Genomic DNA, 105,815 nt, shown 5'->3' on the forward strand with positions numbered 1-105,815 from the left:
CACCTCCACCTGAACAGGCACAATTTAATGTCTCATGTCAAAGACTCCATCAGTACTTTTTTTATTATTCGTTGATGGGATGCGTGCATCACTGGCTAGGCCAGCATTTATTGCCCATCCCTAATTACTCTTGTTCTCTTGTTCAGAGGGCATTTAAAAGTCAACCACATTGCTGAGGGTCTGGAGTCAAGTGCAGGCCAGACCAGGTAAGGATGGTAGATTAGTGAACTAGATGGGTTTTTACAACAATGGTTTCATGATCATCATTAGACTTTTAATTCCAGATTTTTATTGAATTCAAATTTCACCATTTGCTGTGGTGGGGTTCAAACTTGGGTCCCCAAAGCATCACCCTGAGGTCTCCAGAATACCAATCCATTGAAAATACCACTAGGCCACAGCCTCCCCTCCCTCTGAAGTACTGGACTGAATCCACAACATTGTAATTCTTACTGTGACAGAAGTGGTGTCAAACTGTTTACTCTGAAGCAGCCCAGCTATAAAACTTTGCAACTAAATGTTATTAAGACTACACAGCAAGTAAACATGAAAGTCTTTGAACCTGACTCCACTTTGAAATGTCCTCCCTTGGCCGTAAAGCACTTTGGGATGTCCTGAGGTTGTTATAGAAATGCAAGACCTTTTTTTCACTTTTTGCCCACCTCTATCACACAGATTGAGGGATGTAGGCGGGAGCTTGTTAGGGGAACCATGAATGAAGTTCCTTCGAAACAAGCACCTGTTATCGAGATGGGTTAAAAGAGAAAGGACTCTACACTTTAGAGAATGTAGACTGAGGGGTGGATCTGATTGAGGCTTATAAGATGATGAATTACCCAGGAGCTTGAGAAGCTGAAGTTCCCCGTTGCTTTCTCCGTGACAAACGCCTCGTCCATAAAGAATCGATTTGTCAACCAATCAGCACCTTTTTCTCGTGTAGTATAAATTGTTGTGAACGTTTGAAATTTGGCATTCTTGTGTTTGGCCTGATGAGTGCAAGACAAAATGCTTTGGCAACATGTCTCTGTTTTCAGCAAGATTCAAGAATAGATTGTGTTCCAGTTCACAGTTTATACCAATTAAGAAGGTTAGGTAGGAGCAGAGTGCATGATATTAAGTTAAATAAGGCCAGATCTACATTAGATGTCAGAGCATCGTTCTTTTTCCAGGGAATAGTGGACCTCCGGAACAGACTGTCGTTTTGCGCCGTGGATGCCAATTCCCTAAATTCCTTTGAGAGTTGGATCTGTTTCTGACAAGGGGCAGTCATCACCTCTTACCAGAGACGAGGTGATTTCCTGGGCTGTTTTCAATTGCTCAGATATATCAGAAACTAATCGCCCAAATTTTTCTTCAGCAGTTTTAATCGCTTGGTAGTACAGAAATTAAATATTGCTGAAAAGAGAGACATGTTGCCAAAGCTTTTCGTCTTGCACTCGTCAGGACAAATACAAGAATGCCAAATTTCAAACGATCACCACAATTTGTGCTATAGGAGAAAGGGATGCTGATTGGTTGGCAAGTCAACTCTGATTGGCTGAGGTGTTGCCACAGTAAAGCAATGGGGAACAAAGGCTCCCCAAGCTCCCGGCTAATTCACAAAAGGTGTAAGGCTTGAATCTATTCCTTTTGTTTGCTGAGAATGGGTCCCTGCACCAATCACTAAAAGTTGCTGCACAAGTTAGCAAGGCTATAAAAAGAAGCAAACCAAGCACCAGGCTTTATTCCTAGAGGGATAGAAATGAAGTTATGCTAAATCTGTATTGAACCTGGTTAGGCTGCAATTAGAGTACTGTGTGTAGTTCTGGTCCCATGTTGTAAAAAGGAGATAGAGGCACGGAGACGGTGCAGGGAAGATTTACAAGGATGATACCAGAAATGTGTGTGTATTTTATCAGGAAAGGATTGACTGGCTGGTCTCTTCTCTCTTGAGAAAAAGAAGGTTGAGAGGTGACCTAACTGAGGTCTTTAAAATTCTGAAAGGTTTTGATAGAGGTGGATATGGAGAGAATGTTTCCTCTTGTAGGGAACAGCTAAACCAGAAGCCATTAACTTAAGATTCTAGGGGTAGAGGGTGGTATAGTGGTAACATTGCTGTACTAGTAATCCAAGGTGACCAGGCTAATACTCTGGGGAATATGGGTTCAAATCCCACCATGGTAGCTGTTGGAATTTGAATTCAATTAATAAATTTGAAATATAAAAATGATGATTATGACAATTACTCTTTGTTATTAAAAATCCATCTGGTTCACTAATATCCTTTAGGAAGGAAATCTGCTATCCTTATCCCCCCCCCCCCATTTGGCCTATGTGTGACTCCAGATCCTAACTGCTGACCCAGCTGTTCAGTTCAAGGGGGATTAGAGATGCACAGGGGAAAAAAATTGGCCGATCATCAAGAAATCCAATAGGGAATTAGGGAACTTCCTTACAAAGAGTGGTGAGAATGTGGCATTCACTACCACTGTGAGTGGTTGAAGTGAATGATGTAGATGCATTATAAGGGGAAACCAGACAAGGAGATGGGAATGGAGGGTTATGATGGTAGATAAGATGGGAGGAAGTTTAAGGATAAATATTAGAAAGGACTGGTTAGGCTGAATGGCCTGTTTCTGTGCCATGTATCCTTTGTAAGCTACTTTGATTTGTGATTGAGCTCAGAGCTGAGGTTAGACAATCTAACCCAAGGCTGCCTACCCATGCAACCCGAACAACAAACAGGAAATCGACTGGTTTCTTGCTGCTGTCTCCCACACACACAGCCAGCGACATCTTTGTGACTTTCTACAGTCAGAGGTGTAGGCGTAGACAGAACAAGGGAAAGACAAAAAAATTCTACACAAAAGTTTAAAACAATCCATTGTGAATCTGCAGTTGGAAATTCTTGAAAACTGTGAAACATTTTCATGATACCTTTTTTTCCATTTTATTTATAACTGATGGTGGTGGGCCAAAGAGGGTTTGGAAAAAAAACTTATTTAAGAAAGGGCAGATGAGTCAATGGAATATGTCAATAGAGAAACTACCACTTCTCGGCCTAGTTTGGCCAAGAGCCAGCGAGGTTGCTGTGACAACGAGCCAACATGACACATAGCTGCCTGGGCCCATATCTGACCACACACACACACACACACACACATACACACACACACACACATACACACACACACACACACACGCACCCTCACACACATACACACACACACACACACATATATATACACAAACACACCCTCACACACACACAAACACACATATCCTCACACACACACACACACACACCCTCACACACATACACAAACACACCCTCTCACACACACACACACATATATATATATAAATATATATACACACACACCCTCACACACATACACACACACACACATACACACACACACATATATATATACACAAACACACCCTCACACACACACAAACACACATATCCTCACACACACACACACACCCTCACACACATACACACACACACACACACACACATATATATATATACACACACACCCTCACACACACACAAACACACACACCCTCACACATACACACACACACACACACACACATATATATATAAATATATATACACCCTCACCCTCACACACATATACACACACACACACACACACATATATATATATATAAATATATATACACACACACCCTCACACACATATACACACATATATATATATATACACACACACCTCACACACATACCTCACACACACAAACACACACACACAAACACACACACCCTCACACACACACAAACACACACACACACACCTCTGAGCTGATTGCTGCCAACAAGCCACATAAGCTACCCACACCATTAATGTTTTTAACCACATGAGCACTTTTGTGAGGGATTCCAATATTGCAGAACGAAAAATTGGGTAAAAAGGTTGGAATATTGTGCTGCAATGGGCAGCGGGAGACGAGGCGGGCAAGCGCACTTAATTGCACAGCAGGGGATGAGATGTCACCTTCCCAACAGCGGCCTGAAAGTGAGGAATAGTGCAGCAGGTTGAAGGTGGATTGAGGCAGCAAGTGGCAGGAATCTATTTTAAATGCATTAGTCTGTCACGCGTTTTCATCAAAGCACAATTTCGCCAAATTAAATGATGCTGTTGCAAATAAGTCTCCAGCCAATGAGAAATGTGTGCCTTCAAATTCACGACTGGTTAAAGGTGGTGTGCAGCAGGTGAGATAGTCATCTGGTGGATTTGGGCTGAATAAGAGCTGCTTTTCTTTCATAGGGAGCCTTGTTGGACCCTGGGAAAGGAGTCATTGATGCATTGGGACCGGATGGTGGCAGTGCAAGGGAATGGAGATATCACAGAATTTTTACAGTACAGGAGGCCATTCGGCCCATCGTGTCGGCACCAGCTCTCTGAATGAGCGATTTGCTTAGTGCCATTCCCTGCCTTCTCCCTGTAACCCTGCACATTCTTCCTTTGCAGATCACAGTCTAACCCCCTTTTTGAATGCTTCGATTGAACCTGCCTCCACCACAGTCCCAGGCAGCACATTCCAGACCTTAACCACTCGCTGCGCGAAAAAGTTTTTTCTCATATCGCTTTTGCCTCTTTTTGCCAAACACTTTCAATCTGTGCCCTCTCACTCTCGATCCTTTCATGTGTGGAAACCATTTCTTTCTATCTACTCTGTCCAGGACCCTCAGGATTTTGAAAACCTCCATCAAACCTAGGAAATGGGTTTCACATCCGTTGTGTGGGAGGCCGAGGCACTTCCTTTAGAGGAGAAAGGAGAAGTCAAAGCACAATTCACCTTTCCCTTGATGCGTATTTCTGGCCAACCAATCCCCAGGATTCAAACTCATGAGTAATGGTGAACTAACGAATCTGACCGAGGGAGGCAGAGTGCTGGCTGTGCAAGGGGAATGGGGTATGGCTGACCGATGGAGGGAGGGTGGGTTGTGGTAGACCTACCAGAGATCGTGCAGGACAGAGCTGGACTACACGGGAAAGGTCAATATCTACAGATGAGAGGTGACGGTAGGAGATCCAAGGTTATAGAGGGAAGATCAATGGTGAGGTCCTGAGGGTAACAGAGGGCAGGTCAAGGAGAATGGAGTGCAGATCGAGGCTGATGGAGGGAAGGTGAAAGCTTCTAGCTCCAGGGTCACTATATGAGTTATGTTTCCTTCTATAATTCAAACAAGAGCTCACCAATCAGTCAAGCAAGACTGGTAAACTATATTGTTACTTCTTCATTCACATGTTGCTGGAGGACTCTTAATAGTATTGGTCAACTAACACATTCCAACTGCTGCATCACATGACAGGTGAGATCTTATCCTGTCTGATGATATGTACAGATTACAGACAGACCCACATCAAGCTTTTTCTTTTTGCTCTTTCTTTCATGGAATGTGGGCATCGCTGACATGGGCAAGATTTATTGCCCATCTCTGATTGCCCTTGAATTGAGGCCAGTTAAGAGTCAACCACATTGCTGGAGTCATATGTAGGCCAGACCAGGTAAGGACAGCAGATTTCCTTCCCTAAAGGGCATTCGTGAACCAGGTGCAATTTTACAACAAGTAATGATTGTTTCATAGTCACCATCAACACGAGCTTTATATTCCAGATTCATTCATTGAATTTAAATTCCAACTTGCCCTGGTGGGATTTGAACCTATGCACCCCTCCATGAACATTAGCTGGGCTGCTAGGTTACTAATCCAGTGACATTACGAAAGGACCTCCAGAATACAGGTCGAGGATGGAGATGACCATAGTCAGGTGGGCGGAGACCAGGATGTGGCTGATACAAAGTATATAGGACTCCCCATTGGTCAAAAGTTCTCAGGTGGGAGGACCTCTTGCTGCCATCACTGGGCAACTGGACCTCCTGCCACTCCCAGATGGCCTGGAGGAGAACCTGCAGGGAGGCATCGTTAACAGATGAATTAGGAGTAGGAGTAGGCCATTCAGCCCCCTCGAGCCTACCCCACCATTCAATAATATCATGGCTGATCAGATTGTGGCCTCAACTCCAAATCCCGCCAACTCCCGATAACTTTTGACTCCCTTGTTAGTCAAGAATTTATCTACCTCTACCTTAAAAATCTTCATGACCCTGCCTCCACCATTCTCCAGGGAAGAGATCTCCAAAGACTCATGACACGTTGAGGGATAAAAATTTCTCCTCCTCTCTGCCCTAAATGGGAGACCCCTTATTTTTAAACTGTGTCCCCTAGTTCTAGTCAGTCCCATGAGAGGAAACATCCTTTCAGCATCTACTCTTGTCAAGTCTCTTCAGGGTCTTATACGTTTTTATAAGATCACCTCTCATTCTTCTAAACTCCAATGGATACAGGCCAACCCATCCAGCCTTTCCTCATAAGATAGACTCATGGACATTTACAGCACAGAGGGAGGCCATTCAGCCCATCATGTCCATGCCAATCAACAAAGGTTTGACTGCACTAATCCCATTTTCCAGCGCTTGGCCTATTGACCTGGAGGCTATGGCAACGCAAGTGAATATCTAAATATATCTTAAATGTTACGAGAGTTTCTGACTCAACCACCCTTTCATGCAGTGAGTTCCAGACTCCCAGCATCCTCTGGGTGAAAAATTTCTTCTCAACTCCCCTCTTAGCCTTCTACCTCTTACCTTAAATCTATGCCCCCGGTTATTGACCCTTCTACTAATGGAAAAAGATAATCACCCCCTCCACCCCATCCCGAGTATCAGTAGAGGAAACCTTCTCTGAACTGCTTCTAACGCATACCAACATGCGAACAGGGAGCAGGAATAGGCCATTTGACTCTTTGAGCCTGTTCCGCCATTTAATAAGATCATGGTTGATCTGATCATAATCTCAAATCTGCATCTTGCCCACCCCCGATAACCTATCGCCCCCTTGCTTATCAAGATTCGATCCACCTCTGCCTTAAAAATATTAGAGTCATAGAATCATAGAGTTTTACAGCACAGAAAGAGACCCTTCAGCCCATTGTGTCCGTGCCGGTCATCAAGCCCCTATCTACTCTAATCCCATTTTCCAGCACTTGGCCCATAGCCCTGTATGCTATGGCATTTCAAGTGTTTTTCTAACTACTTCTTAAATGTTGTGAGGGTTCCTGCCTCTACCACCCCCTCAGGCAGTGAGTTTTATTTACCCCCCACCCTCTGGCTGAAAATATTTTCCTCCTTCTAAACCTCCTGCCCCTTACCTTAAATCTATGCCCCCTGGTTATTGACCCCTCCATTAAGGGGAAAAGCTTCTTCCTATTTACCCTTTCTATGCCCCTCATAATTTTGTATACCTCAATCTGGTCCCCTCTCAGCCTCCTCTTCTCTAAGGAAAACAACCCCAGCCTATCTAGTCTCTCTTCATAGCTGAAACGCTCCAGCCCAGACAACATCCTGGTGAATCTCCTCTACACCCTCTCCAGTGCAATCACATCCTTCCTATAGTGTGGCAACCGAAACTGCACACAGTACTCCAGCTATGGCCTAAATAGCATTCTATACAGCTTCAACATAACCTCCCTGCTCTTGTATTCAACGCCTCGACTAATAAAGGCAAGTATCCCATATGCTTTCTTAACCACCTTGTCTACCTGGCCTGCTGCCTTCAAGGATCTATGGACATGCACACCAAGGTCCCTCTGATCCTCTGTACTTCCTAGGGCCCCAATCATTATCGTGTACTCCCTTGCCTGGTTAATCCTCCCAAAATGCATCACCTCACACTTATCAGGATTAAATTCCGTTTGCCACTGTTCTGCCCATCTGACCAGCCCATTTATATCGTCCTGTAATCTAAGGCTTTCCTCCTCACTATTTATCACACCATCAATTTTCATGTCATCTGCGAACTTACTGATCATACCTCCTACATTCATGTCTAGATCATTCATGTACACTCCAATCAGCAAGGGTCCCGGCACCGAATCATGCAGTACGCCCCTGGAGCCAGGCTCCTACCACCTTTTCAGGAAGAGAGTTCCAAAGACTCACGACCTTCTGAGAGAAAAAAAATTACCTCACCTCCATTTTAAATGGGCGACCCTTATTTTTAAACAGTGACCCCCCCAGTTCTAGATTCTCTCACAAGAATAAACATCCTCTGCACATCCATGCTGTCAAGACCCCTCGGGATCTTTTCTGTTTCGATCAAATCACCTCTTATTCTTCTAAACTCCAGTGGATAGAAGCCTAGCTTGTCCAACCTTTCCTCATAAGACAACTCACCCATTCCAGGTATTAGTCTGGTAAAGCTTCTGTGAACTGTTTACAATGCATTTACCTCCTTCCTTAAATAAGGTGACCAATACTGCACACAGTACTTCAGATGTGGTCTTACCAATGCCCTGTACAGCTGTAGCAAAACATCCCTATTTTTATATCCCATTCCCTATGCAATAAAGGACAACATTCCATTTGTCTTCCTAATCACTTGCTGTACCACTTGCTGCTCCTGCTCCTTGTTCGTATGCGGTAGAAACAGTTCAGAGAAGATTTACTCTACTGATAGCTGGGATGGGCTGCGGGTGGGTGGTTATGTTATGAGGACAGGTTGAGCAGGTTGGGCCTGTACCCATTGGAGTTTAGAAGAATGAGAGGTGACCTTATTGAAACATATAAGATTCTAAGGGGACTCGACAGGGTGGATGCTGAAAGGATGTTTCCCCTCATGGGAAGAGACTAGAACTAAGGGACACAGTTTAAAAGTAAGGAGTCTCCCATTTAGGGCAGAGAAGGGAATTTTTTTTGCGTATATCCACTCGCACAGCCAGACAGCCGCTGCTGGATTTAGGGGAGCCCGTCCGGGTGCCCTGCCCATGTGGCGCCTGTCCTTTGACCCCCTGAGGTGACGGCAGGGTCGTGGCACGATTTCTGCCTCCGCACGATTGGCTGGGCGCCTTGTCCATGAATATCCGATTGGCTGGCCGCCACGTCATGTGACCTGCCCATGGCCAGCCATCCCGTCTATGAGTGGAAGGTGTGTGTACTGCACTACATCAAGATTCCAGCTGTAGTGTCGGAGGAGGGGGGTGGTGCGGACAGAGCTGAAAGGTTACTTATTTATCAGCAAAACCTCTAAGAAAGGGACTGTTGTATTTTCCCTACATTAGTACCTTTTCTTCCAGAGTACGATTGCCAACTCTCCAGGATTGGCCTGGAGTTTCCCGAAATTAAAGATTAATCCCTGGATACTGTTGCAAGCATGAGCGAGAGACAAATAGGAACAGAGGGATAGGAGCAGGCCATTCAGCCCCTCAAGCCTGTTCCACCATTCAATGAGTCATGGCTGATCTGAGACATAATTCCTTCACTGTTGCTGGGTCAAGACACTGGTTAAGACACTCCATAAAACCTACCGCTTGACCAAACTTTTGTCCTAGTATCTTCTTATGAAGCCCGGCACCAAATTTTGTTTGATAATGCTCTTGGGGTGTTTTACTACGTTAAAGGCGCTATATAAATGCAAGTTGTTGTTGTTGTTGATTGTATGGTTTGCTGCCTCCAATTACATCTCGTTTGCCTCAAGCACTGCCTCTAAGCTAATGTAGTAATTTTAACATAAAAGAATGTTCCAAAAATGCATGGTAGAGATGCGAGCCAAAGATTGAGGGATCATGAGCAGTAGATAAAATCTTATTCCAAGAGGCTGGTTTTGAGGAGTCCATGTCCAAATGCAGCAAGATCCGGACAATATTTAGACTTGGGCTGAAAAGTGGAAAGTAACATTCGTGCCACACGAATGCCTAGGCAATGACCACCTCCAACAAGACAGAGTCTAACCATCGCCCCATCACATTAAAAGGTATTACCATCACTGAATCCCCCATCATCAACATCCTTGGGGTTACCATTGGCCAGAAACTAAACTGGACTAGCCATACAAATACTGTGGCTACAAGAGCAGGTCAGGTCAGAGTTGGTCTTAAAGGAGCAGAGAGGTCTAGGGAGGGAATTCCAGAGCTTAGGGCCTTAGAGGCGACTGATAACATTGGAAATTTTGCAATTGGCAATAGATGCGAGTTGAATTGTTAATTTCAAATCTGAGATTGCTAGATCTTTGTTAACAAAAGATTTTAAGGAATATTGGCAAAAACATGCATTTTTTAAAATTCATTTACCGGATGTGGGTGTCGCTGGCTGGGCCAGCATTCGTTGCCCATCCCTAATTACCCTTGAGAAGGTGGTGGTGGTGAGCTGCCTTCTTGAACTGCTGCAGTCCATGTGGTGTGGGTACACCCACAGTGCTGTTAGGGAGGGAGTTCCAGGATTTTGACCCAGCGACAGTGAAGGAACGGTGATATATTTCCAAGTCAGGATGGTGAGAGACTTCGATGGGAATGTCAAGGTGGTGGTGTTCCCATCTATCTGGTGCCGTTGTCCTTCTAGAGGGTAGTGATCGTGGGTTGGGAAGGCTGCCTAAGGAGTCTTGGTGAGTTGCTGCAGTGCATCTTGTAGATGGTACACACACTGCTGCCACTGCGCATTGGTGATGGAGGAAGTGAATATTTGTAGATGGGGTACCAATCAAGTGGGCTGCTTTGTCCTGGATGGTGTCGAGCTTCTTGAGTGTTGTTGGAGCTGCGCTCATCCAGGCAAATTGAGAGTATTCCATCACGCTCCTGACTTGTGCCTTGCAAGTGGTGGACAGGCTTTGGGGAGTCTGGGGGTGAGTTACTCGCCGCAGAATTTCCAGCCTCTGACCTGCTCTTGGATTGCTTCAGTATCTGAGGAGTCACGAGTGGTGCTGAACATGGTGTAATCATCAGTGAACTTCTGACCTTATGACCTCCTCCCAGGTGGCCTAGTGAGTCACTGAGTTGTGCCAAAGAAAGGAGGTTATTGGTGGCTCAAGGAGGAGGCCCATCAGCCCCTTCTCAGGGCATCTAGAGATGGCAATACATGGTGACATTGCCAACGACGTTCTGAATCCCAACAATGGACAAAGGAAAAAATATGGAAATTTTGCTCCCGGCTCCTGATTGAAGTTGCCAACTCTGGTTGGACTTATTCCTGGAGATCTCATCACAAGACCTCCTGCCCCACCAGCCCCACACTCCTGCTATTGGTCGTCTGACTTGTCCATTTTTAAAATGTTCTGCTTTCCCGCACCATTTGGAACGTGAACAGCCTCTTAATTATCTGATTGGATGATCATTGTCGGTCAAACTATCTTTTGTTTATCCCACCTCCAATGTTTTTAGAACCAATCAATGAAAGTGTTCAAATAACATTTTTTTTTCATTCCCCCCCCCTGTTCGTTTTCCTCCTAGGTTTCTGCTTAAAGGGCAGTCTTTCAGACAAGCCGTTAAACTGAGGCTCCATCTGCCCTCTCAGGCGAATGGAAAGATTCCATGGCCATTACCCAAAGAACAGGGGATTTCTCTCAAGTGTTCTGGGCTGATAAAAATCCCTGAACCAACATCACTAAAAATACAGATGATCCAGTCATTATAGCATTGCCATTTGTGGGAGCTTGCTGTGTGCAAATTGGCTGCCCTGTCTCCTAAGATATAACTGTGACTCCACTGCAAAACTAATTGATTGGCTGTAAAGTGCTTTAGGACATCCTGAGGTTGTGGAAGGCGCTATATAAATACAAGGTCTTTCTTTTAGTTCTAATGGGCTGATAAGCAAAGGGCTCATTATATAAAAAAACTAGAATGTATGACACTCACTGGGGAAAGCCCATGCAGTAGGTGAGAGGAGAACTGACATTTCAACTCTCGTTCTGACTCCTATGACTTAGCGATGTATGTGGCCCATGGCCTCTGAAATGGGCCTATGGATCGTTGTGGGGGATTGTCAATAACCCACAGAAGGGGTGCCCAAACTGCAGTGTGTGGGCTACATACTGACCCTAACTGTTGGCATTCCTGTCCTTAAAGCCCAGGAAACTCAGATGCATTTTCTCTACATTAACCAGTGACTACACTTCAAAAGTGTTTAACTGACTGTAAAGCACTTAGGGACATAGAAATAGGAGGAGGCCATTCAGCCCCTCCAGCATCTTCCACCAGCCACTGCGATTATAGCTGATCAGTGACTCTCCTTTGCCCCAGATCGCTTAATACTTCTGGCTAACAAAATCCAACAATCTCAATTTTAAAGTTAACAATTTAATAATGCATTGATTTCCATTTGTGGAAGAGAGTTCCAAACTTCTCCCACCCTGTGCGTGTAGAAGTGTTTCCTAATTTTAATTCTGAAAGGCTTGGCTGTAATTTTTAGACTCTGCCTCCTTGTCCCAGACTCCCCAGCTGGTAGAAATAGTTTCTCTCCATTTTACTCCATCCGTTCCTCTTAATATGTTGGAAACTTCAATCAAATCATCCTTTAATCTTCTAAATACAAGGGAATACAACACTAGTTTGTTTAATCTCTCCTTGTATCTAAACCCTTGAGACCAGGTCTCATTCTAGTGCATCTACACCACACTTCCTCCAAGTCCAATATGCCCTTCCTAAGGTGTGGTGCCCAAAATTGCACCCTGCATGTCCGGGTATTGTCCAACCGAACCGGTTTGTACAGTTGAAGCTTTGGAACATCCTGATGTTGTGAAAGGCACTGTATAAATGCATTTTCTGTTGGGGAGGGAGTTTCAGGATTTTGACGTGGTGGCTATGAAGGAACGGACAGTATATGTCCCAAGCACGTGCGAATTGGAGGGAAACTTGCAGATGATGGTGCTTCCCTACGCCTGCTGCTGTTGTCCTTCTATGTGGTGAAGGATGTGGGTTTGGGAGGTGTGATCCCTGCCACATACATCAATGCCACAGGAATCAGTGCTGGGACCTCAACTGTTTACAATTTATATAAATAACTTGGATGAAGGGACGGTTGCCAAATTTGCTGATGACACTAAGATAGATAGGAAAGTAAGTTGTGAAGAGGATGTTAAAAAAAATAGATAGATTAAGTGAGTGGGCCAAGATGTGAAAAATGGAATATAATGTGAGAAAATGCGAAAATTGTCCATTTTGGCAAGAAGAATAAAAGAGAGGCATGGTGAGAGTTTGCAGAGCTCTGAGATGCAGAGGGATCTGGGTGTCTTACTGCGTGAATCGCAAAAAGCTAGTACGCAGGCACAGCAAGTAATGAGGAAAGCTAATAGAATGTTATCATTTATTGTGAGGGGAATTGATTACAAATGTAGGGAGGTTATACTTCAGTTATACAGAGCACAAGTGAGACCACATCTGGAGTAGTTTACAGTATTGGTCACCTTATTTAAGGAAGGATATAAATATGTTGGAAGCAGTTCAGAGAAAGTTTACCGGACTAATACCTGGAATGGGTGGGTTGTCTTATGAAGAAAGGTTGGACAGACTAGGCCTGTATCCACTGGAGTTTACAAGAGCAAGAGGCGACTTGATTGAAACATGTAAGATCTTGACGGGTCTTGACAGGGTGGATGTGGAGAGGATGTTTCCTCTTGTGGATGAATCTAGAACTAAGGGTCACTGTTTGAAAATAAGGGGTTGTCAACTTAAAATGGAGATTAGGCAAATTTTTTCTCTGAGAGGGTCGTGAGTCTTTGGAACTCTCTTCCTGAAAAGGCGGTGGAAGCAAAGTCATTGAATATTTTTAAGTCAGAGTTGGTTAGATTCTTGGTAAGCAAGCGAGTGATAGGTTATTGGGGCTAGGTGGGATGCAGATTTTGAGGTGACTATCAGATCAGCCATGATCTTATTAAATGGCGGAGCAGGCTCAAGGAGCCGAATGTTCATATCTTCATATGAATGAGGGATATTAATGGATTAAGCTGGTCTTCCAGGAAGAATGAGAACATGGGGGTGGGCTTTCTTGTTTATGTGAAGTGAGATCCACTTATTAACAAATAGGCAGTGCAGGATAGTTCTGTGAAAGTTGAGTTGGGTCTGAGAAAGAAAGTCTTGCACTTAAAAAGTGCCTTTCACCACCTCAGGACATCCCAAAATGCTTTACAGCCAATGAAGTGAGGCAACTGAAATGAGTCTATTTGTACACAGCAAGCTCCCACAAATGGCACTACAATAATGATCTTTTTCAGTTGCTAATTTATGGATAAAATTTGGTTGGGTTGGGACACAGGGAGGAATTTCCCTGTTCTTTTTTTGTAGCTTTGCCGTGGGATCTGAGGTGGCAGACACAACTGTTCAACGTCACACCTATAGGACAGCACCTCCAACCGTGCAGCTCTCTCTCAGTGCTGGCACTGGGAGTCTCAGCCTAGAGTTTTGCACTCAAGTTGTCAATAGTGGGACTTGAACTCACAACCTTCTGACTTATAAGCAACAGTAAAGCTTACTTAATTACTTTCTGCCAGAAATTGTGCACTGTTTGTAGATGAAGGAAATTTATAATTTTGAACACAACTTGATACAATCAGTCAGTCTAATTGGAGTCTTCTCCCCACTCCATGGATATGCAAGCACTCTTAACCGCTGTGATGAGATGGGGGAAGGATGAGATGTTGTACTTTACCAAGAGTCATCCCATTACTGAAACAGCGTGTGCGGATTCTCACTTACGCTGCACAACAGGAATGAGCATTACAGTCACGTATTCATCGCAAAACCTTGTTTGAAATACTTCATGAGTCACAGCTGCCTGACCAGCCCTCCCCCCTTCCCCATCGCTTTTGAATAACTGATTCATCTTTTGCTAAATCACGAGTGATAGTCTCAGGAGGCATGGTGGCCGAGGAGGCAGGCTTATCATCTGAATACTCGTTTGGAGTTCCAATAGCCAAGAACCAAAAGTCCCATCAGAGCTACTGAATCAGACTCAAGACCTGCCTATGTTGGGACTTTCCACCATACCCCCCACCACCACCCCACCCAAAACTATCCTACCAGCAGCTTTATTGGCTATATTTTCACAGGCAGTGGATGCGCTACAGTGACCATTATGTACGTTGAACTTTACCCAACATCTGTCCAACAATAGGCAACATCATTGCACTCCCCTCGTGGGCAGGAATCACTGGATGACTTCTCTTTATTAAGGACACACAAAAAGCCTAATAAATGTATCCCCTTTTTTAAGGCAGCATGACTATTAAACAACATAGGAGCTTTGAAACTGGAGGAGGTCATTCAGCCCCTCGAGCATGTTCCACTGACTCCCCAGAGTCATTGGACGCTGAGCAGCAGCAGGAATTCTGGCTGTTTCTCTCCCCCCTTAACCCGGGAGTCCTACCACCAATTGTAGTGTCCTCTGCAAGTGTGGCTGAAGCGTATCAAAAATTGAATTGTGCATTCTGTCCATTTAAGGCTCCCATACACACATCTACCATCAGAGGGATTCTGCTAGGAAGAGATAATAAAGGATCCATGTTTGACAGCTCAAGCAATTCAATTTTAAATGAATCTGTGGCTGAGTGTATAACTGTTTCTGTTCCAGGAATTTCAAACCCACCATTCTGGCCGAGACCTGTTCGTTGTTTGGGGATTAGGACCTGGGGCATTCTTGGTTTGTGCAACTGGGAGATGGAGCTTCTATCTCCATGCCATAAGGATTTCAAGATTGGCTTCCCACTCAAAAGCATCCACGTGCTGAAAACGAAAGTGGACCTAGCATTGATTCCTTGCTATGTCACTATCAACTCTGCACCAATACAATCAATGCCTCTGTATCCTAACTCTTAGCTTCCTATCCATCAACTAACCACCGATATTCCATGCTGTTATATTTCCTCATATACCATATGCCTGATTTTTTTCTAATGTGTCTCTTGTAAGACACCTTATTGAATGCCTTCTGAAAATCCATGAGCACTGCATCCACCACAGGCCTATTCATTCTAATTGACCACTTCTTTGAAAAATCCTATGAAATTTGTCAAACAGAATGTGCCTTTAATAAATCCATGTTTGGTGTCCTTGATTAACCTGTGCTTTTCTAGGTACTCACTACTTTTCTCGAATTATGGGGCCTAAGAATTTGCCCAAAATTAATGTTAGACTAACTTCCCCAGTTTAGTCACCTATGCCTCAGTGGTAAGCACTCCAAGTGAGAATCTGCTATATAAATGCAACTTAGTGTTGTTACTGCCACAGTCTTGCACCTGGTTCAAGTCCCACTCCAGAAACTCGAGCACAAGAATTTAAGTTGACTTTCTAGTTTAGTTTTAAAAAATTCATTCATGGGATGTGGGTGTTGCTGGCTGGGCCCCGTATTTATTTGCCCATCCACAATTGCCCCTTGAGAAGGTGGTGGTGAGCTGCCTTCTTCGCCTGCTGCAGTCCATGTGTTGTCGGTACACCCACAATACTGAGAGAGTGCTGCACTGTCGGAGTTGCTGCCCTTCAGGTGAGAGTTAAATTGAAGCCCCATCTGCCATCACGCAGAAGATCCTGTGGCGCAATTTTGAAGACGAGTGGGGGAGTTGCTCCCAATATATATCCCTCAACCAACATCACAAAACGTTTTCTGGTCAGTGCCACATTGCTGTGTGTGGGATCTTGCTGTGCGCAAATTGGCCGACGCGTTTCCGACATGACAACAGTGACTACACTTCAAAAGTACTTAATTCGTGATGTCATATGAAAGGCGCTAAATGTAAGTCTTCCTTTCTTTTCTGCCCTCCCTCCTTCAGCAACGCTATTTTATTGGCTCTTTCCCAGAGCCAAAGTGGCATATTTTGCAGGTTTAACAGGAATTGAAATATTATAGCCAGAATCTCTGCTCTTTCACTTCGACTTTATTGAACTTGAGGGTGGCATTCTTTTTCCAAATAATTTCCTTTTGTACAGTTACCTGTATCAATTGTTCCATACCCTCATCTAGCACACCTACGCTCTCACTTCCATCATCGCTTTACGAACTGGTGCAAAAATATTTATTTCGTATTTCTGCCAAACTTTCATCCTACACAGTTAAAGTGCCCTTGAGACAGAAAGCTTATAAACATGCCAGCCTTGCAGTGCGCAAATTGGAGGCACATTTCCATTACAACAGCAACTACACTTCAAAATACTTAATCGGCTGTACAGCACTTTGGGACATCCTGAGTTCATGAAAAGTATTGTGGAGGAGAAAGGCGAGGGGTCTGGACAGAGTAGATAGGGAGACACTGTTCCCACTGCCAGAAGGATTGAGAGCCAGGCGACACCAATTTAAGTTGATTGGCGAAAGGACAAATTGCGACATGAGAAAAGTTTTTTTTAAACGCATGGAGTGGTTAGGATCTGGGATGGACTGCCTGATACTGTGGCAGGGTAGATTCAATCATGGCTTTCAAAACAGAATTGAATCATTATCTGAAGAGAAAGGATTTGCAGGACGATGGTTAAAGGCAGGGGGAGTGGGACTAGGTGAGTTGCTCTTGCAGAGAGCCAGCACAGACATGATGGGCTGAATGGCCTCCTTCGGTGCTGTAACTATTTTATTCTATTCCATGAAAAAGTATTAAAACAACAAAGAAGGAAACATTGACAGGTTGTCAATTGGGGGATATGATGATGAAATTTTGTATTTCAGCCCCACCCTACTGGAAAGTAATTTAATTGACAACTAGAAAGTTCCAGAACCACTCATAGCAGGTAAACAGATGGTAACTTAAATAAGAAAAACAGATGGGGTAGTTGGGAGGGTGGTGCTGCACTGATTTATATGTTAATATAACTATATGTATGGATAAGTTAAGGAGAGATTTAATAGTGGAGTCCAAAACCATGAGGGGTTTTGGCAGAGTAAAGAGGGATAAACTGTTCCCAATGACAGGAGGGTCAGTAACCAGAAGGACACATATTGAAGATAGCTGGTAAAAGAAACAGAGGGGGAGATGAGGAGCATTTTTTTACACAGCAAGCTGTTGTGATCTAGAATGTGCTGCCTGAAAGGGCAGTGGAAACAGACTCAATAATAACTTTCAAAAGAGGATTGGATAATACTTGAAAAGGACTATTGGGAAAGAGTATCGGTAGAGGGACTAATTGGCTTTTTCAAAAAGCTGGCATAGACATGACAGGCTGAATGGCCTCCTTCTGTGCTGTATGATTCTATTCTGTGAGGACTCATGTGCAGGGAGGTTTATTATAGTAATAAGACTTTCACCTATTACGGGTGACTCACACTCAAGTTGTCACACTCTTGAGAATGCCAGTCATGTGTGCATTAGGGCCGTTATGCAATGGTATTGAATTCTGCTCCCCTATCTGAAACCTTGCTTCCGCAGAAGACAGAAACAGCCCAAGAAAATGCACACACAAACATACCGTTTCATGGGGATTACTGTCAATCATACAGGTATCATCACAAGGCACTGTGTCAGAGATAGTCTTTCAGAATGACTGATGCTGTGATGCACAACCACTTGTCGGCACCTCAGCTATACAGTCAATGAAGCACTTTCTTGAAGTGTAGCCACTGTTGTAGTCTAGGGAAATACGGCTGCCATTCTAAACCCAGCAAGCTCCCACAAGCAACAATGTGTTGATGCTCAGATCATCTGTTTTTTATGATGTTGATTGAGGGACAAATATTGACTAGAATACAGGTCTAGCTCTTTTCAAATGGTTCTATCTGAGCGAGCAGACCCTGGCCTCTTTGTAATATCTCAGTGGAAAGATGGCACCTCTGACAGTGCAGCATTCCTTCAGTATTGCAGCGAGAGTGCAGAACTAGATTACAGGGCTCAGGTGGCTGGAGTGGGACTTGAACCCATGACCTTCTGAATCAGAGGCAAGCCTGCCACTGGCACTGAAAGGGGAAGCGATAGAATCAATAGTCAAATGGAAACAGAAGGTCATAGAATCACAGAGGCCATTTGACCCATCTCTGCTGGCTCTCTGAAGAGCGATCCAATCAGTCCCATTCCCCCATTCCAGCCCTGCAAGTTTATTTCCCTCAAGTGCCCATCCAATTTCCTTTTGAAATCGTTAATTGTCTTTATTTCTACCACCATCATAGGCAGCGAGTTCCAAGTCATTACCACTCGCTGTATAAAAAAGGTTCTCACTCAGATCTCCCCATATCCCTTGCCCAAAACCTTAAATCTGTGTTCTCTAGTCCTGTACCATCAGCTAATAGGAACAGCTTTTCTTTGTCTACCTTATTTAACCTGTCATAACCCTGTACACCGCTATCAAATCTCTTCTCAACCTCCTTCGCTCCAAGGAGATCAACCCCAACTTAACCTTGCCGCTAAAATCCCTCATCCCTGGAACCATTCCCTTGTCAATCTCCCCTGCACACTCTCAAATAGCTTCACATCTTTCCGAAAATGTGGCAACCAGAACTGGACACATTGATCTAGCTGTGCTCTAACCCTTGCTTTATAAAGGTTCAGCATAACTTACCTGCTTTTGTACTCAATGCTCCTACATACGAAGCCCTGCGTCCCACATGCTTTGCTAAGAACTCTCATTATTTCCTGCCACCTTTAAAGATCTATGCACATGAAGATATAGGGCCCTTCTTTTGAAATTTGTCTTTTTGTTCTTTAGTAGGTCATGATAAAATTAATCATTTCAGGGCATTGGATATTGGCAGGGACAGTCTGGAAATTTCCAGCTTTGTGGAATTTCCTCTCCTGTGGAGCCGGAGATGCAACTTTGAACAGCAGTTGGTGACATCTGGTGGGCAGCATGTTTTAGTGCAGCTGCATAACTGCCAGTGTCAGCACGCCCACCAATACCAGGCCAGCGCGCACTTGTGTAAACGCCAGACCTTCCCCTGCATTAGCACCCAAAGACACACGGAATGTAGACTCAGATGCAAAAAGGCTTGTAGAGGTTTTAGGTGTGAGCGATTCACACGCGTAACTACAGCATGCCCAAGTCTCCTCAATATTTTATGGCAGTCCCTACCACCTCCCTCCTCCCCCTCCCCCTCAACTCCCAGTGCAACATAGGAACTGGAGGAGGCCATTCAGCCCCTTGAGACTGTTCTGTCACACAATGAGATCATGGCTGATCTGTGACCTACCATATACCCCCTTTGCCCGATACCTCTTTTAATACGAAAATCTATCAATCTCAGTTTTAAATTCAATAATTGATCTAACATTTGTCTAAAATTTGTGCAAGAGAGTTCCAAACTTCTATCACTATTTGTGTGTAGAAGTGTTTCCTAATTTCACTTCTGAAAGGTCTGGCTCTAATTTTTAGACAATGCCCCCTAGTCCAAGGCTCTCCAATGGTCTTGTGGCAGAGTGGGTAGTGTCCCTGCCTCTGAACTAGAAGCTCCTGGTTCAAGCCCCACCCTAAGACTTGATGGCCATGGAAAATATGTGCCATGGTATAGTTCTGAACAAAGAGAAAATTAAAGGCTTTCACCACCAGGATGCCCCAAAGTATTTTATAATGAATTATATTTTGTTGTAGTATTGTCACTTTTGTGAAGTAGGACATGCAGCAACCAAATTGTGCACAGCAAACTCCCACAAGCAGCAATGTGGTAATGACCACATTATCTGTTTTTCAGTGATGTGGATTGAGGGATAAGTATTGGTCAGGACACTGCAGGGAGGACTCCCCTGCTCTCCGTCAACATGGTGGCATGAGAGGTTTTACATATCCACCTGAGATGGCAGACATCTTGTTTTAACATCTAATCTGAAAGGCGGCACCGCTGACAGTGCAGTGCTCCCTCAATACTGCACTGGAGGTGTCCTGCTCCAGGAACCCAGGACCTTCTGCCTTAGAATTGAGATTGTTACCAACTGAGCCACAGCTGATGCCCTGAATAAAACAAACAGAGGTGCTCAAAATATGTGCGTGAATGAAGCAGTGCATGAGGGAAGGGGAGGCGAGGTCAGCAAACAGCAATGGCCAGGATCAGGGGAGGGGAGGCAGGTGGAGAGATTTAGGGAGGGAATTCCAGAGCATAGGGCCCAGGCATCTGAAGGCACGGCCGCCAATGGACCTCTCCACCTCTCTCTCTTCCTTTAAGATGTTTCTTAAAACCTATCTCTTTGACCAAGCTTTTAGTCACCTGTCCTAATATCTTCTTGTAGCACAAGAGGCTAGAATGGACAGAGATTTCTGAGGGCTATGGGTCTGGGGGTGGTTACAGTGATAGGGAGAGGGCAAGGCCATGGAGAAACTTTGAATGCAACTTTGAGAGCTTCAAAGTCTGTTCTGATGGCTGAATTAACCTTGTGACAAGCTTTTATTTGAAACATCTGCCCCTAAAGCTGGTTGACAGGCTTCTATCTGGCCTTGATGGTGATGGGGTGGAAGTTTCTATCTAGCCCCATATCTTGTTATAATTTTCCCTGGGACAATACTGTTTCTGTTCAACTGTTGACTCGGAAGTTACCAAGCGCAAGTGAGTACTGGTTTGGTGTGGGGGGGATGCGGTGTGTGTGTGTGGAGGGGGCGGGTGATACAGTTGCCAACTCTCCAGGATCACCTTGGACCCTCCAGGAACGAATGATACACTTCCAGCGCATTGCAGTTTGTAAAGTTTGGGAGAAAAATCACCGGGCCAATAAAAAAGATAATGTTTGAGAAATAAAATTGCTTTGAACACATCAGTTCTAAAGATATTGCAGAGAGAGAGACTCTTTGATTGACAATCAAGTATCATGCAATCGGGTAAGATTGAATCTACTCGCTTTCCAGTTGGTTGTGGGATGGCAGGGCACTGACCAATGGTGGCTTGATGGGGGTGCGGCAGTGGAGAGGTAAACCCCTCTTTCCATCAACTTTATATCAAGAGGCCACAGGTTGAAGAACCATTAAGCGAGCAAGTCGGCGGCAGTGGTTTAGGCTTACTTTAGTGAGGAGCCAGTATGGACATGATGGCATGAGGGGCCTCCCTCTGGCATCCAGTCCCACTCCAGAAATTGAGCACAAAAACAAGGCCGACACTCCCAGTACGGTAGTGAAGGAGGGCTGTACTATTGGAGGAGCCGTCTTTCAGGTGAGCTCTGGAATTCCCTCCCTAAGTCTCCTTTGTGGTGCTCCTTAAGAGCCCTGTCTTTGACCAAGTATCTGAATGATTGAGAATTTAATGAACTTGACCTGACCACATATGATCTGTGGACTTTAATACAAAATGCAGAAAGCAGCAGATATTTCATTTGTATTCCAGAAGTTAAAGGGACCTGCATATTGCAACGTGTTGCAATTTTTTGTATGCTGAAATCAGGGTGACCAACTCTTATGAAATAAAATAAGGAACACTTCGACTGGGGGACTGGAAAGGGGAGTGCTTGCTCATGACCCTATGACTATTGGGGTGCTGGGCGGTGGGGGGGGGATGCGGGGGCGCATGGTGTGGTGGTTTGAAGCGACTAAAGCTTAAAACTTGTCTTGCGGAATCACAATAGACATTATCATCTTTCTGCTGGCTGACTCACAGACTTGCAGTCCCGCTCAAATCGCTCAACTGAGACCCCCAGGCTCAGTCTCCCACAGGGTGCCCTGCAAACACGGGACAAAAGGCTTCCCTTAAGGGACGCAGGAAAAAACTGTCAAAATAAGAGATGAACCCTTGAAACAGGGGACAGTTGGTCACCCTGGCTGAAAGTATCATAGTTGTGCAAACCTTATATTATTTTACACTTTATTTTTATTTTCATTTTAACGATTGTCTATAATTATGGGCTGAATTTTAAGTTGGGGTGGAGGAGAATGGGGGGGGGGGGCATATTGCTTGTCCCCCACCCTTCTGGTAGAAAAGTCAGTCTGCTCCTCAGGGAAAGGAAGTTCCGCCATTGAGAGCTATGGGCCAATCTGATTGGCTGGCAGCTGAGTAGTCCCAACAGCACCAGTAGCAAGGAGTGGCGCTGCTGGGGCCATACAGAAGGTGCCGGGAAGAAGTGTCATGGATGCCGGACTAAGGTAAGTCAGGACTTCTTGGGCGGGGAGGGATTGGGGACCCGGTTGGGCGGGGAGATTTGAGGCCGGGGGTTAGAGGTGGGGGGTAAAATCTAGGGGAGATGGGGTGCCCCTGATGCCCACAGAGCACCGGCCGGAGGAGTTAATCCCTTCCCTCCCACTTTCTCACCAGGGAAGCAGCCTGCCCACTCTCCTCCGCCTTCCACCACCAGCCATATTATGTTGTTGGAAGTGGAATTAGGTCCTTAACTGGCCCTTAATTGGTCAATTAAGGGCCCCAGTAGGAAGGCACACAGGTTGGCAGATGGCTTACCCTTCCACTGTATTATGGGGGACAGCTCGGGGTGGGTGAGAAGGCGGTGGGCTAGCCACCCGTCATATTTTATGCTCCCCACACCCCCACCTCAAACAGGCCCAGCCATAAAATTCAGCACTGGGTCATAAATTATGATTGATTGTATGAATTGTATCATCACCCCAGTTCGGTAACTGCACCATGACGATATGTGTATGTATGTTTGTAGGTTCAATAAACCAATTATCAAACAGATACTTGGTAGTACAGAAGTTGAATCTTGCTGAAAGAGAGAGACACCTTGCTGCAGATTTTCGTCTGGCACTCATCAGGACAAATACAAGAATGCCAAATTTCAAATGATCACAACAATTTATACCACAGGAGAAAAGGGTGCTGATTGGCAGTTCCCAGGTAATTCAAAAAAGGTGCAAGGCTTGAACATATTCTAACACGAACATCTTCCTACTTAGTGACCTGTTCTCTGCAAACAAAAGGAATATGTTCAAGCCTTGTGCCTTTGTTGAATTACCTATAGTTCTCCATTGCTCTCTCCATAGCAACATCTCAGCCAGGGTCGACTTGCCAACCAATCATCACCCTTTTCTCCTGTAGTATAAATTGTTGGGATTGTTTGAAATTTGGCATTCTTGCGTTTGTCCTGATGAGTTCAAGACGAAAAGCTTCAGCAACATGTTTCTCGTCAGCAAAACTAAGGATGAATGAACCAATCATCTATCTAAGCTTTCCATCGCCAGTTTTAGTATCTCTTAATGTGGCTCGGTGTCAAATTTAGTTTGTTAACTTCTAGAAACAAAAGAGCAGGAGTAGGCCATTCAGCCCCTTGAACTTTCTCTGCCATTCAACTAGATCATGGCTGATCTACCTCAAAGCCATTTTCCTGTTGCCATCCCTATATTTCTTGATGTCATTAGTACGTAGAAATCTATTGTTCTCTGTCTTGAACATACTCAATCACTGGGCTTCCAAAGCCCTCTGGGGTAGAGAATTCCAAAAATTCACTACCCTCTGAGTGATGAAATTCCTCCTCAACTCAGTCATAGAGTCATTATGCACAGGAGACCATGCCAGCTCTCTGTAGAGCAATCCAATCCTTCCCTTGCTCCGGGTCTATCCCTGTTGCCCTGCAAGTTTATTTCCTTCAAGTGCCCATCCGATTTTCTCTTAAAATCATTGACAGTCACCACCCTCGAGTCCCTGAATGGCTTCTAAAAGACTGTGGTTCCTAAAATTGGTTCCCAAAAGACTGTGTTCCCCTGGTTCTAGAGCCACCAACACAGTCAGGGGGAGAGTGCTGGGTACCTTTTATTATATTTAATGCGCTTTAGAAATGCAAATTGTTGTCCAGCTCTGAAGAAGTCGCACGGTCTCGAAACGTTAGCTCTTGTCTTTCTCTCCACAGATGCTGTCAGACCCGCTGAGTTTTTCCAGCAGTTTTTTTCTTTGTTTCAGATTTCCAGCATCCGCAGTGTTTTGCTTTTATTTATGCAAATTATTGTTGTTGGCAGAGCTTCAGTGGGGTGCCGCTTTAAGAGGCGAGGGCCCGCCCACGCCCCGACCTGATTGGTCGAAGACGACCGTCACTCAGGGGCGGGCTGACTTCCGGTCTGGACGCCAGTCGCCGCCGAGCGGGAGCGCGCGCCACAGAAAAGCTGAAGAGATTCGGAAGAAAGCTTTTCTTTTAAGCAAACCTCTTTTTCCCCCTCCCCCTCTCTCTAACGCGGAGAATTCGGCGGCGGCGATCGGGCCGATGCTGGAGTTTAAAATTTCCTCAGGTAAAAGAAAAAAAAATTAAAAGACAGGGAGGCCTCAGCGGCTGCGGACAAACGGACTTATTTTGTTGTTGGTATTTTAAAGCCCCCAACTATCTATCCGGCCCAGTTCGGACGCACAGTGTGGCGGATATTCGTCCCCCGCCGAGCGGATTTTATTTTTGCGCCTTTCACTGGCAGAAAGTTGTGAATCGGGAGCGGAATGGGCGGGGATGCCGCCCCGGGACCGGATGTGGTGCTTGACGGGTGATTGACGGGCGTTCCGGCCAATAGGAGGGGAGGTCCGTCAGTTACTGTCCAATGGGCACACGGCAGGGGCGGGGATTCTGTTTGATTGACTGCGGTGCAAAGCCCTGGTATGTGTTTGTATGTAAACAGCAGACGGTCTGTTACAAGAGGGGCTCAAGGTTACCACCAGGCTGCACTTTTGCACACTTAACTTTCTGGTGCTTTTTTTTATCTTTTATTTACATTACCTCATACTGTTTTGCATCGGCCTCTGTTGAGGCAAAACCCTCAAATGTTTTAAACTTTCTCAATTTTTCTTCGAAAAACATTTATATAGGAACATGGGTACGAATGAGGAGCAGGAGTATGGAGGCTCAGTCATTAAGTATATTCGAGAGAGACATTGACTGGTTTCCAGATATTAAAGATAAAGATTAAAGAGGATGTGGGGATGGCGTGGGAATAATGGAAGCAACGAAAACAGTACTGGAAAAACTCAGCAGCTCTGGCAGCATCTGTGGGCAGAGAAACAAGAACTCACGTTTCGAGTCCAATATGATTTTTTTTCCCCTTCAGAAAATGGTTTTAAGGTGGAAGATCAGCCATGATCTAGTTGAATGATGGAACAGGCTCGAGGGGCTGAATGGCCTTCTCCTCCTAAGTTCCTTGTTCCTGTGAGTGGGCTGTCTGGCTTCTTGAGAATTTGCGCTGCCATTTGATAAGATCACGGCTTATCTGATTGTGGCCTCAGCTTTGCTTTTCTGTCTACCCTATATACCCTTAGATTCATGATTAACAAGGGTGTCAGTCTAACTCAGCCTTAAAAATATTCAATGATCCAGCCTCTAGTGCTCTGTGGGCAAGAGAATTGCACCACTAATGACCATAATGACTAATGAGAGAAAAAAAACTCCTCATTTTCATCTTAAATGGGAAACTCCTTATTTTTAAACCGGACTTTAGCAGGTACATCAGCATTCATTGCAGCTAAAGTTTCAGGCCCACACTAATACTGATGTCTACCTGTCCTCTGCACAGATGCTGACTTTAAGATTTTAAACAAAAGTAAAATACTGTGGGTGCTGGAAATCGGAAATAAAGACAGTAACTGCTGCAATGCTCCTCAAGTCCGGCAGTGTCTCAGGGGAGAGAACCAGAGCTGACAAAAGATCATCAACCTGAAAGGTTAGCTCTGTTGCTCTCTTTCTCTGTCCATAGGTGCTGCTAGGACTGCTGCGTGCTTTCTGTTCTTATTACTGATTTAAGATGTTTCAAAAAATTGGAGGGGGACAGGGAGAACGTGACTTTTTTTAGAAACTCTGCAACAACTTGCATTTTATATAGCACCTTTTAACATTTGACAATCCTGTGAGAATCACAGCAGTCTTTTCAAATTAAATTTGATGCCGTACGGGCAGGTGACTAAAAGCTTGCTTAGCAGTAGGTTTTCAGGAGAATCTCCGAGGAGGAAAGTGAGGCAGAAGAATTTTTTGGGAGGATATTCTAGAGCTTAGAGCCCAGGTAGCTGAATACATGGCCACCTGTGTTGGAGCGATTAAAATCGGGGAAGCCGGAACTGGAGTTGTCAACAAGTCATGGTCTGGAATGCACTGCCTGAAAGTGTGGTGTAAACAGTAACCTTTAAAAAGGTAAAATTTTCAGTGCGTTCAGTGCAGAACGCAGCTATTTGGCCTTTTATGCCCATGCTGGCACTTTGAATTAGCTCCACTCCCCTACTCTTTCCTCATAGGCAAGTTTATGGAATTTTCTGTTTTCATTTGCAGTTATTGAGTTGAGGGTTGGGGCTACAAAAGTGTTGACACACTCATGCTGGCACCTTTGTCCCCAATTGTCCTAACATCTGATAGGCTACCTGAAGCAACAAAATGGTGTTGCTGCTTTATTCCTACTGATGTGTATTAATAATACAAATATTCACCACTGAATCATGAAATACAGAACCTGAAGATCCCACTTTGAAACTTGATGCTTCAAGGTTGTGCCAAAATATATCGTGTGGCATGGCCATGTTGCTGCCAAGCTTTCAGTAAAACATAATAGTGAGTTGGCAAATTTTGTTTTTCCGCTCTAATGTTCGACTGAAAATAATAACCGGATCCTTTCTATAAACATCGTGTTGCAGTACTTATTCACTTTTTTCATCAGTAGGAGGGATATGCTTGCATTGGTAGCAGCTTGGAGAAAGTTCATTAGGCTGATTCCTAGATTGAAGGTGTTGTCTTATAGGGACAGGTTGAGCAGGTTGGTCCTGTACTCATTGGAGTTTTGAGGAATGAGAGGTGATCTTATTGAAACATATCAGACCCTGAGGGGCTCGACAGGGCGGATGCCCGTCTACAACAGTGAGGAAAACCAACCCAGCCATGTAGTTTAAAGAGATAAAAACAAAAAACTGCGGATGCTGGAAATCCAAAACAAAAACAGAATTACCTGGAAAAACTCAGCAGGTCTGGCAGCATCGACGGAGAAGAAAAGAGTTGACGTTTCGAGTCCTCATGACTGGGACTAGTTCTGTTGAAGAGTCATGAGGACTCGAAACGTCAACTCTTTTCTTCTCCGCCGATGCTGCCAGACCTGCTGAGTTTTTCCAGGTAATTCTGTTTTTGTTATGTAGTTTAAAGAGTTTGTCCTTCCTGTCTTGAGTTGTGTCCAGAGAGAATATTTGGAGCTGTGTGCCACTACTAAATCGTGGGAGAAGAAGGTTCCATTGGACTAAAACTTAGTCTCCCATTGCATCACCCAACTGATTATAAATGATTAAATCCAGTGTTCTCTTTCCCTGTTTGAGGCTGAAGGGTATCGAGGGATAGGAGCAGGAGGAGGCCATTTAGCCTCTCCAGTCTGTTCTGCACCATTCAGTGGTTGATCTGCAGCCTAACTCCGTCTACCATATCTCTTAATACCTTTTGGCTAACAAAAATCTATCAGTCTCGGATTTATATTTACAAATGATCTAGCCCCAACTTCCATTTTAGGGAAGGACGTTACAAACTTCTACCCCCTTTTGTGTGTTTTCAAATTTTACTCCTAAGAGACAGGCCGTAATTTTAAAGCTATGCCCCTAATCCTAGGCTCGCTAATCAGTGGAAGCTTTTCCCCAATCTACCCTATCAGTTTCCCTTAATATCTTGAGAACTTCAATCGAAACATCCCTTATGGAACTAAGTCAGGTTAACAAAGGAGCAAGAGTAGGCCATTCAGCCCCTCAAAACTGCTCTGCCATTCATCTAGATCATGGCTGATCGTCTACCTCAATGCCATTTTTCAACACTATCACCATATATCTTGATGCCATTAGTGTCTAAAAATCTATCGATCTCTGTCTTGAACATACTCAATGACTGAGCTTCCAGAGCTCTCTGGAGTAGAGAATTCCAAAGATTCACTGCCCTCTTGAGTGAAGAAATTCCTCCTCATCTCAGTCCTAAATGGCTTGTCCCTTACTCTGAGACTATGTTTCCTGGTTATATAACCACCCCCTGACTCCCCCCAGCTAGGGGAAATTTCCTTTTTGCATATACCCAGTCTAGCCCCTTAAGAATTTAGTAAGTTTCAACAAGATAAGATACAATCAAGACTAACCGAATGGTGAAATCGGCTTTCAGGGCTGAATAGCCTTCTGTAAATCATGTAGCTATTAAGTATTGCTATTTACAGATGTATTATTAGTGGGAGCGATGGGAGCAATTTGAGGTTAAGAATTGAATATGTTATGAGGTGCAGTGATAAATCGTTTTGGCTTGAGTACTACTGTTTTTTCCCGTAATGCCTTGATGCTAGTCTGTGAAGGATCTTTGCCAATAAACTGGTGGAGAATCAAAGTTAAACCAGTACACTTCAATATTGCATCAATATGCTTCCCATTTATATTTAATTTGTCACCTGAAACTGCATCAATTGCCACCAGTCTTTCACTCTGATGTTCGACTGAGAATAATAACTGGATCCTTTCTATAAATATCGTGTTGCAGGACTTATTTACTTTTTTTTATAATAGGAGGGATATGCTTGCATTGGAAGCAGCTTGGAGAAGGTTCATTAGGCTGATTCCTAGGATGAAGGTGTTGTCTTATGAGGACAGGTTGAGCAGGTTGGTCCTGTACTCATTGGAGTTTAGAGGAATGTGAAGTGATTTATTGAAACATCAGACCCTGAGGGGGCTCGACAGGGCGGATGCTGGGAGGATGTTTCCCCTTGTGGGGGAGACTAGAACTAGGGGACACAGTTTAAAATATGGGGTCTTCCATTTAAGACTGGGATGAAGATTAATTTCTTTTCTCGTAGATCTTTATAATTCTGTTCCACGGAGAGTAGTGGATGCTGGGTCATTCAATATGTTCAAGGCTGAGTTAGACAGTTTTTTGATTGACAAGAGACTCTAGGGTTATTGCGGGAGGGCGGAGGGGAAAGGCAGGAATGTGGAGTTAAGGTCGCAATCAGATCAGCTATAATCTTACTGACTAATGGAGCAGGTTTGAGGGGCCAAGTGGTCTAATCCTGCTCCTACTTGTTATGATCTTGCAAGAAAAAAATGCCCTTAATTCTTTTATATTTTAATGACCTTTTTAATGCATTAATCTAATTTTTCCAGTCACAGCATCACCCACTACTTCACCCTGGTGTTATATAGCTCCCAAATGCTTTCTCCAGATGCAGCTCATGTGAGGGAGCATGTTTTTTTAGGGGAGTGTTTTTCATAGTATAAGTTGAGATACATTTTGAAGATTTTTGTGTGCCTTGCCTCACTCTGCTGCCCTGCCTCAGTGTAAAGTATCTATCACCCTATTGCAGCATTATGCACCAATGTTAATCTAAGAGGAACATCTGCTGCAGTGTAAATGTAAAGACTCCCACACTAGCCATAGTGTCTGAGTTACACTGCCAATTTGTGTTGTAATCCAGTGGTTTGAGACTGCCCGCCCAAACTCATTTATGCAGCAGCCTTGCAGCCAGCAGTGAGAGAAGAGCGAGCTATATTCAGACTCGTTTTTCACTCCCATGTTACAACAAAACTGCAGATGTTTGTTTTTAAGCAAGGCTTGTAAAGTTGCTTTTTTGAAAGGGGTTAATGATTTGCTGTTTTGGCTAGAGTTTTCAACTTGACAATCAATCAATTTTTCTTAAATTTGAAGAGCAGGGTGAAAGGTCAGGGCTCATAGTGCAGGGCACCACAAATAAGAGGTGAGAATCATCATAATGTAAAGGATAGGTTACAGCCAAGCTTTAGTTTTTAAGTCTTTAGGAAGTAGGAAAAATTGAACGAGACAGAAAGTTACACAGCTTTGATGTTCTGAGGAGACTGATAGCAAGCCTGGTTCTCAGCACAACAAGGAGGAAGAAAAGTGGAGGATGTTGTATTTGTTGATTAGAAAGGCCAGGAGAGGAAAGTTTAAGAGCAACCCTGACCACAATGGAGATAAGAGAGAGAAAGTGAAGGTTAAAGTGGCCAGGTGGAATTGAGTATCGGATAACAAACTGTTTCCTGCATCTCTTCTCTGAGAGGTGTGAGAAGGATGTCCTTAGAGAGCTCTTGAGACTGCATCCAAAGTCAACTCCTGTGGTAGCCTTGAAGCTGCAAATAGATGAGACTTGTATCCCATCAGGCTAGGCTGAGTTCAGACGCAGACTGCAAGAGACTCAATGACCTCTGTGCTATCCTGGTGAATCTTTGCACTTGTCAGTGCCAGGGATGTGGCTGCTAATACAAGGAAGGCACAGTAGGCATCCTGTTCTCCTGCCTCATCCAACCATGTAATGTAATCTTAATTTAGATAAAGGTACGTGCTTCACTTTCCAACGAAATGCCTGGTTATCAATGCACTTGGTTTCCATCTCCAACTGATGTGTCCAAGGGATGCGGGATGTAAATCATCACGTCACAACAATTTAAAAATAATCCAGGTCTGCAGTTTACAGGGTCACTGCTTCCCCTATCCAGTACAGTGACCAGTGACTGGCACAGGTTAATCATTCAGCTAAGACCCCAGATGAAATAGAATGAGTTGCTTTGATTAGGGGGATTGGTACCTTACCTTGAACTAAAATAAGTGTTAATTATATTTAAAGAAAGACTTGCATTTATATCCCACCTTTCAAGACCTCTGGAACCTCAAACCTGCGTTATAGCCAGTGAAGTGTGGTTGAAGTGTATCACTCTTTTAATGTAGGAAATGCAGCAGCCATCCTGTGCATAGCAAGCTCCCACAAACAGCTGTTTTTGGGAGCTTGCTATGCATAGATTGGCTGCTGCATTTCCTACAATGGCCTGATAATCTGTTTCAGTTATCTTGATTGAGGAAAAATATTGGTTAGAACACTGCAGAAAACTCCCCTGTTGCTCTTCGAAGTAGTGCCATGGGATCTTTTGCATTCACCTCAGAGGGCAGGCGAGGCCTCGTTTAACGTCTCCCCTGAAAGACGGCACCTCTGCAGCGCACTGGAAGTGTCAGCCTGAATGTTGTGCTTGTGTCTCCAGAGTGGAACTTGGGCCCACAACTTTGACTTGGGCCAGAGTGACATCCCATGCAGAGACTTCTTTTAAATAAAGGACTCATGATGAAGGAGGGTGCTTTGCACTTAAAACAAACATCTCTTAACTCCCAGGTTCTTGTTTAAGTAAAAATTTCACGATGGCAGTTTTGAATCCAAAATACCAGAAAGATCGATAGCTGAGCCAGACGCTGTCTAGACTACTGACCCCCTCCCCCTTCCTGCAGCATTATAGATGGTCAGTAGTCAGTAATACGACAGCAGTTTAATCAAAGGGTTTCAGATGATATTGCAAAACAGATGACATCATAAAACAGGAGAAGCTGGATTTATCGAATATCCTGAAATTAAATTGCTTCCTCTTACTCGTAGAGTCTCTAGTGCTTTTTGGTAATGTGCCCTGCTATCTCTTCTAAACCATGTGCGCCGTTGCCGTAAATATTTGTCAGCTGTGCAGATTAAAATCTTTGTCAGGCTGGGGTGATGCTGTTGTTGAAAGGTTACTGATTGTGATTCATAGGTTGGTGCCGTCGTTGGGCCTTTTCCAACTAAAAGTGAAATGAAGAGCACTGGAATTTGTTTTGTGTCCTGTGAAAGCTGTATGGTGATGGGTTTTGTCCTTCTAAACATTGGTCATGTCTGAGACCTCATTCTGCGCTGCATGAAGCTGGGCTGAAGTGAAGGTGGGGATAGGTCTGTCACTAAAAGTGGGAGCATTCTGACACAGTAATCTAAGAGCATCAAATGAGGATTGAATAAGATTCAGTCCATCGACTGAAGTGCATTTTAGTTTTCCCTGTAGGATTTTTTGCCAGTATTATACACCGAATATAACGGTGACACAGTATCTGATGTATATTGTTGAGTTCATGCTTGTGGGCTTTTTCAATTTTGGATCCTATTTACTTGTTGGCAGTGACACCCCACTGGCTTTCTGCCAGAGCAGTGTTGGTGTGTTAGTGATTTATTATTGGATAATGTTGTCACCGATGTGCTTTCGTTTGCTCCTCTCCCAGGTAATAAAAAGTTTGTGTGTGTGGCTGTTCATTTGCCCCTAGTGCTCTCTCTGCGAGTTGGAGGCCTCTCACTAGTGGCGCGCAGCTCCACACCCCCTTGAGACACCATCCCATGTTTTGAAGAAATGAGAGTGCTACTCGCTGGTTTTGCTGTTTTATAAAAGATTCACCGGCCGATAATTTCACTTCGTTAAAATTGTGTGGTGTTCTATTAGCGTTATTTGACTTTGGATTCTGGGGCACTTCGAACTTGCTTCATGAATTTACACTTCTGTTTTCTTATCCCAGTGGAGAATGTATGGTATGTGTGAGTAAAACACTGGAATTGTGCTGCCTACCGTGAGTCGACATGGACTTGATGGGCCAAATGACCTCCTCCTATGCTGTAATGACTCCATGACTATAAATTTCCCGTGGTTTGTGAGCATTTTTTTAAAAAAGAAAAATAAACAAGGTGGCAGTGGAATTGGGTTGAGAGACCTGAGATTTGCCTATCAGAGCCACTTAGAGGCCAGACCCTGCAGCTACATCGTGACAGTTGACATAGCAAATTCTAATGGACAATGGGGAATTTTTAACAGAAAGTGATGACAGTAGGAAGCATGTGCCCCATGCAGGGTTTTTAACTGATAGACAAAGCTTTCAGTACATGTGCATGTTGTGTCGTGGTAATTAATTTGGAATGAACAAATGGAACACTGCATTTTTATTGTACGCTGATTATGTAGTGCAGCCTTGTACTGGCACAAGGCCAAGGCAGATGTTAAAGTGGACACCTGCATGTTTAAAATATCCCAGATCAAAGGGATGCTTTTCATGTTTAATATTGTTGTATTTCAGGTTTCTTTTCCTCTTTTGTAGTACTGGCGTCAGAGAGGTGCTGTTATAAATTAATCCTGAAAAATTCTGTGATTAAAATGGATCACGCAGCTTCTCAGCTGCAATGTCGGGTGAAACCAACCCTTTGCTGCTTTTATCTCTCCTTTATAACAGCAATAAAAAGAGCCCAGATTTGACAAGAGCATAGAATCCTTTTCTTGCTTGAGAAATGAGAGCTTAATGGCTTTAGTGGTGCAGGCACTGTTTGCTTGGGTGCTGAGCTTTATGGACCAGAAGACCTTGTGTTTCCCTGTCTGGTCTGTGGTGAGTTAGTTGATCCTAGTCAGACAGTGGGACTAAGGAGAGGAAAATCATTTGGAGATCTTCTGATCATTGTCCAGTGAAGCTCTACTGGAAAACATGAATGTGATGGGTACAGGAACATGCTTAATTGTGATCTGCCCCCTCCCCTTAATAGAATAGTGAGCTTGCATTCATTGCTGAGACTTGTGCCTGAAATTTTGGGGGTTGTGGGGGGAGGGAGGGGGTTGCTGGCTCCTATGAAATTTAGAATTGCGTTCCAGTGCAAGTTGATTTTGTGAGGGGTGGGAAGAAATTGGGGGAAATCCTAAGTGGCCTGTAATTGGATGAGTGTGATTCATTCCAAGAGTGGGTCTGGTTTCTGGACCCCTTTGGGTGCTAACAGTGATCTGCTTTTTGTGTTATGAGAGGCAGACTGCCCTGCAGTTACCTCAGTTCATCTGTGTTTCCTTCACCTTGCTTTCCATCACCATTGTGCTCCCCAAAGTGTTGGGCTCTTGCCTTTGTAATGGTTTACTTTCTATTGACCAGACAGAATGTATACAGCACAGAAGGAGGCCATTTGGCCTGTCATGTCTGTGCCAGCTCTCCGTGCAAGCAATGCACCTAGTGCCATTCTCTCGCTGCCTCCCCGTTACCCAGCACATTCTTCCTTTTCAGATAATAATCCAATTCCCTCTTGAACGCCTCATTTGAACCTGCCTCCACCACACTCTTAGGCAGCGCATTCCAGATCCTAACCACTCGTTGCCTGAAAAGGTTTTTCCTTCTATCATCATTGCTGCTTTTGCTAATTACCTTAAATTTGTGCCCTCTCCTCGCGATCCTTCCAACAGGAACGGTTTCTCTCTATCTATTCTGTCCAGACCCCTATGATTTTGAACACCTCTATCAAATCTCCTCTCAACCTTTACTTCTCCAAGGAAAACAGTCCCGGCTTCTCCCATCTATGTACTTGGGGGAGATGGTGGCATAGTGATAATGTCACTGGGTTAGTAATCCAAAAGCCCAGGCTGATGGTCTGGAGGCATTGGTTCAAATCTTACGGCAGCTGGTGGAAATTAAATTAATAAAACTGGAATTGAAGAAAGCTAGTCATCAGTGATGGTTGCATGGTCACCATTAGTGACTATTGCAAAAACGCACCTGGTTCCCTAGGGTCCTTTAGGGAAGGAAAACTGCTGTCCTTACCTGGTTTGGCCTACATGTGACTCCGGACGCACAACAATGTGGTTGACTCTTAAATGCCCTCTGAAATGGCCTAACAAGCCACTTGATTCAAGGGCAATTAGGGATGGGCAACGAATGCTGGCCCATGAAAGGATAAAGAAATTAAAAGCAAACTTAACTGAAGTAAAATGCATTAGTGTTTTTTAATTTTAAATTTAAATTACCAAGTTACAAGGTCAATGGAATGAATCATTGATATCAAAATATGTGGCAGGGAAAAGTTTGGAATAGTAAGTGCAAATGGTGGAAATAAAAAGAAACAGCTTTCCTTTGTATTATTCCTTTTATATTTTCAGTGCATCCCATATGCTTTGCACCCAATGAATTGATTGATTGCATTTAAAATGCCTTCACTTGTTATCTTGGCAAATATTACATACGATACACGGCACAGAAACAGGCCATTCGGCCCAACCAGTCCATCCTGGCATTTATGTTCCACTCCAGCCTCCTCCCATCTTCCTTCATCTAAATCTATCATCATAACCCTCTATTCCCTTCTTCCACATATGTTTGTCCAACTTCCCTCTTAAATGCATCTACACTACACACTTCAAAAACTCCCTGTGGCAGTGAGTTCCACACTCTTGCCAGTCTTTCAGTAAAAAAATTTCTTCTGCATTCTCTATTGGATTTCTTCATTATCATATATTAATGACCTATCACACAAGAGGAAACATTTTCTCTGCGTTCACTCATTCAAAGCCTTTCGTAATTTTCAAGACCTCTATATTGCCCTCAGCCTTTTTTCCCCCCCAAGAGAAAAGAGATCCAACCTGTTGGTCCTTTCCTGATATGTATACCCACGCAATTCTGGTATCATCCTTGTAAATCATCTCTGCATCCTCTTCACTGCCTTTATATCTTTTTTATAATATGGTGACCAGAACTGCTCATGGTACTCCTAAGTGTGGTCCAACCAAAGTTTGATACAAGTTTAGCATAACTTCCCTACTTGTCAATTCTGGTAACCAATTTAAGATCAGCTATGATCTTATTGAATGGCAAAGCAGGCTTGAGGGGCCAAGTGGCCTACTCCTGCTCCTAATTTGTATGTTTGTTGCTTGGTCCCACAATAGCAGATGATAAATGACCAGTTAATTTGTTGTTTTTTTTTGTGGTGTCTTTCCATTATAAAGTGAGAAGGATTGTGATATTTAAAGAACATTCATTTTATGATGGACTTTTGATGTTTGAACTCTGGGCCCTGCGGTTACTTGAAGTGGTTGAGTAGAACAAAGTATGGCCATTGTAGATGTAGAGGAAATCGCTTACCTTTCTTAAAAATTTTCCCCCCCCTCAGGAACTGTTCTTCATGCGGTGTAATGATCCTCTGTCAGTAGACAGCTGAAGTTGCTTGCTGAGTGGAAGAAGACTACCTTACAGAAATTCTTGCCATGTGTGTACAAAGAAAATGGGTGTTAATGCTTCTACCTACCCGTATCCATCATGTCCGACAGCTGGGGTGAAAACACAATCTTCAAATGCAGTTGGTGGTAAGAATTTTATTGCATATTGTGAGAGAGATTATCAGTATCTAATTGGATAGCAGGACAGGCTTGAGGGGCTGAATGGCCTCCTTAGGAGAGCTTGGTTTTCGAATAACCCCCTGGTTTCTTAGCGGGTAAAGGTTTAAGAAGCTGGGTTTGTTCCCCTTGGAGCAGAGAAGGTTAAAGGCTTAACAAAATAAGAGGTGTTCAGATTGAGGGCTTTCGATAACAGAGGATTGGGAGTAAATTTTTGCACTGGTGGGACTGTTGATAACCAGATGATACAGATTTTGCAACTTTGGCAAAAGTCCTGAAGGGATGTGAGAATTTGTTTTGTTACACAACAGGCTGTTGTGCTCTAAAAAGCACTTTCTGAAAGGGTGGTGAAAGCAGATTAAATAGTAGATTTCAAACAGGAATTTGATTAAAGCCTTGAAGACAAATTTGCAGGGTTATGGAGAAAGAGCAGGAGAGACAATTTGAGCAGTCACAATGGGCCAAATGGCCTCTTTCTATGCTATAGGTTTCTATGTACTGTAATGTGGTAATAGGCCTTAAAGGCCTGGTAATCCCAAATTCAATCCCTGATTTTAAAGAAAAGTTTACATTTATACAGCGCCTTTCACAAACTCTGGATGGCCCAAAGCCCTTAACAGCATTTGAAGCATCTTTTTGAAGTGTAATTACTGTTGTAATGTAGGAAACAAGGCAGCCAATTTACACACCAATTTCCACAAACAACAATGTGATAATGACCAAAAAATCAGTTTCTTTGGTGATGTTGATTGAGGTGTAAATATTGGCCAGGACACTGGGGGATAACTCTCCTGTTTCTTTTCACAGTAGTGCCATGGGACTTTTTGCATCCACCTGAGGGGATGATGGAGCCTTGGTTTAACATATCATCCAAAAAATATAATCTCTTGACATTCCAGGATGTTCCCAATTCTGCACTATAGAGTCAACTAGATTTTTGTGTTCAAGTCTCTGGAGTGGGTCTTGACCCACAACCTTCTGATTTAGAGGCAACTGCTTTGTATTGAGCTGCAGCTGATACATTAGTTAGTTAATCTCAACAGGCTAATTTTAAAAAAATCATTGATGGGTTGTGGGTGTTGCTGGCCAGCATTTATTGCCCATCCCTAGTTGCCCTTGAACCTCTGCAGTCCATGTGGTGTAGGTACACCAACAGAGCTGCTCGGGAGGGAGTTCCAGGATTTTGACTGAGTGATTGATGGAGCGGTGATATAGTTCTGAGTCAGGATGGTGAGTGGCTTGGAGGGGAACTTGCAGGTGGTGATATTCCCATGTACCTTCTGCCCCTGTCCTTCTAGATGGTAGTGGTCGTGGGTTTGGAGCCTTGTTGAGTTCCTGCATTGCATCTTGTAGATAGGACTCACTGCTGCCACTCCACTGGTGGTGGAGAGAGCGAATGTTTGTGGAAGGGTTGCCAATTGAACTGGCTGCTTTGTCCTGAATGGTGTCGAGCTTCTGCAGTGATGTTGGAGCTGCACTCATCCAGGCAAATGGAGAGTATTCCACCACACTCCTGACTTGTGCCTAGAAGATGGTGGACAGGCTTTGCGGGGTCAGGAGGTGAATTACTCCCCGCAGGGTTCCTAGCCTCTGACCTGTTCTTGTAGCCACGGTATTTATATGGCTAGTCCAGTTCAGTTTCTGGTCAGTGGTAACCCCCCAGAATGTTGATAGTGGGGAATTCAACAATGGTAACGCCTTGAATATCAGGGGTGATGGCTAGATCCTCTCTGTTGGAGATTATCATTTCTTGGCACATGTGTGGCGTGAATGTTACTTGCCACTTGTCAGCCCAAGCCTGGATGTTGTCCAGGTCTTGCTGCATTTGGACTTGGACTGCTTCAGTATCTGAGGAGTCACGAATGGTGCTGAACATTGTGCAATCATCAGTGAACATCCCCACTTCTGACATTATGATGGAAGGAAGGTCACTGATGAAGCAGCTGAAGATGGTTGGGCCTAGGTACTTGCCCAGAGGAACTCCTGCAGTAATGGTAGGGATGATAACATTGCTTTGACAACTATAGGAAAGTCACTCAGAGCTGTCATTATTGACTGCCATCTAGTGATGACAATTTATCTCCCCTTTATTGCACAGTGCATATGAGGACATAGTTGTGATGTGCTGTGTGGTTGAATTCCACAATGGCCATCAGCAAGTCCATGCTTTTAAGAGAAAAGAGAAGGCTGAGTGGTGATCTAAAAGAGGTCTTTAAAATAATGAAAGGTTTTGATAGAGGTGGAGAGAGAATGTTTCCTCTTATGGGGAAGAGCATAACTAGAGGCCATCAATATAAAATAGTCCCCAAGAAATCCAATAGGGAATTCAGAAGAGCACTTTCTCACAGACTACAATGGTCACCACCTCAGGGCAACTGAGAATGGGCAATAAATGTCAGCCTTGCCAGTGATGCAGCACCCAAGGATGTTTTTTTTTAAATGTAGTCTGTCCTCATGAATCAGAATAACTTCACTGTGAGCTGCAAAAATCTGGTACTTTTAAGTTCTAACTGCTAGCAACATCCAGATGCTATGATTAATTGTATTAATGTTCTTTTTTTCACGTCGCCAATCCCTTTTTATTTCTCCCCTGCACCCTGTGTGGACTCTTGCTGGAGTCACTGGTCCCTGGGCTTCTGCCGCACTATGCTACTGTCCTGGGCCAATAACTAACAGCACAAAACAGATTATCTGTTCAACATCTTGTTGTTTGTGGGATCTTGCTGTGTGCAAATTGCCGTCTTTCCATTGCCCTTATGAGGTTGTGAAAGGTGTTGCAGAAATACAGGTTCTTTCTAACTTTCCCTTGCCCAAATGGCTGCTCTTTATACATGAACCTAGCTAGATATTGAATGTACTAGGGTAATTCACTGTGTTATGAGAGATGAGGGTGGATCTCAGCTGATATACACGCAGACACACACGTGTTTTACTGGCCGGTAATCTTCATTGATTAAAATTGACAATTGCCCCACCATCTCTATCTTTTGGTGCCCTCACACAGTGAATTACAGTTGTTATGCAGCCAAATGCATTAGCCATTCTGCACGAGCTATGATCCTCATTGAGCAATAAGATGAACAACCAGGTAACTTTAAAAACAATTGTGCACCGTATAGATTCAGTTCCTGGCACAGATCCCATCATATTAATATGACATCTTAGTCCAACATCATGTGCAAGGCATTATGAAGCAAACAATCTACTTGCCAGAAAATAGTAGTAGCCATGCCACAGGTTAGAATTTTGTATAAATAAAGAGCAATATTGGAGGTGTTTCAGGGACTAATTAAATCACCAGATTATGATGACCCTCCTTGCGTTTCCCTGCTGTGATTTATTACATCTCTCTGATCTTTTGATGGGATGCTGCCTTGTAACATGCTGCAGCTTGTGTACCACAAGTATGTATATTCCCCTTTTTTTGATGTTTTATTTTCCTATTGGGTTTCCTACCTAGTAAGTTTGTTTTTTTTTTAGCCCGTAAAATGTATCTTGCATGTGACTATTATTATTAATAATAATAAATAAAACGTTGGGACTGTGCGTTGCCGTGCATTAGACACTGAACTTTTAACTCCTAGATCGGGTTTCAAATGCAGTTCAGACCAACGCGATGGGGAGAGGTCTCTGCCAGCATTGAGGGTCCGATATAACGTTTCTGCTGAGCTGTGTGCATGTGTAGCTGTGCAGCAGCCTGGATGTGACCACGCAGGCCTCATTTCATATTAGGTAACCTGCCTGCAGTGGCCACGTAAGACAATTTTAAAGGTACAAAAGCAAAATACCGCTGCTGCTGGGAATCTGAAATAGAAACACAAAATGCTCAGCAGGTCAGGCAACACCAGAGCTGATGAAGGGTCATCATTAACCTGAAATGTTAACTCTCTACAGATGCTGCCTGACCTGAGTACCTACAGCATTTTCTCATTTTAAAGTGCCATGTGGTGCCAGGGTGTAGGGTGTGGTGGGGGGAGGAGGGAACTGTCTGCATACAACAAAATTTTGTAGGGAACTCGGGTACTCTGTGGAATGAGTTTGAGCTGTCTCAATCTAATACCTAATGGGCAGCACCAAATGGCCCCATTAAAAATTGTCTATTAGGAGCGAATTAATCGAGAAGCCACAGGACAGTTTGTTTGGGAATTGGGCTTGGATGGGGATACGTGTGCATCACTGGGGAAGAAGTTCCAAAAAGCAAATTTTACACTGAGTGCCCAAGTGAAAGATTGGAGGTGCTGACTCACCAGAGACCCTGGCCTGTGACCAAGAGGAGCTCGGCAGGGGTTGGTGGTGGTGGGTGGGGGGAGCTGCTAGAGGTCGACGTGGCAGCAAGCGCTCCGATGATTGATCAACGGCATGCGGAAAATGGGAGCTAATGTTCTTGAGTGCTGAATATAGCAACTGCAGATGGAAGGCTTGTCCCAGTGCCAGAAACCTTGGCATGTGTTTGATTACGAATCTTAACAGAATTGGGAACTGTGCACGACAGTGTGGGAGGAACAAAGTTAGGATTTCTTTCCAGCTCCTCAAAACTGGAAGAACTTGCCGAGCCAGTGGAGAGAATTCGGTCCTGACTTTTATTTTGTTAATGACAATTTAAGTTGTGGAAACTTTGGTGCAGATCTTTTATTTTTGAGTTTCAATGTTTTTGCTTTATTTTTTTGGAATCACCCCAAGATGTTGCAACTTGTTTTAAATTGCAGCTTTCCAACTGAGCAGGATTACCTTGCAGGTGCAGCAAATGGTATGTTGGCCTCTACTGCATACTGTGGCTACAAGAGCTGGTCAGAGGCTAGGAGTCCTGCAGCGAGTAACTCGCCTCCTGACTCCCCAAAGCCTGTCTACCATCTACAAGGCACAAGTCAGGAGTGTGATGGAATACTCTCCGCTTGCTTGGATGAGTGCAGCCCCAACAACACTTGGGAAGCTTCACACCGTCCAGGACAAAGCAGCCCACTTGATTGGCACATCCACAAACATTCTTTACTCCCTCCACCCACCGACGCACAGTAGCAGCAGTGTGTACCATATACAAGATGCACTGCAGCAATTCACCAAGGCTCCTTAGACAGCATCTTTCAAGCCCACGACCACTACCATCTAGAAGGACAAGGACAGAAGATGCACGGGAACACCACCATCTGGAAGTTCCGCTCCAAGTCACTCACAATCCTGAATTTGAATAATATCTCCATTTCTTCACTGTCACTGAGTCAAAACCCTGGAACTCCCTCCCTGACTAACAGCACTGTGGGTGTACCTACACCACAGGCACTGCAGCGGTTCAAGAAGGCAGCTCACCACCACCTTCTCAAGGATAACTAGGGATGGGCAATAAATGCTGGCCAGCCAGTGAAGCCCACACCCTGTGAATGAATTTTTTAAAAAAGGGTTTATGAGTACAGAACGTTTTGTTGCAGTTGTAAAGATGGCACCTGGATCATTGTGCACAGTGTTGGCTTCCATACCTAAGGAATGATATACTTGTCTTAGAAGGGGGCTCAGTGAAGGTTCACTAGATTGATTCCTGGGATGAGATGGCTGTCTTGTCCTTTAGGAGAGATCAAGTAGAATGGGACTCTCTAGGGTTTTGATGAATGAGAGGTGATTTCATTGAAACATAAGACTCTATAGAGGGCTTGACAGGGTTGATGCTGAGGCTGCTTCTCCTGGCTAAAGCATCTAGAACTAGACGATACAGTCTCAGGATAAGGGGTAACCATTTTGGACTGAGGAGGAGAAAATTCTTCACGCAAAAGATTGTGAATCTTTGGATTTCTCTACCCCAGAGAGCTGTGGATGCTCAATCATTGGATATATTCAAGTTTGGGATTGATAGATTTTTGGATTACAAAGGGATCAAGTGATTTGGGAATTAGATGGGAAAGTGAAGTTGATGTTGAGCTTCAATGATGATCTTATTAAATAACAGAGCTGCCTTGATGGGCTTTATGGTGGCTTCCTGCTTCTGTTTATGTTCTTGTAACTTTGCGAATTTTTCCCAAGCTGTAGACATGCTCGCTCCCCCCCCTCCCCAGTCCCCGTCCCCATGATGCACCTTCAAATGTTTTGCCGCAGTAAAGAGGATATATAAAGGCATGTTGTTGTTGCTGCAATTCCCCAACCCCTTCTCCACCCAGTTCCTTATTTCATTTAACCACCTCCCAGAGATGATCTTGTTGAGGTTAGCAGCTGCTAACAGAGGGAACCGGACCATAAAAAATGACTGACTTGCAATTATATAATGCCTTTCATGATCTTGGAACATCCCAAAGTACTTTACAGCTAATGAATTATTTTTGAACCGTAAGGCAGCTGTTGTGATATCTGACCTTATCACATTTTGCATTAGACCTTTTTAAAATTTATTTTGCTGCCACCTTATGGCTCCACAGCATGATTGGGATCTTGAAGGACAGGGAATTTTATTCATTGTGCTATTCAATTTGTCCTGTTCATCAAATTTGCAAACGAATGTATTTTGCCAAGCATTTGACTGGACCTCTTTTGATTCACCACAATGTTACCAGGGCTCTCAGGGCTAAATTATGAAGAGAGATTACTAAGGTTCTATTTCCTAAAGTACAACTTAAGGAATGACTTGATTGAGGTTTGTAGGACTTTGAAAGGAATTAATAAAGATAAACTTATTTCTGCTGGTGGATAGTTTAGGACAAGAGGACATAACCTTGAAATTAGAACGAGGCCATTCAGGAGAGAAGGTGGGAAACATTTCTTCATACCCAGGGTGGTAGAAGTGTGGAACTCCCTCCCACAAAAAAACAGTAGATGCTATCCCAATTAACAATTTTAAATCTGAGATTGATAGATATTTGCTAGGCAAGGATATGGTGCCAGAGCAAGTGGGTGCAGTTTGGTTAAAGATCAGTGATTAACTTACTGAATGGTGGAACAGACTCTGGCCGAATGGCTTGCTGATGTACTGATGATGCATTAAATACACGTTGATTTTTATGTTCTGTTCCTCAGCACTGCCATCGCTTAACTAAATCACAGAAATACACCATGATCTCAATGTCTTATCGACTATATTGTTAAGATTAAGAAAAACAGATGATGGCTAGTAATTGCCTTTGAGGGCATCTAAATAGGAGATAGCTGGGACACTGTTGTGTGGAAGGAGAGCTGTGACTCTGAACAAGTCGATAAACTCTAAATAAAGAAAGCTCTGTGTCTTGGTTTTGGCTTCACCAACCAGCTTGGATCCTGTTAACACTCAGTCCACTTCTTATGCTTATGGCATTTAATCTAACCTGTTATTAATTTATTTCTTGGATAGAATCTCCTTCACATCCTCAGTTTGGATGTCAGCCAGAGGGGAAGTTCTGCATCTCTGGATTCGGCCAGGACAAACGTGAGAAGAAGAGGAGCTCTAATCTCGCCTTACTGAAGAAGAAACTCTTCAGACGCCGGAAGTCGGCCAAGGCGGCTGACCATGCCAAGCACATGCGTGAGCTTCTGTGCGGCTGGGACGTGCGGGATGTGGGTCTGCTGGTGAAGCAGTATGAAGCCGCGTTGGCTGTGAAGGAGCTGGTGATTCAGGCGTGTGTAGCCAGGCCAGAGGCCAGCCGGTTAAATGAAGATCTGGCCAAGCTTTACCAGTTCAAGTACTGTACGGATGTGGACCTGGTATTCCAAGGTACGTGCTTTCCTGTCCACCGTGCCATATTGGCGGCCCGGTGTCCTTTCTTCAAAACCCTCCTCTTATCCAACCTGGACCGCGCTGAGTTAGTCATGGACATCAGCACTGTCGGTATTGACATGCCAATACTGTCATCCCTTTTGCACTACTTGTATAGTGGAGAATTTGGCATGCAAAATTCCCAGATCAAGAACGTCGATGTGTTGGTTCGTCTCAGTGAAGAGTTTGGGATGCCCAATGCTCTTCACTTTGATATATACAGTCTCCTGGAGAGCTCCTGCTATTACGATGCAGTCCTCAGCTTTACCTCCAATCCTGACGTCTCCGATAGCTTTGAAGGGTGCTGCCTGGAGGGGGAGTTCCGCTGTCATAAGGCCATCCTATGTGCCCGCTCGCCATTCTTCCGAAATCTCCTCCAGAAGCGGATACGCACTGGTGAGGAGACAACAGATCGGACCTTGCAGACTCCAGCAAGGATCGTGTTGAACGAAGCAATCATTCCAAAGAAATACGCAAAAGTCATTTTGCACTGCATGTACACTGACCTGGTGGACCTAGACTTGGTCCTGCCTTTCAGCCCATCGACTGGGAGCTTAAGAGAAGTACAGGATGAAACTGGGAAGGACAGCGAGACTCGACTGGAAAACGCTATGGAGCTGTTCCATATAGCACTCTTCATTGAGTTTGATATGCTGGCACAAGGTAAGGTGGGAGTGTTGATGCTCGGGGCAGGGAAGGGATTGATCAGGAGAGTCTCGCTGCAATAATGGGAGTGTATATTCACAAGTCTTTGAAGATGGCAGGTCAAGTTAATAAGGCTGTTTGTTTAAAATGTACATGAGATTCTTGGCTTTATAAACAGAGGTAGAAAGTACAAAAGCAAGGAAGTTATGCTAAACCTTTATAAAACACTGGTTACAGTTCAGCTGGAGTATTGTTGCCACCTCTGGGCACTACCCTTTAAGAAGGATGTCAAGTCCTTAAGAGGGGGTGCAGTAGAGATTTACTAGAATTGTACGAGGGATGAAAGACTTCAGTTATTTGGGACAACTGGAGAAATTGGAGTTGCTCTCTCAGAGCAGAGACAATTTTATAAGGGAGATTTGATAAAACTTTTTGAAACCTTGAAGGGTTCTGATAGAATAAATAAGGAGAATAAGGAGAAACGAGTGGCAGAAGGGTTTACAACCAGAGGGCATAGATTTAAGGCAAGTGGCAAAAGAAGCAGAGGTGAAATGAAGGGGGGAAATAATTACACAGCATATTGTTGTGATGCTGGAAGCAGATTCAATAATAACTTTCAAAAGGGAGTTGGATAAATACTTGAAGGAGAGAGATTTACATGATTGAGGAAAGAACAGGGGAGTGGGGCTAATTGGATAGCTCTTTCAAAGAGCTGACACAGGCATGATGGGCTGAATAGCATTTTATGTGCTGTATCATACTATGGAGGTAAAGTTTCTACCTGCTGTTTCATTCCAGACTTACTTCAAAACCTTGTTAAAATCGATTTATTTATTTTACTTAAACCTATGACATCTTTTTTGTTTGGCTTGGGTGAAGAAGCCAGTCATAACATTCTCCTTTTATTCTGGAATATGGTTTTAAATACAGGTCTAGGTGGTGGGATATTAGTTTTCTTCCTTGGTCTAAGTATCCGTGGGTTAAATAGATTTTTGGGGGGGGGAGTCCTAATCCAGATTTAGAGGTGGTGTTTGATTCCTGAAAGCATTGTAGGCAGTGAGTGCCCTCATGAGAGGGTTGTTAAACCCTGAATGGAGGCAGACGAATGTAATACTTACATTTACAATATGCAACCACAGACCCATTAAATTAACTAGGCAAGGGAAGGTTTTCTAAGCAATAAGCTAGCAAAGGAGCTATTTAGAAATAACACAATAATAAAAAAAAACATACAGCCAGGGAATGATTGTGCTTATGAAACGTGTCATAACCTTTGAAGAAGTTGTAGATAAAATTGATGGTGGAATTCATTTTCCTTGCTTACTCAGACTTCTAGAAAGGTTTTTGATAAAAGTTCTGCATGAAAGTCTTTTAATTAAGTTAAGTTATGGCACAGCACAAATTTCTCTTCAATAATACCTGTATCACTAAATTGACAGCTAAGACCATAAATGGTTGCTATGGAAACCAGTTGGTGCTTAGAGCAAAGTCCAGTCGCATGCTAACGTTCAAATGGAACCATGGGCACGGGTGTGAATGTCTTTTATATTTAAAAGAACTGGATTTAATTTGAATTATAAGCAACCACCTCTGAATTTGAGTTTAAAATTTGCCACTTCATCACCCTACCAAAGTTCTTTACTCATATTTGCACACAATAATGCATTTTAAAAATATTTATGTTAAAAGTTCACTTAAAACCTTGGGATTAGCTTCTTCAGTCTTTATTTAAGCTCCATTGTGAACAGTTACTGGATGGGACTTTGATAGGCCACGTACTCTACGTGCAATCTCAATAACCTATAACCCTCTGAGAATGCTGCTTTCTTTATTTCCCGCCTCTTGCACGCCCACATTTCCTTTGCCCCACCATTGGCGGCTGTGCCTTCAGCTGTAGAGGCCCAGCAGTCTGGAAAATCCCTCTGCCTCTCTAACTCTCTTTCTCCTCCTCCAGATCCTCATTTGAAACCTACCTCTTTGACCATGCTTTTAGTCCTGATATATTGTTCTCCAGCATATCTTCTGTGGGATCGCTACTTACCCTACTTTATCAGGAACTGAACAGGTTCATTGGGAATGCTCCAACTGTATTTGCTCTTGCAACAGACTGACCTGGAAGCCCAATTCAAAACCAACATATTGATCTCTGACAAATTGATTCAGTAAATGCAATGTTCACTGCGTTTAAAAAAAACATTTTACTGGAGGTTTTTGTCTTTATACAGCATCTTTTGCAGATACAATCAGAGTGAATGGTATTGAAATAACTAAGGATGGGGTTGAAGCTTGACTTTCAACATGTCGAATGGATATAGAGCAGCACTTGGTGAAGCTAATAGAATTGCCAAAAGAATAGAATGCAAATTGGAGGAAGTTATGAGCATTCTGTGCAGTGCGCTACTCAGACTGTGGTGTGAACACACCCTATCATTGCAGCCTTTGAGAAACAAGGGGACATTTAAAGTACTAGAGGTTATGGAGAGCAGAGGCATGAGATTGCTCCCTAGTTGTCTTGGGTCTGAGATACAAGGGAGCGACTTGGGTTTTTGACCCAAGAAGGACATATCTCAGAAAATACTTTAAAAGATATATCAAATAGGAAATGCTATGTATAGAAAAGGCTAACTCAGGATACAAATTTAAAATAAGCAGATGGCAGGTGGTAGGACAATGTGACACAGTTTCAAATTCGAAAGGTAATTTTAGGATTGATATTAGGGTGTTCAGGCAGGGAACTATTCGTACTTGGAATGAATCCATGAGACAAGTTGTGGAGGCAGAGTCTACAGAATTAAAGCAACAACAGGATATGGCAATAAGGGGGAGAGTAGGATTGTTCCAGGTGGTTTCCATAAGCATCTTGTGATTTGACAGTCTCCTTAGTATATAAATCTGCTATCAGCATCCTATGCTCTGGAGGCATTTTGTGTGTGCACGTGTGAGAGAGAATTGGCAGGGGAATGGGATTTGAGTGGATTGCTCTAAGAGCTGGCACAGAGGTGATGGGTGAATGAGGTAAAATTCTATCCAGCCAGACAAACGTTTTAACAGAGGATGAAGGAGTTGTGAAATCAATTAACTGGGAGAGCCTTCGACATAAACATCAATGGATTCAAGAGGCAGATGAAAATGTTCCTGCATTGAGAAGGGATTAGGGGATATGGTCTGAGATTGATCACAAAAGCACTTGCTTTATAAGCACTGAGCATTTTGTTGTTCTTGTATTCCAATTGACATGATTTTCATTCTCTGCACAGGCTGTGAAGACCTGATTGTTGAGAGTGTCACGCTGGACTCTTTAGTTGCTATCCTAAAGTGGAGCTCTCAACCATATGGATCTAAATGGGTCCATCGGCAAATGCTGCATTTCCTCTGTGAGGAGTTCAGTAACGTCATCGCTTCCGACATTCTCTATGAGCTAAGCAAGGAGCACCTGATGGCAGCAATCCAGTCAGATTACCTGCAGGTAATTGGCATTTGTCTCCAACTAATAAGTCTAGGATTTCTCCTGGAATCTTTAGTTTTTAGAGAAATTTGTTAGAGAAATGGTAGACCTGAGCAATTTTGGCTTGTGCAGAATTGTGGAGCAAAAATATTCTAGATTTTTCCCTGGGTTGGAGAGTTTTGATGTGTATAACATAAGGATGAGACTCTGATTTTTACTGGTCAGCCTCTGGTGGTTCAATAATTTAAGATGAATAAAGAGAATCAAATGACTTTGAAAACAAAAAATCCTATACCAGAGAGGAGGTTTGTTCGCCCATCTTGCCTATACCAGCTCTTTGAAAGAGCTGTCCAGGTAATCCCACTCCCCCATCTCTTTCCTTGTAGCCCTGTAAATATTTTCTTTGCAAAGTATTTTTCCTTCTTGATAGTTGCTGTTGAATCTGCTTCCACTACCCTTGCAGGCTAGGTGGAAGCAGGGCCTTTGAATATTTTTAAGGCAGAGGTGGACAGATTCTTGGTAAGCAAGAGGGTGATAGGGTTATCAGGGGTAGGCGGGATGCAGGTTTGAGGTTACCATCAGATCAGCCATGAACTTATTAAATAGCAGAGCAGGCTTGAGGGGCCGAATGTCCTACTCCTGCTCCTTGTTCGTATATTCAGGCAGCGCATTCCAGATCATCATATCTTGCTTTGTTTAAAAAAAAAATCCCCCCACCTCCTCTCTGGTTCTTTTGCCAAATTGCTTTAAATTTGTGTTTGACTCAATTTGGTTACCGACATCTCTGCCAGTGTAAACAGGTTTTCTTCATTTACTCTATGAAAGCCCCTCATAATTTTCTATCAGATTTCCCCATAACTTCCTCTAAGGAGAACAATCCCAACCTCTCTAGTCTCTTCGCATAACTGCAGTTTTTCATCTCTGGTACTATTCTAGTAAATTTGCCTCAGCACCATCTCCAAGGCTTAATCAGACATTTATAAATGCCTTTATTTTAAGTACCATTTTTCCCATAACTCACCAGTACTGATTTTCTAATTACTCTGAGTGGTAACATTGGAGTTCAAAATGTCATCCAAGTGGGAATCTGCTGTTGATTACTGCTGCTTGGAGTTGTGCAGTTAAAGTTACCTTCTGACTCAGAAAATTGAGAGTTGAGTGGTGTCTAGTCCCAATTTGGTCAATGTGATGTGTCCTTATGGCTTTGAATCGAAGGAAAGCCCAGAGTTGCATGAAGTGGCAGTCCTTCAATTGCAAATGGCCCCTCGCAGCCCTATTGCATTGCTTTACTGATGAAATGACTTAAGCTTATAACATTTATTAAATTTTAATGCGTCTGCTGGACTCAGCTGTTGTACTGAAAGCTATGCCAGAAAGTAATGGCTTTACTCCAGGAGCTGAGCACATAGCAAAAGCTGACACACTATTGTAATACTGGGGGAATGCTATAGAACCATAGAACACTACAGCACAGAAAACAGGTCATTTGGCCCTTCTAGTCTGTGCTGAAATATTATTCCGCTAGTCCCATTGACCTGCACCTAGTACATAACCCTCCAGATCTCTCCCATCCATGTCTATCTAATTTATTCTTAAAACTTAAGAGTGATCCCGCATTTACCACGTCAGATGGTAGCTCGTTCCACACTCTCACCACTCTCTGAGTGAAGAAGTTCCCCCTAATGTTCCTCCTAAACCTTTCCCCTTTCACCCTAAAGCCATGTCCTCTCGTGTTTACTTTTCCTAATCTAAGTGGAAAAAGCCTACTCGCATTTACTCTGTCAATACCCCTCATAATTTTGTAAACTTCTATCAAATCTTCCCTCATTCATTGCCCTTTAGATGGGACAATAAACCAGCACCCTGTCTGCATATTCTGATATGGAACCCAAAGCACACTTTATATATAGGAAATCAAATGGAACGCTAGTCTTTATTACAAAGGGATTGGGAATACAAGAGTAAAGAAGTCTTACTGCGCATGTACAGGACCTTGGTGAGACTACACTGTGTACAGGTTTGGTCTCCTTATTTAAGGAAGGGTATATATGCCTTAGAGGAAATACAACGAAGGTTCACTAGGCTAATCCCTGCATTGAGGGGATTGTTCTGTGAGGAGAGGTTGAGCAGACTAGACCTAATGCTATTTATTTAGAAAAATGAGAGACAACCTAATTGAAGCATATCAAACTCCTCAGGGGCTTGGCAGGGTAGATGTTGACAGATTGTCCACCCTGGCTAGGGAATCTGGAACCAGGGGTCACAGTCTCAGAATAAGGAAGTGGCCATTTCAAACTGAGATGAGGAGGAAAGGATTGTGAATCTTTGGAATTCTCTGTCCTAGGTGGCTGTGAATGTTCATTATATTCAGGACAAAGATTGACAGGTTTTTGGATACTAAAGGAATCTTGGGGATAAGGGGATAGTGCAGAAAAATGGTGTTGAGGTTGAAGAGCAATCATAATCTTAGTGAATGGCGGAGCAGGCTTGGAAGGGCCTACTTCTCCTATTTCTTGTGTTCTTAAGGATGAGGGGAATTCTCACCTGCAAACATTCCCCCTCTGCCAACACCACAAAACAAATCAACCAACATCTTCTTCACCATTGTTTAAAGAATCTATATGTGAATAAAGTAGTGAGTGTATTTGCCCAAGTAATTTTAAGTAGGAAGTAGGGTGAGGTAGCGGATATGTTACTGTATTAATAGTTCAGAGAATTTGGCTTCACACATCACCATAGCAGGTTAAAACTTTGAATGCAGTTTGTGTTCTTTTATTTAAAAAAAAAACACTGCCTGTGAAGCTGCCTGATTGCCGTTTTAAACAAAAACAGCATGTTAGATTGCTAATTCGGGAAGGGAACCTGCTTTCCTGACCTAGTTTAAGCTTTGTGTGACTCCAGTCCCACACACTCTCTGAAAAGACCCATAAGCCACTCAGTTCTGGTGATCGATAACAAATGCCAGCCTTGCCAGGCACGGCTGCGTTCGAAAATGAATTTCAGAACGACAGGTATTTAATTGTACAACAATTCTGTGATTCTGTTGCAGCACAGTACGAGGCCATTTGGCCTGTTGTGTCTGCGTCTGTGCCTGCCTCACTGTAGGAGCAGTTCACCTAGTGCCTTTCCATTACTTTCCCCCCATAGCCCTACACATTCTTCCTTTTTGGATAACAATCCAATTCCTCCTTGAATGCCTTGATTGAATCTGCCTCCATCTCACACTCCTGCACTGCATTCCACTTGATGCAAGAAAAAGTTTTCCCTCAAGGTTTCCCTTGCCAGTACCTTAAACCAGTGCCCTCTTATTCTTGATCCTTCCACCAGTGGAAACGGTTTTTCCTTATTCTACACTGTCCAGACCCCTCATGATTATGCCCCTCAAATAAGAAGGACTTTAAGATGTTCTCAGGCGCACAACGGGATGTCCAATCACAGCTCTTTTTTTCTGCCTTTCAACCCTATCATTGCTACTAGCACTAATAAAATGTAAATGAAAATTGCACATGACGAGGAAGATGTTGCTATCTCAGCTTGGGCATTCCCACTGTTGGATCTACCTGGTCTTTGAAAACACCCTGTGCATCTAAAAGTTGCATCTGTATGCTATTGTCAATTGTGACAAGTGCCCGTCTTAATACAGAAAGGACAACCATTTTCAAGGCTGTTACTCCAACCCTTGCCTTTTGGACCCTGAACAAAAGGATCTCCATTTCTATAGTGTCAAAGTGCTTTACAGCCAGCGAGTTACTTTTGAAATGTAATTGCTGTTGTAATGTGAGGAAATGTGGCAACCAATTTGCACACAGCAAATTCCCGCAAAGAGCAATGACGTAAGTGACCAAATCGATTGACTTTTAGGTATTAGTTGAGGGAGGCACGAGTCCTACCGGCTGAGCCATGGATGACTATAACTGGGGCTGTGTGCATGAAGTTTTTGAAGAAGACTTTGCTGACAAGCCCAGTTCCCCCTGCACCCTGACAATGTAATTGCATTTAGGTATAAATCAAATGGTGCAAATACACAGCAGTCAGTCAGTATCCCAAAGGGAGAGACTAACTTTTCATGTAGAGCCTTCACTAGAACTGAATATTATGTTTCAGCAATTGCCTCAAATATTGTATTGTATTCAGCATCATCTTCTAGTAAGTATAGACATAAATCCACCAGTGTGCTAACTAATTTGGTTTATTTTAATAATGTTGTTGCTCTTGGAGACCTTTACGATACCTGCGTTCTTTGCAAATAGCTAGATTGGATAATAACAAAGTTTGAGCCTCATCTATATGATTTATCTGATTTTAGTACTTTTTAAACAAATACACCTGTGTAAACTATTATGTAACAAACCAGTGTGTACTTAAATGTTACCATGCAAAAGTTAAAGTATTCTCTTGTTAGTCACTGAAGTCTCTGTTTTGAAATTTGTGTCCTTCTGTTCTGGTCCACTTTCACAGTGTGGATTGACGTCAGCTTCTATATTCTCCCAGTGCTGGCACCTGTCGGCTCCTTGGTCTTGGAAAGCTATCGGTATTGCCCCAGTGCTGGCACCTGTTGATTCCCTGGTCCTGGAAAGCTATCGGCAACACCAGAGTAAACATGTTTGGTTCTCTGTGCCATGCTGGAATATTCAGCATTGTTCCTGGTAGTAACAAGTCTGGCAATTCTGCTTTGGTTTTGCTACTGGCTAAGTCAGGCCCTGGAGCCTTTTGAAGACAGAAGGAATCCTCAGCCATCAATGTTATCCTTGGCTCAGTGGAAAGCGCACTCACCTCTGAAAGGTTGTGTATTCAAGTCCCACTCTAGGATTTGAGCAAAAGAAATCTAGTCTAACACTGCAATAAAGTACTGAGAGAGTGCTGCACTGTCAGAAATGCCATCTTACAGGTGAAACATTAAACCAAGGCCCAGTCTGCCCCTTCGTGGATGTTAATGATCACATTTTAAAGAAGTGCTGGGAAGCATTCTTGGTGTTCTGGTCAATATTTATCCCTTAATCAGCATCCCAAAACACAGATTATCCAGTCATTATCACATTGCTGATTGTGGGAGCTTGCTGTGCACAAATTGGCTGCCACATTTCCTACATTACAACCACAACGACACTTCAAAAATGAACTTCTCTGGCTCCAAAGCACATTGAGATGTCCAAAGCTGTGAAAGGTGCTGTATAAATGCAGGTTTTTTTTTCTTATAACATTAAGAAATCAATCTTAAAGTAGTCGTAGTGTACTTTAAGGTGTTGCGGAGTTATTTTTCTTTTTTGCTTTGGTCTGTCAAGATTTGACATTGAACACTAACTGCGCTCAATGAGAAGAGACTCTTGAAGTGAAGTTTTTTGTGGTTTGGAGTATTTTGGGGTGGGGGTGGTGTTATTGGAAGAGCACTTGTCTAGGCTTAAAATGAATCCGTGTACACACAGGAGGACTGTACACTTTGATCAGCTATCTCCTTCTCTCCTCCTTTAAAAACGCTCTCTTTGAAGTGTTTTTAGTCTGTCCCTCTAATCATGCCAAAATACCAAAAGGGTATTTGAGAGTAAAATTCTCTAAGGGAAGGGCACTATAATATATAAGCTTTATTTTTGTTAAAAAAACTGTATCATTAGTCAGGAACGTTTTAATTCTAGCTGTCGAAGAGCAGCTTAAAATGTTTCATGTTAAGTCATACGGAACCAGGAGCCTGTGGGATATGTTTTATATTTACAGCTTTCAACACAAGATAAAACTCTCTGCGATGTTCACCAGACATCTGTATGTGTACGGAAGTCGCTGGGTAACCATTTTCTTTATTTTAAAAACTCCTCCATAACCAGCAAAGCTGAGGGAAATTACAATATCCCTACCTGAATGACTTGATCAGTGTGAAATTATAGAATCCTGGAATGATCCACCAGAGAAGGCGGTCACCTGACCCATTGTACTGTGCTGGCTCTTTGGAATTCGACGCGTCTGTATGTAGGAACAGGAGGAGGCTAATTCGTCCCTCAAGTCCGTTCCACCATTCAATGAGATCATGGTTGATAACTCTGTATACCTGCCTTTGCCCCATATCCTTCATATCAGAAACCTATCAATGTTGGATTCAAAATTAACAATTGATCTAGCATCAGTTGCCATTTGCAGAAGAGAGTTTCAAAATTTTGCCACCCTTTGTGTGTACAGATGTTCCCTAACTTCACTCTTGAAAGGCCTGGCTCCAAATTTTTAAACTATGACCCTGGTACTAGACTCCCCAGTCAGTAGAAATAGTTTCTATCTATAACAACAGCATATTTATTTAGCACTTTTAACATAATAAAATGGCCCATTGCCCTTCACAGGTGTGTATAAAGCAAAATATGATATTGAGCCACATAGGACATATTAAGTCAGATGATCAAAAACTTGGTCAAAGAAATAGGTTCCTTAAAACCTATCTGTTCCCCATTACATCTTGAAAGCATGATCAAGTCATCCATTAATTTTATAAATTCCATTGAATACCCTAGTTTATGTAATTGCCCCATATAATTTATTCTTTTGGAGTCCAGTTATCATTCTAGTGAATCTACACAGCACTCCCTCCAAGGCCAGTATATCCTTCATAAGGTGTGATGCCCAGGTGTGTTCTAACTAAAGCTGAATCATGATTTCTAACCCATTGTATTCTTGTCCTCTAGTGTTAAGATGTCTAATCAGACTACGATTAGCCTGGGCAACCCTGGACTGCGAAAGAGAATCAGTAGGAGCTTCAGCCACTGATTATGTCATCCATTCGGGGTAGTGGGGAAAGACGAGATTGGGCTTGATTATTGTGTCTGCCCTTGTGGCCAGTTGACACTTGCTTCCTGGGGGTATGTGAAGATTGCCCATTTCTGGGTGTGGTATTGGATAGCAGATGACTATTTCTTGGCTTTGACTCCCAGGAGAAAATACAAGGGTACAAAAATCCGGCATTCTTAATGTCTTGTCTGTTCGCAACCTTGGTGTCACTCAGCTGGGATGAGCTTCTGACCTCATGTTCATGCCATCATTAAGACTGCCTATTTCTATCTTTGTAACTTTGCCCCTATCTCAACTCATCTGCTGCTAAAACCCTTACTTGTGCATTTGTTACCTCTAGACTTGATTATTCCAAAGCTCTTCTGGCAGGTCTCCGACTTCTGCCCTCAAAAAGCTTGAGATCATCCAAAACTCTGCTGGCTGTGTCTTAACTTGCAGCAAGTCCCATTTTCCTATCCTACCTGTGCTCACTGATCGGCCACAGTCAAGCATCATTTTGATTTTAAAACTCTCCTCCTTGTTTTCAAAACGCCCCATGGTCTCACCACCTCCCTTCTCCTCCAGCTCCACAACCCTGTGAGATATTCTAATTCTGACCTCTTGTGCATCTCTGATTTTAATTGCTCCACCATTAGTGGCCGTGCCTTCAGCTGTCTAGTCCCCAGCTCCCTAAACCCTTTGCTTCACTTTCCTCCTTTAAACCTACCTCTTTGACCAAGCTTTGGTCATCTGACCTAACATGGCCTTATGTGGCTTGGTGTCATACTTTGTCTTGTAATGCTCCTGTGAGGCCCCTTGGGACCCTTTATTGTGTTAAAAGGTGCTATATAAATATATCATTGTTGCCGGTGGAACTGTGCCCCAGTAAAAGTCAGCACCTTTGCTAGAGGAGGGTAGAAAAGGAAACAGTAAAAATAAACTGCGATGCTGATGCTGACATGGTGCCTCTTTCTCTCTACCAACCCCCAAACTTTTCAGGCAAGTGAACACGATATCCTGAAGGCTGTGATTAAATGGGCTGAACACCAGCTGGCAAAGCGTCTGTCGGATGAAGGTAAGTTATGTACAGGTGTATTGAGTGCATTCGAGGCTCGCTAACCTGCAGCCCCGGGGTACCTGCCAGTTCAGGTGCTCTGGCCTGGTCGCTTCCTGCCGTGCATGGTGAAGGTCTTTGTTGTTACTTAATCATCATCTAATAGTTTTGAGCTGGTGCTTGTACATAATCTAGTCATTGCTGGTGTTTACTGCAAAATAAGTGCATTTTTGTATAGTTTGGCTATAGAAGTGTTGTTGGCAATCAAGGCCCCCCCCCCCCCCCCCAAAAAAAACCCCCAAAACTATCAGCTTTGAAACACTTACTCGGCCTGATAAGACACTAATCTCTTCCAGCCCCGTTCTTATATCTGAGAGTTTCCTATTTCAGGCAGAGAATCAAGATGTTACTTTTATGTTCGTCCATTGTGGGAGTCAGCTCAGTTGGCTAAATAGCTCAAGTGTGATGCAGAATGAAGCCACAGGTACAGGTTCAGTCCCTGTATTGGCTGTAAGAGTTCATGGTGACTTGCCTCCTTTCCTTTCCCCATGCTTGATGTGGAGTGGTGTCCCTCAAGCTATCTAACCACTCATCTCTCTTTAACAGAGAGATGCCTATGGTCCCCAGTGGACTGTGGCTAATTACCTTTGCTCTTATTATTTTAGTGTGTGTTTCTCTCTGTCTTGCTGCCAGCCCACCAATCCCCACACAAGTTTTCTCCCCTCCTGTCATAACCACAATGTCTGGTAGTTTCTGCTTCAGCATTTGCCAACTCACCATTACCTGCCCAGTGGCTGCTTCCCTTGGTATAATTCCACAGTAACTGGGCTCCTGCGGGGTCCTTACCGAGTGACCAGTGTGCATTGTGAGAGTCTTGAACACAAGTTTTGACAGGCTATCCATCTGTGTTGATATTGTAGCCAAAACTCAATCCTGTTTTCACCATGTGTGCTAGGGTCACTGGGTGGCAATCAATCTGGCCTTGTTTTTAATAAAAAAGACAAATACTTTTTTTCTTTCTGTAGGCGTCTCTGGGAAGGCCAGAATTGCTGGTGTTTACTGTTAAATAAAATGTTTTTGCATAGTTTGGCTATAAAAATGTGTGTGGGATCCAAACCCCTGCCAAAAAGACCAGCTTCAAATTACCCTTGAGAGCACTCAACCACACTGCAATGGGTCTGGAGTCAGGTAAAGGCCAGGCCAGATAAAAATGGCAGATTTCCTTCCTGAAAGGATGTTAGAGAACCAGATGGGTTTTCACGGCAGTTGATAGTTTCATAACGTCATTATTAAGACTAGCTTTTAATTCCATTGAATTTATTAATTGAATTTAAATTTCAACAGCTACCGTGGTGGAATTTGAACCCATGCCCCCAGGCTACTAGTTTGGACCTCTGGTTTACTAGTCCACTGACATTGTCAATACACCAATGTCTCCCTCCATAGCCCAGTGAGGCTAAGAATCGAAATTGAAACTGATAATTGAAGTTGGGAAGATTCCCTGGTCAGTGTAGCTTAATGCTTACTAAATAAGTCTGTGGAGCTTTCTGGAGGGGATGGATGGCTGTGTACATTTTTGGATGCCCGATATCTCCCACTTTCTTCGGCCCCACCATTACCTGACGTTTTTTTCAGCTGTCGAGGCTATAAGTTCTGGAATTCCCTCCCTTCCTTTTCCAACTCTCCCTTCCATTTAAGATGCTCCTTAAAACCTACTACTTTGACCAAGCTTTTAGTCACCAGCCCTAATATCTCCTTATGTGGCCCAGTGTCAAATCTTTGGCTGATAACATTCATGTGAAATGACTCGGGATGTTTGCCTACATTAAAGGTGTGATATAAATGAAAGATCCTGTTGAGATGGCCCTATGCTTGAATAACCTGATACTCATTCTTTAGTTCACACCTGAAGTGCAGCCACTTGGCAGGGAGGTATCAGTGGGCAACCTGCACAACATCACATCTTCAGAAGGGAAAGGAAGTTCCCTGCTTTGTACAATGTCTTACTGTTTTTTTCACGTATTCTGTTTTTTTCCCTGTCAGTCAGACTATCACACTTCCAAATTGACAACCTTGAAAATAAATTGACTGGTGTGTGCAACTTTTTTTTTAAAAACTGCGTTGAACGTGGGCTGATGCAAAGTTTGATTTTTTTTGTTTTCAACACATCGAAGGGCTGTTTGAAGTAATGTAATAATTAATGGGTGTGGGTGGTTCTTTTTACAAACCAGTAATAGTTGAATCTGGATGATTGCATGTGTCGACTAGTTTGGAGCCAGATTCAATGCATGTTGGCACTTGTCATGCTGTGATCATAATTGCTTTTATTCGTGGAGTACCGACACCTGAATTAACACGTTGCAGCACATGCTGAGCTTGATTAGTTACTTTGTTTTATTTTTATTATTATTTATCACACCTTTATATCATAGTGAAACAAAAAAACCCTTGCTGCAATAGCTCTTGAGACCTCCCATGTTAATTTTATTGTCTGTTCTGGATCTGAAATGTACAATTACTTGTCAAAGGTCTAATTTGAGTAAAACCTAGGACATGCATCTCCAGATCAGCACCTCATGAAACAGCATAGTTACATTCTGAGTTTTTCCTCGAAACGTCAACTCTTTTCTTCTCCGCCGATGCTGCCAGACCTGCTGAGTTTTTCCAGGTAATTCTGTTTTTGTTTTGGATTTCCAGCATCCGCAGTTTTTTTGTTTTTATCTTTTAGTTACATCCTTGTTATATTGGATTCTAGAATTGTTTTTAACTTAGGATTTACAGCACAGGAAAAACCCATTCAGGTCATGCTCCACTCCAACCTCCTCCAATTCTTCTCCCAACTTCAGTCATTAACATTCTCCCTTGTGCTTATCTAGCCTCCTCTTAAATGTGTCTATTCTGTTCATCTCAATCAGTTTGATGTTCTCACTACTCTCTTTTATATTGATGTTTTGAAGCTTTCATTCTACTACCTCCCCACCTCCCGACATGAAAGCTGAAAATCTGTGATGTTCGTCATAATTAATTGGCTATTGAATGTTCCATCCATTGACCAGATTAGCAGAAAATTTTATTTAATCTTCACGTAAACAAGTATCACCTTAAGTTGGGTGAGCAAGAAGGACACTAACTCTTAAGAGGTGAATAAAGGGGAGATTTGAGGAAATTCTGTTTTGTATAAAGTGATCAACACACAGGATGGTCTCACAGGCAGAGTGGAGAATTTGAAAAGCCTGGGGACATTGAAGAGCCAATTGGGGAACTTTTGTACCTTCCTGGATGGGCCGAATAGCTTTCCTCATTCATCATTTTATTTTGATTTATCTTGCGTCAAGGGAATAGAAAGTCAGAAGGGTAGTGAGGAGGTGCAGCATTGGATTGTTCTGGAGCCATTTAACTGCATGGAAAGAACTTACTGGAATATCAGGCAGAGTCATCAACATTGAATAGACAATTTTGAACAGAAACTGCTCGCCCTGGGCCTCCCTTTCCCCCTTGAACTTTTCACTGACTGAAACTGTATTTAGTGTTTTTTGGCTGACCATTGATTGCAGTAGCTGAATGATTGTATTAAACATGGGAATCATACTAGGGAGTGGGTTGCGGTCTCTCTAAATAGGTCCAGTTGGGTAGTTTCTCCACTCTGGTGCATTCACACTGCTGAAAGAGCTGAGAGGGTATCAGTGAATGGGGGGAGTCGATTTGCGATTGGTTCCTCCAATGCCCATCAGCTTCCTCTTTTGTGAAGCTTAATCAGTTGATTGCACCATTGTGTTATGTTGTTGGCTTTTAAAAAAAGGGAAAGAACAACTTGAAGCCTAAACTGCTTTAAAATCAAAATCTGAAAGCAAAATACTGTAGATGTTGAAAATCTGAAATAAAAACATAAAATGCTTGAAAAACTCAGCAGGTCTGGAGAGAGAAACGGATTTAACATTTTGAGTCCAAATGATTCTTCACAGCTCTACAGTAAGGATTTGAAAACCCCCAGTCGCTGGGAGATCCCAGTGTAATGGCAGTATGATCAGATTCGACTATAGTAGGAGTGTTAATGCACTTACTGACTTTGTGCAGTTTAATTTCCTACTTTGCTTAAATCCTGTCACAGAAAATCTTCAAAGCTTAGGAATTCAGACAGAATATGCTCAGTTCATTGTTCCGTTTGAGTGGGGTGTGGATTTTTGTCACTCGTGGCCCCCTCTAGCACCCCACCCCGAGTCCCCACCCAACAATAGGCTTCATTGTAAAGCAATGCCAAGGGTTAGCAGACATGCCAAAGAGGAAGAGAAATCTTAGAATGGGTTACCCTATACTGCTTGCACACCTCCTTGTATAGCAACCTCAACAGAGATCTGAGAGCAGGGCTCTGCTGGCCCTCTTGGGCTGAGCAAGGCACTTGGTGCAAAAAGACTCGAAACGTTTTGAAAATTGTTTTGTAATTAAAGCTTGTGTTTTCCTTTCCCATAACCCAGAGCCCAATTTGCTGAATGGGACGGCACACAGCGTCAACAAACGTGGGGTGAAGAAACGGGACTTGGACTCTGCGCAACTCCGTGAGATCATTTCTGACCTAGTACCTCACGTTCGTACTGCTCACATCCTTCCAGCAAAGAGTGAGGTCCTGTCTGATGCTGTAAGTGACTGCTTGTAGGAATTCTAACATACAAGGCTGTTCATGTCTATGCTGGCTCTTTGCCAGAGCATTGCCAGCTAATACCATTAATCCTTCTCTCTCCCCACGCGCCTGTATCTTCCCGTTCATCGGATTTGTTGTTTCTGGGATCTTGCTCTGCACAAAGTGACTGCAGAATTTGCCCAGGTAACAATAGTGACTACACTTGAAAACTAATTCCTTAGATGAGGAAGTTTGAGAAGTTCCAGGGATAAGGTACTCTGTACATAAAAGCTCTTTTTCTTGACTGACACAACCCTCTTGTTTTCTTTCTGTGGTCTCTGAAAAAATCTTTGAAAATTACTTCAACGTTAGAGCCAAGAAATGAAAGTAGTCCCATTTTAGGTGCCCAGTGTCAGCATTTGTCACTCTCCGTTTTTGGGAGCTGTTGTAGATTTACTGGTATTTGAAGTGGTTCCTTTCCCTTCTCTGGATAATTGCTGATTTGGCACAAGTGATTACAGCAACTGGGTTTCTTTACCTCTCCATGACCTTTCTATGCACGTGACTGAAAAGCCCATTCCAGGTTTGAGCTTTCCATTTGTTAGTCAAGTGCCATTGAAATGATACAGAACAGCAGGAGGCCATTTGACCCATTGTGTCCGTGCTAGCTTTTTAGTAGAACTATCCAATTAATTCCACTACATTACTCTTTATCTCCCTTCAAGTGTTTACTCCATTCCCTTTTGAAAGTTATTGATGAATCTGCTTTCAGCACCCTTTCAGGCAGTATGTTCCCAATCGGAACAACTCTTAAGTTTTTTTTCCCTCATGTCACCTCTGGTTCACCTTAAACCTGTGTCCTCTGGTTACTGACCCTTCTGCCAGTGGAAATAGCTGCGCGTTTACTCCACCAAAACTGTTCGTAATTTTGTACACCCCTCCTCTTAACTTTCTCTGCTATGAGGGGAATAACCACAGCTCCTCCAGTCAATCCACAGTGCTGAAGCCCCGATATTATTCTAGTAAATCTCTGCATCTCTCTCCAAGGCCTGGACATCCTCCCCAAAGTGTGATGCCCATAACTGAATATTTTACTCCAGCTGAGGCCAAATCAATAAGTTATAAAGGTTTAGCATATTTTCTTTGCTTTTGTACTCTGTTTCTGTTAATAAAGCCAAGGGATCCCATGTACTTTTTAAAAAATAAAACAAGAGGTAGAAGGCTAAGAGGGGAGTTGAGGAGAACATTTTTCACCCAGAGGACAGAGGGAGTCTGGAACTCTCTGAAAGGGTGGTTGAGTCAGAAACCCTTGTAACATTTAAGAAGTATTTAGATATTCACTTGTGTTGCCGTGGCCTCCAAGGCTATGGGCCAAGCGCTGGAAAATGGGATTAGCGTAGTCAGATCTTTGTTGACCAGCAGGGACATGATGGGTCAAATGGCCACCTCCTGTGCTGTAAATGTCTGAGTCTATAACTTGTCCTGCAGCCTTCAAGAAATTGGGTCTGTAGACCTCCTGGCCTTTGTTCCTTTGCTCCTTTTAAAAAAAATTGTGCCATTTACTTTATATTGCTTCTTCTCATTCTCCTACTAAAATGTATCACTTCAAATTTCTTAAATTTCATCCACAGCACGTCTGTCCATTTCACCAGTGTATGTTCCCCTGAAGCCTGCCCTTGTAGTTGCACCATCTGAAAACTTGGAAATTATTCCCGGCAAACCAAAATTCAGGACATTCAGTATACCTTAAAAAGAGCAGCTGTCCTTCTGGGTCAGTTGTTAATTTTAAAATTGACAGATGTTTGCTAACTGAAAGTGTTAAGGGATATGCAGCAAAGGTGGCCATATAGAGTTAGGGAGGAGATAAGCCTTGATGTATTGAATGGCAGAACAAACTTGAGCTAAATGACCTCCTCGTGTTCTTGAGCACCTCTATACTTCCCTCCTGTTCAGAAAAACAGCCATTCACCGCTAATCTGTTTTCTCTTCCTTGGCTAGTTTCTCCTCCATGCTGCCACCGGCCCCTTGATCCCATGCACTTTAAATTAGCCATTTAAAAATACAACCACGTGCAGTGAACAAATGCTTGCATGTAGCAAATTCTCCACTATTAACTTAGATAACGGGAACTGAGAACTACTGTTGAAATATGCCATTCTGTGACTGGAGGAACTAACCAGTTTTTCTGGGAATAAGCATTAATATATTCTCTTCAACTATATTAAGTCATGACAGTGCAAGTCATGGTTGTCCTGTTATGTTAATTATTGTTGCTCTGATCCCTGATCCATAGACCACACTTTTGGGTAAATGCCAAGTGCCTAAACAGCAGGAGACTTTGGCCAGGATATTTCTTTGAAGTGTTGGGGCTGGACCTGAGTTAGCTGATTTCAGCCAGTGCTGTGGGGGGGGATGGAGGGTTCTGTGGAGGGGCGGGGTTCGATCTGGGGGGCATACATTTGATCTGAGTGCCAGGTTTAGGAAGGGGACAGTTAGCCTGCGTTTTTGATCTTGATTGACGCTCCGTGACCACAGATGGAAAATGTGTGTGGTGGATAGCCAGTGAGACTCGGCTGTGAGATCTGTCAGGGTTGAAGAGCTTGCCAATGTATTACTGTCTCAGCTGCTACTTGAAGGAGAGCCATTTGGCTTAGATAGGCGGGTATCTGTGGAACCAAACTACAGCATGATTTAGTGCCTTCAGGAGAACTGGAAAGGGGAACATTAGCAACGCAAGAGTGATGAGCTCTCCAAAATATTTTCTTGCTGACCTAAATTTGCTTGCAGTCCAGCAGTGTCTTGAATTTCAAATTCTTGTCCTTGTGTTTGAATCCCTACATGGCTTCGCCCCATTCTATCTCTGTAACCTCCTCCAGCCCTATAATACTTCAATACATACTGGGTTTCTCAAATTCTGGCCTCCTTGTGCACCCACAAATTCCCCTCTGCTCTCTGGGTCATATACTCTGAAATTTCCTCCCTACACTTCTGCAACTTTTTATTTTTCTGTCTTTAGCTCACTCTGTCACGCCTCACGCGTGCAAAAGCTCTAAGTCGTTTTTTAAAACCTGCCTCTTAAACAAAGCTTTTGTGTTTGTCACTTTTATTTTTGGATAAAGTTCCTGTGCAAAGCCTTGGGGAATTTTTAGTAGGTTGAAGGCACTATATATAAATGCAAGTTGTTGTTTAAATCTCTTACTCGAAAGTTTAAACAAAGGCAATTATTTCTAGAAGAGTGCTAAAACTTCAGGTTTAAATATATACTAAAAAGTGATCTATGAGGCAATGAAAAATTACAGGAGCTCACTAAGGATTATATATACCATAAAATCCAAGAAAAAGTTTCCACCATAGGCAGTACGTGGCCTGGGGTCAGCAAGAGGACTACAAAAATTAACAGCAAAGAAAGAAAGATCTGCATTTACAACACCTATCACAACCTCAGTGTCCAAAAGCGCTTTACAGCCAATTAAATACTACTTGAAGCGTAGTCACTGTTATAATGTAACAAACATGGCAACCAAGCTCTACACAGCACAATCCCATAAACAGTAGGACATTGACCAGATAATCTGTGTTTAGCTATGTTAGTTGAGGAATAAATGTCCAAGGCACTTGGGGGGGAACTCCCCTGCAAAGAGATTTGGGTCTCCTTAAGAATTAGAGAGATTTTTAAAAGAAAACATCCACAGGTAGCTCAGCAAGTTTATCTGGGTGGTAACCAGGAAGGACCGAAGTTTGATTCCAGGTTTGGTCTGTGGTGAATTAGCTTTGATGTTGCTGTTAGTCTACAAAGCCCCTTAAGCTAGGGAGGCGAAAATCATCAGAAGTCCTGCTTCTTATGGTGGTCAAGGATCCACGGAGGAAGCAGGCTCAAATGTTGGCTGATATTACAATTTTTTTTCTTTTTTATCTTCATTCACAGTTGCAGCAGCAGGAAAATTCCTATGACAGGGTTGCACCACCATTGAGCTGAAATCTGTAAAACCTGTGTAGAATGAATTGCTTAACATGCTGCAGGAGTTAACCACATTTACTGGAGTTACATACCAGAAGAATGAATCTAAAATGTCCACTGAGCACTGTTGATCGGGCAGAAAAATGCCTCACTGACAGACCATTATTGTTCAGCCTAAAGTGCCCATTCAAATTTACTGTAACTCCAAATTTATTCAGAGCAAGGTTAACCACCACCTAAACTACAGCATAATATCTAAATTGAGCCAAGCTATTTTATGAAGCCATAAATGCAGTAGAACAGAATTAAGGAGTCCTTTTCCAGAATCCTTAAAGTAAATTCTGGATGGGCATACCATGGACAACAGATCTCTATGGACTTTGACTTACCTTTGTGAACTGAAACTAGGACTGACCTTCTTTCCTCCTCTTACACACACGCGCGCGCGCATACACACCTTGCACACAGAATGACACGTCAGTAGGCACAAGAGACTTTGGAACTGTAAAGACCCATTGGGATAACAGTCTGCTCCTAATATCTGTATTACATGTGCGGAGCTATAGAATAGAAATATTCACAGCCCATTTAGAATGGAGCTTGTTTCCGTTACTGCCAATGAGTCAAACTGTACAATGGAATATGTACAGAGATTTACAAAATTGCAAGGCAGTTCCAACCATGGTTAATTGTACATGGAAATGCGTGAGGATTTGACACCAGCAACTCTGTGCAAAGGAGGTTGAGCTTTCATCTGTATTGAGTGACTGGTCAATGGTTCCAGCAACTGTTTGTGGTTTGGACAAGGCTGTAGAATAATTGTATATTTAAAAAATTTCATCTGTAATCAGACAGATATTTTATGAGCATGTTTGCTTAATCTTCAGACAGTAGGGGTTGTGTATTCATGGTTAAATCACTTATTGCCGACTAATTATTCTCCTTTGGCATTGCTCCTCAAATTGAGCGTGCTTTTTTTTTAATACGCAATGACAAGTACATTATTCTCCTACCATGTTTAAGCTGCCTCGTCCCTTTTGAAGGCTCAAAGTCTAATTGGCGGAAGGAAACAAAACCTGAGTTAGTTACTGTTTGGTGAGGTTTGCTGACTGGGGGTGGGCATTATAAATTTCTAGCTGCAGGTCAGGGGTGCGGGGGAGCAACGGCATGAAATAACTGCTGTTCTTCCTTAACATTTTGACAAATGTGATTGTCACTCTCAATTTTTGATATACTCAGTGATTTCCCATGGCTTGCACATGGGGAGCAACTGTGAGAACAATTCAGATGAAGAATGGTTCAATTATCCACACACTTCTTACCAATGTAGTTCAATACCCATTTTAAAGTTTTTAATTCATTCACTGGATGTGGGCGTCGTGGCTTTTATTGCCCATCCCCAATTTCCCTTGAAGAGGTGGTGAGCTGCCTTCTTGAACCTCTTGTAGGTACACCCACAGTGCTGTTAGGGAAGATGTTCCAGGAATTTGAGCCAGTGACAGTGAAGGTACTGTGATATAGTTCCAAGTCAGGATGGCGTGTGACTTGAAGGGGAACTTGCAGGTGCTGGTGCTCCCATGTGGCTGCTACCCTTGTCCATCTAGGTGGTAGAGGTCAAGGCTTTGGAAGGTGCTGTCAAAGGAGCCTTGACTAGTTGCTGCAGTGCATTTTGTAGAATGTGTACCCTGCTGCCACTGTGTGCCGGTGGTGGTGGAGGGAGTGGATGTTTAAGGTGGTGGATGGGGGGGTGCCGATCGAGCATGGCCCCTCTTGGTGTGGAGCTTCTTGAATATTGTCAGACTGCTCCAGCACTCCTGTTGGCCAACTTGAAAACAAACATGACTATTCAACCAGGTGTCTTGAATCCAACCTTGGAGAACACATGAGCCAGCTTCAAGGTTTATATGCTTTAAGGACGTTTGACTTTTAAAGTTTTTTTTTATTCGTTCACGGGATGTGGGATATAGGCCAGCATTTATTGCCCATCCCTAATCGCCCTTGAGGAGGTGGTGGTCAGCCTTGAACCACTGCAATCCAAGTGGTGTAGGTACACTCAGTGCTGTTAGGGAGGGAGTTCAAGGATTTTGACCTAGTGAAGGAACGGTGATATAATTCCAAGTCGGGATAGTGTGTGTCCATACTTTTATATCTGTGTTGTAAATTCCTATATCTGCGTTTATCATACAGCTGCTACGTAGACGTGTCGTGCTGAAATTGCCCCCTCCTGCTATCAATACGCTTAGGACTTTATAATGGAACAAGTTGACAGGAAATGCATTGCCCAAATTTTTAAGCATATAGATGGTAATGAGCTTGATTTAGATTAACAACTTGCATTGAAATAGTGCCTTTAATCTAGTAAAATGTCCCAGGGTGCTTCAGAGGAGTGTTATATCAAAACAAATTTGACACCAAGCCAAATAGTTATTACGACAAGTGACCACAAACTTGATCAAAGTAATGGGTTGTAAGAAGCATCGTAAAAGAGCAGAAAGAGTTGGCAAGGTTTAGGGAGAGAATTTTAGAGCTTAAGGTCTAGACAGTTGAAGCACAGCCATCAGTGGTGAAGTGATTCAAATCAAGGATGTACGAGAGCTCTAAAGTGGAGCCAGACACCCACTTAGAAACAGAAAACGTACAACACTGTAGGACACCATTCAGCCCATCATGCCTGTGCCAGCCAAAATATAGCTGTCCAACCTACTCCCTCTTTCAACCCTTGACCGATAGCCCTGTAGGTTATGGCACCTCAATTACATATCCAACTTTTTTTTTAAATAAAATGAACATTTATTCCTCTACCACCCTTTTCAGTTCTAGGTGTCCACCAGCCTCTGGGTGAAAAAATTCTTCTCAACACCTCTCTAATTCTTCTGCCAATTACTTTACATCTAAGCCTCCCAGTTGCTGACTGCTGCTAAAGGAAATAACTCCGTTCTGTCCACCCTATCTAAGCCTCACCTCAGTTATATCTTCCCTCTGCTTCCTTTATTCCAAAGAAAGGAACCCCAGCCTATCCAGTCTTTCCACATGTTCTGTATTCAATGTACAAATATTCAGTATGTGGTTATCACAATCACTTTCTCCCTCCGCCCCCTCTACCAGCTTTCCTGATCATTCACTTGAGTGGCCGTGTTTGTTTGGTGCATGAGCCTGGAGACCACTTAAGCCGGGACATCAGTGTCCTGTCCTTACTTTGTCCGTGTGGAAATTACAGAACCCCCAACCACCCCTCTTTCTGTCCCTCTCACAGTAAGCATAAACAATAGGGGCCGGTTGTAGTGTCACAACTCCAGCATCAGCTGAGATTGGCCAACTCAACAAAAATTGGCAATGAAATCTGGGCGTGTCTTGACTCGGGACTGCACCAGCAAACTGGCTTTGGTTCCCTTTTCTCAGATGCTGCGGTGCATAATTACTGACGGTAAAAATAAATAATGACTTTGTGCTTTTTTCTTTTTTTTAAAAAAAAGAGGGCCTGATGAAAGTAAATTCTTGAAGTTGAGATTTGAAACAATCGAACAGTTGCAATCTTTTTTTTTCTCTCCTTGAAGTTATTGACTCTTGCTGGGTTGCCACCTGCCCTCCAGTACCTTGTCCAGGTAGCCTGTCTTCAGGTGTAAGCCTGGGCAAATGGCAGTATGCTATTCAACTGCACAGAGCAACACAGCCAAGTCCAAACCTTCCTTACCCGACATTCATTTAAGACCATAGACATAGGAGCAGGAATTAGGCCATTCGGCCCATCAAGTCTGCCCTGCCATTCATTCATGGCTGATAAGTTTCTCAATCCCAGTCTCTTGCCTTCTCGCTGTAACCTTTGATCCCCTTACCAATCAAGAACCTATCTGTCTTGGTCTTAAATACACTCAATGACCTGGCCTCCACAGCCTTCTGTGGCAATGAATTCCATAGATTCACCACTCTCTGGCTAAAGAAGTTTCTCCTCATCTCTGTTCTAGAAGGTCATCCCTTTACTCTGAGGCTGTGCCCTCTGGTCCTAGTCTCTCCTACTAATGGAAACATCTTCCCCACGTCCACTCTATCTAGGTCTTTCAGTATTCTGTAAGTTTCAATCAGATCCCCCCTCATCCTTCTAAACTCCATCGATTATAGACCCAGAGTCCTCAAACATTCCTCATATGTTAAGCCTTTCATTCCTGGGATCTTCTCGTGAACCTCCTCTGGACCCTCTCCAGGGCCAGCACATCCTTCCTGAGATACAGGGCCCAAAATTGCTCACAGTATTCTAAATGTGGTCTGACCAGAGCCTTATAAAGCCTCAGCAGCACATCCCTGCTTTTATATCCTAGTCCTCTCGAAATAAATGCCAACATTGCATTTGCCTTCCTAACTACCGACTCAACCTGCAAGTTAACCTTAAGAGAATCCTGAACTAGGACTCCCAAGTCCCTTTGCACTCCAGATTTCTGAATTCTTTACCCATTTAGAAAATAGTCTAGGCCTGTATTCTTCCTATCAAAGTGCATGACCTCACACTTCCTCACGTTGTATTCCATCTGCCACTTCTTTGCCCATTCTCCTAACCTGTCCAAATCCTTCTGCAGCCTCCCTGCTGCCTCAATACTACCTGTCCCTCCACCTATCTTTGTATCATCTGCAAACTTAACCAGGATGCCCTCAGTTCCTTCATCTAGATCATTAATGTATAAAGTGATAAGTTGTGGTCCCAACACTGACCCCTGTGGAACTCCACTAGTCACCGGCTGCCATCCTGAGAAGGATCCCCTTATCCCCACTCTCTGCCTCCTGCCAGACAGCCAATCTTCTATCCATGCTAGTACCTTGCCTCTAACACCATGGGCTCTTATCTTACTGAGCAGCCTCCTGTGCAGCACCTTGTCAAAGGCCTTCTGGAAGTCCAAGTAGTTAACATCTATTGGCTCCTCCTTTGTCTAACCTACTCGTTACCTCCTCAAAGAATTCTAATAGATTTGTCAGGCATGACCTCCTCTTGATGAAACCATGCTGACTTTGCCCTATTTTACCATGCACTTCCAAGTATTCTGAAATCTTATCCTTAATAATGGACTCTAAAATCTTACCAACAACCGAGGTCAGGCTAATCGGCCTGTGATTTCCCGTCTTTTGCCTCAGTCCCTTCTTAAACAGGGGGGTTACATTAGTGATTTTCCAGTCCTCTGGGACCCTCCCTGACTCCGGTGATTCCTGAAATATCACCACTAACGTCTCCACTATCTGTTCAGCTATCTCCTTCAGAACTCTGGGATGTAATCCATCTGGCCCAGGTGATTTATCCACCTTCAGACCTCCCGGTTTTCCTAGCACTTTCTCCTTGGTAATGGCTACCGTACTCATATACATGCGTTTTCCAGCAGGGGAAGGGTGTAGAATCTTTTATTCCAATTTGTTTGGGGGAGAGATAGTGGCAATGTCACTGGACTAGTAATCCAGAGTCCCAGGCTAATGCTTTGGGGATCCATATTCTTCCATGGCAGCTAATGGAACTGAATTTAATTTTTAAAAAATCTGGAATTGAAAACTAAGGCTTAGTGATGGTGACCATGAAACAATCACTGATTGTTGCAAAAACCCATCTGGCTCACTAATGTCCTTTAGGGAGGGAAACCTGCCATCCTTACCTGGTCTGGCCTATATGTGACTTCAGATCCATAGTAATGCAGTTGACTCTCAACTGCTCCCTGAAATGGCCGAACAAGCCACTCAGTTCGAGGGAAATTAGGGATGGGCAATAAATGCTGGCTTTGCCAGTGAGGCCCACATCCCATGAAAGAATAATTTAAAAGGAAATTAAAAGTTGTTTAAACAGTGAATGGGGGGGCGGCAAAAGCCATAGAATCAGAGCGATTTACAGTAGGGAAGTAGGCCATTCAGCCCATCATGTCTGCATTGATTAACAAGTAACATCCAGCCTAACACAGGCTAAGACACAGTGTTCTATTTCAAGAAAAAATAATTTGTTTCCAAATTACTCACGTCGCCAAAAACTTGGCTGTACATCAACTTCTATTGTGCTAATCATGCATTTGCATAAGGTGACGTGATGTCACTATGAAGCACAAAGCCTGCAGGGAATGCATACTCATGGGTATATCTGATAATGCTGCTGCAGTATCTGGCAAAAAGAGAATTGGCATCGGCTTGCTGAGGTGCCCTAAATGTCCAGTACATTAAACTTGCAGCCTGCTGCAGTCCCAGGTTACACAGGAGAAATGTATTGATGCATTGCAAAGTTGTAATTTCTTTTTTAAAAGTGAAGACTAGTGAAATTTTTAAAGCTGATTTTGTAATAGATTCTGGGAGGCTACAATCGGTCAACCAGCTCCAGGTATTTTCCCTGTTAAATTTGGTACCCTGATCCTACCGGCCGACTCGGACCCTTATTCTTCTCGGGTTTATTTATGCCCTGCCAGGGTAAGGAACTGGATTTAGTTGCCTGAATGCTGGGTGCCATCTTTTCAATGTCAAGCCGCCTGAAACCCAGATGAGACCAGCTTGAGATGTTCTGTGACGGGTTATTCCTGGCCCTGCCTCTGGGAACAATCGATCGTGTGGGACCTGTGAACACATTGAGCAGAGAGGAGCACTTGCCTGATTTTCCATCTATGATGATGGATAGAAAACTGGCCCCTCCTTGTTCAGCATTCCTGTATTAACAGTGCCCAGGCAGTGCAACATTCCTGGGCTGAGAGTAGGGAAAATCTGAGGCACTTATGGGACTGAGTAAAAAGAAAATGTGCGCCAGTCTGCATGCCTAAATATATTATGAAACTAGAGCATCATCCCTATGGGACTGGAATAAAACCTTGTTTAATAAAGACTTCATTACCACATAGGGGTAAAATTCCTTTTTGAAGCACAGTGAGCTATTTATACAAACAAACCTGATTCTAACTATGAGATGAACACTGGCTTTCTCTCCCCAAGACTGTTAAACAGGCCTGTGTGTACTTCGGAGCATACTGTCGCCACATACAGACTTCATTAGCAGTTTTGCTTTGAACTAAGCACAGGCCAGACAGGCGCTTCAGCAGAACGTGTTTGCCGGATATTGGGACAGGACATCAAGGTGGAGTTAAGGTAGTAGATCAACATTATTAAATGGTGGAACAGACTCAAAGGGCTGAATGGCGTTTTAAAAAATTTATCGTTCGTTGCCCATCCACAATTGGCCTGCGATGATGAAGGGCTGCCATCGAACAATTGTCTGTGAAATGCCTCAGGATGTTTTGCTAAGTTAAAGCCTCTATGTAAATACAATTTGTTTTATCATCAGTACTGTAACAGGTGAAACAGTGCTCCTAAGATGATTTAAATTGAAAAAATGTAGCCACAGGACACCTAGCAACCAATTTGCATATAGGAAGATGCCACAAACGGCAACATGATAATGACTAGGTAATCTGTTTTAAGGAATAAATATTGACTAGGACAGCCAGGAGATCTCCCCTGCTCTTCTTCAAAGTATTTGCATGGAATCTTTTACACCCACCAGAAAGGACAGATGGGACTTCAATTTAACATCTCATCCTTAAGACAACACATCACAATGCAACACTTGTCAGTGCTGTGCTGGGGTTGTCAATGTGGGTTACATGCTTGCCCGTTTGGAATGGGACTTGAACCCACAATTTCCTGAGTCAGGTGAGAATGTTACCCAATGTGCCACGGCTGATGGGTAATATAAGAACATTGGAATTAGGAACATGAGTAGGCTATTCAGCCCTTTGAGTCTGTTCCACCATTTAATAATGCTGATCTAACTCCACCTTGATGCACTATCCCAATGTCCCTTGATGCCTTTAGGATCTAAAACTTATCGATCTCTCTCTGGCTTGAATATACTTAATGGCTGAGCATTCACAACTCTTTGGGGTAGAGAGTTCCAAAGATTCTCAAACTTTTGAGTGAAGACATTTCCCCTCATCTCAGTCCTAAATGGCCAACCCCTAGTTCTAGACTCTCAGGCCAGGGGTAACATCCTCCCACCATCTACCCTATCAAGCCCCTTAAGAATTTTATCTTTCAATGAGAGATGAAAGCTTATGGTGTTGGGGGTGATATGTTAGCATGGTAGAGGACTGGCTAACAGGAAGCAGGATAAATGGATTATTTTTAGGATGGCAAACTAACTAGTGGAACACCACAGGAATTAGTGCTGGGGCCTCAATTATTTACATCTATATTAATGACTTGGATGAAGGGTCCAATTGTATTGTAGCCAGATATGCTGGTGATACAAAGCTGTGTAGGAAAGCAAGTTGTGAGGAGAATACAAAGAGTCTGAAAAGGGATGTAGATAGATTAAGTGAATGGGCAAAGGTTCGATGGAATATAATATGGGAAAACATGAGGTGGTCTACTTTGGCAGGAAGAATAGGAAAGCAGAATATTATTTAAATGGAGAGAAACTGCAGAGGGACCTGGGCGTCCTTGTACACGAATCACAAAAAGTTAGTATGCAGGCACAGTAAGTAGTTTGGATGGCAAATGGAATGTTTGCCTCTGTTGCAAGGGGGATGGAATATAAGAGTAGGGAAGTCTTGCTACGAATATACTTGACATTGGTGAGACCACACTTACGGTGTTTTATTTTGGTCACTTTACTTAAGGAAGGACATACTTGCATTGGAAGCAGTTCAGAGAAGGTTCTCTAGACGGATTTCTGGGATGAAAGGTTTGCCTAATGATAAAAGGCTGAGCAAGTTGGGCCTATAATCATTGGAGTTTAGAAGAATGAGAGGTGATCTTACTGAAGCATGTAAGATTCTGAGGGGGCTTGACAGAGTGGATGCTGGGAAGATGTTTCCCCTCGTGGAACTAGGTGGTACCATTTAAAAATAATGGCTCTTGTATTTAAGATGGAGATGAGGTATTTCTCTGAGGGTCGTTAGTGTTTGGAATTCTCTTCCCCTGTGAGCTGTGGAGATTGGGTCTTTGAATACATTCAGGCTGGGACAGGTTTTTGATTTACAAGGGAGTAGAGGGCTATGGGGGAGGCAGGTGGGAAAGTGGAGTTAAGATCTGCCATAATCGTCTTTAATGGCAGAGCAGACTCTAGTAGCCTACTCCTCTTCCTCCTTGCATTCTTGTGACATCTCATTTTCCTAAATTCTAAGGACTATAGGCTTTGTTTACTCATCCTCTTTTCATAGGACAATTGCCTCATCCCAGGAATCAGTCCAGTGATTGCACTGCCTCTAAGGCAAGTATATCCTTCCTTGGGTAAGGAGGCCAAAACTGTACAGTGTACTCCGGGTGTGGTCTCACCAAGGCCCGATACATTTGCAGTAAGATGACTTCACTCTTGTACTCCAGTCCCTTTGTGATTAAAGGCTAACCTACCATTTTCTTCCCTAATTGCTTGCTGGACCTGCCTGTTAACATTGTGGTTTGTCTATAAGGACCCCCATATTGATCATATTACAAAACTGATACATGTAGAGTGCATTCCAATATCCATCACAGCTTTTTGCCATACTTCAAAAACAATTAAGTTTAAAAAAAGGTAATTCTTCACAAACATAGTGCCAGAGCCAGAATGTCTGCAGTTTTCCAATATTTACTTAACAGCAGCACTCCCTTAATTGACCCTTGTATGAACCCATGTTTACTTAATGTTGTATGTGTTCATTTCAGGCTATACGCTTTAAATGGTATAACGTTTCTGACCTTATAAAGGAATACATCCTCTCATTCAACATGAATAACGCGACAATATTTGCTAGTTGTACATCAGATGAACAATCTACATATATTTCTTGTGAATTGCATGTCAAATTTCTGCATCATATAAGAACTATGTAAAGACAGCAAGAGCAAAAATTTGGGAAGTACCTTGAAATTGTTCAGGAACAGAAAGTACACAAATACAAATCTCTCTGTTGTCTTAACTGATCTTATCTTCAAAATTGAGGCTAAACCGAGGCTCTCACCTACAGCACAGATAGCAGCTAAACTCTGTGAACGTGTTATTTGCACCAACAGCAAGGTGACTTAATATTAGCAACAGGAAAATACTTTGTGTGTTACATGGCACAACATCTTTGACCTCATAAAGCAGCCATATCTCATGTCCATCTAGTACCTATGGCAAAACAGTCATCAATGTAAAACAATCTTTGTTTTTTTTAACTACAGCCTTTAACCTGGGGCCTGACATTTACAGCTAGTTAAAATTGCACTGGGGCACATGCCATTGGGTTAGTAACTAAACAGCGTCTCTCTCCCATCACACTCCCGCTGTCTTGACTTTCCCCTCATGCACACAGAAACCGGCAGAGCACAGACATAATTGGATTACTGTCTCACCTCAAACCCAGCAGCATGTTGTCCTGTGTGAGTGAGCTCCCTGATGGAAGTGCACTGCTCCACGTGATACTTGCCCACAAAGGTCCCAAGCTGTGTTGAATTGGCTGACCTCCATAGTGGAGATGCTACAGCTGGCTTCAGTGCTGTTGGATTACGAATTTAGGTGGGGTGGGGGGGGAACATTAATGAGCAATTCCATCATTGATCATTGCCCACTGAACTATTTGGAACTGTGTTCCAGTTAATATTTGGACAACTCTTGTGGGTTTCGGTTAGGTCACCACTGAGGCTGGCGACTGTTCGTGGAGCCATGCTACAGCAAAAACCAGTCCTGTAAGCTGACAGCATGACTTCAGCTGTCATTTCTGCAGCTGAAGCTGCTGTGGCTGTCCTGTGGGGTAGTAAACGCTAAAGTGCATTAATGGTCCAGGCAAGGTTGTACTGAGCCCAGCTGAAAGCCTGTGTTTAACTGTGCATATTGTAATGTTTCCATTCTCAATTGCTCTCATTACAGAATGGCGGGGAGAATAAATCCTCTTTGTGTTTCAGATGAAGAGAGCATTGATCAGCTCGCCCCCATTGGATATGCTTCCTCCCCCAGAGGGCAGGAAATCCAGAGCGTGGTTTTGCCTCAAGGCTTCTGGCATCGGTGCCAAGCCACGATTGTTCTCTCCGTACATCGAGGAAGCCAAGGCAAGTAAATCGCCTGTTCTTGTTTTATTTTCAATTGGAGCACGCAGCACTTTTGGAAAGTTGCAAATCTGTGCCCTGGAGTCAGCTATTCGCCACAGGCACGGCTGTGGTAACTGTAGCGTAACATTAATGGGAAAACAGTTTCCGCTATGTTGCCTTTTCTTTCGATGCCTCCAGCATGTGACATTAAATAAAAGCCAGGGCTTGTTCCACCTCACTTCCCTGGTTGTCAGCTCTGATTAAATGCTACCTAATTAGAAGAATGGTAATGGGGGTCTGTACATCGTGCTAGTCAGAATTTGACTCTGTTCCGATTTGTTATGCTCCTTGGATGCTGGACTTGGTTTCCTAGTGCTCTGTTTGCACCTTTTGCTGTTGATTGCTGAGCTTTTATTTTGATCAGTCATGCTGGTGGTTTCAGTTTTAAGAAGAAAGAAATTCAAGCTTGGCCAATTGCCAAAATGAGCATTCTCTGCTTATTGTGCAAGCCAAAACAAACCCTGATTTATTCATGCTGTTTTTAATATTGGAGCTTTATTTCCTGGTAATCTGTTGCCAGGATTGTGCTCTCCGAGCAACAGTGGTTAAGAGGAGACTTAATAGAGATGTTCAAAATTAGGAGGGATTTTATAAGAGCAAATATTTAAAAGGTGTTCCTGCTGGTGGGAGGGACAGATGCCAGAGGATACAGATTTAAGATCATTGACGTAAGATCCGGGGAGAGAGTTGAAGAGAAATGTATTTTAGGCAGCGAGCTGTTACTATCTGGAACACACTGCTGAAAGAGTGATGGAGGCAGATTCAGTAGTCCCTTTCTATGGGGAATTCGATATGCACTTTAAAAAGGGAAAAAACAAAATGGAGCGCTATGGGGAAACAGCAGGAGAGTGGGACCAATTGGATTGCTCTTTTAAAGAGCCAGCACATGCACAATGGGCTGAATGGCCTCCTTTGCCGAATGAATTGGCTGACTTCACATGGAGCAGCTTTAGGGGTGCTACCTCAGTACCCCGAGCATAGGAAGGGAGAGTCAGCCTGACACGTTATGGATTTCTACACACTGCCCTTCCCTGCACGTGTGTTTGTCTGAGAGCAGATGCATCAAAGGTTCTGGGATGAAAGGGTTGATTAATGGTATGGGCTTATACTTTCTGAAGTTTAGAGTAGTGAGGGGTGATCCCATTGAAACATAGAAAATTCTGAGAGTGCTTGACAGGGTAGATGCTGAGAAGCTGTTTCCCTTTGGTGGAGTGTCTAGAACTAGGGGACATACCCTCAGGATAAGGGGGTGACCATTTTGGACTGACTTAGGGAGAAATTTCTTCACTCAAAGGATTGTGAATCTTTAAATTCTCTATCCCAGAGAACTGTGGCTGCTCAGCCATTCAGGATATTGAAGGCTGAGATCGCTAGATTTTGGACTCTTAAGGAATCCAGGGATATTGGGGTCGGGTGAGAAAGTGGAGTCAAGATGGAGGATCAGCTATGATCTTATTGAATAGCGGAGCAGGCTTGAGGGGCCATACGGTCTACTCCTATTTCGTAGGTTGGTTGCGAGACTGGGCTTAGCTGTAATATCCCTCTTCCTGTCTCTCTCCATTAATAAACTAGTTGTGGTGCGACAAAGAATAAAAAGTAGTGATGAGTTTAAGGCTTAATTCAATCTTGGGTAGGCTTCTGCTGTTCAGTCCAGTTGAATATCCTGAAATTCCAACCTGAAATACTGCCTTTTAACATACTGGGGGTTATCAAAATACTTTATATAATGCACGTTGATGCCTAAACAACAATAGCCCCTTTAGTAGAGCCTTACAAAACAGCCCATTAGTTGTGCTTTCCACTTGCAGCCTAAGTCCTAGAGGTTTACCCCGAGTCCCATCCTTAGCTTGTTGTATATTCCTGTGACGGGAGAGCTATTGCTGCTCATGCGTTTGGCTACTGAGAACCCGTTGCCTAGACTTCCCTCTGTAAACCTCTCTGTCTTCAACTGCTTCATGATAAAGCCTTCCTTAAGGCCCACCTCTTTGACCAAGCTTTTCTCACCCCTCTTAGCCCCTTGGCTTGGTGTCCTTGAACTTGCATCCCTGCAATGCCTTAAGCTGTGTTTTACGATGTTAGAAGTGGTTATATAGATGAACGTTGGTATTTGTTCAATTGAAATTAGGCTTTAAAGATCTAGGGAACCACATGTTGCACTGATGCTGCGATCTGAAGGACCCAAAAGAAGTTCATTTCTTTGGGACATTGCGCCAGTTTTCAAAGCAAGTGGGGAGAAGTTTATTGTCTTTTTGGCTACTTCTCGGTTATTGGCAATGAGGTTATCCTCAATCCTCCATCTGGACCCTTGTCTTAAATGTGGAGGAGGCTGCCATTTTTCTTTCCATCCCTGATTCCTTAGGCTGTCCCTGAGAAGCATGAGGCACTCTGAGATATTCTGTCCTGCCACATCCTCTGACCTTGCAGAAGAGCCATCATCCCTCAGCACTCACCTCCCTGTGGCATTAAGCCTGGGCCAGTGCACCACCAGTGTGTTAGCTAAGTCATCTGGGAATGGATTGTATAGTTAGACAGCAAAAATGCTACTGCAACCTAATTTTAAAAAAAGAGTGCAAATTCCATCTATTTAGGTTGTCTTGGAAGAACTAATGTCGGAGCAGACAAGCTTGGAAAAGGTGCGGATGAGCCGGATATCCAGCGTTCCGGATACACTCTACATGGTCGACTCTAGTGTGGCAGACTTTTCCCGCCTGAATGCTGGATCCCCACACAGCTGTGATGAAAGTGTTTCTGCATCTCTCCGTGATGAAGTACCTGGTAGGTCAGCTAATGATCAGGGTCTGTTTCTTCCTTTGGTGAGTTATTTACAGTCTCTGTAACTTGGAAGTCCACGCTTTTGTTACTTCCAGACCCAACTAATCCAGTAATCTTGTGGTTGAATCCTTCAGTACAGCACCTGCTCAGTGACGTCGGTGTAGACTTTGTACTCGAGTCTCTGGAGTGGGTATTGAACTGATTTTGAGATGAGAGTGCTCCCCATTCGGGTACGGCTGACACCTATGTCGAGCCTGGTTGTCTCAATTTTCCCATGTAGATTAATTAGAAAGATTTTCATTTATATAACGCCTTTCACAGCCTCAAGATGTCCCCAAGTACTTCAGTCAATAGACACTTTTTGAAGTGTAGTCACTGTTGTAATGTAGAATCTTTCTCTGGGTGCCTGTGTGTGAAAGATGGACACGGGCAATGTTAATATTACCGATGTGCACTAGATACAAACCTGTGAAACTGAAGGATGTTGGGATTGATGGCATTGTAACAAAAAGATGCATCAAAAGTAGGCTGTTTAGTTTTTTAATAGTCCTTGGCTAGAGGATGATTAGTCACATGCAACGAGGAAGGGGTGTGGGGACAAGTCCAGGCAAAGCTGAAATTAGACACACCCGAGACCCGGGCCAAGGTCTGTACAGGGACAGATTTAAAAATAGCAACCATCTCCTAACACCTTAACATCCCAAACCATAGCAGGGCTACTCCTGGGAGAGTACTGGGAAAAATAATCATCCCCTCACGGGAGCAACAGTTGCAAAAATGCAGCTTCCAACTGTCGCAGTTCTTGCAAAGTCGCTATTTGTGTCCCCAAAGATTTTTGGGAAGTTCAATTTACCTTTTTTTTTAATTCTTTCATGGCATGGCCAGCATTTATTGTCCATCCCTAATTGCCCTCATGGTGGTGAGCTGCTGCCTTGAGTGGCTCGGGCTAGGCCATTTCAGGAGGCAGATAGGAGCCAACCACATTGTTATGGTCTGGAGTCCCATGTAGGCCAGACTGGGTAAGGATGGCAGATTTCCTTCACCAAAGGACATTAGTGAACCAAATGGATTTTTACAGCAACCTGGTAGTTTCATAGTCACCATTAATGCTATTAGCGTTTTATTCCGGATGTATTTAACTGAGTTTACATTCTGCAGCTGTTGTGACGGGACTTGAAATCATGTCTCTGGGCTATTGGCGGATTGCTCACACGTCACAATAACCACGTTGCAATTGTAACTGTGTGTGAGACTGACCTGCTCGGCACATTTAGGATTGCTCTTGATGACCTGGTTTCTATAGTATCAAAGATAGGAGTCAAGTAGAAACAAAATTGGTCATGTATAGCATTCACCAAGCACTTTATGGGGAAACGGTGGGATAGTGGTAATGTCACTGGGCTAGTAATCCAGAGGCCCAGGTTTAATGCTCTGGGGGACGTGGGTTCAAATCCCATCACATGGTGGAATTTAAATTCAATTAATAGATTTTTTAAAAAATCCTGGATTTGAAAGCTAGTCTCGGGAACGGTGACCATGAAACTATCATCTATTGTTGTAAAAACCCGTCTGGTTCACTAATGTCCCTTTGGGGAGGGAAATCTGCCATCCTTACCCAGTCTGGCCTACATGTGACTCCAGACCCATAGCAATGTGGTTGACTCTTAACTACACCTCTGAAATGGCCGAGCACGACACTCAGTTCAAAGTTAATTGTGTGTGGTGGGGGGGGGGGGGGTTCAAAGAATGTTGACCTTGCCAACGACACCCACATCCCATGAAAGAGTTAGAAAAGAAAGCTCTTGTATCACGCTCTTATTAACCGATATGTGACTCTCTCTCTCTCTCTCTCTCTCTCTCTCTCTTTAGTGCCTCCAGTAGATGTGGCTAAAACCATGTTTAGACGGCTCAAGGAGATCTGGCAAAGCGACCAGGTGCAGAGGGCTTACACTTTAAACATTGGTGCTGGGGCAGCTGTCACCGGGGCTGTCTATTTACGCGTGGTCCGGGAGTTCGGCCTTCCTGATGTGGCCACTGAATTATTAAAGGTAACCTTTTACATTTGGAGTATCTGCAAAGAGGGTGGTGGAGGAGGGACTTATTGTGGAGCAGCGTGGAAGCTAATCAACTAGAGGCTAAAAGAAACCTTTAGGTTGTTTTTGTAACTAAAGCTGTTACTTATAAATCTTTCTTGGTTGCAGTGATTTAATTTTTGTAGTGTTTTTACAGAAGCTAATTGTTGAGAATGTCCACTGCATAATTGATCTGCGTTTGTACTAGATCATGCCACTTTAATAACTTTCTATATTTAATAGACCAATTTAGTGCAGCAATTGTGATAGTACGAATAGGAATCGAATCAGGTGATTTTATTCCACTTTGACTTTGTTTTTATTTGCTTTTGTTTCTTTCCCCCCTTCGTTGAGCACACTGACTTAAATTGACAGTCTTATGTCGGAGGTTCCCTCTGCAGGCTTACTTTGCAACTGTGGGGAAACCATTCTCGCGCTTGGTCAACTAAACAGATCAAACAGAAGCTTGAAGGCACTGTCAATGTCAGAAACAAAAATGAATTGAGTTTTGAGATGTCAGTAATTTACTAAGTACAATGAAACACTGTTTTGATCTCTTCTTACTTAAGACTGTGTTTTCTTTGTCTTGTGCTCCCCCTTGTGGAGAGTTCCTGATCTTAGCTTTCTTGTCTTTCTCCAAGTTGCTGTATTGCACTTTCTCCCCAAGTCTGCCAACTAATTGAGGGAGTGAAACCCCCACCCCAACCTTTGCTGCTCTTGGGCACCATCTAGTGACTGAGCTGAAAAGCACAATTCTAGAAGCCTAGAATCAGATTGTCTGGCTGCTCTTATCAACTGCCGACCACCTTTGCATGATGGATAAGCACAGAAGCAGGTCATTTGGCCCAAACAGGTTCATACTGGTGTTTGTGCTCCACAAGAGCTTCTTACCACCCAGAGCGAACTCCATTAATATATCCTTCTTGTTACCTTTACCCTCAAGTGTTTATATACCTTCCTCTTAGATGCACCTGTGTTATTCGCATGCACCACACCCTGTGGTAGTAAGTTTCTCATTACCATCACACCTGAGATTAGAAGTCTTTAATATTCAAGTTTATGTGGGATAGTATTTACGATATCACTAGGCTAATGAATGCTGTGGGTATACATGATTGTTACTTAGACTCATGGCATATTTACAGCACAGAAACAGGCCATTCGGCCCAACATGCTGGTGTTATGCTCCACGCGAACTTCCTCCCACCCTATAAGTTCAAGCCTTTCTTTCTCATCCAACATATCCTCCTATTCCTTCCTCCCGCATCTGTTTATCTAGCTTCTCCTTAAAGGTTTTAAGTCGTATCTCAAATCCTAAGTTACAATGTTTCTTCGCTGGTTTCTCAAACCATAGGATTAATTTGTCTATCTCCTAGAATCTGTATTTTGAATGCACACCTTTTCCTCGTTCTCTAAACTACATGAATTCTTTCTTGACGCTTTTCCTTAGAGCCTCAGTGATTTTTGACGAGAGTTACTAGACCTGCACGCAGATTCCTTAAGCCTTAAGGTTTACCTCATGGATTTAAAACCGGTCACAGATTCTTACCACTTGCTGCAGACCTACAACCTTCTGAGATCTCCGTATTCCTCCACCTCTGGCCTCCCACATGTCCTCATTCCTTTCAGTCCATCATTGATGGTCATGACTTCAGCTCTGAAGACCCAATTCTCTGGAATTCACTGCCTAAACCTCTTGCCCCCTTTAAGATGCTCCTTAAAACCTACCTTTTTGACCAAACTTTTTGTCATTTGACCCAATATCATCTTAGGTGCCTCTGTGTCAAATTTGTTTGATAAAGCTCCTGTGAAGTGCCATGGGCTGTTTTACTACATTAAGGGTGCTATATATGTGCAATTTCTTGTTGTTACTATCCTTCTTAAAAAATAATTTAAACTTCACAAAGATGGTGAATACTGGAGACTTTCCAGGCTTCAGTCAGAAATAATGTTTTTTTAAATTCCTTTATTAAATCACTCAATAAAGTCTACTGTTGGTGGTGGAATGGAGAAAGGGAGGCTTACTCTTTGAGCGTACACCCATGGTAGAACTAATTTGAAATGTTAGCCTTTCCTTTCCGATGTTGATAACCTGCTGTGTAATTCCAGTGTTTTCTGACTGTATTTCAGATTTGTATTACTTTTTTACAGGCTGATTTTTCTCTAAAAGAGATCTAATGTTCCTTCCACAACTTTTTTCTTTCCATTTCAGTATCCTGCAGTGCATTTTCCTAATGAGCACCTTGGCATCGATAGCCCAACCTTCGCAAAACGCCAGCCAAACTCCCGTCGGACCACTCCAGTCAAGGAAACTAACATCCTGAGCCTGGATCCTTTCAGGAATTTCAGTCCCCCACTCCCTCCCCCTCCTCCTCCCTACCATCTCCCTCCAACACCCAGGAGAGAATGCACACAGCCCAGTGAAAAGAAAGAAGACAGCCAGCCTACCTCATGCCGTGCTTTGCGTGCTAACTTGCAGCCACATTCTGGCTCTCGGACTTCAGAGCAGGCGGTGCAGGCCTCCATCAGGGCCATTAACTGCGAGGAGCCCAGTGATAGCCACATGACACTCGAGGAGCAGGTCCCTGTAAGTATACTTACACACTACTCACTTCAGATGGGTGTGTGCCCCTGCAGTGTTTCACTAATGCCACTGCTGTGTATTGCATTGTACTTGCTGACCTCTGCTGCAGAACTTAAACCTTCCAAGAGTTCCTGGAGCAAAACAAGAGAGGCCCACCTTGATGATAAACTGCGCCATTTTGTTTGTGGCTGACTGCTACTCCAGTGTTACAACAGTAACTACGCTTGTCTGTAAAATGCTTTGGAATATCCTGAGGTCACAAAAGGCATACATGTTCCTCATTACCCCAGTTAATGCATCGGTTCAAATTTTTTTTTTCCAGCCCAATCACCCAATTGATTTTATAAAAAATGGTGTTGGCAAGTGTGAAATAGAATCGGGTAGCCCAGGAATGGAGCAATGCCCTATATTCAATTAGTGGATTTTAGACTGGCTGGCTGGAAAATGAGGGAGTTTTGCAGCGTTGGAGGTGCTGATCTTAAGTAGCTATTAAAAAATATATATGATCCAAAGAAGAGCAGATGAATTCTCCTGGCATCCCAGCTGTTTCCTTTTTCTTTATTCTTCCATGGGATATGGCAAGGACAGCATTTATTGCCCATCCCTAATTGCCCTTGAACTGACTGACTTGCTGGGCCATTTCAGAGGGCAGTTGAGAGTCAGCCACATTGCTGTGGGCCTGGTGTCACAATTAGGCCAGACGAGGTAAGGAGGGCAGATTTCCTTCCCTAAAGGACATTAGTGAACCAGGCGGGTTTTTACAACAATTGATGATAGTTTCATGGTCATCATTACTGAGACTAGATTTATATTCCAGATTTATTATTGAATTTAAATTCCACCAGTTGTCCTTGATGGGATTTGAACCCATGTTCCCAGAGGATTATCCTGGGTCCAATTCCCAGTCCAATGACATTACCACCTCACCTCCATCTTCTCCCATAATACTTGTCCTTTAACCATCATCCCTAAAGCATCTGGTTATTTATCTCATAGCTGTTTGTGGAACATTGTTGTGTGCAATTGGCTGCTATTTTTCACTACATTCTGACAGCAACTATATTTCAAAAGTGCTCAATTGGCTATAAATCACTTTGGGTGCTGTGAAAGAAATTAATACATGCAGTTGCTGTTGTTTCCTCACATAATAGTATCATAGAATCTGAATGGCACAGAAGGAGGCCATTTGACCCATCATGTCTGCACTGGCTCTCCAAATGAGCATTGTGACCTAGTGCTATTGCCCTGCCTTTTCCCCGCACCCCTGCACGTTGTTTCTATTCAGATAATCATCTAATGTCCTCTTGAATGCCTTGATTGAACCTGCCTCCACCACACTTCCAGGCAGTGCATTCTAGACCCGAACCACTCCTATGAAAAAGTTTTCTCTCATGTCCCACTTGCTGCTTTTGCAAACCGCTTTAAATCTGTGCCCTCTTGTTTTTGATCCTCTTACAAGTAGGAACAGCTTCTCCCTATCTACTCTGTCCAGCCCCCTCATGATTTTGAATATCTCTATCAAATCTCCTGTCAGCCTTCCTCTCTCCAAGGAGAACAGTCCCACTCTCTCCAATCTATCCTCGTAGCTGAAATTTCTCATCCCTGGAACCATTCTTGTAAACCTCTACTGCACTCTCTCCAATGTGTTCGCACCCTTCATATAATATGGTGCTCAGAATTGTACACAATATTCCAGCTGAGGTCTAATGAGTGTCTTTATATTAATTCAGCATAACCTCCCTGCTCTTGTACTCTATGTCCCTATTAATAAAGATCTATAAGCTTTATTAACTGCTCTCTCCACCGGTCCTGCCACCTTTCCTGTAGAAAATAATACATTTATTATATTACTACTTGATGTTCAGTGGCATTGCGCATAGGGGAAGCAAGATCAAGTTTAGTCTTTAGGTAATGCAAGGTTAGAAAGTGGGAATAACTGAGCAATTTAATAATACCCAATGTTTCCATTATAAAATTCCTTGGTTGATATCTATAATGGAAACTATGTAAACTAGTCACACTGTAATTGCATCCTCCCACCAGTGGTGGCGATGCAGTATCTCCATATTTATAATGGAAAAACTAATTCTGATGTGTGTGCAAATTTTAATACAAAAGATAATGATTCTTCCTACAGTGTTGATTCACTTTGACAATTTCTATGGTCTAATTTAACTGTTTGACTTCACAGAGTTCCAAAAGTTTGGTTAAGGACTTGATGCCTGACATTGCCATGGCAGCTGCATCAAAGCAGAATTTGAGCCCCAAAGACCCTGAGCTTTGTAAGGCCATCACTGACACTGGTCGAGATTCTGCAGAGCCCACCAGTGAATCGTCTGAACCACTCTGCTCCAACCGGGGTATCAGTAAGTACAGTCTAAGGAAGAAGAAGCACTCTAGAGGGCAGAAACCTCGAAGGCATGTAGACTTTTGGAACTACCCTGATTTTTATGACTTTTCCCCTGAAGATTCTTGCCAATCCTCCGCTTTGTCCCAAAAGTTGCCTTCCCCTTCCTCTTCCCCTTCAAAGGGTCACATCTTCTGTCAGGACTTGAAGAATAATTCTAGACCACCCACTGGTTTAAAGCAAGGTCAGATTAACCCCACTTCACCGTCAAAAAGGAAAGAGACCTTGAACAGTGAATCTGCAGATCCTCAGGAGAAGCCAGAACTTAAAAGGACTTCAGTAAAACTTGACCCATCACCTACAGTAGAGGTTGTCCATTGTACTGCTGGCACAGATTTGACCCATGGGCTACCGGCCCATGAGGAAAGGCTACTTGACATTCATCAACAGCTTGGAAGATCTGACCAGCAACTGCCTTTAGAACCAGCTAGTTATAAAGCCACCTCTGGTGGGACTTTGATGGGGACGGACTTGATACATGGTTTGCCAGCTGAAGAGCAGAAACCTAGACCTAGACTTGCGTCGCCAATCAAGTGTTCTTTTCTCACTTGCGAGCCACCAGCTTCTCAGTCAAGACAACGGAGCTCCCCACAGACCACAGTAAAATCCGACAGCCTTTCTTCCCCGGGGCCTAGCTGTTGTGATTACCTTTACCGGAGGGGTGGAAATGGCACAGCAATGACGACGGACCTGACTTGCAGTCTTCCTACCAGCCCCAGTGTTGGTGTGCCATTAATCTCGGTCATCGAAGACTCCTCTGGAAGAAGACTAGCTGAGGCAAACCTCCTCTCACCATCAAACTGTTGCATCACTCATAGCGTGAACTCCAAGAGACAGCCAAGTAAATCAGAGGCTAGAGACTTTCCTTACAAAAAATCAGCTCTATAAATCTGGTATTTGTATTCCTCAGCTGTTATATTTTATATTTTTTCCTCCCCTTTTTTTCTCTCTCCATTCTGCAATGGGTGCCCTTTACAAAAGAAAAAAATATGGTGTGATGAGAGTTCTTGGGTGACTATGGTCCAGCTTTTTCAGTGTGAGCTCACTGACATCTCTGACAGTGTTGCTTGGGACATGATCTGCTCAGAACATTGGATGTTCCTTAGTGATCAGATGAATCATTTGGGGGAAGGTTGGGGTGGCAGATTGAGGCTGGGGACCGTTAATATGTTAATTTTTTTTAAAGTGCCATTGCATTTGCACCTGGGCAAAGACAGAGCATTGGCCCCGTGATGATGCTGCCATTGAGTGGCCCATTCTCAACCTGTTCTATCACTAGGGACAGTCCACGATAGGCAGGCCATCCTCACAGGGAGGTAAAATTCAAGAGGGAGCTCACGGGAAGCCTTTGCAACACAGCCCAGCAGCTGGCTGTGGAGGAATTTCAACCAATAGCCAAGATCAGAAAGTGGAAGAGGACAGATTTGGGGAAAGGGGAATAAGAGGTTTCACTTCCTGTCTCAAGTATTCCAAAATCCAAGCAAAAGAGCAATTAAGAAAGATGAAACAATAGGGAAACGCACAAGGAATTATTTGATGACAAGATAATTTCCTCTTGACAGTAGGAACTTCCTCTGGGGGGGTGTTCCTACAACACACGGACTGCAGCGGTTCAAGAAGGCATCTCACCACCACCTTCTCAACGGCAATTAAGATGGGTAGTAAGTGCTGGCCTAGCCAGCAATGCCCACATCCAGTGAACAAATAAAAGGATAGAAAATGGCTCAGTGGGTTAGAATCAGGACCAGGAGTATTGGGGATAGAGATGAAGTTAGGCGGGCGTTCCTTTTGTCAGCATTGTCAGGCATGACAGCCAGTCACAAGAATTTGCTCCACTAATGGCCATAGATTTGCTGCTCATTGTGAATTTCAGCCATGCAGATCAGAGAGGTCCAAGTTTGATTCCCACAATGCACTTAGTTAACTGAACACTGTCAGCTTGATGGTGCGCGATGTTACCAAAGGAAAGAAAGGTCAACCAGCTTTCCATGCCTGATTGCTGGCAAGTGCATCCATGTGATGCCTTCTCCTTTACTCTCTCACTGTCTCCCTTCTTCACCTGTAAAACGCATGTGTTTGAATGACCTGTGGATTGCATGTGAAGAAAGGGCACTGAGTGAAACTGAGTTCTCCTGAGCATTGAGATCAAGGGAGAAACCATTCACCGTCGGTTACTCCTGTTTATTGTTGAACCGTCCGCGCTTGAAACAAAAACAAACTAGCTTCCACTCCGTGCCTGATCGAAGCAGGTTTCTGATACCAGTCCCCATTTGGGAGGGGATAAACTCAAAAATCAGGGACCACCATTTGAACAGGTTGGCTGCTCAGCCCTTGTTGCTGGGAAGGAGATGGGGATTCTTGGGGGGTGAGGTGGGGGAAGGGGAATAAAAGGGAAGTAGATATCTTTGCGAGTCACAGGTCTTACCATTTCATCAACAGTATTCTGTAGCCAGAGGCTGAGAAATAGACTGAAAAATGCTTTTGTTAGTAAAGTTAGTTATGAAGTTCTTCAAACCTGAGCTAGCCCTTCACTTTTGATGATGATACCTTTTGCTGAGTCTTTTTGGGGGGAGAGCCACTGTCTGTACAATGTAACACAGTTTCCCAACTGGCCTATTTGTGAAAATCCAAAGGCACCTCAACTTATACACAACATAGAAGGAACTGACTGATCAACTAGCCAGGGGTGTCACCAGGAATTTCATTTTAAATGTTAAATGATATGTGGGTGAAACTTAAACTGATGCACCCATCAGCACCAGTGATGGATTCTGCCCCCCCCTCAAACTCTGCTTCATGTTTGGTTCAAGTTTTCTGAGTGGTGTGATGTTTTAGGTGAAGCACAGTTGGGTACAGATCTGTCACTGGTGGTGGGAGATGTTTTGAGGGGTTGAACTGAGAGCACTGTATAAGAATACATCTTAGTCGACAACGGTTATTTTCCAGAGGAGCTTTGGTACTAGCACGACAACACTACACAGCACAGGGAGTTCTCTCATGCCCTTTACATCTTCTGTCTAGGCCTTGGCTCTTCCAGGCCGCAGTAACCCACCTAGCTCACCACTTTAACTATCCTTAAGTTGCTTCTAAACTGCTTTTGAGAGGGGCAGTTTTTATTTAGGCTTCTTGAAGTTAAAATTATGTTTTGAATATATTTTTATATGATATATCAACTTTAAAAACTGTGCATCTGCAAATTGTATTGTCTTTTTCTAGAACACCCTGTTTGTTGAATCCTTTGCTGCTGTCTTACCCTACTTGATGAAGTGGTCTTTGAAATCATGTTTTTTTTTGTATTAATAAAAAAACAAGATTTGCTTTGAAAACCCACCAGAGAGCCAGGGGTTTGTTCTGGGGCTACTAAATTAGGTAGGCTTTCCTGCAAATTCCAGCTAAAGTTTAATTCATAATTGGTTAGCTGGTTAATCTAATACCCTGGACACCAGTTAAGGCACTTGAATATTTAATGAGTGTTTTCTCCATTGGCAGTCCCACTTAATTGCTTGCATTCAACAGCTAGAGTGGCATTGGCCAAGAACATATCCTGTACTATTATTGATGGGGTTACCAAGCCCAAAACCAGACTGTGGGGGCAGTGACTCCGTCATGACTTGAGCAATAAGGTTCACTTCCCTAATTCAACAATAATCTGGAGTACGAGGGAGGAAAATAAATATTTCCCTTCATAGACAGGAAGTGGAAGGGGTATAATTTAACCTAATCTGCCAGGTGGATATCTCACAGGATCAGATGGCATGCTATTAAGATTGGATGGGGCTAAAGCCAGAGTCCTGTCCGATCCCATCAGTTTACCCAGTGGGAACAGGTTAAAATTTCCTCCTTTGTGCCTGGTTTACCTCCTGAAAATTTTGGAGCATCTTGTTCAAAAGTTCAGACTATTGTGTCTACAGGCACCTGTCAACTTTTGGTATTAAAGCTGCTCCATGACTGGTCATGAGAAGAACCAATGCTCTAGGTTCTTGCTCTCTCTCAACCCCACCCTCCCTCCCTCGCTGCTATGCGTCTATAATACACTGAGGTACACACATGAAATGATGTCCAAGTACTAATATACAAAACTAGCCTGGTCAGAGGGAAAGAGGTGTCTCCCTTCTTTCCTCCACCACCCTATTCTTGCATTTATCTACATAACGATTACTGCATTTGGAAGGCAATATGTTGTACAAATGCTAGTTTTCCTTTCAAATATACCTTCCTCTTCCTGGTGCCCATTTTCTAACAAAAGGGTGTCAGAGCTAAACAGCTGACTCCTCGTTCATTGCCAGTAGTTTCTTGAGCAGGTCACTAAACAGTGCTTAATGCTGATGCAGGGTGACTGTCATTTATTTATTCTCCCTTCTCGTTCCTCCTTTATTTGGGGAAATGGCCCCCTTGTATCCGTGTTTCCCTCATGGCAAAGCTACGCTGGGGAAGCCTTGCCGCCTGGAACCGTTGACAGAGACTCATGTTCAGCCAGGAACATGTTTCCTATTCCAATAAGTTGCATCATATAGAGTGCTGGTTGAGTAATCACAAGACGGGCAAACATGGGGGAGGCCATTCAGCTCATCTTAACTCATTTGCCACTTCAGTTAGAGGCTTCCAGGCATCTCAATTGATTCCAGGTTTTCTTTATCCTACTCGGAACTTAATTCCAGGTGTTGGGAATTCTGGGAGAGTTAGGTCTTCCTCACATCAGTCTCAAACTTGCCTTTCACCAAAGTTTGCCTTAATCGGCTTCCTCTTTTCTCTTTCCTTCCATTTAATTGGATAAGCACCATTGGAACCCCATGCAGCACCTTAAACATTCACTCCTGCCACCAGTGCACAGTAGCAGCAGTGTGTACCATCTACAAGATGCGCTGTAGCAACTCACCAAGGTTCCTTCAACAGCACCTTCAAACCCGTGACCTCTACCGCCTAGAAGGACAAGGGCAGCAGATGCATATGAACACCACCACCTGCAAGATCCCCTCCAAGCCACACATCATCCTGACTTGAAACGATGTTGCTGTTCCTTTAGTGCCGCTTGGTCAAAATCCTGGAACTCCCTCCCTAACAGTACTGTGGGTGTACCTACACCAGATGGACTGCAGTGGTTCAAGAAGGTGGCTCACCACCACCTTCTCAAGGGCAATTAGGGATGGGCAATAAATGTTGACCTAGCCAGCGATGCTCACATCCCATGAACAATTTTTTTTTAAAAAAGCTGCCATGACACTTCTATGGATTCTTCTGAGAAATATTGAATGTTTCAGTAAGTTGGTTTCAAGTATTTTGAAAGTTGAGGCTGAAAGTTGAAGCAAGTTTAAACAAAACAGGTAAATGAAAAGGACCAATATTGTCCGAGGGGAGCTGGGGAGGGCTGTATGGTTTGCTGAACATCACTTGAGGAATGGTACAGGGCAAGGTTTTTGGTGGTGGTAGCAGAGACCTCTGCCCATACCTGCCCTTCAGTCCTCGAGATTAAAATGGCAGCTGTCAACACTGCCGGCCATTGCCAAGGCATCTCTGCAATCAGCATGGTAATAGTGGCAGGTTTTGCCATTTATGTTGTTAAGTGCTATTGACCCACATGTACCATGGGAACTCAATGTGATTGTTTTCACTTGCTGTGGTTTCTGTTTGAACCCTGTGAGATCATGAACACAAACCCAAAAGAAGCATTTTGTGGCATTTTGTATAACAGATTTTTCAGTATCTTGAGTGAGTAACACTAATGGCAGTGTAGGATCCCTTTATGTTGTAATTGGGGGCAGATGTATCAAAACCACAGCCCTTAATAATGGGCTTGCAGGTCGCAATTTACTTTCTTTGAATTTGATCCTCTTTCGAAATATGTTTAAATCCTTTCCCTTTTCACCCAAGGGGAAAGTGGCCCTCGATATCCAAATGCCTATTGTAAAGATTTTCCCTTTCCTTGTTTCCTTCCCTTTTTGATGGTCAATGTGGATTTTGTTTGGACATAGAAGAGGGATGTTTCTGAACAGAAACTGCATTATGCAAAAGAAAATGGATGTTGTAGTGGTTTCAGGAGATCGGTTGGTATACCTGGCCTCCTGATGCCATGGACTTTGTCCAACACTCCTCCAACCCCAAAGTTTATACTGTTCTATCCAGCACTGTTGTTTGGCTATAAACCTGTGACAGTGCATACTACAGCTAGACCTACGAAGGAAAGGGACAGGATAGGTCAGGTCATTTGTTTCAAAGCACATTAGAACAGTGCATCTACTCCTGGGAAGTAGAAGCAATGTAAGAATTTGACTAATTCATAAGCTCCCATTTGTTACTTCAGAATGTCCTGTCTCCGTTCATGGTCCTGCAGCTTTGCCCAGCACGCGTGCATCATCTGACTTGCACTATGGGCAGTTGTTGAGAGAGTCAGAGGAGGGAGTGGGGCAGGAGGGAGAGTAGAAGAACATTTCTTGTTAATGGAATGTGGAGTTTTAAAAATCGAAAGGTTCCTGAGATCCGAGCAATTGCTCGGGAGAATGGTTCTGCGTTCTACTCAAACCATGGTGCTCTGATGGAAACATGGGAGTAGGAGGAGGCTATTCAGACTACTTAGGGGGAAGAGGGTGGCTTAGTGGTAATGTCGTTGGACCCAAGCTAATATTCTGGGGACATGGGTTCAAATCCCACCATGGCAGCTAGTGGAATTTGAATTCAGTAAATAAATCTGGAATGTAAAGCTAGTCTCTGTGATGGTGACCATAAAATCATCGTCAATTGTCATAAAAGCCCATCTGGTTCACTAATGTCCATTAGGGAAGGAAATCTGCCGACCTTACCCATGCTCTTTTTATGAACCTTGAAGGCCAATGCCCGGCAGACCACTTAACAGCAAGAGTCACTGCGGAGCAATCGGAAACAGAAATTCTGCATGGATTTTTTGCCCCCCCCCCCCCCCCCCAACCTCTACTCCTCTCTGCTCGCACCAAAATCAAGTGGTTTAGCACGTACTGGGGATCAAGTTAGGAGCTTTCAGGTATGGGATAGGACCCACCCCAGGGAGGGAAATCTGAGTAGCAGCTTTTAAATGTGATTTGTTGATGACATTTTAAATATGTCTACCTAACCAAAAATCAGGAAAAACTGTATGGAAAAGATTTGCGAGCCATTATCCCACCATTCCTTAGCTGTTGCAGCTAGTCCAGTAGAATTTGAAACTTCTTGTTTTTCAGTGTAAGACAGTGAAATCCTCTCATTAAATTGCTGCCAAGAAACTTTTAATATTAAGCCAGGGCTTAATACTAAACCCAAGGGCTCTGTGAGCATTCCTAATGGATTCCACACAATTTTCAGGTCATTTGAAAATTGCACTAAATGTTTAAAATTTTCAAGATATATGGTTCTTACATTTAATGAAAAACTCATTAAAATTTTTCAGCATTTTCATTCATTCGTTCAATAGTGTTTTACTTTGCTTTCATCTTTACATATGTGTACACACAGTGGAGGGAGGAGGGAGAGGGGGTTGGGGTTCCCCAGAATTTCACAAAATATTATAGGGTTCCTTAAGTAAATAAAGGTTGAAAACCACTGTATTAAGCACTTATCTGGTTTTAAAATCAGCAGTGCCCTATAATGAGCCGTTTTTATAATTGCCCTAGGCTGCATCAATTGTACCACTCGCTCTACTACAATCCAACTGGTGTGGGTTATGACGAGATGTTAATTGGAATGGTTGCAGCAATTATGTTGAATGCACCTCCTGCAACTGCTGTTCCTTTTTCCTTTAAGTTCATCTTTGTGCAACCTATATGTTGATGACTGACTTCTGCCCGCAAATGTACACGATATATAGTAAAAATCTTAACCTTCTCTGTAAATTTGACCATGTGAATTATATGTGTTTCTTCTAAATCTATTTTTCTACGACAGTAGATAATGTAATTAAAAAAAAAAGAACTTCAGTAGACACATTGACGATTAGGGAAAATGACTGAAGAAATTGATTCCAGGATCCTTTTCCACGCAAATAGTAACTTATTTATGTACTATAGTTGCTTGGATCTTTCTAATGTTATGAGGATAATAAATGTACGAAGAGTCTGGCCACAGCTTGTATGTGTTTTCTTTTAAACTGCCTGCCTTCTCATCCTTACATACGGGAAGCGTCGTCTGAAATGTTCACCTTTAATTGCAGGAGCGGAGTATTGGTTAACTGGCTGATTGGAAATTTTTGTAAGAATGTGGAAGATTTTTCCGTTGGATTTGAAAAGGTAGCTGAACAGCAAAAGTAGCAATTATGATTAAACCACGTGAGAAGGCAGCATTAGTTTCTCTGACAAGTCCTAGCTTATATTTATGAAAAAAAATTAGTAACCTTATTTTCAAATTCTGCACCCTGACTGACATTTCTCACCAAACCCTATCTCTCTAACCTCCTCCAAACCTACGAGCCTCTGAGATTGCTGTGCTCCTTCAATGACGGCCTTTTACTCATTGTAAGTTTGATGTTTTAGAAGGAAGGCAACATAGAATAACACCTTGTGTGTTTTGCTCCAAGATATCTGCGCTCCTTTAATTCTGGCCTCTTGTGCATCCTTGGTATCCACTGCTGCAGCATTAACGGCTGCCAAGCTCTGGAATTCCCTCCCTATGCCTCTCTGTTCCCCCTCATCCTTTTAAGGTGTTCCTTGATCAAGCTTTTAGCCACCTGTCCTTATACACCATAACCACTCCAGTCCGGAATGCTTCTCGTTTCTGGATTTTGGAATTCTGAATTATAGAATGATATTAGAATGCCTAACCACAGGCATGTGAACTGGAATGCACTGCAGATATAAATATTGACCTGAAGTATAAAACACTATAAAGCCATAATAAAAATTGTTTACTTATTCAAATACACTATCTTTCACGTTTCCGCTCCCAAAGTACTGGACTAAAATTATGTCATGAATTGCTTCTCAGAAAAAAAATTTCAGACAACTGGTGTTCCTGAACAATAGATTTCCGGACTGAACGAAGTTATCTCCTTATGTGACTCAGTGCCAAATTTTGTTTGATAATCGCTCCTGTGAACCACTTTGGGACATTTTACTGCATGAAAGGCACTATACAAATGCAAGCTGTTTTGTTCACAATGACACTCCAGGATAAAAGCAGAAGTTGCTGAAGGTAACATTGATGAAGAATTAAACTTTTAAATAATATGTGAGGATATTGACTAGGTCATGCCTCAAAGTGTGTGTATGTCCAGCAATCTGTTGATGCCCAGAGTGTCATAAACTGCCTGACAAAGTTAAAATTCACTAGGATTAAGAGAGTACTAGTTAACAATAAGGATGTTTGTTAACAGCTGTTTAAAAGAGAGATACAAAGCTTCACTCTTAAGAAACTTTAGCTACCTTCAAGGAATGATGCCATGTGAGGAGTCTTCAGACTGCTTTTTGAAATTAACGTCAGTAGCAAAGGCAACATCTGGCCCGAGTGAGTAAAATTGAGTAACTGCACCTAACTAATATTAGAGATGATGCAGAACAGATTCATAAGAATGGCTCCAGGTGTCAGGTATTTAAGTTATGTGGATAGCTTGGAGAAGCTAGGGCTGTTCTCCTTAGAGAAGGTTGAGAGGAGATTTGATAGAGGTGCTCAAAATCATGAGGGGTTCTGGACAGAGTAGATAGGGAGAAACTATTCCCATGGGTGGATTGGTTGAAAATCAGGGGGCATCGTTTCAACAGGATTGGGAAAAGAAGCAACGGTGACGTGAGGAAAAGATTTTTTACACAGTGTGTCATTAGGATGTGGAATGCACTACCTGAGAGTGTGCTGGAGGCAGATTGAACCATGGCATTCAAAGGAGAATTGGATGCTTATATGAAGAGAGAAAATTTGCAGAGCAATGGGGGAAAGGCGGCGAGGAGTAGGATTGGGTGAGTTGCTCTTGCAGAGAACTGGCATGGACACAATGGGCCAAATGGCCTTCTGTGTTGTAAACGTTCTTTGATTCTATACCTTGTGTAGACTACATGTAAGGGGTTATGTGCTGTTATCTTATTGACTTGAATTATTAACCAGATGTTTTTTGGCATTTTCTACATCTTGACCTGTATTTAAGGTAAAGGATGTATGGCCATATTTTATATTACTTCCACATCAGAGCATATGACCGTATCCTATGTAATCCTAAAAAGTTTCAGTCCTCATTTGCTACTCTCTCAGACTCAGTGTTCCTACAATCGGGAGTTTGACTTCACTGGCCAACATCTAATGGTAGGCCAACACGACTAGACACCGTGTAACAACGAAACTCCTTTTGTATACCATATGCAAATATGGTCCCCAAACACACACCTTCTTCTGAAGACTGATCGATACGCAGTCTCGTGTGACGAGACCAATTGTAAACCAACAAAGATGCTTGTGCCTCAAAGTTTGGAGTAAATTAACCCTTCTTTATGCTCCAAGATTTTTTTAAAACACAGCAGGACACTATCCCAGTTACTGGACTGAATTTAGCAAAAATAAATGATTTCATTGAAACGTATGAAATTCTTAAAAGGTTTGACTGGGAGGATGATTCCCTAGCTGGTGATTTGAGAACTAAGGGTCATAGTCTCAGAATGTGGGGTCGGCCATTTAGAACTGAAATAAATACAAATATCTTCAGAGGATTGTGAATCTTTGCAATTCTCTACCCCAAAGAGCCATGGATGCTCAGCCATTGGGTATATTCATGACAGAGATCGATAGATTTTTGGATATTAAGGGGAATGGAGGGATCTGGGGATAGTGCAGGAAGATGGAGTTGAGGTAGAAGATCAGCTATGATCTTGTTGAATGGCAGGGCAGGCTGGAAGGGCTGAATGGCCTTTTTCAGCTATCATTTTAATTCTGACTTTACTGATTTACAATTCTCTGAAACTAGTCAGCAATAAACTTGAAGGAATTCTCACCACTGGCCTGTCCCTCTTTGCAGCCTCTATTCAGCTATTCCCTATGGGGAAGTGGATTAAGTGGTTACATCCTGTGCTGAGTGATGAAATAATAGCTATTGCTGAGGGAATTTTTTCCCCCTCCGTTAGCAACTGCTTGTAAATCTCTGGCTGCTTACCATGGAGAGATATCAGAAGATCAAGAAGAAAATAATTAGTTCTCTCTCATTTTAAAACAATTTTGGTTGTGAATTACTGTTTTATTTGACTCAAGACTTTTAGTTCAAGTGTAACTATCTTAGAGAAGCAGAGGATGTGCTTTGACACAGAGCTTGTATATAACCTCGAGTCTGTTCTGTTCCTTAATTAGAACTTGGCTGATCTGTATGTTAACTCTGTCTACCCACTTTTGCCAATAAAACTCTGACAAAATGTCGCAAACCTGAAATGTTGAAATCTATAAGTTTCGGTTTTGAAATTTTCAATTGACCACCTACCTCGATAGCTTTCTGGGGGAAAGTGTTTCAGATTTCCACTACCTTTTGTGTGAAGTGTCCAGACATCGCCCCTGAAAGGCCTAGTTCTAATTTTAAGGTTATGCCCCCTTGTTCTGTAACTTATCCATCTACCCCATTGACTCCTATTCCTCACCTTAAACATCTCGATTCGATCATCCCTTGACCTTGTACAACTGCACTCAGTTCTCCCCGGTCCGGAGAGGGGCGGGGAAGGAGGAGGAGGACCTCCTCGTGAACCTGCTCCTGGGCATGACCAAGTTGGCCATTAACAGGTCCAGGCAGCAGGGAATCAAGGGGGTCATCTGGCCCGACTGTCTGCCCCTCTTATGCGGCTATGTTTGTGGCCGGGCGTCCCTGGAGAGAGAACACGCGATGTCCATCAGCACTTCTGTGGTCGGTGGGCACCATGGGGTCTGGGGTGTGTTATTGACCCCTTTGATCACATTTTGGTTTGATGTTTGTAAGTTTCCTTTGAATTTTGTCTTTTGTTTTTGCAGTTTCCCTTTACGGGGCTGCCTTTTACTTTGTCCCTGAATTTGTTAATTTAGTTTAATTGGTTGTGACCAGAGAGAGAGTTGCACCCAGTTCTCATAATTTAATCCTTTTAGCCTCAGTATCATTCTGGTGCATCTGTGCTGCACCCTCTCCAAAGTCAGTACACCCTTTCTGAAGTGTGGTGCCCAGAACTGAGCTCGCTGCACCAAATTGGATCTAACTAGCAATTTATGCAAACTTGAAAACAAAGGACTGGGATTTAAAGCCCAGTCATTGAGGTAAGGTGGCAAATATCTCCTGGTTGTCTTTTTAAATTGATAGACTGTTAGATGAAGGACATTACCAGGAGAAAAGAGCAGGTCTCCAGGTAGGAGTTCCTTAGCGGTGATAAAAGAATCCTAAGCTAGATAGTGAAGTATGAAACTAGATGGAATCCTTTTGATAGGTTGTTTATATTTACCGAATGCAGCATTACATGTCTGCCTCCTACTTATTAATCAGGGCCCCAGCAGTCCTCTTTATATGCTCTTTAAAAACCCATAAACTGTCCCTCTTTATACTCTTCTGCATACCAATAAAAATAAATAACAAATAAACTAATAGACAAATAAACAGCCTCTTAAAGGGGCACCATAACAAAAAGGCAATACATTAAAGGAAATTTATCAAACTAAAGTAAAATAATATTCCTGGGGCTGATGATGCACTCCAGCCCCTGCGGTGCCCACTGGTAGCGGAATATAATTGAATTTAAATTCCGCGAGCTGCTGTGGTGGGATTTGAACCTATATCCCCAGAGCATTAACCTGAACCTCTGGATTACCACTATGCCATCGTTATCTTCCACTCCATCTTTATACTCTTTTTTTAAACCCCAAAATAAACAAATTAACAAGTGATAGCCCCTTAAAGGGGCACTTATATTTATATAGTGCCTTTCACCACCTCAAGATATCCCAAAATACTTCACAGCCAATGAAGCACTTTTTAAAATGTATTCTTTCATGGGATGTGGGCATCACTGGCAAGGCCAGAATTTGTTGCCCATCCCTAACTTCCCTGGCACTGAGTGGCTTGCTAGGCCATTTCTTAGGGCAGTTAAGAGCCAACCACATTGCTGTGGGTCTGGAGTTACATGTAGGCCAGACCAGGTAAGGAGGACAGATTTCCTTCTCTCAAGAACTTAAGTGAACCTGATGGGTTTTTTTACAACATTGTTTTCATGGTCTCCATTACTGAGACTAGTTCTTCAATTCCAGATTATTAATTGAATTTAAATACCACCAGCTGCCGTGGTGGGATTTGAACTCCTGCCCCCTGAGCATTAGCCAGTGACGTTACCATTGACATCTCCCAGTTCCTCTTTATATGAACTTTTGGAAAAAAAAATGTAAATCAATAAAATTAACGAATAGAAGGGCTGACAGCTAACAAAAACAAAACTTTAAAGGAAACATGCGTAATTAAATTAAAATGGTGCTCCCCGAGCTGCTGATGCACTCCAGTTCTCGCGGTGCCCGATTTTCGCGTACTGGTGGACTCTGTGTTCTCCCTCTCCAGGGACACCCGGCCGTGAACATATCCGCGGTAGAGCAGCAGACAGCCTAGCCGGGTGACCCTCTCGACCACCCGCTGCCTAGACCTGTTGATGGCCGCCTTGGCCAAGCCTAGGAGCAGGCTTACACCGAGGTCCCCCTTCCTCCTCGCCCGTCTCTGCACCAGGTGACCAAAGAGCAGGAGCGTGGGGCTGATGTGCAACCAAAATTTGAGGAGCAGCCCCCTCAAATGGCCGCAAAGCGGCTGAAACTTATGGCATTCTGCATGGATTTGGAATATGGACTCGCCAAGGCCACAGGTGGCCTGAGCCCATGAACCATCTTAATCTCCTATTGCACGGGTCTGCTGCATGCAACGCCCTCCACACGTGGCCCTCTGCTGGGGAATCCTGCCGCTGCCAGACACCAGGACAGAGCTCCATGGCATGTCTGGGCAGTTGACAAGAGTGAGGAAGTGGAGGGTGTGCAGGAGCAGCCCATAAAGGAAATCCCTCTGCACCAATATTTAATTGACTTCAACTTCCTCCAGCTGCCATCGTGGGATTTGAACCCATGACCCCAGACCTTTTTTTTTTACATTCATTTGCGATTTGTGGGTCTCGCTGGCTGGACCAGCATTTATTGCCCTTCCCTAATTGCCCCTTGAGAAGGTGGTGGTGAGCTACCATCTTGAACCGCTGCAGTCCATGTGGTGTAGGTACACCCACAGCGCTGTTAGGGAGGGAGTTCCAGGATTCTGACCCAGCGACAGTGAAGCAACGGCCGATATATTCCCAAGTCAGGGTGGTGAGTGTCTTGGAGGGGAACTTCCAGGCGGTGGTGTTCCCATCTATCTGCTGCCTTTATCTTTCTAGATGGTAGTGGTCCTGGGTTTGGAGGGGGCTGCCTAAGGACCCTTTAGTGAATTCCTGCAGTGCATCTTGCAGATGGTACACACACTGCTGCTACTGTGAGCCGGTGGTGGAGGGAGTGAATGTTTGTGGATGGGGTGAGAATCAAGTGGGGCTGCTTTGTGCTGGACAGTGTCAAGCATTAGTCTGGGCTTCTGGATTACTAGTCCAGTGACATTACCACTACACCATTACCGTCCCCCGGTCCCTCTTTAAATGTGCTTAAGACACTTAATCAGCCAATACCCCGCACCAGTTTATCCTTAAACTTAACAACACAATTAACTCAATATTAATAAGTGTTGAAACGAATTTCTGAACCCATCGTATTTTTGTTTGGCTAGGGTTGTAGGAAAGAGCCGCTGCGGAAAGGTATTTAAACCGTGTGCAAAGACAAAGATGGCAGACGCTGGAAATCGAAAATAAAAACAGGAAATGTTGGAAATCCTCAGTGGGTCAGGCAGCACGTGTGGAGAGAGCAGCAAAATTAATGGGCCCAGTTTTCCCTGTGCGGGGGGTGGGAGTGAGATTGGGTGCGTGCCGCCATTTTACATGGGTGGGCCAATTAAGACCCGCCCTGCGTGACGTCATCCCAGAAGCGCTGGGCGGGCAGCGGGGGTGGGGGGGAGGGGGGGGGGGGACGCGGATTCCACATGCGCGTGAAAGAGCGCAGAAGTCTCCCTGAGGCACGGAGGTGCCTCGGAGATTAGTTTTAAGTTTTGAAAAATTGTAATCAAGGTAAAGAAAAATTTTAAGAGCATGTGCCCTCATGTGGAACTGTCCACTAATTGTTTCAAAAACTTTTATTTAATTAATGAGCCCTTCATGAAACCTCATCCCGCCCGTGGATGAGGTTTCATCATGAAAAATGTGAAGGCCGCCTGGGCTCTTTGCCTCCCCGCCCCCCTAAGGTTGGACGGTGAAGTCGGGACGTCCGCCTGATGTCACCGTGTGTCGGTGAGCGGGCACCGCCACCCCACCCCTCCCCCGCCGACGGGAAAATTCTTCCCAATTTTTTTCTTTGGGAAAAATATACTCTATTCATAAAATATCTGAAAGAACATTCCAAAACATTTCTAGATCACCATCACAAGAAAGTGCAACACATGGATCACGAGGTGCTGCAATACAGTCAATGAATATTACAATCATTTCAACATGGTCATGACAGACTTTCAGGCCTATGACCTTTCATCAAAGCCGGTGCCCAGTATTGGAATGGTGCCTTTTAAGACACTACTCCTTAAAACCTGCCTCTTTGACTAAGCTTTTTAGTCACTTGCCCTGCTATCTCCTTTCATGGCTGAGTGTCAAATTTTGTTTGGCTTTGGGTGGGGTGGGGTGGGGAGGGTCTCAGGATATTACAGGCGCTAAATAAATGCAAGTCGTTATTATTCAGAAACGGAAGATCCTGAAAAGTCAAGTTGAAAAGCCAACACAGTGGAAGGAATGTTGGAGCCCGAGGAATATAAAGCTGTGTTCAATTATTTATTTGAGCTTCAATTTTTAACAATGCAATAGATTAATGGGCTACTGAAGATAAAAATAAATTAATTCATAAGAGGACAAAAGCGAAGCTTTAGGTAACTGGATGTAATGGGCTAAATACTGCGTATGAAACTGAAATAGTTACTGTGTAGTAATAAAAACAGATTGAATATTGCCATATAATCCTTTAATGCAAGAATACACTGTTAGTGCCTCTCAATCAGCCTTTGTTACTGTGCCCCATGGTGGGTGGGGGAGTGGGCAAAGATCTTGCACAAGACTCCTCACTTAGTTTGAGTCCATAAGGAAAGAGAGAAAGAGGAGCGGGGAAACTGCTATTGAAACAGCAATGGGTAAACGCAATTGTCAAGTGGGAAGAGTTCAGTATTGTTCCCATTCACTGGAGGGAGCATAATAGCGTCACCTGAGTGGGTGTTTATTGTGCAATAAAATGTTTCGGCTCACCCACAGCCACATTACTTAAAAGGGAAGTGAGTTGTACAGAATTGACACAGAACCTTAAGGTTGTAAATAAAGGGAGCTCTTTGCATGCTAACTTCCTGTCATTTACAAGCACTTGAACTCCCTGTAATTCTGTTTATTACAGCAGGTTCCTGGCAGCTTGTGAAAAGCTTTTGTAACATCATGAATGGTGGTGGAGGGGAAACCTCTGATGAATATCTCTGTGGTGAAAGTGGAGCTTTTAATCTACACAAAATACATTTGAGCTTTTTAAAAAAAAAAGGACTTTAGATAGAGCAAATGTGAACATGAAACGAGCTTTGCAAAGCTTTAACTTTTTAAAAGAAAAATCTCCTTTTGTCTCCTGTGCCAGAGGACGAGTCAGTCAGTATTCATCAGCATTTTTCCATGAGTTTAACTCTGTAAGATATAGGCGGGTTTTGTTTTGATTGTAGATTAGACCGGATATTGAAACTTTGAGACACCAACTTATTCCCAGCCAAAGCAGTAACAGATATGTGATGTGAAATGTGTAAAATTACTAAATGGAATTGAATGCATGCAATAGTGTTTGATGGAAGGAAAAAATGAAAGACTTGCATTTCTATAGTCCCTTTCATAACCAATAGCACTCTACAGCCAATGAGGTACTATAGAAGTGCCTTCACTGTTGTAATGTAATAAATGCGGAAGCTAATTTGTGCACAGAAAGCTCCCACAAACATCAATGATGTTTTTATGATTTTTTTATGACGTTAGCGGCTCCTCTGACGGTGCAGCATTCCCTCAGCACTGTGCTGGAAGTGTAGGGTCTGGATTTTGTGTTACTTTTCACTGATTTTTCTTGTGGTCCTCTGGTCCCACTTCAGATGGTGTAGAGAGAGAGAGAACTATGTGAATGGGAGTCATCATTTTATAAAGCTTTTGTGCTGTTTTATTTGTGCGAGTGAAAAAACACTCTTGGGTTTGAGTTCCTGCTGGTCCCAAACTCAGGCTCATGTCATGAGGGAATTTAATAACAATATTTTAATTTCATGTCCTTGTTTTCTCACAGTCTACTTCGCTTATTTTTCCATTTCCTCCCTCCCACCCTGCTCACTCACCCTCTCCTGCCCTCCTGCAAGACTGGATGCACAAAATGTGCATTTGACTTGCAAGAAATATATTAAGATTTCATAGATGTTTGTCAATGTTTGAGTGAGCAAACTGATACAGCTGCTGAGAATGAGGAACTGGCTTGGCCTGTTCTGCAATGATTTCATACGGACATACAAACATACGAATTAGGAGTAGCAGTAGGCCCCTCGGCCCCTTGAGCCTGCTCCGCCATTGAATAAGATTATGGCTGATCTGATTGTGGCCTCAACTCCACTTTCCCGTCTACTCCCAATAACCTTTCACCCCCTTGTTAATCCACAAACTATCTACCTCTGCCTTAAAAATATTCAAAGATTCGGCTTCCACTGCCTTTTGAGGAAAAGAGTCCCAAGGACTCATGACCCTCAGAAAAGATTTCTCCTCATCCCTGTCTTAAGGGGCTGCTCATTTATTTTTAAACAGTGATCCCTAGTTCTAAATTCTCCCACAAGAGGAAACATTTCAGGCGGCAGTGGTTTCGGTGTCAGCAATGACCTCGGTGTCACTGGTTTTGGAGTGGAGAGTAATCAGCTGTGGCACAAGAGGCCAGCATTGGAGACATCCAGTGATCTCCAAGGGTTGTGAAGCTGGAAGAGATTACCGAGATAGGGAAGTAGTGGGACAAGGCCATGGAGTGATTTGAAAACCAGAATGAGGCTGCAGTTTGAGAAAAACCAAATGCAACTGTGGAATACTTTTTTTGAGTTTTGGTACTTAAAGGCTTTAACTATTACTATTGCTGCTGTGGACGTTTCAGAAATTTATTCTGCTCTGCTAAACAGCTGTTGCCTTTCACCCCTTCCCTTTTAAGATACTGCTCCTGTCCCATTCGCCTAGACCTAATTTCCCTAATTAAATGCATCTATCGTATTCACCTTTTATTCATCCATGGGATTTAATAATCACTGCATTTATTGCCCATTCTATTTGAAGATGGTGGTGAGCTGCTTTCTTGAACCACTGCAATCCATGTGGTGTAGGTACACCTACGGTGTTTTATTTTGTGTGGTTTTTTTTACAACTGAGTTTCTTGCTAGGCCATTTCAGGGGGCGGTTAAGAGTCAACCACATTGCTATGGGTCTGGAGTCACAAGTCGGCCAGACCCAGCTAAGGATGACAGATTTCCTTCCCTAAAGGACATTAGTGAACCAGATGGGTTTCTACGACAATCTGGTACTTTTAACGATCGCCATTACTGAGACTAGCTTTTTTTATTCCAAATTTATTAATGAATTAAATTAAAAATCCTCTAGCTGCTGTGGTGGGATTGGAACTCATGTCACCAGAGCATTGGACCGGGCCTCTGGATATGTTACTGGACTAGTAATTCGTTCTGCCTCAACCTTTCCCTGTGGTAGCGAGTTCCACAATCTCAACACTCTGGAGAAAGAGATATAGGGAGAGCTAGTTCTGCTGGTGGCTTGCTGAATTAAAGTAAAGTGCTTTGGGTCGTCCTGTGGTCATGGAAGACACTATATAAATGCAAAGTCTTTATTTATTGTAACATGGAAGTCATTCATTCATTTTGAGGGAGATGGTGGCATAATAGTAATGTCACTGGACTAAGCAGCTGATGGAATTTAAATTCAATTAATAAAATCTGGAACTGAAAGCTGGTCTCAGTAAAGGTGACTGTGAAACTATCATCGATTGTCACAAAAGCCCATCTGGCTCACTCATGTCCTTACCTGGTCTGGCCTGCATGTGACTCCAGATCCACAGTAATGCGGTTGTCTCTTAATTGCCCTCTGAAATGGCCTAACAAGCCACTCAGTTCAAAGGGCAATTAGGGATGGGCAAAAATATGTTGGCCTTGCCAGCGATGCCCACATCTCAAGAAAGAATACATTTTTAAAAAATTCAACCCCCCCCACCCCCCTCCCCAGTCTGGAAATTGACTGAGTCAAGTACTGAAGTCTGAGGACTGCTTTCATTTAATAATTGTGTAGAATAGTTAATAGACACAGGCTGCTAGTCAAGCTTCATTATCTACAACATGTGGCCCAGTTTTGTCTGCAGCCAGAATAAAACTGGAGTAGGGTGTGTGTATCCTTGCATCTGCTGCATTGATTTATCAGTAGAACCATTTAAAATATTTCCACATGAACAAAATCCAACCAACTGTTTGCGTTCAGAATCCTCTTGAGGGTATCATTTCATTCCTGCAAAGCCAATGACAACTTGCATTTATATAGCACCTTTAACATAGTAAAACGTCCCAAGGTGTTTCACGGTGACGTTATCAAACAAAATTTGACAACCAGCCATAAGGTGATATGTGGCACCTTAAAGCAAGAGAGAGAAGCAGAGAGGTTTAGGGAGGGAACTCCAAAGCATTGGGCTCAGGCTTGACACAGCCACCAATGATGGAGCCTTTAAAATCAGGGACATGCAATTGGCTAGAATTGGAGGGGGCACAGAGATCTCGGAGGATTTCAGGGTTGGTGAAGGTTACAAAAATCGATGATAGCTTTGTGGTCGCGATTACTGAGACTAGCTTTCAGCTCCAGATTTTATCAATTGAATTTAAATTCCGCCAGCTGCTCTCGTGGGATTTGAACCCATGTTCCCAGAGGATTAGCCCAGGCCTCTGAAATACTAGTCCAATGACAATATCACTATGCCACAATCTTCCCCACTCAACTGGTCAAATCATGTTAACATCATCATATATAGAATCATAGAAAATAGGAGCAGGAGTAGGTCATCCAGCCCTTTCAACCTGCTCCCTCACTGATGCTAAGTGGTGCTAACTACCATAAGTATTCAAATAAACGTTATACGGCACCACCATA

The 105,815-nt window shown here is 43.3% G+C and overlaps 1 protein-coding gene across 2 annotated transcripts; it reads left to right on the plus strand.

Moving 5' to 3' along the window:
- The first annotated feature begins 24,728 nt into the window (after positions 1–24,728).
- LOC121272610 (BTB/POZ domain-containing protein 7-like) lies at positions 24,729–88,552 on the plus strand. 2 transcript variants are annotated; one of them, XM_041179284.1, is made up of 11 exons: positions 24,729–24,890; positions 36,315–36,507; positions 43,841–44,905; positions 48,145–48,353; positions 56,076–56,151; positions 60,603–60,763; positions 75,567–75,710; positions 78,338–78,524; positions 80,391–80,569; positions 82,806–83,180; positions 85,369–88,552. In XM_041179284.1, the coding sequence occupies exons 2-11, from the start codon at positions 36,426–36,428 to the stop codon at positions 86,470–86,472; spliced, it is 3,582 nt and encodes a 1,193-aa protein (XP_041035218.1). In that variant the 5' UTR covers positions 24,729–24,890; positions 36,315–36,425; the 3' UTR covers positions 86,473–88,552. The 2 variants fall into 2 exon arrangements, with proteins under 2 accessions (XP_041035218.1, XP_041035219.1); XM_041179285.1 differs by lacking the exon at positions 24,729–24,890 and adding an exon at positions 26,230–26,300.
- The last annotated feature ends 17,263 nt before the right edge of the window (positions 88,553–105,815 follow it).

Source organism: Carcharodon carcharias, chromosome 34 (assembly GCF_017639515.1).
Source record: "Carcharodon carcharias isolate sCarCar2 chromosome 34, sCarCar2.pri, whole genome shotgun sequence".
Classification (NCBI taxonomy): domain Eukaryota; kingdom Metazoa; phylum Chordata; class Chondrichthyes; order Lamniformes; family Lamnidae; genus Carcharodon; species Carcharodon carcharias.

Excerpts from the sequence above, each read along its gene's own strand:
- LOC121272610 (XM_041179284.1), top strand. The coding sequence starts at position 36,426 with ATGGGTGTTAATGCTTCTACCTACCCGTATCCATCATGTCCGACAGCT. Across the intron at positions 36,508-43,840 it reads ATCTTCAAATGCAGTTGGTG|AATCTCCTTCACATCCTCAG; the intron begins GTAAGAATTTTA and ends TTTCTTGGATAG. Across the intron at positions 48,354-56,075 it reads TCCAGTCAGATTACCTGCAG|GCAAGTGAACACGATATCCT; the intron begins GTAATTGGCATT and ends CAAACTTTTCAG.